Source organism: Gavia stellata, chromosome 5, assembly GCF_030936135.1.
Source record: "Gavia stellata isolate bGavSte3 chromosome 5, bGavSte3.hap2, whole genome shotgun sequence".
Classification (NCBI taxonomy): Eukaryota; Metazoa; Chordata; class Aves; order Gaviiformes; family Gaviidae; genus Gavia; species Gavia stellata.
In genome coordinates, this window is record NC_082598.1 from 8,006,551 (window position 1) to 8,150,729 (window position 144,179).

The 144,179-nt window shown below is 40.3% G+C and overlaps 3 protein-coding genes across 7 annotated transcripts in view; 2 read left to right on the plus strand and 1 right to left on the minus strand.

Annotated features, from left to right (window-relative positions):
* The first annotated feature begins 1,033 nt into the window (after positions 1 to 1,033).
* On the plus strand, positions 1,034 to 53,641 carry MAEA (macrophage erythroblast attacher, E3 ubiquitin ligase). 5 transcript variants are annotated; one of them, XM_059817447.1, is made up of 10 exons: positions 1,034 to 1,048; positions 19,007 to 19,189; positions 22,809 to 23,012; positions 38,899 to 39,021; positions 39,911 to 40,024; positions 42,078 to 42,154; positions 48,622 to 48,730; positions 51,885 to 52,018; positions 52,719 to 52,914; positions 53,338 to 53,641. In XM_059817447.1, exons 2-10 carry the CDS (start codon positions 19,082 to 19,084, stop codon positions 53,431 to 53,433), a joined length of 1,161 nt encoding a protein of 386 aa, XP_059673430.1. In that variant the 5' UTR covers positions 1,034 to 1,048; positions 19,007 to 19,081; the 3' UTR covers positions 53,434 to 53,641. The 5 variants fall into 5 exon arrangements, with proteins under 5 accessions (XP_059673430.1, XP_059673425.1, XP_059673427.1 ...); XM_059817442.1 differs by lacking the exon at positions 1,034 to 1,048 and adding an exon at positions 1,117 to 1,191; XM_059817444.1 differs by lacking the exons at positions 1,034 to 1,048; positions 39,911 to 40,024 and adding an exon at positions 1,117 to 1,191.
* Positions 53,642 to 73,040: 19,399 nt separating this feature from the next.
* UVSSA (UV stimulated scaffold protein A) lies at positions 73,041 to 131,663 on the plus strand. The gene is made up of 13 exons (XM_059817615.1): positions 73,041 to 73,138; positions 73,409 to 73,739; positions 77,944 to 78,064; positions 79,221 to 79,649; positions 80,808 to 80,917; positions 81,533 to 81,658; positions 97,328 to 97,439; positions 111,485 to 111,662; positions 112,925 to 113,077; positions 118,011 to 118,194; positions 119,061 to 119,172; positions 124,297 to 124,480; positions 128,516 to 131,663. The coding sequence occupies exons 1-13, from the start codon at positions 73,041 to 73,043 to the stop codon at positions 128,607 to 128,609; spliced, it is 2,232 nt and encodes a 743-aa protein (XP_059673598.1). The 3' UTR covers positions 128,610 to 131,663.
* Positions 131,664 to 142,495: 10,832 nt separating this feature from the next.
* NKX1-1 (NK1 homeobox 1) overlaps positions 142,496 to 144,179 on the minus strand; it is a 5,150-nt gene continuing 3,466 nt past the window's right edge. Inside the window, 2 exon segments of the mRNA XM_059817867.1 lie at positions 142,496 to 142,699; positions 142,701 to 143,296. Coding sequence (XP_059673850.1) covers positions 142,496 to 142,699; positions 142,701 to 143,296 — 800 coding nt within the window.

Below are 144,179 nucleotides of genomic sequence, written 5' to 3' on the forward strand. Positions count from 1 at the left end.
GGGAAACTTAGCGCCGGCCCGCCCGGGAGCGGGGCCCCGCTGCGGCCTCCCCTCCGCGGCCCGGAGGAGCCACCCGGCGCCCCCCCCCCCCCCTCCTCCGCCGCCTCAGCGGTGAGGGAGGGCAGCTCCGCGGCGGGCTGGGGAAGCCGCGCCGGGCGCCTCCGCTTGCCCCGGCTGAGGGACAGCGGCGGCGAGCGCGGGAGGGCGGCTCGGCGCCAGGGAGAAGGACCTGAGGGGAAGGGGACTCACGCTGTCTCCGCTATTTAAACCTCTTCCCGCCGCCTCCGCCTCACTGACTCTCACTCACTCTCTCCTCCCCACGGAACTTACTAAGGGCGGCCCCCTCCCCTCCCCGGCCAATATACACACAGCCACACGCCGGGCCGCCGCCGCCGCTGCCCCGCCCGGCCTCCCCAGATGGGCCACCCATTCGCTCAGCTCTCTGCCCGTCAGCAGGGCGGCGCAACAGCGTTGGCTGGCGGTCTTGCCCATCAAAGCGCTCTCCGCACCGCCTCCTCCGGGCTCCGCCCCTCGTCCCGCCCCTCGCCTTCCCGGACACCTCTGGGGGGTGTTAAAACGGCCGTTTTAAGTCACCATCAAAATTTACTTTTAGGTCCCACCTACTGGGCTCTAGCAGAGATTCTGATTGGGCGATAGGAAAGCCCTCTCTATCGCGACTGGGTAGCTGGATGTCCATCACTCCCAAAAATCCCGCCTATCTCGATGCCGTCATTCCACTTGATTGGTCCGCGCACCCAGCCGGCCCCGCCCATTTCAACATCGCTGCCCAATGAGGCGCGGCTTCTCAAGTTCTAAGGCGGTGTCAACGCGCACGAACGGAACGTGGGAGAGGGCGGCCTTCATTGGTTGGTGCCTCTTGCCCCGCTGTTGCGCTTCCGCCACCACCGTCTCGCGGAGTGTACCACGGCGCTGCAACGGCGGGGGGGGAGGACGGGCTGTGCTCAGGAGCGAGCACCGTTGGTTCGTCCCGTCTCCATTAGGGATGGGGCGGAGAAAGGCCTTTATTGCCCGTCATGCCGCGCGCGCTGTAGGTAGCTCCCTCCGGTCCGGGCTGGGAGAGGGCGGGGGAGGAGGAGGGAGGAGGCTGGTGCCTAATCCAAGATGGCGGTGCAGGAATCAGCTGCTCAGCTCTCAATGACTTTGAAGGTGCAGGAGTATCCCACTCTCAAGGTGGGTGCCGAGCCTCCTCCTCCTCGCCCGGCACGGAGGAGAGGAGTAAAGCCGCTAGCGTCCCGCCGGAGCAGCGCTGAGGGGGAGACGAGGGCTTGGCCCGCCGGGCGCCCCGGTTCCCCTTCCTCCCCGCTCCCCGCCTCAGGAGCCCCCGGGGCCCCCGGGGCTGCGGGGTGGGGGTGGGGATGGGGAGGGATTCCCACCACACAGCTGCCCGCCCGTCACCGTTTTCCTCCGCTTGACGTCTCGGCTTATGCCGCTACGGCTTCTCCTCTTCCCCTCCCCCTCCGCTGAGGGTGAGGGACGTGCCTGGAATACGCCGCTCTCCCCGGCTGTCTCCGTGCCCTGAGGTGAAGGGAGAGGCCCCCGGCCACGCTAGGGACACAAAAAGGGCCGCTGAGAGCTGGAGGAGCTGGCCGAGGAGGGAGAGGGAAAGTCAGGTCCTTGTGGCAAGGCGAGGCTGTGGTCGTAGGGTGATGTGACGGGGGGGAGAGGGCTCGGACGGAGTCAGGCTGGGGAGAGGGTTTAGGGGCGTGTGGGTGATGGCTCAGGGAGACCGAGGGTTGCTTTAAATGCTCATCCCAGACGATTAGCTGAATCTACGTGGCGTTGTTAGGAGACGTGTTAAAGGGGAGGGAGTGGAGGTGGTAGTAGAATATGGTTCCCTGGCTTCTTGGTCCCCCAAAGATGGAGATGAGCTTAAAATATAAACAGGTACAAACGTACCGGAAAAGGTTGGAGGCCTGTAGAGACGAATAAGCGAAATACTTAACGGTTTGGTAAAAGCACGGAGCCTTCGTTAAGTCTGAGTCTGAAGGATAATAGTTTCCCAAGACTGCATAGCTGGTCTTTGGCTTTAACTAGGTATTGTAAAGCAAATGAAGGACTCGGTGCTGAGCGTTAAGGTCATCGCCTCTACTGATAGTTGAACTGGAAGGATAATGCTCATAGGAATCAATGGAAACCTTTGTTTGAAGTCTTGTGTTGTATATACAGTAGGTCTACCACATTAACAGCAATAACTGTGGGAGGGAGCTAGGAGAAGGATCTCTATTGCCAAATGCTTATTTAAACATATCTCCTGACAATGTATCAACATTTTTTTCATCTATAGAAGGTGTTTATGCAAAGTAAACTTTGTTGTGTGAGATCATGCTGCGCTTTCATGCACTGAATACTGTGTGGTCTTTGCAGTGTTTGTTTTGCAGGCTTTCTGGCCATGTTCTTGTGCATGTTCTCCTCCACTCTCCTAGCATCATTCTACTTAGTTCCAAGAAGCGGAGGGACAAAGTGTTGATTCCCATTTTACATATGAAGGCTTCTGTCTGTCATCGTGAAGTACTTTAAAGCTGACAACATCAGGCTTAAATTTTAAAATAGCTGTGAAGAGAGCTCTAGCACTTTCCACAGCCAGAGCAACATGAAGGCATTTAAAGTTAAGAAGATGATTTTAAGACTGCATTTTAGATGTATTCCAGTTGTTATCACAGCTTTGCTTGTTACATTCCTGAAAAATTACTGGCAGTGAGGATCAGTGAGTTTTTGTTTTATTGCTTATGACTTAAGATAAATTGTCAAAGTGCCAGCCATTTAAAAGGTAGAGAATATTTTGGACTGATTCTCTTATTTCCACAAGCATTCTTTTTCCCTGAAAAATCTTAACAAAAATATACATAAGAGAATGGAATGTTGTTTGTAAAGTTGGGAAGCTAAATAGTAAGAGGGTGAGACACCCTTGCACTGAAACTCTTAATTTCGTAGCAAAGGTGATGTTTATTGATTCTTCCCAGCACCCATTCAACTTCTGGGCTGTTCCTGTAATCTGTAATACCATTTTTTATTGTTTAAAAAACTTGCCAGGACAGTGTCTGCTCCAATCTTTTGAATGTATCCTCTTAAATGTTCTTAACTGTGAGTCATATATCAAAACATTTTAGTGGTGGAGGTGAAAAAGCAGCAAGGAGGAATGAACACTAAGGCTAAAGTCTACTAAAGTAAGTTGATACCAAATCACATTTTGTTCATTAGGAGGCAGGTGCCTAAAAGATTCTGTGGGACTGATCCTCTGTGAATTTTCATTTCCACTTTATTCAAACACAGTGTGGAATGAATTCATGTAATTTTTATTTTTTTAATTTTGTCCACCAACCCAGTAGCTCAGATATTTCTCTTGGAGCTCTGGACACTGGTGATTTTCCCTGATGTGAGTAAAACATAAGACTGTAGACTTGTATTTATATCCTTCCTGTTTCCTCCCTCTAGCTTCCTCATGCCAACGTTACTAGATAATAGTTGTGTAATAGCTCTGAATTTACAGTATGTTCCACAGAGTGCCTTTCATGTGAAAGAGTGCTTAAAAAACTGCAAAGGGAAATCCCTTTTCCATAGCTGAATTGTGGTTGCTGCAGGAGTGGAAATGCTTCAGCCATTCTTCAACAGTTCAGTTCAGGGAAAATAAAGAGACTTTTTCAGCTGAATCTAGGGAAGCTATTTAAGTGTACAAAATAATACTTGAATGTTCCCCCCCCACTCCAATCCCTTCTCTCTTGTCAAGGACAAGAAGGTTGCCAGCTATTCCTCCTCCAAAGTGCTGTGGAATCTTTTTTTTTTTTAAAAAAAAGAGCCTACTGATAGAGAATTATGCTACTCTCATCTGAGAGCATGTAACATGAAAGCTGGCAATTTAAAAACGAATGAATGCGAACATTGTTATCGTAGTTCTCTGTTGAAACACTAATAAACAAGTGATGACAGGAAGCTCGATAACTCATCCATATCTTTGGAAGTGTGAATAATTATTAAACTGAACTAGCAAACTATATGGAGTAAGACTCCAAAACTGGATGGAAGACCTGAAAGCAGGGATGATCACTTGTGAAAATATTCTTATCTGGGCTGTTCATTGGCAACAGCTCAGGGTTAGCTAGGCTACAAATGCTTTAAAAAACAGCTGATCAGAAGGAGAGCTGTAGAAGCACAGAATACTTGAGCAGCATCTCAGAGCTGCTGTTTGGCTTCTTTTGTTGGCAGCTGTGGCAGGGGAAATAACTAGCAGCAGATTTAATAAGATATTAATTTCTCATGGAAATACCACGTTTACCTGATTGCTAAAGAGGGGAACAGATAGGAGAATAGGATTATATGCAGTGTACATTGTTTATACTGAGTCCACAGAATTGCAGAATAGCTGAGGTTAGAAAGGACCTCTGGAGAGGGTCTAGTCCAATAGCCTCCCCTCAAAGCAGGGTAAACTAGAGCAGGTTGCTCAGGGCCACGTCCAGACTGTTCTTGATTATCTCCAGGATGGAAACTGCAGCCTCTCTAGGCAAACCTGTTCCAGTGTTTGACTGCTGTTATGGTATATTAAAAAAAAAATCTCTTTTGTTTACATGGAATTTTCTGTATGTCGATTTGTGCCCATTGCCTATTGTCCTTTTATTGGGCATCGCTGAGAGTAGTCTAGCTCCATCTTATTTACTCCCCCCATCAGGCATTTGTACACATTGATAAGATTTCCTCTGAGCCTCTCTTTCTCAAGGTTAAACAATCCCAGCTCTCTCAGCCTCTCTTCGTATGTCAAATGCTCCAATCTGTTAGTAATCTCTGTGGCCTTCTGCTTCACTCACTCCAGTATGTCTGTGTCTCTCTTGTACTGGAGGCCCAGAACTGGACACAGCATTCCGGATGGGTCTAACTCATGCTGAGTAGAGGGGAAGGATCACCTTCCTTGACCCGCTGGCAATGTGTTTCCTAACACAGCACAGGGTGCTGTTGGCCACCTTTGCTGCAAGAGCACATTGCTATCTCATGGGCAACTTGTCCACCAGGACTCCCAGGTTCTATTCTGCAAAGCTGCTTCCCAAGCTGTTGGTCTCCAGCATGTACTGGTGCATGTGATTGTTCTTCCCAAGTGTAGGACTTGGCATTTCCCTTTGTTGAATCTCATGAGGTTTGTGTTTGCCCGTTTCTCCAGCCTGTTGAGGTTCCTATGAATGGCAACACAACCATCTGGCATATTAACAACTCCACCCAGTTTTGTATCATCTGGAGACTTTGGAGGTGCAGTCTGATTCATCATTTAGGTTGCTAGTGAAGATGTCAAACAGTTCAGGTCAACTTCTTTTCCCACTGAAGCAGAAAAGGTGCAAGATTCATTTTTTTTCATAGTTGATTGCACTGCTTTATTTTTTCCCCTGTTTATAAGCTTCATTATAAGTTGTTTTTCAACATAGCTTTGTACGTTGATATTATGAGCCACAGAGTACTACTGTCAAAAACTTTGAACATACAGTAGCAAAAGTTGTTAGGTGAAAGTGGTTCAGGCAGAGCTTCAGAAGGACAGAAGTAACAGAACTTGTAACATCTAATGCACTTTCAGTACTTCAGTGTACAAAAAAACCTATATGGTACTTCTAGATTATTACCCGATTTGTGAAATGCTTCTGAAGTAGAAGGTTGACATAATAAGTGAAATGTAGATATTAGTAACAGTCAGCTCTGTACTAACTCAGTGTGAACGCTTGTATCTCACACTAAATCCATCTTCAAACTGGGTGCTCTGACTCACCAAGTGTGCATTGAATGTCCATACCAAGCATTCGTGTGTTGCTGAATAGTGCACTTCCTGTTTCGACACATCATGCGTGCATGTCAGCAAACAAGCGTGGCATCTTTTGTACTGCTGCTGTTCTTCTGCACTGGGCTCTGTCTGCTGCTGTGTTTTAAGAAAAATCTGATTCCGTGGTACTTCAGAAGTTTGACATTGGAAAGCAGCTAAAGTAGGAGTTGGCTCCTATGTGTTTCTTTTCCATCCCTGCCCATTCCATATAAAACACATTTTAAAGTGATTAATGAAGGAAGAAAACACAGTAAAAGGTGATAAGTAACAGCGTGGCCATGAGCTAGAGATGTTGCTTGATTATCAGTACTCCATTGTGCCTGTAGGAAAATACTTCAAGAAAAATACTCTCTAACGTTTTACAGAAGACCTCCTATTAGTATCTTCAGAGTGGATACTTACCTGATATTGCAATTCAGTTGCGGCATACTTGATTTGTAGTGTTTTCACAGGACAGTGTCCTGTGATCTTGTGAGTTTGGTTTTTGTGTTTTCTGGTATAGAAATAATATGTTTGTATGGTAGCTAACATGTTGGGGTCTTTAATTGTTGACATAAAGCAAGAATATCTGAAATACTTGATTCTTCGCATAGTGAATGTTTTTCAAGAGCTGGGAAACAGGAGTAAAGATGAGCTTCAAACATTTGCTAGATATTGTAACAGGAACAAAATGCTCCACAACTTAGTGTGATGGGGTGCAGCTCTTACTGGATGTTATGGACCACCCAGTGTCAATTTTTCTTATCTCTCTAAACCTCTTCCCACGGTCTTTCAATTCAGTAGTTCCTATATTAATCAGCATAATAGTGCAGCATTTGGGCCCATATATTTAGGAAAGTACTGTTTCAGCAGATGTGTATTTGCTGTAAGGGCGGGCTGGCAAAATCCGTCAGTCCTTGTAAACTTAAGAAACTACCTTCATTGTACACTTGGCCTTCCATAGCTTACAGCCTGAAGATACACTATATAGGAAGTATTTGCTAACCTAGAATGTGAAATATGCTGTATTACAATACATTATTGCTTATTTGAATAAAGCAAGTTTTTGTTAGGATATCTTTATTATGATAGCCAGTAATTTAACTGCTTCACCACCTGCTTTTGATTCACCTCAGCTTTTTCTGAATGCTCTGTGGATTACCTGGAGTTGTAAACTGGTGAGAACTAAAGTAAAACAGATAATATATTGAGTAGAACTTTGGTCGTTCATATGTTCTGATACAGGTCTGCTGAATCAATAATCCTTAATTATTTGTGTTAGGAGAAATGCTGTCACTTCAGCTGGAATAGGTTATTTTGGGAGCAATCTGATTGGAAATGGGATCTCTAGCCTAAAGGCTCCAGCCAGTATTGTGGTGTCTGGACTGTGCAAACACACAGGAGGGCGATGACCTCTTTCATTTAAAGAGGTGATACTGTGATTAAAATGAACAAATATTTGGAGAAGAAAGAAGGATCAGAACAAATGAAGGGACTTGCTCAGGACACAAACCTGCTGTGTGACCTTAGCTTAGCAACTCGACCGCTTCTTTGGACAGGGAGGAACGCTTAAGTTTTTGTTAGTACTGAAATATTTCTACTAAAAGGAGAAAAGCGAAGAAATTTCTTTTAAGGCATGAGTCCAAAATGGCAGCTACGAACAAGTGTTTGTTCAACTGGTCTCTGATGTCCCTAGTGTGGCTCTAGACAGGACTCTAAAATGGCTGTCAATTTGCTTACATAAGGAGGCAAGACAGTTTTATATAACTGTAAAATGTCTTTGTAAAGCACGTAATTTTGTTGTTGGAAGCCTTGTTCAAAAGTTCATAATGTATTCAGTAATAAGTTACTAGCAGTTTGTGTAAAAGGATAATATTTTGAAGGATTATAATTGCTTCTGTTGAGTAAGTATGTGTGTAGCAGATGGATAGTCCAAGAATTTTTGCTGCTAATTCTCTCCTGTATTGAAGTAGCAGGTTTGAATATTATAATGATACTTTCTTTCTAGACAGAGCTGCTCTAGAATATGCTATACTGTCTTCCTGAATTGTAAAACTGACATGTTTTTAGCTGGGAAAAACTACTAGGTTTTACACTTCAAAACCATCAAAACTGTTTTTAAAAAGAACTATTTTTTTAAATCCAAATGATCTGCAACTGCATTTAGGCTTATGAAGTTATTTTGTCTGTTTTGATCTGTATCTCTTCAAGAGTTTATATTAATGCTTGAACCTAATTAAAGCTAAATCTAGCCATTATTCTAAGCCTCTCATTCCTGAAATATTACTACTTCTCCTTTCTTTTAACTTTCTTTCCCTTCTCTGATTTTGCCTAGAATAAGGAAAAAATATTACTATTTCAAGGGATTGGTAAGAGCTACATATTGGAAGAATACATTCTGTGAATAAGTGGTGATATAATTTACATTTTGGATGAGTTCAGTGACAAGTAATGATGCTGACTCAGTTCTGAAATAGTCCAAGAGTTATAGAGGAGGTGTATAAAAATACAGAATTTCAGTAATTCTGTAGGGAAATGCTTAATTGTTATTGGTTTGAGGGAAAATTTGCAGTAGTTTATTATACCCTGCCTCACTTTTCAAATGGCATCATGTATAATAGATGTCCTCGACTTTTCTGTTTTGTTGAAGGTGAGCATGGTGATCTAATTTAGTCTCATGGAGACAGCTTAATGCTCAGAGGTGGTTTGTGCTGGGTTTACCTTTTCTCTTGACAGTGTTTGTTTATTAAAACAAAGGAGATGCTTTATTTTTCTTCCATATTCCCATAGTTCCTCTTTCCTCTTGCATAAAGTAGAGCTGAGTTGTCTTTGCCTCTGTGTTTTTGAAAGGCAGTTCTCACTTCTTTTCTGCACTTCTCACTTTCTTTTCCCTACCTATCTGTGGCTAGGCTTAATTTCATATAAGGGCAGAATAGATGGCATTTGAAAAAGCTTATTTATACCTCAGAGTCTTCAACTGAATTATCTTGGAGACCTGTAGATTCATACAAATCTCTGGTGCTTTTCAGGTGTTGTAAGCTAACACAATTGAGGAGAGGAAGCACATCATTTTTCTGACCCTTGAAAGGAGAGCATAGTTCTGTAATGGTTCCCCCCCACCTAATCTGGTAGGACTCTTAGTTTATTTTTCTTGAAACTTTTTTTCTTCCCACTATTTATTTGACTTCGTGTACATGAAAAGATAGTAAAAAAAATCCATGTCAAATTCCCTCCTGCCCATGATTCAGTTCATTTGAAAAGATACACACTAGAGGTATTTGTGGTTTTTTAAAAAAAAAGATACACTTCACATGGCAAGGAGTTGCTTTTAGCTATGAGAGTATAATGTTAGAGAAGAATGATTTACACAGACATCAGAAAAGTCAGGATATATAGTTAAAACTTCCCTGCATATGAGTTGGTACTGCAATCAAGTTAGACCTGATTAACTTCTTTCTCCCAAATACAGGAGGAAATCAGATGTTCTTTTACGGAATTGCAAAGCTATGTAAAAGATGCTTGTTTCTATTGTCTATACTGTTTTCTGTGAAAATCAGTTTTTAGAAAATAAACCTTTGAAAACTCTGGTTAACAGGAGGCTGGGGAATGATTAATGATCTTACTTTCACCACCAAATGATTCTTCCTTCAATTGTGATGACTTTTTTGAAGTATCAGTCTATAGTTTTCAACAACCAAATGGTAGCTATACAAACTGGTTTTTACTTTCTGTTTCATTCCGCTACATCTGAACTATTTTGCTATATGCAGTCACTGTGGGGTAGACACTCTTTTTGATTAATATTGTGGTTTCAAAGAGATTGTTTGGGTTTTCGTTTCCATTTTTATCTGGAGTTCCTTAGGCTTGGGTCTGCTTAAGTGAAGAAGGAATCTAGCCTATGTTGTAGCATGTGACCAGATCACTTTGAGAACTGGTGTGCTAAAGATATAGTGTAAGGCTAAAGACTTGTGGGAGGATAAAGGCTTACATTTTTCACGAAACTTTATTTATAAAAGAAACATGTGCAATTCAGTCTTTCAGTATTACTATGTACCAGTTAGGAAAACTTGCAGGCAGCATCAGGCTGGTATTTGAAGTTTCGCACGGTAGCCATTACACTTTGGCCTAACGTCCTACATCTCTAAAGAAGTAGAAATGCAGGACGTAACACTTAGTTACAAATAAGTTTATTTGGCTTAGGGAAAATCCCTTTCTTCTGTGTTCAGTCCTCCCCTTAATTCTCTGGAAAATCTCTGATAAATGCTGATAAGCACATTTTTCCTGAAGTAGTCTGGGAATTTTTTGGATAGCTATGGAAGAAAGGCAAAGTAGAAGACTTTGTTTCAGTGCTTCTACTTTCTTAAGTAAAATTCTAGTGAGCTCTTCATACATATAATTGTTTTTTTCCCTTCCAACCAATGGCTTATTGATGCAGAAATACTATCCTGACTAATCAAATATGGAATGATGTATACCAGTTTATGTGACTTTTAAAAAGGAAAGTCATGCCATGCAAAGATATTTGACTTCTATGTTAAAAAAAAAAAAAGGTGATGGTGGATTTGGTTGATAGTTTATTCATTTTACTGAATGTTTTCTGGAAATATCCCGTACCAGGAACTCTTGAAAGAAAAAAAGACAGAAGTCCTTATGTGGATAGGCTACTGGGCAAGATAAGAAACAACAAGATTTAGTAGCCAACCTCTGTAATGGAAGAAGGTTAGTCTTAGGGTTCTGGTGGCATCTCTGCCAGTAATGCTTATATTTAGCTGTTTGAACAGTCTGGAAGAGAGAGTGAGTGCTGAGATGATCCAGTTTCCTTGATGATAATACTGGCGGTATTACAGATACAACCCGAGTGTGAAGCATTAGAGAAGAATAATGAGAGACTGAATGGCTTTTAAAACAGTGGATGAAATTCAATGTAGAGAAGTGCAGTGTGATACAATTTTTAGGTATGGTGGAAAGAAAACAGATCCTACTCTTGTATACACAATAACTGAGTTGGAAACGATCATCACTGATCAGTGGGATCTTGGGGTTATAGTGAATGTTTTCTGGGAATGATCAGGTTAATGTTGACAACTTAGGACAAAAGTGTTGGGAAAGGGAGGAATGGAGTACCTCATTAAGTAGCAATGAAAATCCATGGTTTCTTCTCTCAAGTAGTATGAGTTACTCCTATTTGCTCCCTTCCCTCATCCTGAAAAAGGATGTAGTAGAACTGGAAAATGTCTACAGCAGGGCAAGAATGATTACCGATACGGAATGGCTGTCTTCAAAGAATGGTTTAGAAAGAGCTTGTTCAATCTCAGGAGACATGAGAGGCATAGAAGAGAGTGAATGTTCCCTTTTTTCTTCCAAAACAAGAACAAAAGAGTTTCAAATTAGGCTAGCAGTAGACAAGTCAAAACCAAGGAGTGTTTCTTCACACAGTGTGTAAGGCTGTGAAATGTCTCACCACAGGATGTTGCAGTGCTAAAAATCTACAGGTCAACAACAAGCAGCAGAGCTCATGGATGAGAAACACCCTGTGGTGTTTCTACTATAAAACTCCCACCTCTGGCTCAGGAAGCCCAGAGAGACTCTTTGGGATTAGTAACTTTATGTTCTTGCCTTTTTCAAGTGCCATCCCCTTTCTGGATGTTGTCAGAGAAAGGATAGTGACAGAGGAAGGATTTTTGGTCTCACCTGGTATGGCCATTTATACTTTCATATGGAGATGAATTTGGTGTCTAAATTAGCAATGGGAATCTATGATCCAGTCTCTCTCTAGGTGAATTTATAAAATTAAGGTAGGAAAGGACCTCTGCAGACAGGGTAGTTCAGGCTTCTGCTCGAATCCAGGCTAACTTCAAAGCTAATTTGAGTTGTTCAGGGTCCTGCCTAGTTCTGAAAGTTTCCAAGGGTAGACATTCCACCACCTTTCTGGGCTGCTGTTTCAGTGCTTACCAACTCCCTTGGTTAAAGTATTTTTTCCTTACATCCAGCTGGAATTTTCTTTGCTGCTAGTTGTCAGCTCTGCCTCCTTCCTATTTGCTCTGTAACTCTGAGAAAAGTTTGGCTAGCTCTTATCTATGACCTTCACCTTTAGGTAGTGGAAGACTTCTATCAGATTGTGCTGCTCCCAACTCCTTGTAGCCTTCTTTTCTGCAAGCGAAACAAGCCTACCACTCTCAGCCTCTCTTTGGATTTTGTATCCTCCAACCAGCTAACCATTGTGGTGCTCGCTTTTTGGACTCTTTCCAGTTTGTCAACATCTCTTTGGCGGGGGGAGGGAAGTGACCTGAAAACCAAACTCAGTATTCCAGATGAGTCTGCATAAGTGCTGCACATAAAGAACAATCACTCCTCTCAACCCACTGCCTTTAATCTTGCTGATGCAGCCTGGTATGTGGTTAACTTTCACTGCCACAAGAGTCTGTTGCTGATTCCTGTCCAACCTGCTGTCCGTCAGAATCTCTACATCTTTTTCTGCACAAGTGGTCCTAGCCAATTATTCCACAGCCTGTGCTAATGGGTGGGGTGGTTTTGTGCCAGGTGCAGGGATCTGTTTTTTGCCTTGATTGCATTTCATAAAGTTCTTGGTGTGTTTCTCCAGCTTGTCATTTCTTCTGAATGGCAGCTCTGCCACCCAGCATTATCAAGCACTCCACCAGTTGGTTGTCCTCTGCAAGCTTTCCGATTGTGTGTTCTGTTCCATAGTGCAGATGGTTGAAGATGACATGTATGTTGGAGCTGATAACATTCCTTGGGAGTCAAGCAGTACTTGTAATTGGCTACCAGGTAGCTTTTGAACCACTGACTATTATTTTTTGAGCCTGGCTGTCCAGTCAGTCCCTAACCCTTGTTGTATTCCAGCCATTCAGTTCACATCTACCCAGCTTGGCTACAAGGGTACTGTGGAGACCGTGTCAAAAACCTCGCTAAACTTAGCATGAAAGACTGCCAGTGCGCTCCTCTCATTCAGAGGTAGTCATTTCATCACTGAAAGCAGTGTTGTCAAGCTTGATTTGCTTATGGCAAATCTAGGATGGCTATTCCCAGCAATTTTATGAGCTTGGAAATGGCTTCTGTCTGAATTTTTTTTTTTTCATAACTTTCCCAAGAACTGAGATGAGGCAGACCAGCCTGTAGTTTCCATGATCTTCCAGCTTCTCTTTTTGGAAGAGAGGCAAGAAACGTGCCCTTTTCAGTCATTGAGGACTTTGCTTGCTCACCATGACTTTTTAGAGATGATAGCTTTATAGCGTCATCAGTGACCTCCTTCCCTTCTGGTCCCAGGTACCTGTATATCTTCAGCCTGCTTTAGACTTCTCATGCAAATAGTACCTTTCTCCCCAAACTCAGTTGCTCATACACTATCAGGAAGGCTTAGGAGAAGACCTTACCAGTAAAGACAAAGAAGGCATTTAGAACTGAGACTTCCTGTTGTCCTTTGTTGCTAGGTCACAAACTCCATTTTGCAGATGCTTTTCTTCATCTTCCTTATGCTGTTCATCTGTCTTTAAAGCCCTTGTAATTACAATTGCTTATTAGTTTCAGTAAAGTGGATGTATACATTGGGCATGATGGTAACGAGTGCTGGATTCGTAGCTGCGACTTAGAATGCTTTTCCTCCATCACGGCTGGAGGACTATAACGCCTCTGCAAAGAAGATCTTGCTGAAACTCATTTGTTTTGTTATCTCGTACTTTCTCCCAAGCAGAGAGCTCTTGAACAGTGTATGTCTTCACTTTGTTTGGAAGCCCTAGGTGCTTAATGAGCGAGCAAGTGACTGTGTCTGTCATAGAAGCTGTGAGCGTGTGTCGAGGGTAAAACATTGCCATGTTCTCAAAATGCCATTGAGCTACTTAATGGAATTCAAGGTGCTGAAACCAGCGTAAGAAGTCCAGTGTAGTTGTCTGACTCCCACCAGCATAAATACCATTGAGGTAGCGGAGCTTTTTAAGCTTTGATCACTATAATTAATGAACTTCTGTGAGGGGAAAATGATTTGCATTCTGCTCTCCCTTTCTATATTGTTAAAGGCTACAGATGGTATGTTCTCATGACATGTTTTTTAAAGCCAGTTTTCTCTGAGCCTGTAGAGAAAAGCATTGGCTGAGGTGAGAGTACTTAACAGCAGTCTGTTTCTATATATTCAGTTTATGGATGGAGTACTAAGTGTGTGCATGTAGATAGCTTTAGAAAACCTTAAGAAGAAAAGAAAAATTAAAAATCTCATTAAAATGTTCATAGTGAATGTAAAAACAAAGGTAGATATGCATTGTGGGATGATGTGTAGAGTATTGACTGGTTTAACTTGGTATTATTTGTATTTCTTTATCATCAGTCTTTAAAAAAAAACTATTTAAACACTTGGGAAGTATATACATTTTGCTGCCCACCAGAGTACAATATATGCAAGCATTTAATACTTGCTGGTTTTTTTTCTAGTTTTAATATGTATTCAGAAAAATCAAGGAAATGGTATCACTTAGTAAATGTATTTTTATGGAAATATATTTAGTCACTATATTTAAGAGTATTTCAAGTTAAATTTTATTAAAAGAAATATTACCTACAGTTGCACAGTTTGAACAGTTGTAGCCACTACGTGATTTTAGAACTAGTCAGTCTTGCCTTGATACCTTAATCACAGTCATGGGTTGGAAGAGGACTGTGTTTGGGCTGAAGGCTCATCACAGTTGAGCTCCTAAGTGTAAGCTTAAAAAGTACCTATGACATTCTTAGTTCTGCTATTTTCTATTCCCTCCACTCAACTGAACAACTAAGGTATAGCTCTCATGGCAGTCCTTCCTCCTCTTCCACCAGTTCAAGCTTTTAGACCCAGAAGGATCCTCTCCTAAATCTTGTCTCCACAGCTAGAGGTTGTTGGAGCGTGTTCTGGGACAGCATACCAGAGTTTTCTGGCTTTCTAAAACCAGAGTGAAGTAACTCCTGAAATGAAGAAAATACTTGAATCAGGTTATTCAGTTGTCTCTGCTTCTCTGTTAGCACCTGGAAACAGTCATGTGCTACACTTGCAGAAGCCTCCAGCCAAGCAGACTTTCTTTCACATCACAGTAGCAGAATTTTGATCTTGGAAAAACTTGTGTTACTGTAATTTTATCCCTTGTGTAGGCTGTTCTAACTTAAGTTCCTGCTCATTAGGTTTAAGTTTGACCTGGTTTCATACGTGCTTAAGTTGAATATGTGTCTGCAGCTGTGGAAGCTGATGAACAAAAGAAGCAGAATCTGTTTAGTGACGCTGGATTTAAATGTGCTGTCCACTAATATTTTACATCTCTCCTTTGTATGCTCTTCTATGCTCATGGTATGAGCAGACCGAGGTGTGGTTTTTCAAGCTCTAATAAGTAGGGCAAGTTGGTATTGTGCTTTTACAGACTACATTCTGGTTGGTTCTTGCTGCTTTATTTCAATTTTTTTTAGTGTTCAGTAGCTGGTTATCCTTTTTTTCCTTAAGGTAATGCTTCCCTAGGCTGAATTCTGTAGGCCACTCTTGTCCTTAAAGAATAACTGTGTAATCCAGGCTTGGTCACAGAATGGTACTGGCAGTAAAAATCAAAAGTCTCCAATAGGCTCATGGCAGCTAATAATATGTAAATTTTGCAGCTGTCTCTTGGTCGAGAAAGTTTGGTGTTCACTGTTTTATAATTATGGTACCTGAAAAGGTAATAATTAAGAATTTTTAGAATTACATTTTCCAGAACATTGTTTTGTTATGTTCTCCTTCCATTTACTTTTATTGGAGGGAAAAAAATAAACTTACTGGTACAGTGCCTGTAACTTCTGAAGAGTTCTGTGGTAAAGCAAACCAGTACTGGGAAACAGAGTCTCTTTTGGAGCCTCAGGAACTGTACCAAAAGACCCAGCGGATCAAGATGCAGAGTCTAGATAAAATGCTTTCTCAGTAAGGAATGTAGAGGTTGCAATTTCTAGATTTTTGTCATTCGTAGAATCTAGTCCTGTGAAGTAAGTGTAAAAGCTGTACCTGGAAACAATTTACAAATACTCTCTAAAAACTGCTGTCTCTATAGTAAGAAACAAGTACCCATGCAAATTATGAAAAACTCTGGTAAAGGGTATTTACTGTCAATTTCAGTTGTGCAAATAATTTCATTATACTTTTAAAGTAATTTCCCTTGTTATGGTACACTAAAATTATGATTAGCAATATATTTATTTGTATTTACTCTCAGAGTATATAGTAAAAGAGTTCAACTCCAAGCCTCTTCCACATGGGATATTCAGATCTTTTTTGGGGGAGGAAGAAAAAATACTGATAAAACAAGGTTCAAAATCCTATTGCACCTAGACACAGTATAAATGATACATAATGATGCCAGCTGAAATAGAAAGTGCAATTACTCTAGATGTCATATGAACACAGGCTGTGCCAGAAATTTGCACGCTAAAGAGACAGAGCATGGGAAACGGGAAGTGTTATTGCTCCTGTGTGCAGTTAAGAAACTAGGGAAAAGGGAGATGAAAGCTAAGATTTTCTTCAAACTGACTAGATCTTTGTGTCCAGTTCAACTGACTGCTCAAAATTTAACAAAAACACTTTTTGTAGTCAGACAGATACCTCAAATCAGTAGTAGCTTCTGAAAGTCTTGATTAATGTAGCTTTTCGGTGTGGTGTGGAAAGCTGATTAGCAAAGTACTTGCAGTAATTAAATTCAGTAGGTGTAAGTAACTGAAGGAAACATGGTTTTTCAATGACTAGTAAGAAAAATGCAGTGGGGGGAAAGGGAAGAAGTTGTCTTAATGCTGTCTGGGATCAAATCTTGGAGTTAGAAACAAGCTTCCATGTTCAAAAGCATGAGATGTCAAAATAAAGGCCCCTCAAAACACGTGCTTTAGGGGGCCTGAAAACCTTTTACCTTTTTTGTGGAAGTGGAGAAGAGAGGTGGGTGTTGGTCTCTTCTCCCAAGTGACTAGTGACAGGACTAGAGGAAATGGCCTCAAGTTGCGCCAGGGGAGGTTCAGGCTAGATATTAGGAAAAAGTTCTTTACCGAGAGAGTAGTGAAACATTGGAATAGGCTGCCCAGGGAGGTGGTAGAGTCACCCTCCCTGGAGGTATTCAAGGAGCGTGTGGATGTGGCATTGTGGGATGTAGCTTGATGGACATGGTGCTGTGTGGTGTTGGGTGGGTTGGTTCTTGGTGTGTTTTGCCTTGTTGTTGTTGTGTGGTGGTTGGCTTGCGTGGGTTGTTTGTGGTTTTTTTTGTTTTTTTTTTTTTTTTTCCAGGTTGGACTTGATGATCTTACAGGTCTTTTCCAACCGTAGTGATTCTGTGATTCTGTGATTCTGTGATTCTGTGATTCTGTGATTCTGTGATTCTGTGATTCTGTGATTCTGTGATTCTGTGATTCTGTGATTCTGTGATTCTGTGATTCTGTGATTCTGTGATTCTGTGATTCTGTGATTCTGTGATTCTGTGATTCTGTGATTCTGTGATTCTGTGAAATAAGATAAGAGCTAAAGATAATAACCATAAAAGATGGTTATGTAGACAATTAAGTAGGTGTTGAAGCCTGTTAATTGTGACATTTTATGTGGTTTGAGTTTGGGGGGGGTGCGGTGCTGGGATTTTAGGGGAGGAAAATAATTGTTTTAGCTTGATACTTCCTGTGGTAAAGGCTTGTTCTGTCACTTGTTTAGGTCTTAGTTTGAGATGCTGAAAAGCATTAAATAGATCATTTCAGTCTTTCTGAGAGGAAGAGGAGCCTTCTCATATCTTATCAGGCGTATCCTTGTATTATACTTCTACTACAAATAAGAACAACTTATTGCATGTCATCCAAAGTCTTGGAAAGCAAGTACTTTGGCTCATCTTCCTTATTCTGAACCTAAACTGTTTCTCGGTGCATCTGTAATTGTGACTTGCAATGGTTATGTAGTAACCTCTCTCCTAATAGAGCCCAAAAGGAGAGAGGACCCTGGGGATACTTTCTTGCATGCAAATGATTAGAAGAAAATGAGGCAATCTTGATATAATTGATTAGAAGTGATATACTTGAAAGATTTGTAATCAAACATATACGTGATATGTACCAAACAGAACACTGATTTGCATTTCCTGTTTTACCTTTAATATGTGTAATCTGATTGCTAGCTAAATTATGCCTTTGATTAATGGAAAAGCAATCAAGATTATCATAACTACCTGAAAGAACTTCTCATGGACTTTTTAAAGATAAAAGATACGGATGAATTAAGTGTATATCACTGGAATGTTTTTAGTTCTAAAATTCCTGTTTCCATGAAGTAACAGAACTTCCTGTCTAAATTGCTTATGCTCTCACTGTAGTGGAAGCAACATGATGGGAGCAGCTTAACATTTGCTATAAGCTTTCCCCAAATCATTCAGTACCTTAAAATTTGACCAGCCTGTAGACTATTCCCACGTATGTCTTCTTAATGGCCATCAGTAGCAGTTTTGGTATGGCTGTCCCATAAAGGCATGAGGCAGACACGTAGGACAGGAGACTTCCAAGACTGGTTAGTCTCTAAGCCAAGGAATGGCGTCTTAGAGGAATTTAACAAACTTAGTCATACAGTGTAGGCTTTTTTCACCAAAAGAAGATGTATGTGGAGTTTCTCTTAGCATTCATCATAGTCCTACTGGAGTTAATATTAAAAAGTAGTCCTTCTTGGGCAGAAGTAGGTAGGAGACTGATTAGATTTCCTGAATAACCATTGGCGTACTATGTATATGTTTTTCAGTAGCCAATGTGCGTTATACGTGCTTTCGCAAAGATAACTTGCTCTTCTTTTATGAACTCCTGAAGGAAAGAAATGTAAACTTAAAAAGCCATGTTCTGAAAGGTGATGTCTTAGTTGTAGTTAACTTGTAGCTTTCCTTTTTTAGATACACGTTTGTCTTTTTCTGTTCTCCCTGAACTGTTTCCATCAGTGCTTGCTACAGTCAAAGCAGGATAGGTGAAATTGATATCAAAGAAGAATCTACCAGCTTTTATTTTCTGTCACTGTTTTTTCATAGTCTTTGAAGTGTTAGCTCCTTGCTGAGAGGGCTTAAACAAACAAGGGTTTTGATATGAGAACTCAAATTCAATTAATGACTTCTAGTGTCCTGGAACCTAGGTGTTCTTCTTACTGCATCAGATAAAATCATCAGTCCCTTTAAACTCTAGAAGACTTGACTTTTTTAACACAGAAATTCTAATGACTTGATATTTCTCATTTAGGTGCCATATGAAACGCTGAACAAACGGTTTCGAGCCGCACAGAAAAACATTGATCGAGAGACTAGCCACGTTACAATGGTTGTGGCAGAGCTGGAGAAGACACTGAGCAGTTGTCCCGCTGTGGATTCAGTTGTTAGTCTCCTGGACGGAGTAGTTGAAAAACTCAGTGTTCTGAAACGAAAGGTAAGTGCGGTTCTACCTTGTGATTGCTTTGTCTTTACAAAGTTAACAGAAGTAGTTTTCTGCAATGCTGATTGCTTGAATTTTCTTTTCAAGATATAGGCATTACTGGCACTGTAAACAAAGGCCTTAGAATGCACAGCAAAACACCAAAACTTACTGTATCTTGCTTCACTGCGCTTATGAAATATGACTTGGCGTTCCATGACTAACAAACCTCTGTTCAGAGGTAAAATTAATATGTATTTATAGTCCTGAAAAAGAATTTCTCTACCCACAGAAAAAAAATAGTCCCAAAATGAATTTATTTCTATCAATTTCTGCTTGTCTAGTGGAAAAGTTTCTGCGGTTGCATTAATTGATCACTTGAGGGGAAAAGAAGATGAGTCTGAAAAGTATTGAAACCCCAGTGGGGTAGTTGTACACAGCATTGAGGCTTCTTTGCAGAAGAAAGTGTGAGTTGTCCTGGATTGTCACTTGACCATTTTTTATAAACACTAAACTTGAAGGCTGGAAGGTTCCTAGGGAATATTACTAAAAGCATTTTAAACAAAGTTTAGCAGTATAACCTGCTTCTAGCTGTTAAGCTTAAACGCTTGTATGAAATATAGCCAAACTTTCATGCCTTTACCACATCTTTCTAAGAATGAGTTAAAAACATAAACTATATAGTATAAGCCATCCTTATTTTGGATGGGAATATTACTCATCCTGAGACTCATCAGAACACTTACTTGAAACAAATCTTGCAGAAAAATGAAAATAGCTCTGTTGCCTGGCATTAGAGCAGTGCTTCTCCAAAAATAAATAGACAAAACAAATGGTAGCAGAGTCATTTCATTAGAACTTAAATGAAATAACCAACAGATATAAATCTTGAGACTATATTAAGTGAAGCGTCAAAATACCTTGGAGGTTCATAACATGAAAATAACACTGTCATGTATGTTGATTTGGGGTTTTCTGCTTGAACAGGTTAGCTAGGTGTTGAAAAGCTGATCTGCAAAAGACTTCATAAATCTAATTGCTGTTTTCATCTTTGGTTTGTGAGACTTAACATACCCTTTAAGACCTCTTTTTCTTCACTTCTTTGTTACTTACAGAAAGAAATTACTGCTATTTCTGAAAGGGGTGTTAGATTTTGCTTGTAGGTGTGTAGTAATGATGTGGAGGAGTAAGTTATTTACTTGTTAAATCTTTGCTGACTGCGGGGGTGTGTCTGAAGGATTGCTGAATGTTTTGGGTGCAAGGCTCCATTTTAGTGTAATTGCTCATTTGTTTTTGACTGCCTGAAAGACTGTGGGGAATCTTATAGCTACTCAGAAAGAACAAAAGGCAAAAAAAAATCTGTTTAACAGTAAAAGTCTTCTGAAATACAAAGGTCTTGTTTTTGCTCCAAACCCTCAACTCCAGCTGTCTTCTCTGTAATCTCTGCCCCGAGCAAAATGATTGTTTTCTTTAGGGCCTTTGGACCCATGTGGGATCTCTGTTTCCTCCTGTGTTTAGACAAGGATCTGATGAACTGCTGAGATGGCCATAATAGAAGTCGATGGTTCCTTTATTTAACACCTTACTCTTCAAAAAGAGCTTTTCAACACAGCAGGTTTCTTGGGTTCTGAGAATGATCCCGAGGAAACCTAGGCCTCTGTGTTTTCCCTTTTGTATTCTGTTTAATATGCTTGTTCCCTCAAGTTGTATTAATGTCCAGCAGGGCAAGTCCAGATAGACTTGTTTCAGAGGGTTTTGAAAAGGATCTGTAGCCTTTCTGAATGCACTAGAAGAATCAAAAAAAGCAGCAAAATCTTTCTAAGTCCAGATACAAAACCATATAAGGAGAGCCCTTTGATATGAGAAGGGGCTCAGCCTTTGTGCCTGGCTGCCTTGAATTCTCCTAGTTGTATTCAGAATAATTCTCGAGTTTGCCTACACATCTGATAATACTGCAGACATCAAACAAGTGAGTTTTGGCTTGAGTTAGTGTTTGCTTGCTGAATAGGAAAAGACTCAGTTTATGACTTAAACAAAATACTGATCCCCAAACCATATGTTGCAAAATAAAGCTAAATTCAGTAATAGAAGTAACTCAGACTTCAGTAATAAAAATAACTCAGGCTATAGAAGTTTACATGAATTTTAGTAACAGACGATCTTGTATAGTGACTAGTGTTTTAGATACTTGAATTTTGTACCAAGGGCCAGATTAGAGCCAGGCTTAATTGGGGCAAATGCTTGGTAGGCTTTTCTTGCACAAGTTTCCATTTATTTGACTTTTCTTTTCAAATATTGATCCTTCCAGAAGTCTGTAAATGAGCATACACAGTAAAAGCAATTAGGACCCACCTGTGCTTCCAGAGCTGAAGCTGTTATCCAAGGATGATACTGTAGCCTGAATAGCTTGAGTACTGGGAAGGTAGCTGTGCCAGCATGGAGTGCAAAGTGGGCTGCCAAAAGCCAGCCCCAGGTTATTTGGTCTGTGCTTGGTTGGCAAACCTGCATGGACTTCCCTGTTGCCATAGCTGTGCAGTTATTCAAACACAAGCCGGTGAGTTTAAAGTCACCACAAGGCAACCCAACCTCAAATTGCATCACTAGTGGTATATTACAGATGGGAAAGGTACTAAGTCTCCATTGTCTTCTGGTTTGCTTTTACCTTAGCAAGCATATAAAAGTACTGCAAGCTTTCTTAGCCTGGCATGACCCACAACAGTCACGTGCTAAATACTGAGTCAGCTAGCTTTGAATTACGATATGGCTGTAATAAAATTGCCTGGTAAAATTTGCAGCATAACTAATCAGCCATATAATTGTAAGGTTGAAGGGAAGTAAGCATGACCTGAGTGTTTGTTTTTTAATTAAAAAAAAAAAAAAAATGTTGTGGAGCTATTTTGGGGTGTGTGTTTTGTACTGGGCATGCCAATATGTTGGGTTTTAAAAAAGTCATTCTGCTTCCTCTGGACAAATTTATTTTCCTAAGTAAGGCTCCTAACATAGGTCCATGTTTCCAGAGTAGCAGAGGTAAGTAAAATAATACAAGTTTAACAAAGCTGTTAATTTTTGAAAAACTGCTCTAAGATCCCTGAATTAAAGGTGCCAAGAGGCCAAATGTTTATATAATTTTCATTATTGCATGACTGATTAAAATGGCTCCAGTGTATTAGAAGTAACGTGGGTTTACTCTGCATCACTCCTCAGTAGAACTAATTTAGTAGGACAGCTGCTCGAGGTAGAAGCCATGCATACGTTAGAGGTGGAAATTCATGATTTTCAACTTTTTGGACCAGATGACCACAAACATTCACAAAGCTCTTTGTAGACTATTACAGCAGTTGCTGCTGTAGTTGCGACGTTGCTATTTTCAGAATAACTACACATTAAGCAGAAAAATGCATATAGTCACAATGTCAAATAGGTCAAAACTTAGAAGAATATCTCAGAACTGGACCAGCCCCACTGAAACTTACGCGCTGCCATAGGAAATGTCTTTCTAAATGAAATAAATGCTATTGGGAGTAACTGTATAACATATAAAGAATGCTTACAAACAGTTCTTACCGTATTTTGCTTTAAAAGCAAACTGGAAATGTATAGCTCTTATTTGTTCCTGTTAATTTTTACTTTTTAGGCAGTTGAATCAATCCAGGCTGAAGATGAAAGTGCAAAACTCTGCAAACGTAGGATTGAACATCTGAAAGAACATAGTAGTGACCAGCCAGCTGCTGCAAACATGTGGAAGAAGAAACGTATGGATCGTATGATGGTGGAACACCTTTTACGCTGTGGCTACTACAATACAGCTGTAAAACTAGCGAGACAAAGTGGTATTGAGGTTGGTAGCAATGTGCACTAACTTACTAACAAAACGGTAGTAAAGAGGAAGTTGGCAAATAAGAACAAGCTGGTTTAGCCCTGTAGCAGCTATTTTTACGTATTAGCATGCCTTTATTACTGATGTTTATCTGTTAATCTTTTTAGGGCAGAGTTTGACCTCCTTACTTGACATAAATTGTATTTTAATGTATTAAGTGGAAATTGAAGGCATAACTTTTAGTCACAAATTAAATGCTTTTAGGTAAACACCTTGCCCTATTAAAACTTAGAATAATTCTCAAATGTCATACAGAATTTCTTGTTAGAGGCCTTTAGGCTGCTGACTAAGCAGTTGGTGGAGGTTCCCATCTGTCTAGCCACAGTGAGATGATACGTGTAGGTGACCAGACTGAGCAGAATAGCATATGCTGATTGCAGGGGCAACTGTTTTATTGTATCATCCGACTATTTGATGCATCCTGAGGAAAGCCACCTTATACTCTGGAAAATTAATCTTGATACAATTTGAGTTTTTTAGTAGCCAGTATGTCTTGCATGGTCCATAGAAACTTTTTGCTGTTTTGCTTATTTTGCCATCTACAATTCTGTGGCTGTCGCTTTCCTTTTCACTGGTTATCTAGTTGGTTTTGCTTCCATCTCATAATTGCTTATGAAGTGTTTGGAGTTTGTGCACCTTGGTGTAACTTCTTTAGGCAGAGCAATGAATCCACACTGTGGTCCTCTGACAGCCGAAAGGACATTAAAACTGATTCTTTAAGAATTTGCTGTTTATGTAGAGAAATCATGTTTTGCTAGTTTTAGGTAGCATTTGCTATTTGATCCTCAGTGATTCTTGAATTTTAAGTTCTTTTGATATTTGGAATTGCAGAAGGTATGCAATTCCCTTGGTTAAAATCTTTCTCCTGTAAAGATGTTGAGAGTTTAGTTGTATTATGTGACTTACGTACTTTGCCTTTCTAAGGTGACATAGTTGAACACAGCTTTCTGAGCTAGTTGAGGGGAAGAGATCTTTTGTTACTGGTGTCAGAATACAGCATATTAACCTGCTCTCTGTCTTATACAAGGAGCATACCTGTCACATGTCTCTGTTAGTCCTTGGCTGCTTTACCAGTCTGATCCTGTTCAACCAGCAGTGATGTCAGTAAATACCAAAAAGGAAACAGCAAGTAGAGGCTGAATGGAAGGGAGAAGGGAAGAGGTGGGTTACAAACTACTAATAGGAAATAGTCCTGAAGAAATTCACTGAAGAGGCTGTTGTGCCTCACTAGGGATAGCCTGTGCACATGAATCAAACACAAGACAATTATTCTGGGCTAATTGCAGCTGAATGGTCAGCAGCTCTTCCACTTCTGGTAGATGTTTCCCTCTGTTTTGAGCAGGGGCTCATTTCCTGCTAAGTCATCATGTTACCATACCTGTTAGGTCTGCTGAAAAAGCACTATGGAAATATTTTTCACTTTCATAGCAACTCTATTATGCCTGATTGAGTAATGTTCAGCTTTGGTTTAGACATGAGCATGGAAGTCCATCATGATACACTGCAAGACCATGTGGTACAAAGCGTTGCACTTCTGAAGCCTTAAAGCTTTTCATTCTGTTTGTTGAATAGAAGCTTTTGTGTTTTTTTTTTTAAAAAGTTTTAAATAAGCTTATTTAACTTCTGCCTTCAAGCCTAAGTATTTTTATTTGCATAACATCAAAGTAACTTGAATAACACAGAACTTAGTTGCACATGTTGAATGCACTGAGGCCATATTTCTTCTAGTTTGCTAGAATTATGCATTTTACTCAACATTAAAGTTTACATTTTGGCTAAAAGAGGATAGGCTTCCCTCAGTCTCTCAGCATTGTTCTTGGTCTTTCTTACTGTATGGTGATACTGATTGTGAATAGCTTTTATAATGGTAAGATACTGAGACTTGATAATTATACAGAATTTGTGGTTTTGCTGGTTTAGTAAGACAACTTCTCTGTTTCTTTTTGTTCCTTTCTTGCTGAAGGGTATGAGCATCGAAACATTTTTCTAATGCTTAATAATGTAACTTTGCTCTAGAGATTATAAAATATCATGGTGGTGTTCTCTCATCCAATGTAATCTTTCTGTTTACTGTAGTCTCAACTGTAATTTTGATAAATGTCTCCACTGCTGCACGCTTCAGAAACACATTGCTGTATAGTGTACCTGGTCATGTCTATTACCTGATTTTTTTTTTTTATTTTTTTTTATGTATCAAGGCAATATTGTTACCACTGGGTAGGCACTATACCTTAAGTAGGAACCTGGAAAAAGGTGGGGGTTTTGCTCAACTTGTCCACCAGCCAGAGGTGAGGCTGGTGGACAAATGGAACATGATCCAGCAATGTGATATTGTGGCAAGGAGGACTCACCAGTACTCTGGGTTGCATTGGGATGAGCATCACCAGCAGGGGAAGGGTGGTGATCCAGCCCTTCTAATCAACACTGGTTAGACCTATCTGGAGTGCTGTCTCTAGTTCTGGGTTCCCCAGCAGACACACTGGGGTGTAGAGTCTCCGTGTACTTGGAGATATTCAATCCCAGATTGGGCTGGGAAAGGTCCTAAGTAACCTGTTGTAGATGACCTTGCTTTGAGCAAGGGGACTATACAGCCTCCAGAGGTCCCAATCTCAACCGTACTGAGATTCTGTTTCTATGATTGCAGGCCAAATGGCTAAAAGTGCCCTATGCCACTATGTGGAAAGACTGAAGGAAACAGCTTTTTCAATTTCACCTGTAGCTTGTGGATCCTAGGTTAAGCATCTTTCAGTAGCTGTTAGACCAGTCTTGGGAGCATGTCTCAGCCTGCTTGTTTTAAGTTCCTTGCACAGCTTCTGAATGTGAAGAGACCTGCAGAGTTGCCAAGGTACTTCATGGGTGGAAGCAGTTTAGAAAGCATTCTGTGTAAGTGACCAAAAGCAAACCATTAAATCATTCATATGTTTACCAATAATACACAGCAGACAGTTTGCTCGATGATACACTATGCTCCTAATAGTTACTGATGGGCTGTTACAAATTCTAGTCTGCTTTCTAAATTAACTACCTTCATACGAATTATATTCTTGAATTCTTGTCGTGGAAGATCAGCACTTAAAAGCCACGTCTATAAACTAGGAAGGAAACAGCTATGAAAAGAAATGTTGGATGTGAAAAATTATAGGGAAGTTTAAATATCAGAGTTATGAACTAACTCAAGTTAGGAACAACTTCTGGCATGCAGTATATATATAGTATGTTATATGGCAATATAAGAAATAAACTACAAATATGTAGTGTATGTGATGTGTCTTTAAAGAAAAGTAATGCTGCTTGGGAAAGTAAACCAAAATGTGAGTAATATTAAAATAAGAGCTGACAGTCAAGGACAGAAATGTCCCGTTCATGCCAAAGTAAATACGGGGTGGAGGGCATTCTATTGTGGACTATTTCTTGATGTTTTCTGGCTCCCTAATGATGTGAAAAACAGTTTGGGTTGAAGATACAAACCTAGATGTTAAGGTTTTTTTATTGCATACAAATGAAGCTCATCAGTATCAGCTTGTTACACTTAATAATGATCTTATTTTGACTCTATTATGACCTTGGAGTGCAACGTCAGTATAAAAATGCATATTTTCATCTGCAGATTCAGATATTCAGCTAGCTTGCAGGGTTGTCTGTTAACTTAAACTCCGCTATTCCATGTTCTGCTACATTAAATGCTATCTCCTTTCTGTGCCATTAATTGATAGGCAAATCTAGTTTTGGAAATGTGGTGTTCCAGTAGGAAGTTGGATGCTGTTTGTAGGTAAGTTTTTATAGTTAGGTTAGGTATGTAGTGCTTTGTTTGCTGTTCTTAGGGGTGGTTGTTTTTTAAATTTCATGCTTTTCCTAGCCCCTTTTTAATAGGCTAGGAAAAAAAAACCCCACCTACATGTAAAGTCTCCTTATGTTCTTTGCTTACTTATGTAATAGCTGTAGTGATTTTTCCCTATATGATTGAAAACAAACCCAGATTCTGAAGCTGCCAGTCTCTCTTACCATATGCTGTACATCTTCTTTCTCTCTTTGCTTAGTTTATTTTAGTAAAAGAATGTGTCCTTGCCTTAATGTCCATACTGTGCAAAAGTTGTACAAGTGGCAATGTTTTTTCTGAAGAATAGCATAAATTCAAAGCAAGTGTCTGTGTGTTAGGGCAGGGAGCAAATGATTTAGAAATCTATAAACCACTGGGGGACAGAAGAACTACTACACCTGCGGTGAGGGTGGGCAGTGGCACTGTAAGGTTGCAGGTATAAGAGAATGCTTGAGTTGAAATAACTCCTTTAAATAGCTTAATCCATGATTAAGTTAACCACTTCTATGCATGCCAATGAAAGTTTTGCAAATTAATATTCTTGGATCACTAATTAAGTAGGTGCATCATCCTTCAAAGATACTTAACTAGCCACTTGCATTAATACCAGAGTGTGCTTTTTGCTTTTGAGAATTGTGGGGAAAAATTTGAGTATTCTATTGACTTCAAAAGTTTTGTCTAGACATACAACTGTTCTAAACATTAACCTGTATTAGAAGGGCTTCTTGACACTTCAAGGAGTATTAAACCAATTGACAGCAGTCCTAAAAAGATAAGTTTTCTTGAAGTGGGAATTCAGATCTTCAGTTTTTGTCAGTGGCTTCCTTCTTGAGCAGAACTTCTAAATCTGTGGTAACTGTTATTCCCTAGAGAGTATCAAAACAGCCTTTCTGAAAAATATTTAATTGTCTTTCAAACTGGTACAGTAAATATGAAAAATAAATTATGATTAGTATAAATTAAAGGAATAGTAGTCACTGAAAAAGCTGATTATCCTCTGTTCTCCCCTCTCTCCAATTTGGTCCACTTCTTCCTCTTTTCTACTGCATAAACGCAGCTTCAATTTTCATAATTTGGAAACCATTTTGAATGGGTTAGCCTAACTGAGTATTTGGAAAGATACCTGCAACAAGTTTAGGTGTGTTCCATCATCTTAATTTTGTTATGGAAAGTCATGAAATCTTATTTGATGTCCTTTGGAATAAGAGAAACTTGAATTCTTCAAGTTAAGCTGCATGGCTTTTAACCAAGTACATGATCTCTTCTTCGTACTATTCTACATAATTTTTCCTTTTTTCAATCCCAAAGTTAAAGGTTCTTTCCTTGCTTTGTAGAAGTGTTCCTCAATGCTGTGAAATGGATCCTTCAGCTGAGAACTCAGCAGAAGACTGCTGAATGATTTCTTTGTCTGTTATGGGGCAAAATCTTACTGAAGCTACCATTCTTGAAGTCATCCTTTCCCTGAATAACTGTTCCTACTTGATGACTCTCTCTTAAAAAAAAAAAAAAAGGGGAGGTGGAAAATGAGCTGCCCATTTGAGCTTCACAAACAGGAACAGTATTAAGTCTTAACTCGAAGTGAATGAAAAATGCTCACCAAGACTGCTATTCTAATCAAAATGTGATAGGCTTAGGTTTGCTTAGGTCTCTCTGAAGCTCACCTGCTGGTTGTTGACAGCGGAGAGCAGATGGTATTGAACCCATAGCTGCCTGGATTTTTAAGGGAAGTTATGTATTTAAGAAGTTGATTGTCTTTGCCTGTCACACTGGACCAAAAGTTTCTTATGCCTGTGTAGCTGGTATTCTTGCTCTGAGGGATGCGCAGGATAAAGGCATTCTGTGGTCGGTGAATGTCCACACTGCAGGCAGATCTGCACATCAGGAGGAATGTGCAGGTAAGACACCGCTTCTGTGTTTCTGGAGACTGATCTGTGCACCACTGAGTCTTCTAACGCTGCTAGAGCTGCATTCCACTTCGTGAATGAATAGACTATCACCATAGCAGACTGACAGTAGTACGTATGCATGGAAGAAATAAATATGTGCTTTGTTTGATACAGCTGTGTTCTACCAGTCTTTTCCCCAAAAGCCTGAAGTAGCTATTCAGATTTAACTTATATGGCTAGGTGAAGTAGGAATGAAAACTTACATCTGGAGTGAAACTTAAAATCTAGGAAACTTATTAAAAAAAAAAATCTAAGAGTGAAACTTAAGTCTAGACTTAAATTGAAAATAGTCGTAACATAAGCTACATAATACAGTTCAAGAGCATTGGATAGGTAAACTTCCAATACTTGAGCAGGGTGGATGTCAGTAATATGTGATTGCTTCAGTAAGAAATTCATATGAATGTTTAGAAAAACCTAAGCTTGAGTGAAGGAAGCCATATGATCTTAAGGTTAAAAGCTGAATAAGTACTTCTCTTAACAATCATACCAGTGTATCCTTAGAAAACTTCCTTGTTAAGACACGTAGTCCAAGAATGGCTTGTAGGCAAACACACAAATATGTGTTAAATTAATTCATCAAAACAAGTTTATATTCATAACACTTCAATTTTAAATAGGTAAATAATATTTAGCATAATGCTTGAATGTATTCTTTGGTTCACTGTTATGCAGAACGTAGACAAGCTGACTTTCTAAATGCGGGGTGAATGGCAAAAGGCGTCTTGTCTGGAGCTATTTGTGTCCCTCTCCTATGACTTGCTGTTCCCACACTAGAGATGTTTGAGAAAAGCTATGTGTGAAGGAGCTCCTAAACTGGCATGAGTTATTTAAAGGTGCCAGGATGTTAACTTGTGTTGGTTTGAGTTACCTTACAGTACTAGGCTATATACAAGCAAGTTAGAAACTCCTTTAAACATGTTCTGGCTGTTCTTAGCATAGGCACAGCAACTTTCACTAGATTGGTATAATGAATGTCTGGGTGTGTTCATCTGAATTTCAAAGTGCTGTAATTCCTGAACAGCTTTACATCTGCAGTTTGTTTCAAGCATCTTTGGGAATTACAATTATGTAAATGTGAAATAGTCAAGATCGATGCAGAATAACAAACTTTCTCATTACAAATCACTTGACACTTCAAAAGCCAACAACATGACGTGTGCTGTGATGATGAAAGTCTATTTTTTTCGGTCCTTTTAGACAAAATGGGTTACCTATAGTGTATCATAACAGAGCTAATTTATTACAAAATACTTAGTCTGGAAGGCTAGTGATTCAAGAAAGGTTCTTGAATTGACATTTTATCTAAAGGGAGAATGGTATCACCTGTAGATTGCCTAGATATAGAAGAGGTTTGGTTTCAGTTATGCCTCTGAGATTTTTCTTATCATACATTCTTCCTGCCAGACATTCCTTCAAAGTGTAAATGTTACTTTACATTAACACTTTCTCTTATTACTATACTAGATGACAGGAGTTTGCTTTTTTGAATGTGTGTAGCTGCTAATACAGACTGATCCTGCTTGGACAGAAGCTGCAGGGCTGATGCTCAACTAGCAAAGGATTAGTCAGTCGTCTTTACTAGAAGAGGCTACAACACAAAATGGCCAAGGTAGAGCTAAGACCAGAGGCCTTTTTTCCCCTGCCCAATGATGTGTCTTAAGCGCTAGAGGCTTTGTCGCATTACTCGAGCGTAGTCGTTTATTACTGTGGTAATATGGTTTATTACATGGTATAATGTACTGCTGGATAAGGTGCAGCCATTTGCTAAGGCAAGAGTAGAGGACGCATTGGGAAAACAGCTTGCTAATAAGCAACATAAGTGCTAGCTGCAACTGTGAGGCTCTACCAAAGTGGTTTATGTGCATGAGCAAAAGTAGGTGGATGAAACATGTCTCTCCGTTTGGCTTTGGAGCAGTCGGTACCAGAATACGTATAGTTTTGGTTACCACACCTTAGGAAAGCTGTTAGAAAAATAGGAGGGAGATGAATGGAAAATGTAAGGGGGTAGGTGCTTTTGCTAGGTATGAGAGCAAAAATCATATACCAAGGAACTTCATAATCTAGTGCAGAAAGGCTTAGGGAGGAAACAGTACATGGAGTTAGAAGTCGGAAAAATTAAAGTTTGAAATCAGACACAAGGTTAGAACATGATTTAGTCACTAGAACCAACCACCAAAAGAAGTACCAGCATCTCCTCATGTTAGATAAAGACAATAATCTTCTGACAGACAATCAGTCAATGCAAGTTACTGGGGTCTTTCAAAAATAACCAAGTAAAATGAAAAGGTCTGTGCTGTACAGAAGTCAAAGAAGATGCTCTCATGTGAAAGCTCAACTGTACACCATGGGATACTGTGTTTACTTTGCAGACAAAAACTTTTCTGGCTCTTCTGTTGATGAATCTGTGGTTTGGCTCTCTGTCTGTGTTTTTTTCTAACTAGCTCTGCAGCTGGCTTTTGAGTAGGACATTCTGTCAATTTCTCTGTTTATTTTCTCTGTAATCCTGTTAATGTGTGTAGCATTATAACACTTAATAGTAGCTTAATGAACTTCAGACATCATTATTTTATGAGCAGAGAGTAAGGAGGCCTCTTAATGTTAGTTCGTACCTCATTTTAACTGATACTCAGTAACTGTGGTGTTGCTGTATTGTCACCACCTATGCCATTGTTTTCTTAGTAATTTGTGTTTCCCTCTGATCTCAGTGCAGTTTATGCATGCTCTGCATTCACTCTGAAGGATCTTTCTTGTAACCAGAAATCTTTTACTCCGCCCCTTGTATAGGGGCAGAGGAATTGATTGCAGGGAGACGGTGTCTCTTCATGTTACTGCCATCAAAACCTGTTGCCCTGTCCCACTTTTCACCTGCACCTCATTTTTTTTCTTTCCGCACACATTTCCAAGTAGGCAGTGTTACTGTGGTGTGTTCTAGTCTTCCTGCTCCTGCTGACTCACTTTTTTCACTGTTTCCCCGCTGCAGAAATACGCTAACCTCTTTCTTCTTTCCCAGATGGACCTGTTGTCTACCTTGTAGCTCCTTGCATCTGTCTTGTTCACAAGTTGTGTAATGATAGTCATGGCATCTAGGTGATCCCTGGACTTGCTGTGTATTCATCACAGAGAAGACTTTAACAAACGAATATATTAATACAGAAGACTAATTTGACCTTTTAGTTCATTATTGCACTTCTATTTCAGTTCTATAGCTGTGTCCTAAATTAGGTTGCAAGTTGAGGGCATGTAGTTCAGTATGTGAGTAGTCATTGAAAACTTAACACAGCTTTTTTTAAAGATGTTGTTTTAGAGTGGTCTAAGTAAGTGTTTATTGTATTTCATATACAAGTAGCTTAAATGAATGCTTACCATACTACTGAATGCTAAAGTGCATCAGGAAAGCCTTTTTTAATATGAAGGTAGTGCTCTTGTGCATGTAATATGTATAGATAGTCAATCTTATTAAAACTGTCATTGGTACATACTCTTGGCAGCAAGCCACTGATAGCTTGAGGCATACTGGCCTATTTTCCATTTCGTATTGATGTTAGTAAGCAATTAAAAATAAACAATTTGCTTGTCTAAAAAATACATAAACAGTATCTTATGATATTATGAATCATCTATTTTATACAACAAATAGCCTATTTTATGACTATATTTTTCCACCAAGGAAGCTTTCTCCTCTACAAAATGCTACCTTTTTCCACCTGAATAAAATCTTCTCTTTTTTTTTTAATCTTGTCATAAGCCTAACTTTTTTTTTCTTTTTGGATAAATCATCTTGTTTTGAGGATATCTCATGGGGGATTTGAAAATATCAAGTATTGTTTGTTTTAGTACTTGTTTTGGTTTTGAGCCTTGTTAAAGATTCACATTTTGTGTGTGAAATATTCTGGATTTTATTTTAATACATAAATGTTTGTGTGACTTATAAGCAATTTTATCATGCATTCCTTCTGACAGCTTTCCAGACTTGTGGCTGGAGATGTCATAAAATGAAAGTCCTTCAACTCATGTGTAGAGTGGAGACCAATGGACCTGACTGCTCCAAATCTTAAAATGCGTTACGTAAATTAAAACCCTAACGTGAACACTACAGAAACTTTGAGCAAAAGCTGTGTTGCTGCTGGAGAAATGATGCTTTTGTTCTTTTTAAGCTGTTTTTGACATAAGATCAAAAGCAAAGTTGCTATTTTGTTGTATCTGGTGCTGAAATGTATGAGCAGTTTTCTTGGTGAGGTCAGAGCCACACATCCAGATCTGAAACTGTAAATCAAAGAATTTGGGTTTTATATTTGGGAATGGACTAATCAAAACACTGTCTTATATATTAAAGAGACAAAATTATTACTGACTCTTTAAAAATGGTTTGTAGTGAAGTTCAAATTTTTTCTTGCTGTGAAACAGAAACTCTACCTCATACTAATCTACATATTGTTGTCTTTTAGTTATGACTGTGAAACTAATGAATGATTGTAATTTAAGTGAAAAATTTTAATTTGCTTGAGGTGTAGTAACAATGTCTCACTCTAAAAAAAAAAAAATAGTTTGATGAAGGCTTCTGCATATGTGCTGATGTCTAAATAGAAAGTCAGCGCTTTCTAAAGGCATCCCAGGGGCACTCTTAAATGGCTGTGTTTGAAGAGGTCACTTCTAGTATGTGACTAAATAATATGTGTGACTAAACAAAACTCTTGGGTGGAGTTACTGTTGTTGAACTTTGATATCTTACTTGGACTACTGAGATGCGGTTAGTTTGTAGTGAAGAGAATAAAGTTTGCTTGAGGTCTTTTGGAATAAAAGAATCGTGTGTAAATACTTGAGCGTATTATCAGTAGTTGCACAACTCCTCCCAAAGAAGAAAGGCAAACAAGTTTGATAGGCATTCATTATTTTTAGCAAGACTCTGCTTTTTTTCTATTTACTTAGTTTCTGTAAGTATGTGGAACTACCACTGCTTTTTTCCAATTCACTACTGAATTCCCTTAACTGTGCAGGACCTTCAAGTTACAAACTTTGTAGTTACAAACTTCAGGCTTAAATTAAACGTAGTCCACACCTCAATATATGGTGGCCAGATTCTCACTTGGTTCACAACTTCGTAATAGACATAGATGTGTTTAATTTCAAATTCATGTGAAGCTCAAATATCCACCAGTTAGAAACAAATTACCCTATTTCCTTTGTATCGACCTTCTCATTATTTCACAGGTATTATTCTTCAAATAACCTTCACTGTATTTTTGTGAATCACTTTTTTCTTCCTTTCTGTAGCACAACCATGTGAATTCATGAAATTTTTGGCCCACTTTCATTTTTCTCTTAATTTTGTTGTCTGAAACTAGTGTTTAAAGTAGTGATTATTTTTCCTTACAAAGCAGTTATTCCATGACTACTAGAACCTGTGGAGCCTGGCTTGCTGCAGGTTCATCCTATAGCTGATGTAAGCTTTATTCTGAATTGCCCCCTCTGTAGAGAAAACCTGCAGCAGATCTTTCCAGCGTTGACTCTTTGGTATCTAAATAACTAGTAGGTGTTTGCTGCAACCTCTCTCCCTCCAGTAAGGGCAGGTGCTGGAGTCTCCTGGAAACAGGACACTGCTGAGGAGAGAAACCTGGCAAAGAGGGAGATCCCCTGAGAATTTGGCCCCTGTCAGCTCCTGCTTATGCTGACCAGAGAGTCCAAAAGCTGTTCGAAGGAGGGGACGTGCATATACATGTTTGGGATGGTCTTACTAAGAACCCATCTCAGAAAATGGAAATGCCATACAGGGATATAGCTTTTATGTTGGCCAGGAGTATATATGTATTAATAATAATCATAAAGGAATCCTCATTCTTCGTAGTATTTTATACCTTAATAATTGGAGATCTGTGCAGAATCATAGGGTTGGAACCTCCCTCCCTGGAGGCACTTGCAGCTTAAAAAGCAGCAGTGATATTTTAAAAGCTGTATGTATGTAAATCAGGCAGAGCACAGTGTGATGGATAGATGTATTCTTTAAGTAAGTCTCTCTGATCTCACTTAAGTGTCTTCTGCCTTCATGTGCAGTTTTCTCTTAATAATAAATGTTTTTCTCTAAAGTGTGAGCTGTTGTAATGGAATTAAATAGTCCTTTTATGATAAAGTTCATCCAGTGCTTAAATAGTCACCCTTCTGATCCCTGGTTAGTGACTGTTGAATTGAAGGGAAGGTTAGTTCACTTTAGCCCAATAGTTTTTTAAGCAGAAATAATAAAATCTAGGTGGTAATTCCTTGCTTGTACTAGAAGAAGAATGCTTGTGCTGTATTCCCCCTCTTTACTGTTTGGATAATTGTCAGTAATACTTACGGACAGAGTTCTTCTCCGTGAGCCACTTGAAACTATTTTTCAGTACAATTGTAGAAGCCTAACTAAATGTAAGTTTGATGTTAATCAGTCTTCCTACCCAATGTCAGGTATTCTGCGTTTGTAAGCAAGTTAAGGCAAGGTAGTTTAGGCAAAATTATAGAGATGCATGGGAGGCTTGAAAGTCTGTGCTGAAAGTTATGGTTTGATAACAATACTGAAATAATCTGTGTGCAGTGCAGGGTTTTCCTATACTTCTGCTGTACTGGAAGTGAAGTATTGCAATCACTTTTACAATGTGAAAAATGAAATTGTGAACTGAAGGAAGACTTTACAGTGTTGCAAAAGATGGTGATTAAAGAATTTAGAATTGCTTTTTAATTTATATACAAGTCAGAAAACATTTGCCATGATGTTGAATGCTGTGTCAGTTGGAGGGGGCGTGTGTGGCAACAGATTTCTTGCTTCAGCTTTTTCTCTGCCTGCAAAACCAGCGGCAATATTTCTCCAAAATTGTGTATTTACATTCACTCAATTTTATATGTAAACAAACTATGTAAGAGAAGCTCTTCGTAACAGCTTATTAAATCTTAATGCTGTTTTGGGAACTGAGAAAGACAATGTTTCTGTATAATCTACAGCCTGTGCAACTCTGAATTGCAGAATACCTTCAGAAAACTATTCAGGATTGGGGTCTTAATGGGGATTTTTTCTGACTGGAACATGAGACACTTCTTACAACTGCTAATGCTGTTAACTGGTTCCCATCCGTACAAGATGTGGCAGACAAGTAGTACTCCAGTACTGGCCTGTGTAGAAGAGATGTGCTGGTTTTAATAAAGGCAAATAATCCTCTGATACTTTGTTCTTCTATTTCCTTTGTCCTGGCTAATGAAATACACCATGGAGAAGCATCAAGAGTAGGCACCACCAAAAAAAGGAAGATAGGAAAGCATGATCAGACTAAAAAAACTTGGGTGACATGAGCATGTGTGGGTTTTTTAAAGGTTTATTGCCTAATTGTGTCTTAGTATTTTTCTTCTATCAATCTGCATGATTAAGACTTCTAACTACATTTTATCAAATGCAAAAGCTATTTCTTTCCCTACAAATGGATTTCTTAATGCCTTTTTTATATTGTTCCCTAACTTTCTATCTAGTCAGCAGAGAAGAAAATCCTATTTACTGGTGCAATTTAAATGTGATTGTTAGTTCTGAAAGGAACTCTTTTAATTAAAAATGTTCTCCTCTGTTTTCTGGATACATACTGTCTATTTAATAGAGATGGCTGCCAAGCTTTGACTTCTTCTGGCAACCGCGAATCTAATTAGCATTTCTCTACCAAATAGAACCTTTTTACTTTAAATTTGCTAAAGGAATGTAGGAATTCTTTTTATTTAAAAGCATTTTGTCTGCCTCAGCAGTAACTACAATATTTTTGCTTACAGTTGAGCATTGCTATATTAATACCTGATTGATAAATGCATATAGTTGCGATTCTCTCACCAGCTCATTGAAATAAAACAAATGCTGCCCTTATGCTTCTTCAAAAAATAAAAAATTGTTTGGTGAAGCTTAAACTATAAAAAGCTAGCAGATCAGATGAAACCAGTGATTTCTTGTCTGCCTAGCATATCCTGTCTTTTTTTAATGTAGAGCGAAATGGTTTTGTCCTAATTTGGTGTAAAAGTAAATCTTCTTTAAAAGGACACATAGCTCAAATAAGCTTGAGGAGATGTATGGAGATGATGTTATTTTTAACAGAAATTGAATTGTTTTTGCGTTCAGCAGCTGTGTGGAAAAATATGCAAGCAAGATAATGAATATGGCTGCATTATATGTCAAATTACTTACACAGATGAGTTACATGGGCAAGAGGTTTTTATGTCATCACCTTATCACGCACAGGGGAATAATGCACTTCTTTTTTCCACTTGCGCATATCATCAGAAAAACTTCAGACTACCAAGGAGATTACTCTCCTGTTCTTGTAGGAAAACTTCCAAAAAAGAAAAGCACCTTTTGTGGAATAGGTTGGCATTCTTTCGTCCATTTGCCAGCACACTGATAAAAAATACTAATTTTTTGTTATCCTTAAGGGGATGGGAGGAGTCATTGAAAGTCTGATCTTAATTTTGTTCTATAAATTTGCAGCTGCTTTAGCTCTGACCTCAGTCTGACTTACATGGTTTTGATAAAACTAGAGCTGTGTGACGCCCTTTATTAATTTGATGGTATAATAGTTTTATTGCTGTGGCAATTTATAAAATGTAGTTGCATGTCAACTGCCCCTAATATTTTGGTTTTAAACTTGTATTCACGTCATAAGAGAGAAAGCTTTAGAGAAAAGTGGCAACTTGTGCTGCAATTTAGAAATACATGAGGCTTGTTTACATTTTTGTAAATAACCATTCTGATAAACCTAGGGTGATCTAGTCCACTTTTCCAATGGTATTAGACTTCTTGTATTTATAAGGACAAATAGTCTAATGAAATCCAAGATGTGTATGTGATATGCCTGATGCTACTTCTATTTTTTGTCTTTGTCTCAGGGAGGTATAAATTCTAAGACTAAGTATATTCAGCTGTTCTAACAGCTGAAAATGCCATCTATTTCTCAGAATGGTTTTGTTCATTAGAGCTACTGTAATATTTGTCATATTCAGCATTTCAGTTGTATAGTTTTCAGCATTTTGCTGTGAAGTTTACACAAAAATGAACTTGTTCAACATTAGAGTGTATATTAATCAAAGACTTTAGTACTGGATTCCTGTTTGTGTATTGAATTATGGTTTCCCACAGTGTATTTTCTTCAGCAAAGTAGGAACTGTCACAGCATGACATTTCTGCAGCTCCGAAGTAACTCCTGGCAGTGCCAATTCAGAATGGATCCAGTTCATATTGTTTAGGAACGTCTACCAAAGTCTTGTTTTCAGCAGAAATATATGGAAAAAAAAAGTCTTGATACCCTACTAGATCTTAAATTGTATTCAGTTGTGTTTGCCTTGATTGGTATGAATGTGTAAAGCTGCTGGTAATTAAAAAAGTAGCATAGGCCTATTACAGGTTTGCTCTGGGTGAGTGTGATACAAGACTGCTGCTGTTTCTTCAAAAACACCTGCTTGTGATAAGCACTTGAGGAATCTTGTGGTCCACCTGTTGCCTAGAAATTCATGTGAATTTCAAGCAATTGAAGGTCTGGAGCTTACAACATTAAGCAAGCAAGTGAGAGAAAATATATTGGAGACCTCAGACTGTTGTAGCACTTTGCTTAAAACCCCATAGTTATAGATGGCTAGGTAAAGTAGATTTAGGTTCTCCTCTTTTATGTAGTTCTTGCTCACTTTAGCAAATGCTATGACATTTTCATGGTCCAGTTGACATAGTAGGCCAAGCTTTGAGGAAACCACATACTCCTGTAAGTGTGAATTGTACTGAAGTGATCATGGGATCTGGTCACTTTCCGTGCAAAGCTCCTATGTTTAATCTTCACTCTTTCTCTTTTTTTCTAGTCCTGTTGTATAAGTAGACTCAGAAAAATATTGTCACTGTCTCACTATCAGAATATCTCAGCGCATGGGAATGCGGTCTTTAAAATATACTGTAATGCCTATTTGTAAAGTACTATCCTAAAAACCAGAGGTCTCTAGAACAAAGTCTTTTGTATCTCTGTATTTCAGTCCTGTTGAAGAGTGGATTGCTGTGTAAAGTATCTGTACAATTTAACAAGACCTGCTTTCGTTTTTCTTTTTTAAGGACTTGGTAAATATTGAGATGTTTTTGACTGCTAAAGAAGTGGAAGAGTCATTGGAAAGACAAGAGACTATGACTTGCTTGGCTTGGTGTCATGATAACAAATCCAGGCTCAGAAAAATGAAGGTATGAAAATGTAACATGTTCATGTTTTGCTTAAATTGTTTTCTAAATGTTTTCTAAACTACTTGGATATTTGATGTGGTCAATTTGGTTTGAACTATAGGTCTTGAATAAGGCTTTGTATAAAACTAAGGACAGTAAGTACAAAACTCTTCCTTTAAGGAGGCATAGGTAGTTGGAGCTAAACTAGCTCACGCAAATGCCAAACCTGAAACTGAGTAATAGGTCATTTTATGGATACAAGTGTTGTATCAACAAATGATGCTCAAATAAAATTATAATATTCAGTTGGTTTTAGTGTGATTTACAAACTTCTAAATGCAGAAGTATGTAGTGTCTTGATGCATGTGAACTTACATTTATAACTCTTTGCATCCTGCTGAGAATATAACTCAGTTTATATATGAAGTTATCTTAAGAGTGAGATTAATTGGTAAACCTATGTCCTCAGGCTTAACACTGAAAGAAATTTCATACAGATTTTTGTCTTGCTATTTTTGAAGTGTTGTATATAAGAAAATAAAACTTGAGTAAAGAACGAACTTTCTGTGAACTACTGTTCAAATTTTTTTTCCAAAATAAAAGCAGGGTCGAATCAAATAATTAACACAGTAAGTCTTTTTCTAGCCGTTGAATACCGTGACCTGAACATGCTGTTTACTTGTTCCTGTGCAGTTGATTTAAATTTCCTTGTCTCTTAAATTCTGCATTTCAAAACATGCTGTAATCTTTTATAGGGCTTGCAGAAATCTGTTTTTAACTGATATTAACCAAAATCCCTGCCTCCCTCAAAGATGTTTGTGTCTTATTTTTTAAACTAAGCGCTTTCTTTAACCAAAAATGTTTGAGTGCACTTAATGATAAGCAAAGAGTGACGTTCTCTGTCACTCAGGGGCGCCAAAATGAGAATGAACCGAAGATGGGACGCAAAAGTAAATCGGACAGTGATTACTCTAAAGAAAATGATGATCTTGTTATGGAAACCATTAAAGGAAAACCAGAATTGGTATGTAAACACTATTGCATAATTATACTGCTAAAAAATCCCCTTTGTGTAATCTTAATATGTTAAGTAATATAATTATTTAAGAAATAAAATCTGAACATCTTCCTTCTTCATAACCAATCTTCAGCAAACAATAAATAAGGAAAAATCTTCCCCATCCCTCTTTTTGGAAAACAACAACAAAAAAATCTATTTCTGCAAGCCCTACTTTTTTAAAAAAGAAACAAACAAAAAAAACAACCCACAAACAAAAACCAAAGCTAAGACTGTGAGAGATCGGAGCTGGAAGAAGAGAAATCACTATGCTTCTTTTTGAAACACAAATAAACAATTCTTCTGTTTCTGGTTGCTTAGCTACTCATCAATGTTAATGTTCTAAAATCCCAGCCACCAATTTAACACAAGCCTAATCTAAAAATTAAACTGTATGTTGGCCTGGGAAAGCACGCAGTCATATAGCCTTTACAGATGTGAGCTATCTAAAGTCTTGTGAATAGCTGCTGTAGAATTGTTTGAAGGTATACAAAGTTGAAATGTATGCATCATCTGATTGTCTAGGACTGGTTTCTTCTAGTTACACTTGTCTGCAGAACTCATACAGCCATTGGCTTGCACCTTACTTGAAGATTCATAAAAACAAAACAAAAACTCTGAAGATTGTTTTGGGATGTGGTTTTTTTGCTGTTAAAACATTTTCACAAAATACTAAGTGCTAGGATTTAGTATCATTAACAATTAAAAAGCTTGATCAATTTTTAAGTAGAAACAAACTTAGCTAAAATTCTAAATGAGGGTTTTGTGTAGATTTGAATAACGGGGTGTTTTAAAATATTCCTATTTGAAAATTTCAAATAAAGTAGAGACAAAATTTTTATTCTCTGCTAAACATGGGCTTGAGGACAGAAAAATGCATAGTTGCAAAATAATTCATTTTCTATTCTTTAAACAAGTATATTTTAATAGATGACAGAATGCATGATTTTTATGTTCAAATGGCTTACATTTCAAATCTTAAAATAAGTAGCTGTTGCAATGTGTGTGTTAGTCACCCCAGGAAGTTAACTGATAGAAATTTGGAGTTGCTCAAATTCCTACTGAAGTCACTGAGGAATTTTTATATTACTGTGCTCATGGACAATAAACAAAAGGCAACTATTGATTAGAAGCATGGGGGAAGAAAAAAAACATTTGCCAAATGGAGCAGGGTAACTCAAGGAATACAGTTCTTTTCAAGATTCGGAGGACTTTGGGTTTTCATTGTTTTCTTAAGGTAATAAAACAGTTGACTGTGTCCCTATAAAGAAGCATAGTGACTTGTTCTTTTATGGGGGGAGAATCTTTTTCTTTTTAATTCCACGTATTCAAAGTTTTTTTATAGATTTTGTGAACTGGTGATGGAATTTGATTTAAAGGGACACTGTCAACTTCATTAGGCTTCAAATTTTACCTTTTTCCAAAAACAGGTAAATGCCACTTGGTTTTCTTGTTTGAGACTTGTTTCCAGCATGGCTTTTAGATGTTTGACAAGAAGAGCGGGATAGAAGTTTGAAGAAAGGGAGGGAGGGAGGGAGGGAATTGCAGCAACTTAAACTCTGTGCTGTTTTTTGTTAATACTGGGGACTTTCAAAATAGTGTTCAAAGACTTGTTTCTTCCTGCAGTCTTCTGGGTAGACCTCTCTTGTCTAAATTATCACGTAGCCCCAACTTTCTGTTGAATCTACTACCTTAAAGTACAAAGAAACCACCTGTTACTCTCACTTGCATCTCAGGTAATGATGCTTTCAGTCATTAAGAAAAAAGTTCATCCCTGCTAAATACTGAAGTTTTGAAGGAGGCAAGAGGAGGAGGTTTTTGTTTGCTTTTAGGGAATTCTGTGCTGATGTCTTGTCCGTAAAGTCAGCATTTCAACTTTTTTTGCATGAATGCCTAAAAGCAAGCAAACAAGGTTGCATGTTATTAACACTTTCGTTTTTGTTGTGCACACGTAGTACTTAACACACTGTGCAATGCAGTTTTGACACCATCTAAGACCCTGTCTTGTCTTTAATCTCAGAGCTGTCTGGAGTTCAGCCTAAGGATTCAGGAGTTCATTGAACTCATTCGACAGAACAAGAGACTGGATGCTGTGAGGTATGAAATTAGGATGCTTACCAAAAAATTTTCTTAACAAGATGGTATTATGCTTCATTAGAAACATGTGACTCTTATTGCAGAATCCCCACTGCTGTAAAGGATCTTGCTAGTGTTGTGATTAGTCTTTGGATTTAAGATGGGGTTGAATTTTTTTTGAAAGGCAAGATGTCATTCCACAGATGCACCTTTTTAAAGACTTAATGTTGTTGCTGAAACTCTGCATCTTCTTACTCTTCGAAATCAAGGTTTAGAAAATTAATCTGTTTTATGAAACAATGGTATTTTCTGGTGGCATACAATGTAATGTATATGTTTACCCTTAACTAATTTTCAAGAGGTACAGCTAGCTTCTCATAGGAACTCATTACAGTTTTAATCACAAAAAATACTAAAAAGTTAATGGAACACCCATCTAAAGCTTAACATTTCAATTTTGACTTAATTCTCTTCTGCTTTACTATCTTCATTAAACTTTTTGTTCTACAAGTTATGCTTTAGGCCAGGTTAACCTTTTGTATTGAATGGATAATTTGGAGTTCTGTGCTGTCACATGTCAGAATAACAAGCTATGTTGTTACCCCCACTCCTTTTCCCCTGGCCCAAAACGAAGAAACCAACTAAACACCCATTTTCACCTCTTTTGAACTAGTTCAGTGGGGACTACTTTGAGAAGAAAGTAGCACTGCCCAAGGTGGTGTGAATCAGTAACAGAACTAGAGTCAGACCTAATCATTGCCTGACTTCAGCCACAAGACAGTCTGTCTGGCAATACTTAGAATAACAGCACATGAAGCAATTTATGCTTTAAGTTAATGGTCCTGATTTAAGGTGTTGGAATAATGTTCCAGGATAACACAGGAAACAAGTTCTGCTGAAATGAGTGGAATTTTGATACTGGGACTATAAAATGTGTTGATAATTCTGATAAGCAGTGATCTTGCCAGCACCAATATGGTGCAGGTGGCAGAGCTACAGGAGCTTACACATGGACAAGGGAGAGAAGAACTCACAGCAGGTTCTGTTTTGTAAGAATATTTAAACCTAGGTAGAGGTCATGACAAGTTTTATGGCCGGACTTGAAGCTTTGCTGATAGGTTCTGGTGATAACACTGTTGCCACTTAACATTTCTGACAAGTTTTATGTTAAGGAAGTCTTAGTGCCTTTAAAACCATACTAGGTACTCCAGAAATTGAAACCAGCAGGAGGCTTGTATTTGTGGCAAAGCTGCTTTTTGGTCAGAGGAGCACAGAGCTATATGAAACATATGAAGTACCATAACATAAGCACAGACTGAAAGCATTCTAGTGCATTCTCAAGAAACTTTTCTGCAGGGCAAACCACGTAACTTTTCTTGAATAAAATGGGTGAGAAAGCCTTAGTTCTTTAAAAAAGAGAATAAAGGAAAAGGTAGTGCAAGTATGTGGAGAGGCCAGTGTAATACTAACACCACCCCCAAAGTTATTCACCTTAAGTTCTAAGGTTATTTCCAGTTGTTGTCTCTAATTTCATTCAAATGTGTTGCTTGCTTTGGGCTAATTCATATCATTCCTGCGTTGCCCTACTTGCACCTAAATCATCTTTGTTTTGGTCCCAGCCAGTGCAAATGTGCACTCTGATAAACTTCAGCTAATTTTAATGTTAATAATTAATAAAAACAAACAAACAAACCCCAAACCACATTCTAACATTTAGATATGTGCACTTACCCTTTGATAGAGTTCTCAAATCCTAAGGAATTGTCAGGTACTTATGGAAATTATGAAAGACACTCAACTACATTATCTGTCTTCTGAAGCCCATGGTGCTCTTTATATCCAATGAATACTGTGCCCTTGTGCCTTTACCTTTATTCTCTGCTAAGTTTGCTTCTTTGCCCATTGTGCAGTCATGCATCTTAACAATGAGTAGTCCATGCTCTAAAAACTATTTTCTTTGGGCTGCAGCTTCCTTATGTAGCTTGGCAACCAGAGGGCAGGCATAGAGCTGAAATAAGGAGATACGCTGAGAACTGGGACAAAGTCGATAAGGTCATTCTGTTATTTTATTGTTGTTACTGGATATTGGTTTCCCTCTGATCCCTTTTCCATGTCAGAAGTGGTAAAATTTGCAAGTTGTCAACCCTCAAGAGGACCCAGCACTCTTGGTGTGGAATAACGTTGTACTACCATAGCCTCTGAGGTTTAAAACTTACAGCTCCTATCTACATTGCAAATAGGCATCCATATTGAGTGTTGTTAGGGGTGAGGTGTGTATATTCCATATACCTATTGAAATTCAGTATTGACATATATTTTATACTCGGCAATTATAACTTGCCAGTTACAACAATGCTGCTTTAACTTCACAACTTCTTGTAAAATGAAAAGGAGCTACAGAAGTCCTATATCTTAATTCACCCATTTTTAACAGGGTGAGTTTTGATAATTTTGTACATTGAGTTCAACATATCAATGTTTTCCTTAAGTAAGGAGGCTTAAAAATGCTAGTTTATACCATGTCATTCTACTTCGCTTCAAAATAAATATGTAATGAATAAGGGAATATATTTTTGGGAAGGTGTAGCATAAATCTCATTGCTGCTAGCAAACTGTTGCAACTTGTGTTTTTATTAGCTTGCTTCTGTTAAGTGCCTGCAGCAGGATTCTTTCAGTATTGTGTCCATGGTGCAATAAATAGGTCAGGCATCCATTAGAAAGCAGAGAAAGAGGCTGTTTACTAAGTAGTTTCCTGTATGAGTGGAACTCGGAGAACTGACATTTTGTTGAAATGCAGCTGGTGTTTAAATAAGTTTGAAAGCTTTGCTTACTGCCTGCTGAGAACCTCTGAAGTGACATATTGCTTTTAGGTTAAAACTGATGTGAGCTTTAAAAATATACATCTTATTAAATAAGTGTTTGAATTTCTGTAGCTTTTCAGAATATGAGTACAAACGGACCTTCCTCTAAGGTAGTTTATTAGAGTAGTCTTGGAAGTGCAAGTTTCAAGAATGTACAAAAGCTGTTTCTTGAATACAAAGAGTAAATCTCTTAAGCTTAAGTAGATCACAAAGTTTTTTGCCTAGTATCATTAGCCTTTAACTCCCACAGTCTCTTTAGTGTTTTTTTTTTTTTTAAAGCTCATACCTATTACAGTAACAATAAATGACTGACACTAATTTCACACTTTTGGGGCTCTCACTAATTTCATTCTGGGAAATCTGATAGCATTCTGCTACTTTGCTCTTATGGTATGCTGGAGATATGCAGAGTTCTGAGCTAAAAGCTTAACAAAACACCCTATGCACTTCTTGTTCTTGGGATATGAAGTACAAAAGAAGTAAATAAAAAAAGCTGATGATGTGCAGAGTTAGGAGAAAGTGGCCACAGTCTATTCATTTTAGTAAACTTCTCTCCTACCAGGGTGAATAAACACAGTTTGTTCCTTTATTTTTATTGTAGGGTGGAGGGTGGGGTTGAACAGGTGTGTAAAAATAATAATAAAACTTTTGAGCACTTTGAGTATAAATTTTGCTAGTAGTCATAATGGTCACTGAAATAAAGGCATTCAGGCGTCGGTCAGAAAGACTGAGCAGAAAGAACAAGTCCTTTCTTGATAACACTATGCTTGTTCAGCAAGCATAGTGCTGAATAAATAAATATGTTCATTCCTGTATTCAGGCATATGTAGATACACACACTGTATAGCTTGTATACATTTTTAACAACTTAATGTACCCTTAGTAGACAGTAAACTGTAAATCTTCAAGTCTTCATAAATATCCTTTCATTCCTGGATTTATCAAGTACAATATATCTGCTCTACCTGCTTGGGCTAGAGGAACAGCTATTTCAAACAAAAGGCGATGGACTTTGTTCCCACAGAGTTTACAGAATTGTTCTAGGATTTGAAAAACAAAACTTTCTACCTATTACTTTGATCTGTCACAAGAATTTAGTTAGTGGTTTCAGTGATGGTCCACTGGTTGTGATTTAAAAAAAAAAATTTAAAAAAAATTTAGTCCCCTGCTCTAGCTATACTGACTAGTCTGTGCTAATGGTCGTAAAAACATTGTAAATAAGCATTGTAAGGTTCATATATACCTCCAAGAGCATAATGTTAGCACAAAGAGATGGAAATAGCTGAATGAAAAGAGAAGGGGTGAATAATGGCATGAGGGCAAATAAGGTGTTAAACGTTGTCCATTCATGAGTAGTCCCATAGTACTGTTTCTTGCTTCCCAATCTAAAAAAAAAGACTTCAGAGTGCTATGAATTAACAAACTTGTTTCTCTTTTAAAGGATATCTTGCTTCTTTTTAATTTCTCTGTGTTGGCACTCAGAGGATTAAGTTCAGACATTAGCATGGCAGGCTTTGTGGGAAAACTTCCTTGTTTTCTTAGGGGGTGCAGGCGGAAGGGGAAGTCAGGAGATTAAGACTAACAGAAGTCACTTTAGAAAACCTAATTCCTTCTGGCTGAACCCAAAATGGCCATCACATCCCAGCATGTTCAGTACTTGGCAAATGATGGAAGTGTTGGATTGCTGAGCACTTCTTTGAATGGCTAGCACACACACAGTGATTATATATCGTACATGCACAAAACAGTTAATTCTAGCTCTTCTTGAACACATACAGTAAGCGTGGCCAGTATTTGCCTGTTGCAGCTCAGGGTCTTCCTATAAGCAAGGGGAATGTATTGTTGAAATGCTGTCTGTAAGAGCAAATTGTCAAGGCCTGATGGGGAGTAGGACCACAATACTAACGAGGCTGGTGCAAAACTGAAGTACCACTTCTGCTTTAACATCACAGAACACAAGTGCACAGTGATCAGTGCTTTTAGGATGATTTTTCTCCTCTCTTCCCTCATGCATGCATACACAGTAGTTTAGCTTAACTGGTAGGTCTGAATTTTTTGCTTTGCCTAAGCTTTCTTTTAAATATCTATCACTTTCATCTGCAGCTCTGCACTAGCACTTATTTTAGCTTTCTTCCAGTACATCCAGGCTGCCTAGTCTCTTTGCTCAGGCCAGGGGTTTTGTACTTCTGCTCTTATAACAGTAATCACCTGGGGAACAATATTTACATTCCTGAATTGCTCACCCAAAATAGGAAGTTGGGTGGAAACAGCCTGTCCTACATAACTTCCATTGCTTCCTGGTTTGGGTGGGAGAGGAAGTAGGAGTACTGAAACACTGCTAGAGAGACTGTTCTCATGGTATTGATGACCTAAGTGTAGTCAGTGGAACACGGCATTAGAAATAAAAAAAAGACTTTTTTTTAATTCAACCCATGAAATGGGCAATTGGAAAATACTGTATATTCCTAGAAGGAACTTATAACTTTAAATAGATTTTAACAAGACTCTTTAAAAGTTAAAAAGAGCAAACACGAGGGTACTTCAGAGATGACTTTGTATCTTACCCATAATACAAACTGTGGAGAAAATACGGCATAGGGAAGACTTTTTTCCTACACTTGCGCAATGCCAGAAATTCAATATAGTGCTGGTTCCGTACGCAGTCTACTATGCAGCATCTGTGCACCACTGAAAACAGGGGCTTTTAGCAGAAATGCTGAACTAATCATCTAGTTTAAAGGCTGGAAGGTTTTCCTGCACACTTAAACTCCAACTTGAGAATTGATGATCTTGGGAAGACTAGATAAGGGAGGCTTTCATACAGGGTTTTGAAGTAGTTGAATGTCCTTATCTGATAATAATTCTCTGGTTTCTTAGTTTTAATTTCCTGAGAAATAGTAAAGTTTGTATTTTTGCTTTAAATACATTTCTGTAACGCTGTCACTTCTTTCAAATATCCAAGTTTTCAGCCTTGTATGTATCTCTTATAATCAGTATGCATTAAAGTACAGAAACTTGTACTGAAGTTCTACTTAATTTTTTATTTCACTGGAAAAAAAAATTTGCTCTTAACAAGGTGTTTTCTACTACATTACCCTGCAATTTCTTGTAGTCTGCACAGAAAGTCATATTGCCTTCTAGCCTATACAAAAAAAAATCATTTATTCAAAAGTAAACATTGTCTCAAATGTCAGTATAAACAAGGTAGATATTTGAACCCTCTTGATGTTTAATGGTTTAGAATAGCTGATTATCAGACTGCATTTATCTCAGCGGTGAGTGTATGCCAAAGGAGTAAATGTGATACATTGAGCTTGCGTAAGCAGAGACATTTCTTCTAATAATTGCGGATTTGTCATTCTAAATGTAGGTGAGGTAAGACTTCATGCTACACTAAGAAGTTCTGGTTTCTAAGAAGTTACAGTGTAAAATTGCTAATTCTTAAAGTCATTCTTGCATTCACACTTGCAGGATGTATTTTTTCAAGCCCTTTAAATGTATCACCTTTTGGAGTTCATGTATTGAGAGCAGAATCTAGAGGTTTTTCTCTGAAATCTTACATAATTATGTAAATTTAATGATTTGGAAACAAGGTTATCTAACAAAAGCATAAATTCTGTATTTCAGACATGCAAGAAAGCATTTCAGTCAGGCTGAGGGAAGCCAGCTGGATGAGGTTCGACAAGTGATGGGAATGTTGGCCTTTCCTTCAGACACTCATATCTCCCCCTATAAGGTAACGTTATGTTTGAAATTCAGTGGTACAGCAGAGTTGCAGGTCTTTTTTTCTTACAGGAAAATGCATTGATAATCTTAATATCAAATGTTGTTTTAATTTTACTTTCTAAAAGCCACCTTTATAATAGTCCTTAATTTTAATAACCAGTCCTTGCCTGTGCATTAATCCAGGTAGTATTTGTATTGCTGCAGTTGGATCTTAATAGTAACAGACAGAGTCACACTGAGCTAGGCTTACCAGAAACCCAGCACTAAAGATCTGTGGGACTGGAAGCATGATATGCAAATATACAGCAAGAGATAGAAAATGGGGAAGTACAAAGAAAAAATGAGATGGTTTTTTTCAATATAACTAGGCTGTGGCCTTAATACGCTAGCAGCAGTTCTTAATTCTACTTCTCAAATTACTGTTTTTGTGGTGGTTGGGATGAAGAAAGGAAAACTTATTTGAATGACCTGAAAGCAGTATTTTTGATGCATAAAGCAAGTGTTCATGTATTTGGATTATACAAATTAATGTAGATATTAGTGGTAATATCGACATCTAAATTTGAATCAAGCAAAATTCATGGGTAGTTACTGTTTCTACAGATTTTGAGTTTGTTCTGTGGTCATGTGCTAATTCACTACGTTTTTAACTTGGCATTGGAGGCAGAAGGTAGACGAGTTGAGCTGGCAAAGCAAGACAACAATCCTGTGAAATGCCAAGCCAATATGTGGCAATGCCAGTGTAAACATGTTTTTTAAACAATTAGTGATGAAATCAATGGTTTAACAAAGCAAACACAAAAAACCCCAAACTAACCACCCACAGAATTAATGTGAATTTCTTTGCTAATCCTGGAGTCCTAGAAAGGATCCTGGTATTTTGGATTCTACATTTGATGTGAGTTACGAGCATAAATGATAGATGTGTTAAAAGACTGGGTGTAAGACAGAGCTTATCATTGTTTTAGTAGTTAGAAAGAAATAGGCAGGAAATAAAAATCCTGTATTTTGTTCTAAGGGCTAGTTTGGACAGAATGTTTCAATGAGGGAGAGCAAGGAGAAAAGCTAGTATTTGTTTCACGTACAACCATACAATTGGAACAAATTCCTTCCTACTTTTTATAGATTGGACTTAAAACATTCTGGTTTATGGAAGTTATTTTTTGGGTCCTCTAATAATTACCTAGATAAACAGAATCATAGAGTGCTCACTTATTTGGAGATACCTTTGACATGTTGACTAGGAGTTCTGTGCATAAATGTCTTAAGTAAAATTACTTTTAAATCTGTGAGAATGTTTGTCAGATCATAATATCTCTAATAACTTGATTTTATTAATCCAAGGGAAGAAGAATCTTCTATAGCCAATGAATACAACTTTCTTCAGCTTGTCCTATCTTTTAGGACTTGAAGGAAAATGTATTTAATGTTGTGGCAAAACAAGCTATTTTCTTTTGATATCCTTTGAACAAGCTTGTGTAGCTGTGCCTGGAATTATTCTGACTGGACTTCTAATAAGCTGCTACTTTTGTGTCCCATCACCCAGGCCCTTAATCATAAGCTTTCCTTAATCATTAGTAGTACTTTATATCTTTATTATGGATCTGTTGTCTGTTATCTCTTCTCAAGAATTGCCTTAAGGTCAGAAGAAAAGCTTCATCCTGGAACTCCGGGAACATTCTGGCCTTAAACTGGGGCAGGTGAAAGAGCAAACAGACATGCGGTCTGGTGGCAGAAATGGTGCTTTTGAATAAAAGTTCTCAGGCCAGCCTGATCTTCTTGGGGTGGGGGAATTCCAGGGTACAGGCTACAACAAAAGGTAATGCTGGAGCCCATCCTTCTGTAGTGTCTCTACTTGAATGAACAGGGAATTGAGGAGAGGCAGAGTGGGCCAAGGTGGTACAGAGCAAAGCAAAAAGACTAGTGCCTACATTATGGCAAAATCACTGCCTAGTAATTTTGGTATATAACATGTTTTGAATTTGATTCTGCTAATCAGTGTATGTCACTAAGTCTCTTTTGATTTTCTTTAAAAGCCTGTTTTATAAATTAAACAATATACTAAAATATATTATTGTTTCTCCTAGTTGCTTCAAAGTGTAGCATGCACAGTTGATAGTATGACCTTATTTCTGAGATAAATAAACGTTGTCACTTCTTATGACCAAAATGCAGGTTATGGATACAAAGGAGAAGGGGTGCTAGCAGAAGAAAGGATTAGGTCTTTGCCTGTGTGTATATATAATATAAGTGTATTTTCAAAGGGTCTTCACTTCTTACATGACGCTTTCACAGCATTACTTTTAGGGTTCAATATATCCTTGACCTGTGGGTTTAGTTCTTGCTTCTATGAAAAAAACATCCCTACTTTAACTACTGTTCCCTGTTTTTTAGGTAACCCACAGCATTGCAATATATATTAAAGAAATTTTGTCCTTAAATGCATAGCTTAGCTAAGCTTTCTCTAACCTGGGGTTGTGCCAGCTCTTCAAATTAAAACCTTTTAATGAAATTCTGTAAACGTTATATATTACAAAGAGGTAGCAGCAGAATTAACCTGACTTGAGGTAAAAACACTTCTGACTTTTTGATGTTAATGGTTCAGAGGGTATAGGGTAAACATTCCACAATACTAATGTTGTAGGCCAACATTCTAGAAAACTAAATGCAAGAAATAGCCTTACCAGGATTTACATACCTTAATTGGAACATTTGGTAGATGACGGAGGGGATGGGACTAGAATCTGCAGTTAGATTGCTTTTGATAGAGCGAGGAAGATGGTACGTAGGGATCTCTTACTGCAGAATTTCATTTGGACCTTTGCATAGATAATGTGCATGCTGTAAAAACTAAAGCATTTTCTTTGAACTAGGTTCTTACGTTTTTACAAGTTCATGTGCACAAGTATAATGAAAAGTAAGTTTGGAGATTGAATATCGTTATGCCAGCTATTTTAGGTAAAACTTGATTTAAATCATTTCTAGTAAAGTAGTGTTAAAAGGTACTTTCTAAACAAGTACGTTCATACTATGCCTTAGCATGTGTACTTTTATTTTGTGATGGATTCAGTCTAGCGAGTTTTGCACAATTTACCACTCCCAGGCTTTTTTCCCTGGGACAATTAGATTGAAAACAACTTACAGTTGTGGGTTTTTTTTAACAGGATCTCTTGGACCCTGCTCGATGGAGAATGCTGATCCAACAGTTTAGATATGATAACTACAGACTACATCAGCTGGGAAACAATTCTGTTTTTACTATAACACTCCAGGCAGGCCTTTCAGCTATAAAAACACCGTATCCTTTACTGCAGATACTACTGTCGAGTGCTGTGGTTTTTTTCATTCTATGGATGCTTTTGAGAGAGTTCAAAGAGGAAATGTGACACATGAATATTTTTGCTCGTGAGCTGTTTAAATGGAGTATGAATTGGTATCTCTGTTAAATTAAGGAGAGATCATAATAAATAGCATTATGGTTTTAAAAAAAAATCCCAAGCCCAAACCAAAATTTTAAGGTGAAATCTACATTGTGTTTGTGTACTAGGTTATCTTTCCATGTATCTTAAGTTAATGAATATATCTGCAAAAGTTAGTGAGCTGGGTCAGAATTATTTTTTTTAAGCAGTTGCACACAAATTTACCCTGTCTGTTTCTATGTGAATATCCAAGTATATCCTGTGTCTTTTGAGACTTAGTTGGATTTGCTACGCACTGTGGTGTATTAGAGAAGGACTGGTGCTCTACACCAGGACAAGTGTTCTACATCAGAAACTTTACCTGTAGAGGGTGCCAGACACTTGTTGCTCACTCTTGTTCCTTGAAACAAAGCAAGCACTTGATTCTTGTACGTACACATTAAACTTGAATTATGTGGTCCTGTACACTCTGTAACCTCGGCTATATTTGCAGAGTTTACTACCTTTTTTCCCATGTTTGTCATTAGCTAATTGTTGTTGCATTCTGCGGTGGTTGTTCCTTAACTTGCTGTTAAACAGACAGTGTTATAAAGAGGATGGGAGCTCAAAAAACCCAGACTGCCCTGTGTGCAGCAAATCCCTGAACAAGCTGGCTCAGCCTCTGCCTATGGCACATTGTGCCAACTCCCGACTAGTCTGCAAGATTTCGGGGGATGTAATGAACGAAAATAATCCTCCTATGATGTTACCAAATGGATATGTCTATGGATACAATGTAAGTGTTGAAATCAATGACTTACTGAAGTCTCAAATACCAGTGGTTATAACAACTTTCTAAATCAAAAGAAGAGCTTATAAACTCAGTCAGAAAGCTAGAAGTGTCTTCTATATTAACAGAAGAAAAGTAGCTTCTCGCAGTAATTTTTAAAGGACTCTATATTTATGTGATTAAATTGGTTTTTAAAGAAGCTAGTGTCTGATTGAATATACAGATTTATAATGTGGAATCAAATGGCATTGGAAATCATTCCCTCTGGAGAGTGATAATGTACAGTAAGTAACTTTTGTGGGCAAAGATATTTTGACTTCAGACTATAATATTGTTTTTTATAAATTAAAAAAGTTTATTTACTAAACAGTTAAATAATGCTTTGAATTACTATCATGAATATTATCTTTTGATTTCACTCTTTTTCAGTCTCTGCTTTCTATTCGTCAAGATGACAAAGTAATTTGCCCAAGAACCAAAGAAGTCTTCAACTTCTCACAAGCTGAGAAAGTCTACATCATGTAGGTCCATAAAACACATGATGAAGTGCCGCTGGAATTTTGACACAGTGTATATTGGCATACCCTGTAGAGGGGGGGGCCTTAATGTGTGGCAAAGAAGCAAAACCTGCCACCTTGGGGATCAGACCTGTCGGTGGCATTATTGTTTCTTGCGACCAAAGATCAATGAGCAACAATAAACACTCTTTAAAAAAAAAAAAAGAGAGGAATTATGACTTAAGTTTGTACTTGAATAAAAACAAAAACAAATTTTGATTGTTAAGGTTTTGTAACATGAGGTCAAAAATTGGGCTCTTCTCAAAAGTACTTTCATCTTCTAAAGGATAACTTTCTTTAAAGATGGACACTTGCACTGGGGGAAAAGTTACAACAGATTTGAAATTAAATCCATTTTTCTTCCCTCTTTTTCACAATTGTCCAAGACCCTTTTGTTATCAAGGATTTCAGTACTACCAATATGTTCTCCTTTAAGCTCCTCTTTGCCTTCTTTATGATCCTCTCGTGAAGTAATCCTGAACATGAATTGTGTAACTTATTTCCATGGGAAGATAGTGATGTCTTTGACACAAGACTGGCTTCTCTGGAGGATCAACTAGGGACTGGTTTGAAGGAGTGTGAAGTCTTTTTCCAAACCCAAATATTTTAAGGAGGTTGCATAAGTATCAAGAGGAACTGAGAACATTTCAGGCAAAATCCAATGCTTGTTTAAATGTTCTTTTTCCAGTCTACCATAGTGTTAAAGTCCTTCTAAAGTTATTAGTTATGTGCATAGGGTTCAATATGAAATCATTAGTGCTACTGCCTTATTTCTTGCTTTGAGAATGTACTCACATGAAAATGAGCTGGTATTCTTAAGTGTTGGGCAAAGTTTCTGAAGATGCCTTGCAGGATGATTACATAATTTTAGGGTCTAAATAGTATTCATTACTGAAACTAATAGTTCAATTTTAACAACTACAGAACACATCCTTATGACTTTTCGAAAGAATTAAACCATTGTAGTTTAAACAAAACCATATTGTAGAGGTTTGTATTTAGCGCTTATTTTTGCATGTTGATGTTGATTAGCTAATAAAAGATTGTAAATGTAAAACATGTTAATAAAAATCGTTTTCCATTTCTTGATTATATAAAATTAGAAAGCTGCTTTGTATTTAAATGTAAAAAAATTAACTCTTTTATAAGGGTCTCTCTTAAAAGGAGTGCAACTTCCACATGTTGTTTTTTAGTGTTCTGCAAGATTAAAAAAAAAAAAAAGGCAAAATAAAAAAAACCACCCCCACAACCATGAAGCTTGTTCTTCAGGCTCCAACGTCAGAGCATTGGTTTAAACTTACAATATTTGAACAGTACACTCCAGTCTACGTTCCTGTCAGTTTTTTTTTTCTGTTGCTTCCTAGAAGACTGCCTACTGTTCTAGAGGCTTTCTGTTAAAAGTTTTGTGGGAGGTGCTAGGTGTGAGGTTTTGATGCGTGACTGAGTGCTTTAAAGAAAGCTAACAAACAATACTGGAGGGACTGCAACTTCTATCCATGTTCAACATAAACTGATTGTATCAGCCACTCTGAAATTGTAAATTTGTAAATATAGTGGGATTTCCCACTGTATTTAGTGGGATTTCCAGTGAGGTATGTCTTAAAAGGTTCCATTTTCGGTAAGCATACATTATTGATGCTTCTGAACAGGTATATCTGGAACGCTGCAGAGCTGTGCCAGCTTGGCAGAGACCAGTGTTCCTGCCCCTACTGCTGGCAGGATCCCTTTCCCTCAGCATTTTCTGAAGCGGCAGATTTAGCGATTCCTGAGAATAAAAGCAATGTCCTAAGAGTAGGTGGAGACAGATAATGAGAGGAGTTGCATCAGTAACTGGAGTAATTGGCTATCAGTTAGGCAGTAACTGATCTCTTCCTCATGGGGCAAGAGTTGAAGCACCATCAACTCAAAAGGGGAGAGGACATCACCCTGGGGAGCAGTGTTGCTGAAACCCAAGTGGAACAGCATCTGTTTTTCTTTGGCAGACTATTCACAGCATCATAGCAGAAGGGCAAGGATAACTCTGAGAATGGCAGCCTTGCTTTTCCCTACTTCACAGAAATGCATAAAAGGCCAAAGCAGGGAGGAAGGGGTAGATTTCTTATCAGCTCTGAGGAAATGTGTGGTAACTGCACAACAATCGTAGAGTATGGATATTGTTGCTTTTGCTTCTCTAAGTACTAGTTAGAGCTGCGGTTTCCTGAGATTTCAGCCCTTTTTCCTTTCTGTGGTCTAAGCAGAGTGGTGGAGAAATCTACGCTCCCAAGAAAACTAGGAAGGGAGGAGAGGAGAGCAGCAGTCCTACAACAGGAGAGCCTCCATTTATGGGAAGTGTCATTTCAGGTGCTGCTGTGAGGTCCGAGTCCCTGATGGTGTGTTAAAAAGAAGGTGCTCCAGAAGGAGCCTAGGGGAGCCTCAGCTGTTTGTAAGCCATGATTGCTTGCTTTAGAACTCTGCAAACGACCTATTCTGGCTACAGTGAGGCATGTCTGATACAGGCGGTTGTAGTCTTCTGGCTGACCACTGTGGACTCTGTCCTCTATGTGCACCTATAGCCTGGCTTTCATTCTTAAGCTTGCTCTGGCATGGCTTTAGAAGCCTTCCAGCTTTATGAGGGTCAGAAATGGTGGCAGGGATGGATTGCTTTGGTGCAGCTTGGGGTTCTGGCTTGCATTCCCTGACTGCTTTCTGCAGCCTTGAGCTCAGAATCCAACAGAGGTGTCACTTCGTATCATGGGTGGCTTCAAACATCAAACCAAGAGCAATATGTGACTCATAATAAGTATAAACTTACTGCCTGTGCACACTATTTTAATAACTGTTCTCTCACTGCATTGATTCCTGCCTGTGGGTGTGCTGAGAAGAGGACTTTGGAAGTACGTTTGTATAACATTGGTGGAGGTGGGGCGGGGTTAGAGAGGCTTTCCTCAACAGTTGAAAGTTTGGGTAAAGATATTGTTAAACCTGTCTCATTCTAGCAATATCTTGCATAGCAGTAAGATTGTAAAACATAGGATGGGGAATCAGTTACACAACCTGACTGTAACCAGATGTCGAAACGTCAACAAATATGGCCATACCTGCTAGGTAGAAACCAAGCCTTTTCTGCCAATTGTACGTCTTGTTATGTTACCAGCGATGCCAGTGTTTCATATCTATCAAAAAGCGGCCATCAGCTACTTCAGATGAGAGTCCTAGTCTTTTTTTTATGGATGCCTGGCGGTGTGCTGAGTTGGAAGACAGAAGAAAATCCATATATTTCCTTAAGAGTACAAGTTACTGCCTGCACAATAGAGGACATCCTTTTGAAATGGAAGAGGTTGGTTAGTAAAGTGAAGACTATCTCCTCTCAAGATCTGGCTGAGCTGGAAATGAATCAACATCCTTTACTGTGATGGTTTTTCAGTCTTGCCAAGCAGTTTAACAAAATGAGACTTGAGGCTCTAGATTTTGGTTATGGTGTTCCTGTTTGAAGGCAACAGTTTGTCCCAGTTGTGGTCAGGACAAGTTTCTCTGATTTCCACAGTTACAGGGAGCTTGAGAATTGCCTTAACCTTTCCTTCTATTTGTTGTGGTCCAAACCCCTAGTCTAAATGCTGAAGATGCTCCCATATTGCGAAAGGAGAGAGAGGTATTGGTAACTGTTCACGATGCCATGGGTTTCTTTGATACCTGTTTCAGCTTGAAGTATTCCATTATCTGCCAAGCTGAGAAGGGTCTGAGACGCTGAGATTGTAACACTTTGTAGGTAGGAAGTAGTAAAGCTGATACCATGTTCAGGCAAAACATTTTGCAGGAAGCTTGAAAGACTGATGGGCTGGTACAGTTTGGAGGTTTTTTTAATATTATAAGCATGTCCTTTCCTACTCATTAAGGTGATCACTTCTTGGGAAAAAAAAGATTATTTGGGAGAGGAAGAAGGAGAAAATTATGTACAGCTGGTAATCTGCCAGAAGGGTGCCTTTGAACGTTCTTAATAGACCACTGTTCAGAAAAAAAGTAATACTTTGGCTTTCTTTTTTTCTGCTTCGGGTGGCCTGAGCAGAGCGTGTTAGGAGACACACGAAGCACTTTATCAGGGCATGCTTGGAGACCATGCCTCCACTGTGATCTTGTGCACTTGCGTCTCCTGTAGCACGATATTGAGGTCACTTGGTGTAACAAAATGAGTATTTAAATCTCTTCCATCCTGTTTTTCCACGTTCTATAATGAGGTACCAGATTCTGCTCAGCATGTTGTTCCTTCCTGCTATGTCCTGAAGTCTGCAGCACAATTAACGCTCTCTCCCAGCAGCAGGCTAACGGGCCTTTTTGGCTTCCCTGTTTCAGTCTTGCACTCCTTAGGACAGGGTTTTTGGCTGTATTCTCCAGCATACTCCACCGTGAGGGCTATTCTTTTGGGTTTACCTGGCTCTGAGCAGTGATTTTTCTGTGGCATGACTTTCTGCCATTTGGTATAAATAATCAGCACCTTTAAAGGCAAAACCAGGCTTTAGTGACAACGTGCTGTCCCAGCTGTCGATCTCCATGCTTTCTCAAGTAGTGCACCAAATAAACCCCAGCCCAGACCAAGAGGATAGTTGATCAAGTCTGATCTTTATCTGATCCTTGAACAGACAAACTACAAGTAGTTTCTTCTGGTTGTTGAATGCTATAGTAACTATTTCTATTTGATGCTGAGGGGCATCTGTGGGTTAGATAGTGAACAGGATCTCCCTGCCTTTATGCTTTTCCAAAGATTCGGTGTCTGGTTGGTTCTGCAATATACATCAGCCATGCTGAAAGGCAGCATTTTTTAATTTATTCGTTTATTTTAAAGAATTGGCCCTGTTAGCTAAGCTTTGAGAAGCTTTCAGCAGCTCAACTTTCTCCTTGTTTTAGGAAGAGATCTAGGCTGGGCAGAGGTGGACAGCAGAATCTCTTCTTATCTCTTTACTAACATCTTCTTGTTATAGCCAGGTATGTTCTGTAAGTAGAATATCTCTGGTACACAGTCAGGGGAAGAAAATTTGTAGCCATGGCCAGCAAGAGGGAGCAAGAAGCTAGAGCCCAGTTATTGCTGGGTGTGAGGGCTAAAGAGGTTTTTGGCACAACAGCTGTAGAGCCAACACAAAGTACTTCTACGCTATAGTTGGCTTTTGTAAGATGTTAAATGTGTATCCGAGCTAGCCATTGAAAAAACCTCATCTTAAGAGGTCTAGTCCTAATTTCAGTTTGAACTGAAGTTCTAAGACTCTGTAAATGTAAATTCTTCATTTCAAAAATTAAATTAGTCCTTATCATTGCTAGCTAGCGACAAGTTAATTTCACTGAGGAGCTCACACTTTTGAATAAGATTATTTCAGACTCCACCATAAAATCCTGCTATTTGACCATGTCAAAATTACCACAGATCTGTATCCTAAGCCAGAGGAAATCGGCTGTAGGACAATTAGCACCACAAGCAGAACGATAGGAAATAGCTGAACAACGAGAAATAGAAAAGGCTGCTGAACAAGAAAAGCTGTTTGTTTTGGCATATTAAAAATGAGAACAAGTGTCAGGGTAGAGTTAAGAAATGCTATCTTTCAAAGAGATTAAAATGACTGCAGAAGTTTTAAAAGTGCAAGCAAGAGGAAAAAATTAACATGAAACTACTGCACACTGTGTGATAGAGATCCAGACTTGATTACAGTTACAGCCAGCACCTCTCTTCTTCCTCCTAGTAAAGACAGCAATGTCCAGTGTTGGTGGGTGGGGTGGAGAAGGAGATAGACTGAGAAAAACAGAAATAACTTAGCAACATGTGTGCAGCTCTGGGCCCCACAATTTAAGAAGGGTGTGAAGGTCCTCGAGTGCGTCCAGAGGAGGGCAACAAAGCTGGTGACAGGGATGAGGACTTTGGGCTTGTCTAGTTTGGAGAACAGAGGCTGAGGGGCGACCTCCTTGCTCTCTACAGCTTCCCGAGGAGCAGAAGTGGAGAGGGAGGTGCTGAGCTCTTCTCCCTGATATCCAGCGACAGGACATGTGGGAATGGGTCAAAGCTGCGCCGGGGGAGGTTCAGACTGGACATTAGGAAGCATTTCGTTACCGAGAGGGCGGTCAAACAATGCTCTTAACAACATGCCTTAACTTTTGGTCAGCCCTGAAGTGCTCAGGCCATTGGATTAGATGATCGTTGTAGGTCCCTTCCAACTGAAATAGTCTATTCTGTTCTGTTCTAGTCTGTTCTAACATGGAGGTGAAAAAAAGTGTGTGCAAGTTATAGAAACCAAGTGATCGCTCTCCTGGAATTGTTAATTATTCAGATCTAATGGAAAGAAGCTGTTCTAGTATCCAGCCTGGGGATGGTATCACGGGAATGGAGTGCCTCTACTTTAGTCCCTGGTTTTTAAGGGGAGGGGAGAATAAAAAATCAACCTGGAGGATAACTGCGAGGGATCGTGAAGGGGAGATGTTTACTGAGGATAATTTTGCCATCCCACCCTGATGACCACTGTTGTTAAAGTAAGCCTTCTCAAACAAAATCCAGCTGCAGTGCAGTATTACATGTGGTGACATTAGCTAACAACTGGAGAAGATGGGAATTAGAAATTGCACAAGGATCTGGCTACGGGAGATGCTAGGATACTAGGCAGTGTGAAGGGCAGGGTAACTGAGGGGGTTCCTCGGGGATCTATCATAGAGCTGATACTAATTGTCATTACTGACGTTCCACAATAAGCAGGAATGTGCTGATGGGACAAAAATAGTAGATAGCTTCAGCCCAGAGGATGCTGGAATATTACACAGGAAGAAAAACAGGTAACCTTGAGGAGTGGACTAACAAATAAACAAGATTGTTTTAGCACTAGAGTTCATTCAGCTGTTGATTAGGACCTCACTTGAAAGAGTCCACCGTGATCGTGGAGGGCTCTGAGCCTCCGATGTGTTGCATCTTTGAAACAGAGAAATGCAACCTTATCATGGTGCTGCCATCGGGATGAAGGAGTGAGGGCTGCAAGGCGCCTGGTGCTACTTTGCTGGAAGCTGGAGTACAGTCCTGCTTGCTCGTGTCCATATCTCTTACACTGAAGCTGGAGCAGAGGGAGCACTGAGTTGGTCACTGGAGTGGGCTAGAAATCCCTTCCCAGCCCAGCTGGCTCAGGATAAGACATTTCCTTCATTCCCAAATTAATGTGGAAAACCAAAGCTGGTTAAGTGGGGGATAACACCCAAGGGGCTGGAACCTGCATCTGTACCTACTCCTTTGGCCCTATTTCCTATCCCATAAGATTAACTTCCATGTTGTGCATTTCTCAAGGAAACAGTTTTATCTACCCCACAGAGCAGAGGAGCAGATTTTCCCAGGGAGCTCATCTGAGTTCCCAGCCAGGACTTTTTCCTGACAGAGCCAGAAGGAAGAATGAGGAGGGAAAGATGATAAAGTCTATTCACGTCAGAACAAAAAGATCATTAACTAACTTAAATATTTTGTTCCCCACCCATGGAGATTAAGCAGGATCATATAGACAAATTCCCCAAAAGGAAATAAACAGATAATAAAATCAGCAGACAATTTCCTTTTCCTTCTTTGCAAACCACAGCAAGGCAGATAGCTCCGAAGAGGCAAGACCAGAGCTGTGGGAAGTTCTTCAGGGTGTATGTGCATATGGAGATATCTCCTCTGGGAGATAGGGGAGATAGCTTTAGGGACTCACACCATAGAAATATTTTATTAGATATTGAAGGGGGTCAGGGGGGAATTGATCTTAGGAAAGCTCAAGTTGCCCTGCATGCAGTCGTTAAGGAAAACATTATGTAGGGCTCTGCATTAATTCTTGCCAGGTAGCCCATCATCCCGGCGTTGTGCTGTCATACCTGGCTAACTGGAACCGGGCCCGCTCCCCCGGCTCTGTCCCCTGCTGACAGAATTGCGGTGCAGGAGGGTGAAAACCCAACAGGCAGGTTTTGAACCACCATCTGCTTGTTGCTGCCCCTCCTCATTTTGGAAGACTGAGTGGTTCCTCAGTATAAGCTGGTTTGTTATGTGGTGTGGGAGAAGAGGCTGTTTCTCCATGAGGATCGCGATGTGATTTTTTGTTTTAAACTGTCCACACTCAGGTCGCCGTCTCATTGTCCTGCTCGTCTCTGCACAGGACCTCACGGCCATAAGGAATATCAGTTTACAGGGCTGACTTCCACCATAGGGAACCGAGAAGAATTCAGGCCGGGTGGTGAGGTGATGCACCAGGAGAGCGTCTCTGTGGGCGGCTGCTGGAGCGAGTGAAGAAGCAGCACCGGCTTGTGCTGCCGCTCTGCCAGCTGCAGAGATACCTGAGCAGTATGAGGATATATGTTATGGAGAGAAGGGTAATCTGCGGCTCAGATCAGCTTAGCTTAGTGCAATATTCCTGTTTCAGGAGTGTTACAGCCTGCTTCCTGACTCTTTTCTGGAGTCAGCATGAGGCTTGAGCAGAACAGGCTTGAAGTCTCTGGAGTCTGTAAACAGATCTTGCCCTCAAAGCGTTTGCGACCTGACCGTCCTCTGGGTACGGAGGGTGCCTAGAGCAGCTACGCTGCTAACCTGCGTCTGTGGAAACCGAGACACAGCCAGCTCCAGGAGAAACAGCCCTGGAACGGGATGAATACTGTCAAGCGTGTGATCTCATCTTGTTCGATGGTCAGACAGTGAAGAATAGACAGGAATTGATGTTGCTGATGCAGATCTGTTGGGGTTTTTTTTTCTCAGGAGCACTTTGTAAATGTTGGTCTCAGATATACATATGCTCCAATGATCCAGAATTTGTGGTATCTGTTTACTTTGAATTTCACTGTCATAGCCATCGGCAGCTCTCTAGCTTCAGTGATGCATTATCCTACTTCCAAACACAGTGAATAAAAAGGGTGCTGTTTTTACAAAATAGGTAATTATTCACTTTAACTACTAGGTATAGAAAAAATCACAGTAGCTACAGCTGAATCGCTGTGTTTTGCTCCTTCAGTGAATAACAGACCTTCTTTGACGTAACACCTATCATGTCCTAATTTTTATAATCACTGGGAAGAATGTCACCTGCCCTGTTAAGCGAGATATTATCCTACCCTTGGCCAAAACATATTCCCTATCTCTATGTTTGGAGCCCTTCTCTGAGGAGGTAAAATGAAGAATTCCTCACTGAAGTAAGATTAGCAGTTGCCGCATCCAGAAATACCTCTCTTATTCTAAACCAATTAGCAAAGGATAATGACTGGTTTCTTTGCATCAGGAAACTATAAATAACATAGCCTGTGATCTCTGTGTTTGAGGATGTGAGATGCTGGATTAAATTTTGATCTGAATAAGGTATTTGTCTCAATTCTTCCCCTCCACACCTTGTATTTCCAGGATCAGCATGAAAAGAAATCAGAGTGCTGGTACCATTTTTGTGGTCTGGGCTGAAGAAGCCAAGAAGAACCTTTGGGCCAACAAACCTAGCACTGAACCTTCAGGTGTCTATTTAAAAATCATTATTGCAAAATAATACCTCCATCTAGCATCTGACAAGTTTAAAATGAATCATTATTTTCATTATTTCAGCCCACAAGAAAAATCAAAACATCAAAATTGTTCTAGCAGCTAGAATAAAGATTATGGCCTGGTTGCATATTGAAAGCAGCAACACAGAGCTTTGGGCTCCTCCAGAAAGTCTCACGCTCAACTGAAGTGATACTAAAATATCTAGGCTAAAACGTAAAGTCTCGTAGAGCAATGGTTTCTTGAATGTTCTACAACTTTGTGCAAATCCCATTAAATATACCAGGACGGATCAATTCTGTTAAAATCCCAAAGATTATAAATGCAGCCACACAACTTCATCTGCTCCAAGCAGTCCTCCCTGCTGTGGGCAGTTCGAGGGGCAGCTCTTAAGGTTTCCACCATTAGAGGAACCGTCCTATCACCCTTCTCTGTCCTCAGGTAACTGTGTCTTGAAATTGGGAACGTTCTCGGAAACCTACAGTAGTTGCTTTTAACTCGAGGACTCTTCAGAGTGCCATAATATCCTTTTTCTTAAACTCTATTTGCCAAATACTCTTCCTCCAGCCTGTCCTCTCTCCAGGATCCACTGACAGCTCCATAGCAGGAGTAGCCAGGGCTCCTGCTTTAACATTTCCTGTCTAACTGAGTCACCAGGTTTTTCACGTCCTGCCACCTCTGCTTTGTGTAAAAAGTCTTCTCTGTAACTTAATGCCTTCCAAAGGAGCCAGGATCTCCAGTGTCCTGATTTTAGATGTCGACTCTCAAAACTATTTACAATTGAGAGTTGTTTGGTTAGAGCACATCTGTCAGAAAAACATCATCACAAGACAGAGAATCTGTTTCCTCACTGGTAAAGTATGTGCCCGGCTTCCAGTTTGAATTCATCTTTTGTTTCTTGTGGTTTTTGCTGCTATACTCAAGATCATTTAATATGTGATATTTTCCCCTGAAGATCCTTTTATTTTATGAACAAGTTACCTCTCAATTTTGTTTCAGATAATCAAAACTGATTTAAATCTCTACTTATAGGCACTATTGCAACAATTTCTTTTCTGCAGTTTGTTCTTGTACCCTTCCTATACGTCACTGGGGTTTTTAAAAAAACTTTGGAAAATTTACATTATTCTAGTATTGGCCATGCTGTTTACATGTTTTACAGAGGTAAATGTCCACTGCTTACAGCTTTTTGTTATTGTTCTGAAAGCATTTAACCCTGCTGTTGCCACAGTATGATTCAATATAATATTTGAAATATTATTTCAAATAAATATTTGAAATAAGCTGGTGGTCCTGAAATAGTAAGTCCTGCTGCTTTTCTAAGCGGTAAGTCCAGAACATGGATCAATGTTGAAGTATTTCTGTGCAGTTCGAGGCCAGTTACCTATGAGACTTTTGAAGAGACAACACAATGTATTTTTGCAACATATGCATACAACATCCTGAGCTCTACAAACAGGTTTTTATTGCAATATTTAAAACAGAGTCCAAGCAGTGATATAAACATATGGAGATGAGAGAAATCATATGGATTGTAGATAATTTGGATTCCTTGTTTACAGTAAGTAAACTTACGCTGTGTTTACACACATGCAAGCCGACTTCCCAGCATTTCCATCGTTAGCTCTGGAGCCGCTCTAACCAACCTGTGGGTATGGTGCCCATGGCAGCATCTTGGCAGCTCAGTTGTGATTTCAGTTCACTGTCGTTGGCCTCTCAAGAACGAGCCACTTCTCTGCCAGGTGCAGTTATTTCACTTTTAATACAAAGGGAAAAAGAAGTTTTTTCACTAGCTTTTTGGTGCAATCAGGCTTTTTTCATTAGTTTATTAACAAGCCCAAATGTCTTCCATGCTTTTTTTATTGGCTTAAGAGGTTTGGGGGGTTTTTATTTTGGTTTTGGGGGGTGTTTTTGTTTGGTTTAGGGTTTTTTTTTGGTGGGTGTGTATTCAGATAAAAGGCAAACTGTGCCACTAGAAACTTCTAATGCTTCTATGTTTTTCTGAAAGTTTTACTACATCTGTTTTCCCCTACAAGCACAGGCAAAGCAGTGAGTCGTCGTGCTTGGAAAAGGCCTCCACCTTCAGTGCTTTCTGAGTGAGATGTGCTCTCTTTTGAATCGTCATTAAAAGTTGTTTCCTTGATGTGATACTCAGGAAGGCTTTATTCTTCAAATAAAATCTCTTCCTTGCCTATTTTATTTCAAGACTGATCATGTTTAAGACTCTGATCTGTTTAAGGACTTATTCCTGGCCTGGAAATGTTGTGGCCCTGCACATAGATAGAAGACGCAACAAGAGAATATGTGAGAATGTGTTGCGAGCAGTACACAACACTTTTTTATACATATATATATGTGCATATTTATATTTATACATATATATATGTGCATATGTACATATATATGTGCATATAGATAAAAATAATGCATGACATCTATATGTGGCATGTGCATGTATATTATTTTTTTATATGTGTGTGTATATATGTAAAAAAATATAGACACATATATATATATAAAAAAAAAAGTAATTTCCACCTTTGCTGAAAACCCTTGGGCACTTGGATATCCTCACAGGTCATCCCTAAGGTTTTGGATCTGGGACGCCAAAGCCATTGCCCCAGGTCACTGCTACAAGCCTGTAGGTTCAAATCCTACGCTTTAACAAGAAAACAAAAGAAAATAACTTGCTGATAGGGAAAACGCAGCGCTCCCTTGCAGGACACGCCAAAAATCATCCCGCAGGATTTCTAAGGCGGCGGAACACTTGGCTCGGCCCCCGCTCCCGCCTTGCTGGCCGGGCTACAGCTTTTCCTGCATTGCCCCCTGCTGGGGGCTGCGCCCAAGCGCACCGCCCCCCCCGCCGGCCGGGGCACGCAGGGGAGCGGGGCCGCTCTCCGCGCCCCACAGCCTCGCCTTCGGGGCGCCCTGCCTGCGGTGCTCCTCCTGCCTGTGGCTTAAAAGCCGGCAGAAATGCCGTGGGCTTCTTAGGCTGGGGGAAATAAATAGAATGTGTGCGTATAAGCAACTAGGCACGCTTCTGCTGAAGGGCGAGGAAGGACAGAGCTTGGTAAAGTTCATTGTCACTCCTAGCTGAAAACGTAAAGTGCTTTAGGCTTCCCATAACTCTGTGAGCTTAAATAACCAGCTATCTACTTTTTTCCTAAAAAAAAGGTACAACTTCAGAATATTTTTTCAGATTATGATGGGCATGGTGCTGTGTGGTGTTGGGTGGGTTGGTTTTGGGTGTGTTGTGTTGGTGGTTTTTTTTTTTTTTCCCCTAGGTTGGACTTGATGATCTTACAGGTCTTTTCCAACCTTAGTGATTCTGTGATTAAATAAGTAAAATAGTTTCTAAATAAATTTAGACTTTTTTTTCCTAAACAATGAGGAAGCTGCGGCTGTCACTGGCCGTGCCCCTTCCAGGACCATGTAGGAATGCAGTGACAAAGGCAATGTCAGAGTATTTTCTGTGATTTAAGATGAGAGAAGGCTGTCCCAGTTACCCAGCTCAGACCACCACTGGCAGCACAGTCTCCTCTACTATCCCCATAAATATAGCTTGTCCATTTGACAGTACTGCGTGCCAGTTTTGTGTTTAGATTTAAAAAAGAAAACTCTAGAATTCAAGTTACACGACCTAGAGCAGAACTGGACGCTCGGAGCTCTGCAAGCCCACGCCGGAGGCTGTTGAAGGGGGTCTCTCCAGAGAAGACTCGTGCGTATCCGCAGATCACGGATTCACACCGATTCTGCCAGAAAAAAAAGTCTCACCCTGGCTACATTTTTACTGATGTATCAATAACTGACCCATTTTTTATGGAGGAAATTCTTATGGGAGCAAAAAGGTTGGTCTTTCAGCTACTGTCCCTCTTGGAGGGGTTGATCTTTCTGCTGCTCTTAATAGGAAGTCAAGAAAACTTTGTGTATAGTTTACCGAGGCATATTCACCACCACGTTTTTTTTAGTATTTGATATAATTTTACTGTTACGACTTGTGCAAAGAGGAAAAGTAGCAGTGATTCATTAAAGAGGCCTTTTAACGCTTGCATGAAACAAGCTGAAACACAGAATACAGGTGGCTGCATGAGTAACGCCGCTGAGTAGCGCCGAGGGACGTGTTACTGGAGGTGCTGCAGCTCAGGGGATGGAGTCAGCGCCCCAAATTCTGCACTCAGCTTTTCTGGGAGGCTATCGCATGGTCTTCTTAAAATCAACTTCTTCTTTGTATGTGTTGACTGTATCTACAAGTCTTGTCCCTCGCTGTATTGAGGTTCAATTGCCTAAAAGTTTGTAAAACATTTTGGGAGTCCTCATAGTGCACAACGCAAAAGAATAGCTGTATGTTGGTCAGTGGGACTGCCATGATGCACTTGCTGCAGAAACTGAGGGCACGCAAAGGGGTCCTAATATAAGAAACATGAATAAATATTTTCCCATTCTGCTCCCACTTACATATTGAGCCACAGAAGTGCAAAACACCTCCTTAAAAGCATAAATAAATTAATGGCTCCAGACAATTCACAAGACTTGCTACCTTCTTCTTGTCAAGACACTTCCTTTTAGTTATACTTCAATATTTCCTTCTCTCTCAAACTGTGGTCTTTGCACTCAATTTTTGTCCCAATTACCTCATGATGTCCTCAGTCCAGGGACTTCCCTTCTGCCTGCAAAAGCTGACCTGTATAAATAAGCTCTTCATAAAGACAAACTGTTCTTTTATCATAACAGTAAAAGAAATTCCCTAGAAAAGCTTGTTTTGATCCATGTGGCTTTCCTGGTTCTGCTCATAAAAGATGATGGAAATACCAAAAAGGCCTGAAGGCTGAGAGCATGCTCGGTTGGGCACCCTCCTGGTGCTGCGGGAATACAGCGGATTTTGATGGATGACTGAGGACTCGCTCCTGTGAATGAGTGGTTGCAACATTACTGTGGGTTCAAGCTACCTGGCGCATGAACAGGACAGAGAAATCTGAAATGGAAAAAACACTGATCGGATGCTCTTTGTGCAATGGTGTGCAATGGCTGTGTGACACCTGCAGACCTACCGCCTGTCCGTGGCCGATAGCAATGACAACAGTTTCACATCAGGAATGGACTTCATCGCTCCCATTTTAATTGGAGGCAGTGCTGCAGCTTTTAGCAGCTTCAGAGCAGTTCTCTCCTTTTCCACATCCTTGGGAAAAGAAGAAAAAAGCAATTCCTTTGGGTATCTGAAGCCACAGCTCTGTGCAGTCTCTCATTTGGAGAAACCAGCCCGAGCGACCGCAGTTCTATTACAGGCTGTGGCTTTCCAAGGACGGGACAGCTCAGACCTCGGGCAGAAAGAGCTTCAAAAACGTACCATCAATGAGCCAATGTGACACCCAAACCAGTCTCTTCAAGTTGTTTAAGAAACTTCTGCTAACATCATATGTTTGAAAGTAGTCCTATTTGCATATGCGTGAAAGTGGCATTTAGCATCAGAGAGTCTTCAAGCAGAATTTGGGATGGATTTCCTCTTATAGGAAGCTTGGGGTTCTTTTCTTCCTCTGCACTCTCCTTTTCTAGATGTTAACAAGCTTCAAGCTCCTCCTTTTCTGAACCACCTGATCTGAGTCCTGCCTATCCCTCAGACCCCCAAAGACACCTGCTTGCAGTGCAATGGGATGTGCCTTGATCTTCTTTGGGTGCACTCATGTAGAAATATTAACTTGTGATGTGGACATATATTGTCTAACACAGAAAAATGCTCATTAGGTTCCAGTTACAGTCTGCATAGATCCTTCCACAGAGGAAAAAGCAATTTACTCTCATTGATACTAGCCAAGTTATCAACGCTGGCGTGCAGTTTCAGAAAGTGCTGTAGGATCGTTTTTAAAAATTATTCTAGACATGAATATAAGCTACGTGTAGGAAGGTGCTCTTTGATTTGTGATGGTTCTCCTACAGCTGCTCCTGCTCCATCCAACTTACAAATGGTTATTTAATTAGTGATCTAGACCGTAGAGAGCAGGTTCATTCATCTCCTCCTATGACAGAATTATAAAACGTTACAATAGGCTGAAGTGTTGTCACAGTCAATATTTCACATAATTAGAGGAGGTCGCCAAGTCTCTTTGGCCTTGCATTATTGATGGTTTAATGAATAGACTATTTCTCCTTTGAGAACATCTGTTTAAATATAGTCCTTACCCCTTATGGGGTAGTTCAGAGCTTTCAAATAACTGTCAACCTTTTGCTTGAATCAAACCAGTGGTTAAAAATCTGTTCATCTCACATGGAAGGTCAGTATTTTCTTTGCAACCCAACTGGCATAAACTCTGTGACAATTTAATATCAGTGTTTATTGTGTTTCTGCATCTTCAGGCCTGAAACCAAAGTAATTTTAACTCCAAATTATTTGTAGGGAAGCTTTTTTGCCCAAGTTCTATTTTGGCAGAAAAATAAACCCTCCTTTTTAATTTCATATCATTAAGATGAATACAGCTATCTCAAAAGTTCAGTGGGGTTTCATTCTGCCTGCCATGCTCTTTTATTGCGAAGTTGGAAAACAATCCCAGGCAAAGAATCATCTAGTAAAATGGTGGAACTGTCTTCGCCTAGATTTTTCTTTTATACAAAGACTACACCAGAAAATTTAGTATTACGCAAGTTTGAAACAATCCTTCCTAGAGCCATCAGTTTGACCTTTTAAATTTGTGATGGAACAAATGGCTCTTCTTCAGTGTAAGAACCCCCAGACCCAAACAATTGGTGTCAGTGGGCAGAATTCTGGGGTTTCCTTTCCCTATGTATTTGGCCAAAGATACTGGACCAGGTGGAGATGATCTCTGGATGGACCGACTGGTCATGCCTGGAGATAGCCTGTAGGAGAACATTCCCATTGCAAATGCGTCTTGCCAATGAGGATAGCATTGGGTATTCTGGAAAGGTGGTGGACAGGACAGTACTTCTGGAAGAGTCTCTGCTCCTGCGAGGTATTGCTCGCTCTGGAGAACAACGCACAAAGTGTAACTGCGTTGCTCTTGCAGATCTCTCAGCACAGAGGTAAGAAATGCAACGTCTTGAATCAACAACCAGTCACGATCCACAACACAAAGCAGCAGACTCAGGTTTTGCTGAAACCAGGTGTAAATTGATAGTAACATTCAACCTTGAGGTTCTGAAGGGGTAGCAGGTGGTGTTCGGTTCTGCCTCTGCAGTGTCCTGTGTTCCCCTATGCTGAAGAGCCCCGAAGAGTCGTGTCAGGGGAAAATCAATGTAGGTGCAGAGGGGTTGTGACTTTTGCAGCTAAATGAATTCTTCCGTGTCCTGGCTCTCTTCAGCCTTTTATCAGGGTGGTCCAGATGAAGGAAGTATAGAAATATTTGAAGGGTGGATATTTACTCTGTTCCTTAAAAAGGAGAAGGGGGGAAAAAACCTCAGCAACTTGAGCAAACACAATTTTATGTAATTGTCCTTGATTTAAAAAAACACAACAACAAATTAAATAGCTTAGCTCTTGCTGGGATTTGCCTAAGGGACTACCATGAATGAGTTACACAACTCAGCATTCGTTCATCAACTGCTTCTTTGCAAAACCATATGGCTCCTTGCAGGAATTTCTTTAAACATTATGCATGGATATGAAATTGGTGGCTTTGTAGACATTAAGTATGTTGCTTGCGGCCCATTTTGAAATACTGTTTCTAGATAGTACAGCAATGCTAATTTTGCAAGCAATAACCTAATAGAAAGCAGTTGTTCAGGCACTTTCAATCAAATTAAGAGGAGAAATAGAAAAATAAGGAATACTGAAAGAGTAAACTGATCTAAACTTTAAAGATGAGCTGTGCCATTCTGTGTGGCTTTCACATGGAAATCCATTTTACTCGATGGAAGGCAATGAGGAAAGGAGAAACATTACTAAAAAGTAGGATGTCGTTAGTTTCACGTATCGAATCAGAAAGAACAGAACCACTGTAAAACGTATATATTCATTAGCTGCAGTAAATTTGTTTGAAAATATGAGTTCATTGCTTGTAGAAAGTGTTTAATGATGTCTTTCCTTATCACAGAAGCCAGTAGAGACAGCTGCAACACCAAGCCGCGTATGTTACTTCCAACACATGCCTTAACTGTGCATTAATGGAAATACCATTCAAGTATCTAACAACATTCTCAGATGCGAATAGATATTTTAAATGTCTCCCTTCTTTAGGATGTTCAAAGCGGGCACCTGCAAGGGCTCAGTCTTTCCCAGTGCTTTCGGTCAGCGCTCTCAGAGATGGGGGCCTGCAGAACATTTCTAACTGAGCACTCAAAACCAAAAGCAGGTCAGGCGCCACCAAGAGCAAATCCAGGGCAGCCTCACGATTGCCAGTAACTGAACCACGCTTGTGTGGCTGGTGCAATGGGATACCAGAATATGGATAAATCTTTCAACCTCTCTCTGACCATAGATGACCCCAAGGGCAGCAGGACACATGCCAGGGACATGCCCTTAGTGCATAGCCACAAGCAGAGTGAAGTGCTGGATGCTTTCCTGCATGTGGGAAAAGATGAAGCAGCACTTTGGTTAACCCCATTATCCGACCACAGCAGAATATGTACTGTGTTTTAAGGAAGGATGAGACCCAAGTAGGTAACACCCCCTTGCTATGCTCAGTACCTCAGTTTCTGTTATTGCTATCATCCTTCATCAACATCTCTCTCCGCATGCTGACGGATTACCTGTAACGTTTGTCAAGCACTCCAAGGTTCTCAAGTGGAAGGTATTGTATAAACACAGTTATGCTCTAATACTCCCCTTGAAAGTCCTGACAACTGGGCTATATGCACCATTGTGTTTTCTTCCTGTTTTTTAGATATAAAAGTACCATTTTGCTAGGGCTACACAGTAACAATAGTCTCATCCCTGCACTATTCTAAAGCCAACATAATTTCCAAGCGCTGCAAAGTGGAGGAACTTTGTCCCAAAGAGAAAATCCGTTGTTTACACCACTGGAAGCCAAATGTCACCAAGTGCTGGGAAAAAATACAGTAGTTTTGGCGAGGGAGTACTGGACCGTGCTTGCTTACTTGCTCCTTCCACCGTATCCGTGCATCTGCAACCTACAAATCCATGGTAAGAAGCTCAAATTGTGTTTCACGTGGTGTATGCAGAGCCCTAGTGAGAAGCTATCCGGAAGCTACAGACCCTCCAGGCCCTGGACAGCAGCACCTACTCAAGAAAATTCCCTTTCTGATGCAGAATTGAGGAGGGGCCGGGTTACAGGGTGCCATGAATGAGGGCCTGGTTTCCTCCCTTCCTCGCTTTACCAGCTTCTTAGATCGAGAGGGCTGCGGGCGGGGGGAAGAAGAGGGAGGCCGAAGGTTTGGCTCCCCTCACGGCTCCAAGGAAGCCCTGCTGTAAGGCGTGCGGCCTGTCACCACCTTCCCCCGGGGGGGTCTCTGAGGGGCAGCGCCGTGGCCAGGCCTCAGGCGCCCACCATCGCCTCAGCACCCAGCTCTCGGCGCCTCCACCCTCGCCACGGCCTGCCCTGGCCCGGCCCCTCCCCAGGCCTGCGCCTGCCCTCCAGGCCGGGCCGTGGCCTCCTTTGCCCCCAAAACCGCCTTTTTGAGCGATTCTTTGGAAATACGGCAAGCAGGTTCGTAAGCAGGGGCAGCGCCTGGTGGGCAGCTGTCGCTCCCCGCCGGGCTCCGGGCCCTCGCGGAGGCCGCTCGCCTCCCCGGGCTGGTGCTGCCCTGCCCCTGGGCTCAGCCCCTGCGGACAACAAGGGGTTAACACCACCCCCCCAAAGCGAGGCGCCTTCCCTTTAAGGCCTTCCCCGCCTTCCTCTATACGCGCTTCCGGCTGGTGTGACATCACGTGGACGTCACCGCGCGGAAGCGGAGGCGGGAGCTGCGCGCCCTTAAAGCGACAGCTGGGGGCGGGGCGGTGGGGCTGTGGTAGGCGCCGGGGGAGGGGGGTGAGGAAGGTACCACCCGCTGCAGGGCGGGGGGAGCAGCCCCCGAGGGGCGGGGCTGCCCCCCAGGGGCGGGCAATGGCGCCGCGAAGGCCCGGCGTCCTGACAGGGCTCCCCGGGCCTGAGGGGCTCGGCGGGGCGGCTGTGTCGCTCGGCGTCTCGCTGCCGGCAGAGATGGACCAGCGCCTCGCCGAGCTGGTGGAGGAGCTCACCACCTCGGGGGAGCCGCGGCTGGAGCCGGGCAGGATGAAGGAGCTGAAGAAAATCTGCAAGTACGGCCGCCGGAGCCGCCCCACCCGGGGCGGGAGCCGGGCCTCGCTGCCTCCCCGGAAAGCGGCGCTTCTCCGCGGGCAGGACCGCGGCGGAGGCTGCCCCGGGGGCCGTCCTGGGGCCTGCGGCTCGAGCTGGGCGCAGCTTGCTGCCAACACGGAGGCCGCTGGTTGAAAATTTAAAGTAAATTAAGAAAAAAGTTGTGTCTTCATGCGCTAAACCTCTTTTTTGATAACTCCCCCTCCTCTTTTTATTCCTTTCTCCTCTCTCAGGTCTTCAGAGGAACATATCAGCCATGTCTATCACCTGCTGATGACGCGGCTCAACGAGGAGCACGCCGAGATGCGCTTCTCGGCTTTCCAGATCGTGCAGGAGTTGTTCACCCGATCCCATCAATTCCGGACACTAATTATTTCCAACTTCCAAGAGTTCTTGGAGCTGACGGTGGGGATAGACCATGAGCAGCCTCTTCCCCCACCCAAAGAGGTGGCACAGAAACTGAGGAAAGCAGCCATTAAGTCAGTGCAAGAGTGGCATGAGAAATATGGAGAGGCCTACAAGAAGCTTTCTCTGGGCTACCACTTCTTGAAGCAGAACAAGAAGGTACTCTGCATTTTTACTTCCATGTGTTTTTTTAGGTGATGATCGCTAGGAGATGTTTAAAGCGAGGAAACCAATAAATATAGAAGAGAAGCTGTTGGAAACGACATTGTCTTTAGGAGACATGCTGTTGAGCATGGTCTTTGAAAAACAAACCCCAGACTTTCTGTTCATCTTGCGGTACTGTAAAGTTGAAAAAAACCCCAGGCTTGTACTCAGAGCTGGGCTCAACTAGCCTTTTCTCAGGGTGCCCACTGATGCCAACCTGAAGCCCCAAAGTCTAGCCGCATTAGGCGGGAGATAATGGTTACACCTTAAACTGAGGATGATCAGCTAGTAAGTTTTTCTATGAAAGTTTACAGTATTAAGTCTTCCTATGCCCGTTTAAACTAGCCTGATTTCCGTACGGAGCTGTCTGGTACAGTCACTGCACGACAGTGACAGTAAGTGTAGGTGCTAGGCCCTCTCAGCTGCTGTGTTACTGTGGGTCATACAAGAAGTTTTATTAAAGAGGCATTTCTTGTATGTAAACACTTGCTTTTAGATCTCCCTTCTAGGCTTCAAGTTATTAAGTTTTGAACATTCTTCTTTAGCATCTCTTGGGCGGTGCGAACAATGAAATTGGGAAGACTATTCTAGCATTCACACTACCTACAATGCTAGTATCAGGCTATCAATAAACATACTGATTCTCTTTCTCTTCCGAAAGACAAATGTTTAGTGTTCCTAACAGTAGATCAAAAACTTTTCTGATACGTGATGTATTTCTGTTGTTCTGGTTCCATACTAAGCTAATAGTGTACCCTACTTGTATTATTTATTGTACTGTGTTCTTTTTCTATACAATTTTTGGCATCTGATCACAAAAGGTGATTGTCTTTGAATTCTCCTTTATTGTCTTGTTTAAGAAAGAAAGAAAACTAAATGAAAGTGACAAGGAGAAATGCAAGACTGAGGTGGGGGAGCTGAACACATAATACAGTTTTACCAGGTTGAACATACGAGTGTATGACAAGTCTGCTGAAGTTTGGCACGTCTGTGTGTACTGCTGTGGTTAATGGCTGCTCCCCAGTCACAACTGGGTGATCACTTTTTGTATATTTGTGATACTCGGCTACCCAGCAAGGTTTGCCATACTATTTTCTAGAGCAGCTGAATTTGAGTACTTCTAGAAACATTAGTACCAATAGAAACAGTCTTACGTAGTTTGATAACTCTTGTACTTAAGGAGTTGAGACGAGCCAACTGACCTAACGGGCCTTTTGCCAATTTAATACTTGAAGTGTGAGAAACAACCAAAAGATTTGAGGAGGCATTTGTACTTTCTACTAGAAAAGTACATCTGCTGTTCTGTATTACAGATTTGGCACAGTAGTATAGGGCAACTTGAGAGGAGTGTTAGCTGTGTCTGTAGTTTGTGGTTGTTGTGGCTTGTTTTTGTTGGGTTTTTTATTATCACCAAAATCACCTTATAGACAGTTGGTCAGAAAATGACAACTGCTGTCGTTTTAGGATGTAAACCTGGAGAGCTACCCACTGTTTTAATGTTAGTAGGTCCATATTAGTAGGTACCAAGTAGGTACCTATATAAATGTTTGACTTCAAGAACAAATAATATTTCAGCATATCTGAAAATAATTGTTTTCCAACTCCTGTCTGAAAGTTTAAAAAAAGAAGAAAGGGGGGGAAAAAGATTTCAAGTATTTCAGAATGCTTGCATATTTAGGCAACTGAGTCATATTATAGTATCTTTGCATTTGAGGAATGCATGGATGGAATTATAGAGTGCACTGCAGTTACGGAGTGAACAGGATTTTGAGCAGCTCAATATAGAGTATCTTACTGCTGTATGCCAATATTTTCCCAAAAGTTGCGATAGTTGTCTAGGCCTGCTGCTTACACTCTTCAAATCAAGAACAGTTGTTAGCACCTCGTAACATTCAGTTCCATAATTACAGACCAGTGCTGAAAGGCTTCATATAGCTTGCACCAATACAGAGGCAGAACAACAACGCTGGTCTCGGTCCTTATCACCTAAATGAGGTTGGATGGGTTCTGACCAAGTCTGTGAGTTAGTGCAGACCCCAGGTAGCAAGTGAGTCCATGTGCACATCTGTAACTCAAGCCCTGAGTTATTCTGACCTTCTGTAAAGGGCAGTGTGCCCTGTTTTGGGCAACTCAAAGCTTTGTGCGTGCTGTAGACTTGGTTGGTGACAGATATCTAGTATGTGAGGTGTGCTCTCATTATCAGTGGCAAACCACGATGACTTGGCAGATCTTGTTAAGAGGAGCATCTGGATCAGTGCTGAAGTATGAAACAACACAGCAGAGCAGCACGTGGCTGGTCATCTTGGGACAGAGAACGGGAAAGAATGGGCAAATTACTCTACTGTAGGTATTCTGGTATGAGGCAGAAGTTGTGATTTAGGAAACTCTAGCTATCTCTCGTTTTCTGTGCAAGTCCAATCTGACTGCCTAGAAACAGTAGCTGTAGTTCCCGAGTGCTGTATCTTTGCTCCATTTTTGTGGATCCTCTTTGGGAGGATCCATTTCTCCTGCTACTGTGTGGAGAGCTATGTGAACTTGGTAGAAAAATCAGATCCTGAAAATGAAAAAAGCTCACCCTGGTGATCCACGTGCTGCTAAAGGTTGTGAAACAAACTCTTTTCCCTACCTTCCCTCTGCCCTCCCATTCCCCGGTAAAAAAATAGTTTGGTAAATGTGCCTTTCTTCCTAAACTGATGGAGGCTCTCCATGCCAGTTTCTGTGAAAGCTGAAGTATCCTTTTGCTTCTAGAGGCTTTTATATCAAAACCATTTGTCTTTAAAGTGTTTGCATAAATAATCCTTTTAAAAAAAAACCCTAAGGCCTATTGCACACTGTAAGGATTATTCAGCAGTAGGAACATTATATAGCAAGACACTTTACTTCAGCACGTGGTTAAACGCAAGTTCAAGCATATGGTTTTTAACTTCCATGGTGTTTAAAGGAGTTACTGACTTGCTTAGTGCTGAACAAATATGAAAAAGTTTCTGTAATTTTAAGACGAGAGACTGACCAAATTCTTGGTTGTGCAAAAAATATGCAAACTTCAATTGTAGGCTGTACTCCGTTTGCTTGACCCGTAGCTAGTAAGTCCATGTACGTATTACAGGAGAGATCTAGGATCTTCTCTTGTGTGCCTGCTGTAGAATGTCAGTATGTGGGAACTATTACTGTATGTTGACAAGCTTTATCATCTAGCAGTGGCAATAATGACAAAAATCCAATGGGTGCTTGTGGTATAGACATACCACCAGAGAGTCTGGGGACTCTATTGGCAGCAAAGTACGGGCTTGCTCAGCACTCAACATAATCTGTATTGAAGTTAATGAAAGTTATGTGGTAGTATTTCCTTTTGGTTGCTGTGTTTTCCTTTTTCAAAGGGGTTTCCTTATGCAATAAAACAATCAAGACTACTTTCCTTAAAACAGAAGTGAAAAATATTTACATTTTTAAGCCCTTCTAGGAACAAACTAAAAAAATCCCATTGCAAATATTTTAAGAGCCAGCATTTTGAATCATTCAGATCTATGTTTATATTTTAATCATGAAGAAGTAAAGTGAGATTGAATGATAACCTTTCCCTCAATCCCCAAATCCAACAAATGTAATTGTAAAATCCAAAATTTGGTCTTTTTTTAATGAATTTGAATGGCTTTTCTTCTACTTCCCTTGCTTACCAAGTTCTTCAGTAAGTGATATGTATTCTTGTGGTAGTAGTGCTTACAAATATTCCTAAATTTCCTTTACTAATAGTGGACCCAGTGTGATGTCTTAGTGTAATTTGAATACTTACCCTTCATAGTCTCTTCCTGCCCATTCCCGCAACCCCATGTCTCCAGTGCTGTGACAGAGGTCTCCCAAAGCCTAGTTTATTCCTGCAATTTAGATGCAGAAATCTAAGCATTTTGGTTTTATACCTTATGATTCTTTTCTGAAAGCCATTGATTCTCAGCAGTCCCTTATTAGTAGAAGTAAAAACTCCATTCAGAATTACTGTAGTTATTGATTCCAGGAGGAGAAGAGATAAAAGGAAGTACTGCTGAGCTTCTGACTGATCACTGATGTTAGGGGATTTTTCACTACAGATAAGGATCTGAGGAAATGGATTTTCTATCCATTTTTTACGAGGAATGTCATACTTTTACCTTCATTTCCTCCTTAGGTGGATTTTCAAGATGTGCATGCCAGAACCGTGGCTGAAAGGAGGAGGGAAGAGGAGAAGCAAAAACGATTGGATAGCATTTACAAAGAAAAAGCCAAAAGAGCTGAAAAAGAAATGGCAGGTGAGTTGCTTTGGTTCTTTTGGTGTTTGTTTTTTTGGTTCGTTTTTAAAGCAACCTTTTTTAAGGTTATATAAAACAAATTCTAAGAGAATAACTATCCAAATAGTGGTGGGAGTAGTACATTTCTTAGAGCTTGAGCCTCTGTCTCTCTCACCTAAAGAATATCAGGGGAAACAAGTGACAGTCCTGTGAGCTCAGGTAGTACGAAGAGATTAAAAAAAAAAGTTAGCAAGTAAAGGTCTGGTCTGTAATTCAGTAAAGTATGAATGCATAACCTCAAGCAAGCATATCACGAGACTTTTTGGAGCTAGTGGCTTAATTTCTGTGTCTATGACTGGGCACAGACTTCTCAATACCTTGTTGAGTGATGACCTTGGTTATATTGTATATACAGTCATGGTGTTCCAGAAGTGTAGGCAGTGGGCAGCACAGGTATCCTGGATGCGGTGTAGGATATCAATGAAAAGTATCACACTACTGCTACAAAATGTGTCTAACTGGGGGCTGAATCTCTAAGCAATATGTACGTAGCAAACATATTTCTATCATACAAAAGAGGAACAGAGATACTAAGTATATTACGTTGTAGTTACAAAGGGTTATTTAGTTAAATTACTTTGGTATACGTAATGCATGCATTTGTGTCTGCATTTATTCTGCATGTTGGAAATGTTTTCATGCATAAGGGTGGAATTTTAAAGAGATTTAACCTTCTTAGTCACCTTTATTGGTAGCATCTTTTTGAGCGATAGCATATATTCATGGCTACACCTACAAACAACTATAACATTCATGGCTGTAGAATGAATACCCACCAACATCACTAAGCATATCCTCATTGAACTTTGTTCTCCTTCAAATTCTATGAAGTATTGGTCATCTTTGCACAGTGAAATTTTGGAGAGGATAGGGAAAGGAGGAACACTGATTCTAAATTCCTTGCTCAGGAAATTCTAGATTTCCTGCTTAGGAAACGTATTGTCACTTGTAAAAGTTTCTGCAGTGAAGAGAGATGTGTATGGATAAATTATCACTGATTACTGGATAAATGGATTACCCCTTTGGCAGTTGCATTTGTTTTGTAAATCTGCGTCTGCTCTGGAGACATTAGCATTTTAGTGTTTAACAATATTCTAAACCAATTGTCTCGTGACAGAAATGTCTCAAGAGGTTGCTGACACACTGACAGAGATGGAAAACTGTTTCCGGCTTCTGATGCCAGATCCTTTCGACTTCACTGTGAATGACACGGAACTGGAACCCAACAAACAAATGACTGCTAATGAGGATAGACCTGCATCCCCCTTGTCCTCCCGGATGGAAGTTAACCAGTCCTATTTTGGATGCATGGATGATGAACAGCCATGCTGCAGCAAGGATGTTTTTTCTGCTTCTCAGTGTGTTAGAACTGATAAAGAGTTAGATGAGAAACAGGAGAAGCCTGAGCAAAAAGAATTAGATGGAGGCACATGCTCAGAAGTTCAATCAAATGTCCCTGCTCTTGATGATGATGATTACCAGACTTTTGTTAGGAACCATGGGCTTATTTCACATAAGTATACTCTAGACCTTGAAATCTCCACAGGTACCTGGAAAAATTTTTCACATATAGCTGGAGACAGTCTTTGTCTGAAGTGCTTTGTAGTTGGTTTTTGGGGTTTTTTCTATGACTTAAATGGTTGGGGTTCATGAACACTATTTTGGAGTTCTTTTCTATAACCATTCTTAGGTTTGAGTGTCCTTGTATGTTATTTACAGATTTTATTAATTACCTTCTAAGAGTGAACTTTTGTGTTGGTTGTTGTAACTGTATTGCAGCACTTCATAGTACCTGGGATAAGATGCATTTCCTGTGTTTAAACAAAAAAATTACAATCTGTTCACAGTATGTAACTTTATTTTCCATATGCTTCATGATTCGCCTCTTTCTTTCTCACTCTAGCTGGGGTATAAGCTACTAATTTAAAAAAATCTTAGAATTGGCTGTTTTGTAAACTTTTATCCTTGCTACTGACAACTTCCAAGAAGCAGTAAGTAGACTTTTGCTAGGAAGTCTTAAGGATTATGATTATACCTTTTTTATATAACTTTGCTAATATGAATTACCTCTAGAAAAATAAGGATGGTTTGTGTTTTGGTAGTCTAAGTGAAGTCTCTTACAAATACTGTCCTAACAGAATTTCATGTGCAAACAGCCAGTAAGACAGGTATCTACTTCTGTACTTGCAGACAACAGAATTGGAAATTTATCTGTGGGGCTTATGAATGGTGAAAAGTACCATTTTTACTTGAGTAGTGGCATACTTGGCTTCTTTAACAATCAAGCCCCTATTGCCATTGGGGCAGAGATTTTTTTTTTCCATATTGAACATGCAGAAACGTGTACAGTAAAGCCCAGTCCATTGATTGGAACTTAGGACAAAATGTAATATAAATAGTAAGATTGCACTTGTCTGTGGTTTCTTTAGTGATTCCTTAGTAGTGATGGCTTAACAACTCTTTCTGTCATCACTGGACTGAAAGCTTTTCCTCTTGATTTTTTTTTTTTTTTGAATTTGTGGATAATGGTAGAATAATTAAGACTGAACAGAGAAGCATTATGACGTTTGTAACTTTCCCTTAAGTGATCAAATATTTTAAAAGGTTCATGTCTACTTCTTCCACTTAGCTTCTTTAGCTCCTGTGGTGAAGATACTATAAACATCGTGCACTCTCTTTTTTTTTTTCCTCCTGTTTTGAGCAGATATAAAAGTACATGAGAATGAAGATAATACTGCCATAATAAACAATGCCATGGATGCTCACAAACTCCTCAAAAATAAGTTCTGGCCTTCTGTGCAGTCCTGGATTCAGGTGGGATAAAGAGACAATTTTTTCCTTTTTCATTATAAAAAGATGGAGAAGCAAGGACTGGGGTACAGTAAATCTTGAGGGACAGTGAGCAAAAAGGAAATTAAGGTTGAAGAAACATTGGTGCAAATAGAAATGATTTCTAGTTCAGTAGGCATGGACAAAAGGAGACTACAAGAGAGCTACATAACTTGTTTGATGGCTCGCAGCATTAGATATGCTAGCTACAGTCATACTTTTTTTAAGATGTACTAAAATGGGGCTTCCTTGCAAAGGTTTAAAGTAAAACACAGCTTGGTTTTGTCAGACATGTCTGTATCAGAAAAACAGTATGTCCTTTCTGTCAGTTGACATTACTGCTCAGGAGCCTCAGGCATGGAATTTGGCCTACAGAAGGGCACTCTCAGGAGGTGTTCATACCAGCTGTTCGTCCTTTGTTTGTCCTTAGTAGTTGCTGTTAACTTCTAGATAAGAAAAGAAGTTGCTTCACTAATTGTTAATGGTAAAATAAAGGAATTTGACAACGTTGTTTCATTAATGATGAAGGAAAACTGAAAATGGTTTTTGGCTCAGATGTCTAAAAGAAAAGAATAAGAATGTTGATTTCTTGCCTTGCAGTTATTTACCAGAGCAGGAATAAATGATGATCGGTTAAGATGTGCCATTGATCTCAAGAATAAACTGGAGACTGCTATGAAGAAATACAAGGAAATGAACATTTCCTTTAAAGAGAGAAAAAGAGCGGTGAGTTTCTTAATTCTTTTTTACTGGAGGGGACCATTAGTAAATGCTTAGCTTGTATACAAAAAATGCACTTTCTTTAAGCCTTAATCTGGCAAACTTTTCACCACAAGTTTTGTTGATAAGTACACTGATTCAGTTGGTTGTAGCTTCACTCAAGGAAGTTACACTGAACACCTGTAGAGGATGCCAGGGGCTTACTTATTGGACAAAACCATGTAAGGCAGCACTGTTGGTTAGGATAGGGAAGTGGTTAAGTTGAGATTTTATTTACTCTTAAGTTTCTTCATGTGGAACACTGTTACATCCTCAGCTTCCTTCCTGCATATTTCTCAGTAAACGCTGTATTACTCATGTTCTTTTACAACTTGCTAAACTATGCTGGTGTCTCACAAGTCAAGAAAATCGTGTCTCTGCTTTGGAGCATTTACTCTCTCCAGTGAGCATGTAATGTGATTGAGGATATCTTTAAAGTATTAGTTGTTATATAAAGCTTTAAAGTGTCGAAGTATTTCACAAAGATTAGCTACCTATGACAGTTTTTGTGAAATAGGTAAAACTTGTGAATAAATGGAGGCTGAAAGATCAAATATTTTATTCAGATCCAAAAAGGAGTCTATGGCTTGTTTATGTAGCTAAAAAGCAGAGCTGCATGATACTTATTTCTGTTGGTTGCAATCAAATGAAATTACTGTATAGCTTGACATGAAAGTAAGTGGTTTGGGTCAGGGCCCAGAGTAGTGTGGTTTATGACTGGACTGTAAGAATTTGATCTGGACATTATACCTTGAACTATATTGTGGTAGCCTCGTTTAGCCATGACTGAGTGGTGTGAACTTTGCTTTCATTGTGCAAATGAAGATTTATCAAGATTAATCTGGTTCATCACCTTAATACCTACTGATGTACCACACCAGTCAAAAATGCCAACTCTGAATGAAAAGTACTGAAAGACTGTCTTGTCAGAGGGTTTTTTTCTGCAGTGAAATATGTGTGCTACCTTTATGCAACCAGCTATGAAGGAATCCAGACATCTGCTGTCATTCCTGCCATTTGCTTGACAGGACTTCATTTGCTGCACCTCTGCATGGAATATTGGTTGCTATATTTCTTGCAAGATATAAAGGACATTCAGGCCTTGATTTTTGTGTGTGCGTGCATGCATGTGTATGTGTTTAAAATGGTATTGTTACCACTTCTGGAGATTGATCAATGCTATCTATATAAGGTTTGAAAGCTAATAAATTCCATTGGGGGGGGGGGGGGGGGCGGAGGAAAATACATAGCGGTGCTCACAAAGAATACATTCAAAATGAAGCAGTGTAGCTTCAGGTATTAACTTAAGCATTGAAAACAATATATATAATTATTCCTAGGGGTTTTCTCCAGTGAAAAATACCGAAATTCAGTGTTAGTGCTGAGTTACTTTAAATTTATCACCTGAATATAGAGAGCTTTGTACTGCAGAAGGAAACTGTATAAGTTATCTTTTATTCGTGTGTCAAATGACTTGGTTGAAACGTAAAAACACAGTAAAATGAGAGTCTGATAGAACAAAATAAACCGCATCTCTTAGAGGGTGATTATTAAATCCCCATCTGTCAAATATTTACATGTCACATAATGAAACGCCTACACACAGCTCCTCGTTAATTCAGCATTGCTGCTTGTTATGTATAGTTGCTTCTGTCTGTATGTCCTGTGTTATTAGAACTATAGTTCTTGCCATGCCAAAGTTTTGCTATTTTCTGTATCTTCAGATCCTAGAGAAGAAGTACTGATAGTCTGTCCTTCAAAGCACTGGCTCACAGCCATCCTGTCCCGACAGAGCTCGGTGCATTACGGATGTTACTTGTTAGCACATGGAGTCGGCGAGTGCTGTACCTGCTCATGTGTAGAGATGAGCACAGCTAGAAATGAAGGGGAGCATTTAGTAAGCAGAGAGAGAATGTAAATAACGTGTCTGAGTGCAGAGGGTCCCGTGTAAATTGTCTGGTTTGTAGTTGGTCTGTGACATCTCTACATTTGGATACGATAGCAGTTTTCCTGGCAACTACTGACTACAATCAGAGGTACCTATACTGTTAGCTGGAGAACGTAAAGGTGAATTGTTTGTGTACTTGCTCATTTCGAGTTTATTTATGATCCTGCACCACAGGCAAGCCTTACCTTCAGGGAGAAAGTGGTTTTATTTTTATCAGCAAATATCAAACAGAACGACAAGGACTTGGAAACTTCGCTGGGGACTTGAGCTTGCCCAGTCTCCTCAGACTTTCCGTTTTTACTTTGTGCTCATTATCTGTGCTTCTGTGGTCTCTAATATTCGTCCTTTTCATCTGTTCTATTTTGTGTTTTGTTTCTGTTCTGTCCAGGGATGGGGGGAGTAAAGGCTTTACCCATCCTCAAATTGAGATCAAGAAAACTGATAAAGGGAAAGGTTTAGTGAGAGACAGTGAAACTGGAGATTTGTCACTATGAACTCTACTATACCTCTCAATCCCACAGAGATTTAAATTGCCACTTAAAAGAGGGAAGGTCCTGGAGTCCCTTAGCATTGCCACATGTCATTGGTACTCTTGTTTAGCTGAGCAGTTATACATGCACATGGCTGAGATGCAAATAAGGCATATATATTTGGAGTAATTCTTGATGCTACAGTTCAATATGAGTATACCAGTAATGTAGCTGGATGTAAATTACATAAGGAGGAAGAAGTTGATGGTTACCTGGCCTGCCTTTACAGAAGAATCATTTGTTTGGTGCAGGAAGGTGTCTGCTTTTGGCATTCCTCACTATTACCTCCATGCTTTCCATTGTTTCTTGCTTCATTTTACAGATCATGGAGCACTACTCTGCCAGGCAGCATCCTTAGGCAATCACAGTATGTTGGAAAATTAGCATGAAATATTTTCTGTGAAGTTTTTTGCCTTTACCGAAAAATGTAAAAGCCCCACTGCTTTGCAAACTACAGGGGAACTTTCTGTAGGTTTATGGAACTTGTCTTATACAAAGTCACTTGAAGGAAAGCACAGAGCTTTATACAGTGAAACACTTTGACTTAAAATGGTTTATAGTGACATGAGATATAACCACCTCTTTCTTTTCTCCTCTGTGACTCAAACCGTCAGACAGCCTTAGTTATAAGGAGGGCTGTCATTTTTTCCGTAACACTTAAACCCTGCCAACACAAGTAGGCTATGGCACCGTTTGCTCTTACCTCTCAGGAGCTGTTAGAGGAGTGGGAAAAGAACAACAAAGTTTATCCTTTGACTGCCTAGAAACAAATCCCTTGCAGCAGATGTTATAAATGTTAACACATCCCAGCTGCCCAGACCATGCATTCCCTCTTCCCAGTGCTGTGCCCCCAGCAGATCAGAAGTCATCAAGACATTGCTTCCTGAGCTGTTATTTTTTCGAAGGGATGGGGGATGGACAAAAAATGACAGTCTTACTGTGTCGGTCAAAGGCGAATGAGTTTTTGTGTGCTTACACGAGTTAAGTTCCCTGTAGTTAAATACTTGTTTGGGGGTGTGAATTGGGTGTCTGATAGGAAAAGTATTTTGAGAGTATAAACAAGAGTTTTGAAATCCCATTTTTCTGTGAGTCTGAGTTTTAGCTGCATCTGGAGAGAGAGGGCAGAAGCTGTAAAAGGGCTTTTATTTCACAGTACCTGGATGCTGGGCTCTCCCTTTCTTTCTCTGGATGCCTGCTCAGGATAATCTGGGTGCCCAGCAGAGGGAGTGCACACTGCATGCTCGACGTTTTTCTCTACACCACCTTTACCCAAAGCCAACCATCACCTCAGTCTGTGTTTCCAGGTAAACTTACATCAACAGCAATACACCAGAGACCCTTCGAGTTAATTCTTGACTCTATTTAAATGAATTATTATAGAAGTACAATTGTAGTTATTGGCTGAGATTGGTATTTAAATAGAAATTCCTGTTTCCAGAGGTTTAATTCTTTTGTAGGAATAACTTGCTTATGGCTGAAATGTTCCTTTAAAAATAATTTTTCCTGATTAGAAATAGTTTCATTTGTTAATGTCTTTCCTCGTTTCTTAAAATACTGTATTTTTTTCATCTTTAATGTCTGATTAGCAGCTGATTAGATGCAAATGATCTCGCAATTTTAAAAGTTATGAGAGGACAAGTGTGTACTGTATTTTAAATCATGCACGCTACCTTTCACTTACATAATTTCCATAAAGGTTATCCATTAGGATAATATTTGAGGTTCTTACATTATTAATAGAAATGTAGTTCATTAGCTGTATTTCGTACACTGAGAGTATATTTGTCTCTTATTTAATTACCTTTGGGAAGCCATAAAAACGTTTACAACTCAGGCTGGCTAAAACTTGGCTAGTAGGCCATACGATGGGAGAAACATCCTGCTCATTTGTCTGTCAGCAGAATCATCGTTTAACAGGCCTATTACACTTTGAATTTTTAATTTCAATTTATATTAACAACCAGGGATATATAGTTTTTCATTAACTGTCTTCATTACTTTTTGTTTCACCTTTACTTATCTTCTGTCAAATCTAAGCATGCGCTTGGATCTTGATTTATTCATGTACTTAATTTTATCCATGTGAAACATCTGGTTGAATTCAATAATGCCATTAATAATTACATTTGGAGAAGGCTGTCCTTGTGTTGTCCAGAACGTGATCTGATCCCCAGACCTCACTGCAATACAAGTCAGATTTTTTCTGAAAAAATAATGTCAGAAAATTGTTACAAATTATATTTACAAGTTAAATATTTGCTGTTCATAATTTAGTCTTAAAGTATTTTAATGTACATAAAAAGATTAAAATTTTAATTTGTAATAAATTAAGCCAAGAGCTCTACCAATTACTTGTCTGCAAGACTATTGCTGATTCTTCTTTTCCCTATCTTTAAGTATGGCTTGGCATTTTATCAATGCTAATGAGTTATTTCTACCTAATAATTTTGTAGCTTTATAACCAGCCCTTTTTTAAGTCTGTCTTTTAGTTAAGTTAGTGCCAGCTTTAAAAAAAAAAAAAGTCACACTTGAATTTTAGATCAAAAGCAAAGGCTGTATTGTTTTTTCTTTCTGTAGCCCTAGAGAGAATCTAATCCAGCTGACTGCTTTCTGCTTTCAACAGCTTCTTGTCCTCTCACATCCTCATTTTTTTTCCTCTTTCTTCATTTTAGAGAAGTTGTTTCAGGGGGGTAAGTAATTGTCCTTAGTGATCCCTTACCATGCCTGAACCCACATCTGCTAAAACTTGCTCAGACCAAGGAGCAAGAGAGAGACCTTTGTAAAAGAAGTCTTTTCCTCAGGTGATGCTTTTAAATTGCACACAAACAAAAACCCTAACTCTTAACGAAGTTGCCCTTTTCAAAACCAGAAGCATTTAATGTTGAGATTTGAATAGTAACTTGATGTTGATTGTTAGTATGCTTTCTAAAACTTAAGAGAAACATAGAAATAATTGATAATTAAATCGGCATTACACCTAAAGATGGCCTTTATCAGACTGTATACATCATTAGCATGTAATGTGTTCAGAATAAATAAAGTTTAATAACATTTGTATGGTCAAAGTAGTAGCCCAGGCAACATCTTAATTTTTTTTTTGTCTAGCTAATATTTATCAAAAACGCCAGGTCAACTGTAACTGTAAAGGTAAACACAAAATTAAGTAAGTGATACAGATGCTTATGCTTCCTCTTCCCTCCTCCCCCATTTTAACTGTCATATGATAATTATTTCTATCTGTGAAATGTCTCTTTCATAATCACTTTTCTGCTAAAAGAGCTTTTCAGGTTTTTGAAGTCTTATCAGGATGTAGGACTGATATGAAACAAAACATCGTAAAAGTAACCCTCAAACCAGTAGTCTCTTGTTAAAGTGTCTAATCAGCTAGTGTGATGTTTTGGGTTGGTTTTTTCTTTTCTAGTGCTGACTGTTGCTGTGGTATATTTTATGCTTTGCGCTGGCTACGCAGCCTGCTGCTGTTACAAAGTTATTAAAAATATCTTGTTATGCACATCTAGCCATGAATTCTTAAAGTTGTCACTGTGACGACCTCTGATCCCTATCTGATTCGCAGGTCGCACAATGCAATTTGGAGCTCTTCTAATAGAGTGTAAAATAAAGTAGGCTGTCTCTATCATCAAGTTAACCCTTATGTTAAGTCTTTAAGTTTTTCAGGCCGAAGGGTCATCTCCCTTGATTCATCTATGAATACTGAGCAGTGTACTCTGTAGGTAGTAGAGATAAATTTCCTTCCTGCTTTTTATCCATCTTACCTCACAAGGGGAAACAGTACATTGAAGTGAATTGGATGTGTTTGTGAGGTTCAGTAAGGGTACATTGCTAAATGCGTATTTATAAAAATGGAAAAGGAAGAAAATTTTCAGGCTTGGAACACATACTAATGCATTTACATTTAGTTAATTTAAATTTAGTTAACATTAAAGTAAATATATTCATACCTAATGATATCTTTGTGCTTAAAATCCGCAATCAGGAATATACGTAATGTTATGTGTGTCTTGTGTAGGATATTTTGTTGACTTGTTGCCTGTAATATATTAGGTTTGTTTGGGATGTATATGTATCTGTTAAAAATACAGCATCTGAAATAATTTTTAACAAATGTGTAGTTCAGGTTCATTCATAAATGTGATCACTGAAGCAAGCTATAATTTACTTAGTGATTTTACAGTGTATATGCGTGCAGACTATATCATGAGACAGGGGCTTATATACATTGGTGGATACAAAGTTTTAGTAGCATGAGTTTGATCTGATCTAAGCGATAGGTGATCATCAATTGCAGTAGGACTTTTTTGCACAAATGAGTGCTAATGGGAATCTTGTGATTTTCATCTAAAATGTGATAAAACATTTCCTAAAATTTCATAAAGAAAATGACTAGTAATGAGAATTTTTCCCCCTCAGCTCTAAAATTTAGCTTTTATCATGTATACACCTCTGAATCATAAAGAAATGAAATAATTCAAAATACTGCCTAAGATATTTCAAAGGGTCATAGGAATACTGTTCATCATCTCATAGATAACTTGGACTAGCTGAAAAGCGCTGGAAAACCTAAAGACTTCTCTGTGGAGGGAGAAAGAAAGACGTGTTTGTGGTTGATCTTTGAGTTATCAGACCACAAAACAACTTTTTGGTCCAGCAATGGATATAGCCAGTCCTGGACCTCACTACAGCCTTAAACAATGGCTTTAAACAATTTCATCTGGACTGGTGTGGAGGGAACACTGTGTAGAGGAAAATGGTTAGTGCAGAAAGAAGGGAGGGGTAGTTCAAGTATAATGGCTGTTCAGGGTAACGCTTGTAACCTTGACGGTGGCTATACGACAGCTGCTTTCTTCTTTAGTGACAAAAATGAGTGTTTTCTTACTGCTTTTAGGAATGGAAAACATCTCAGGAACTCTGCTCTGGGTACGTTCCTGTCTAAGCACGGACTCTAAATGTAGATTCTCATCACTTGGCTTGTAGCTTTGCTGGCTTCATCACACCTCAGTCTTCAAACCTGCAAACCTTTCCTTTTATGTTAAGATGAATGAAAAACTAGGTAGGCACTTTACAGAGTTACCTTATTCACAATTATCCATGAGTTAAGAAGAAACCAAGTGTGGTTTTCAAGGCACAGGTAATGTGTGCAACGTTATTATATACTTGCTTCTTCTCTTGTTAAAATGATTTAATCCATTCTAAAATTCTTGAAACATTAAAAATGAAATTCTACCAGGTAAACCCACTTCTTAGCAGGCAGGTTTTTTGTACAGGTTGCTGTTGTACTACTTTTGGGAGCTGACCAGGGAAGCAGCTTGTATATTTTGGTGGTGATTTTATGATTAGCTTAAAGATTGACCTAAATGCAGACTGCAGTTGGAAGGGCCAGTCATGTCTCTGTTTCCTCCTCTGATGATTCTCAGTGCCTCCCTTGCACCAGCAGTAGAGCTTCTGTTGTGGCAGGGACCTGAACTGGCTGGAACCTAATCCAGAGAAGATTTCTGTAGCAGCATTAAGCCCAGATTGTGAGACTGTCCCTTTCAGTAACTGAATAAACTCAGGCAATGCAGATCCGATTATGACAGTCAATCTTTACTTAATCAGAGGACTCAAATTGATGGAGTGATATATGATTAGCTTATCTCCCAGTGTGAATGAAAAATTGGATGGAAAAAAACATGCCAGAGAATACTGCTAAAATATATTCTCTTTTTACTGTGTAATAAAATGTAGTGCCTGAAGTTTGTACAGTAACTGCATGGGAGAAGTACATTCCTGCACTTCTAAAAGTGAGATGCAACCTTTATTTTTGTGTAAATATTACACAAAAACATTTAAGGGACTAACACACACTACAGTCACTTTTGATGATACAGATTAAATACAGGTATCAAATGTAGGTGGTCAGCATAAATTTTGTAGGAGTCATCATTATTTTTTTTTTATACTGGGGAACTTTATTAGCATTGATAGTGAAAGGTAGCAGACTTCTGTTTTAGCTCTCTGGGATACATGGAAAGGAAAGGTGGTGTTAGACTTGGAGATGTTCAGTAGTTGAAGTAAAACTGTTACACCTCCCCTGAATGTGGGATTATGCAAGAGAACTTTGCTTTTGTGATGTACTTTCTTAAGGCTTAAGAATATTCATGCAACCAAGTACTGTTGATCTTGGTGGATGGTAGGAGCCCAAGTAGTGAGGGGTGAAATACATCTGAGGATACAGCTTGAGTGGTTACTGCTAAAGAAGTACTAAACTTGCTTTGCAATATCTTCCTGAGATAATATTTATGTTAAATGCATCAGTTTTCCAGACTACCTTTATTTGCTGTGTTCTCTGAAACCATGAACACTGATAGTCCATTGGGTATACTGGACATACTAATTGCCAACCATACTACCACCCAATGGTAGTCCATTGGGTATACTGGACATACTAATTTCATCTGAACAATGATTCATTAAGATCCAAGGTGTTTCATGAACTGTCTTGTGCCTACTGGTCTTTTTGAGTAAAATTTTGCTGCTTTTTATTAAAATCCCTCCTAAGCTTATCTGGGACCTTGAGCCTTCTAGGGTCCAGAGATGTGGTACCTGGTAACACAGAGTGATACAGGTTTTGTGCAATGCACCTCACCACTGTTAACCTCCCAATGTACATATCCAAGCTCTGTTTATCACTGGGTGGGATGGAGAGGGATTTCGCACGAGTCTTGAGTAAACCTCAAGCTTGCACCTCCAGGGCTGTGACAGTACTCATGGACATTGCTCTTGTACATTGCTTTAAAGAGAAACTGCTTCATTGGGTAGTTTATATTGCTAAAGCAATTTGGAGCGAGGTACGTTGGTTCTCCAGCATTGTACTTGGGTTCCAGCCCGCCAGTTAGCCTTTTAAGCATTTCTACTACTTTTTGGAAATTATGAAATAGTGTGAAAAGTGCATTCCTAAATAAAAGTCAGACTGGCCAAGTAGCCTATGTGCTGTTCAGCAACTCCAAGTAGAATGAACGGTGATACTTTTACTGGTAAACATAAAATGTGATTTGCCTGGACCACATATCTAAGTTGCAGTCATCTAGGTTTGAATTTGTGCTCAAATCATGGAGCAAAGGGGAGGGAGTGTGTGTAGGAGGTCCTGATAAATACAGCTCTTTTAGTAGTTTGTTTTCCTTGTGTTGCACATGGTTCTGAAATCTGTTAAAATGCCAGTAGTTATTTCCTTTTCATCCTGTATTGGATAATATAAAGGATGGAGAAGGAGGAACTTGTAAAAGTCCTTACATGTAAGCTACACTCTTTGACTATTCACTTTCTATTACCGGCACTGAAGAAATTATTTCTACCCAGTCAGCGTTGGCTTACGTAGAATATCCCCAAATATCCTTTAAGATGACTGAAGCATGTTTTGTGTTGCAGTCGAATAAAAAATGTGTTTGCTTAAGGTTGCCCCTTTAACTAGGTTCTATGGCGATAAATATTCTGGTTCCCTAACCAAAATCTTATGCCTCTAGGAAAATATTTCGTTGGCTTTGAGTAGATGCACATGAGATATTGGCATGGTGGAATAATTTGCAAGATCTTCCAGTGAGGGTATTAGCATATAAATAGCAGATGCAATGACGACCATCACAGCTGAGTACATTTAATTTTTAGTTTATAAGATAGAATGGGTTTTTAAATGCATAGCCATCAAGCCTGCTGAAAGACAAATGAAGTTTAGAGCTCACTTGTCTGAGGATGCCTTACATCATTTTTTTTTAAAAAGGGAAACAGACACGCATAAAACTGAACAAAAGTGATTTCTTGGGTGAAAAGTAATTGAGATTGCAAACCAAGTTAATTAGACCATGCAAAATTTATTTAATGGTCCCAGCTGTAGTTTGCGAGTGGTGTTTTAGTAAGTGGATATGACTTCTTCATGTGCTATCTTTTCTCTTCCTTCTTTTTTCTAAAATAATTAGTAAATGCTGTACATCTAGTCCTATAAACTGATTGCATTGTATATTTCAGTCATTTTATTGCTTGCTTTAATTATGATTGCAGAGGCTCTGGTTTTTAAATCCTCCTAACAGAATGTAGCAATCAATTTGTATAAAACTGGGAAAAAGACCAAAGGTTTTTCTTTACATCTTCCCAAGTGTTGTGTGGTGGGTGGAGGGGTTTTTTTACATTTATTACTGGTTGGGATGGATGAGCAAGGCATTTAACTGGAGCTGCAGTTACACTGAGCTACACTAACAGCTAGAGGCTCTTGGAGTGTTGACTCCAAAGTAAAAGATGCAATTGTATTTCTACTGGCATCCAATATGTGTTTTCAGTATTTTTAATAAGATGGAGCCTGATAAGGAAACATCTGGTTTTTTTAATGAGCTAGGGAGTAAATGGTTTGATTGCATTTGTATAGCTGGAGAAGTCAGCGCTATTTTAAGTTTTTAATGAAAACTAGGAGAATTGGGGAGGCATTGTTGTAACTCTGATTACAATGAAAATAATGCATGTATATTTTCTGCATATTTCTTTTTTTTTTACTGTATTCTCATATGCAAATAAGTTCAGCCCAAGAATCTGGAAATTGTCTAGCTAAATCTTATTTCCTCTCACCGTGAGATATCTAGTCAGGAATACTACCATGTTAAAAATAAACAAACAAAAAAAACCCCAACCCCACATAGTTTTGCAAAAGCATGATTCGTTTAGATAAATGAATAAATAAATAAATGTCAGGATTATAGAGCAGGTTAACACTGAGTGGAGAAACTTTCCTTCTCCATGCAACTTGAGGAGCAGTGACAGTGCAAGGAGCCTCTGATGTCTGGGAATCTGGTCTCCCTTCAGATGGACCATCCTCTAGCGACAGAGAGAAGGTAGTTCACCCTTCGTCTCCGATAAGACTGCCAAACTGTGTTTAGTGACTTTCCTCATATCACCTGATAATTAGAATGGATTTGAGAACAGGACCTTTTTTTCCGCGTTCTTTGACAGGTTATCGAGAAACAAGCAGTTGCGTGACTACTTATCTTAGAGGTATTTAATTCTGTACACTACAAGAAAAGCTTTACGTTGTAGTATTTATCACTTGAGCTTATACTTTACTTCCCTTCAGATACGGCACACTAGAAATGGCATATTGCTTGTTTTTATCATAGTCTCGTTTTTCTTGCTTGCAAGTACATAACCACTCATTCCTACAGGATTGTAATTTACTAATTCTGCCACTCAAAGTGTTGTCTTAAATATTTATTTCTTCTGATTTAATTGTGTATTGTTGATTACTTTTTTTTTTAAATTGACTGAAAAAGCTTACCTATAGTGGAAAAGTAGATAATAGGTGGCTGAATTTTCATACTGTGCCTGTAGAGCTTGCTTTGGAGCTTTCTTCATGTTTGAAAAGTGGAATTAAAAAAATAATATACTTTTCTGACTAATAATGTTGCCCATGAGCTTTCCTCCTTTTTGTAGAAAGGCAATGGAACAAAACAGCACAAGTGGGATGGTTCTGATGAAGTACCACTGGAATGAACTAAATTGATATATAAGTACCCACTACTACTGTGCAACTTCTTGAATTTCCACCAGTGATTACTTTATTTTAAAGTAAAAATAACTTATTTATCTTGTTAAGGATTATATCAAAATAAAGACTTTATGTCTCTTTGAAGAGAAAAGGGGCTTAATACCTGATAGTTAGCTAAGCAGTTAATTTTTTTTACAGGAAGTCTAAATTTAATAGAAGACCCTAGCGAAATTCAAGGGTGTGAACAATAAGCATAATATTTTATGAAAATGACCCCCATATTTAAAATCTGGCATTATATGTTATGCATTGTAGCACCAAGTCCACATCTACCTTTTAGAAAATTAAAACACATAAATTCTGTTTAGTGTTTGATATGCGCTGCACTAGCTGAAAGCCATAATGCCCCTAAAACCTTGGGTTGCTTTTCACCTTTCATAAATTCCTGGGTAGATTCTATACAAAAAATAATTTTCAGCTCCGTGGCTCATTGTTATTCAAACTTGATTGATCGTCGTCATTTACTCAGTGAGGAAGTTAAGTGCTCCTGTCATTTCCGAAGAGTATAATTGGGACGTTTCACAGGTCAGCGGTAGTGACAGGTTTCCCTTTTGATTAGTGTTAGACTGATAACAAAAATTACAGTTTCCTATGATTAATGTTTTCTATAGTACTTGAATGCACAGTTCATGGATTGTACCTAAACAAAGTGAATTTGCATCTGATTATGCCTTTTCTCCATCAGGCTTTTCACGTGCTTTAAAGTTTTAGACCATGCAGGTAATACAGCAAAGTTGCTTCTAATGCAGTTTTCAAGTTGAGGATTAGTGAAGCCCGCTTAGTTTTAGTATATTAATGTACAGAGAGCTACGTGCCTCCAGAGGCACATGAACAAAATAGGAGAAATTTCAATTAAAGATAGTACTCTTCTGAATTCTTTCTAGTCCTCTCAGATATGCCATGCATGTGAGTACTTGTATTATACCCACTGATATTTTAGGTATAATCTGGTGATTTAAGTTAAATGATCAGTCTGAACTGAGTTTTCTTTCTCTTACTCGTTTGACATTATTTCTCAATTCCTTAAACCTGTTGCTGTTTATTTGTTTACAGACTACTTCTGAGTAAAAACTGTGGAAATACACTGAATTTACTTTGCCTGTTTTATAAAGTGACAGTTAGTCAGCTTTTACATTATGGCACAAAGTTGTAGACTAAGATCATCCATGGCAAGTTTTAGTTTGGTAAAATCTTTTTAATAGTTAAACGAGAAAGGGAAACTGAGTATGGAAAGTATAATGTTGCCCTCCTTCAAGCTAGAGAAATAAGAGTGGGTGTGATTTCCAAACTTAATTAAATCGCCCGTAACAGATAAAAAAAAAGGATGACACAACCAGCAGAATTTTGAAACCAAAATACAAACAAACTAACTTCTCTTCGATCTCTAGCCCTCTTCTGTTGTGCAGAGTACAAAACCTGATGATGTTTTTCTTTCTAAAGGCCATCGGGAAGGTCTTCAAAAGTTGCAGTTTAACACAGATGTTCTTCTTTCATGTCTAGTGCCTTTGAGTTTGTGATTAGTGGTAGAATATTTGACCTTTTCTTTGCATTAGAACTCTATTTTGGTTTCTGCTGCAGAGGTCAGGTTCAGCATGCCTCTGTCTTGGCCGTGCCCGGTAGGGCCTGAATTGCTTCTTTCTTTTAGATGAGGGGAAAAAATTATTGCAGTGAGAAACAAAAAGTAAACTAGGGTGCAGGATCCTCCAGCATAGCCTGAAGGTTGGCACCTCTGGAGGTTGTGATAATTGGGCTGAAGAGGTGATGTGGTGGTTGTTACCTGTCTTTGGTAGCAGGGTACTTTCAAACATGATTATGCTGGGACTTCACTTTAAAATGAAGACTAATTAGATGTTCTCCTGGTAAGAATGTGGTAGTAAATCTACTCTGTTCTTCAGGACAATAAATATTTTTTCTTTTTTTTTTTACTGGAACTGCAGCTTTCTTAAATCAAAGTTTTTTTTTTTTTAATGAAGGGAAGAATCATACTTCTAACTTGCACCATCCATTCGTTATATGTTAAAGTGTATCAATACATGTATTAACATCAATTAATGTTCTTTATTAGAAATTTGTTCAGTTGAGCTTACAAGTAATACTAACCAAAAAAGATGCTGATTTTTTTTAATTTATTATTTACTTTAAATTTTTAATTACATTCAATAAACCAAGATTGGTTTCTAGGTTTTTTTGGCTTCAGAGTATATGTATGATTTGAAGGAACTCAGCTGTGCAGCTGTGACACACGATTAGAGTGGTGAATTAAATTGGGAAAATTCTGCTGCAGGCAAAACCTGCAGCATCCTCCGGTGCTTTTAACAATGAGTAGTTGATATGAATATCAACGTAAGTCAGGTGCCCTAAGAGAAGTAAAGAACATGGCTGAAAATAATAAAAAAGATGCCATTCCTTATCTATTGCTTTGGCTTCCTGTAGTGAAGTTGAAAAAAGTGATAGCCTGTGGTAAGGCTGGTTTAGTGGATACCCCTTATTATGTCCTAGGCTTGTAAAAGTGCATGGCAAACAAATAGTGTGCTAATTATGTTGTTAAGAATTAGGTGACTCCCAAGGTGGGCAAAGGAAATAAAGCATAAAACCTCCATCATTGCTGCCTTTTTAGGGTAGCGCTGGCATTTGCTATTTTGAAGTTCTAATAGTACAGGCCATGTCTGAGGTGGCACAGATACTTTTAGCTTATGTGTAGTATAGAAGAAAGATTCATTTTCAGGTATGGAACAAGCTTAGAAAAAAAATGTAGAGCCTTGCTGGCACATACAGAGGAGTAGCTAGCTGAAATGATATATAGGAAGCCACTTATGGGAATGAATTACCCTGGTTAGTTGATAGGAACTCCATTTGTATTTTTCAGCTAGTCATAGATACTCAATTTCAGACTGCAATATAGACCAAGTGCACATTTTAAAAATCCAGTTTTGTTGGTCTTGACCATAGTAATGTCTGCAGTCTAATGGTATGAATGCTTAGCATGTACTGAACTAGTTAAGAAATGAATGTAGCAAGTTATTTTTAGTGTTGTTGTGAAGAAACGCAGTGAAACACTGTGGTGTACAGATCTAAATATTCTTACTTTGGTCTGTATTAGCTTGCCAGTCCATCAGCTTCCCCTCCTGTTTGCCTGCTCTGGTTTTGAGCTCTTAAACAATTTGTGATACTATTTAAAATGCCACAGACTATTTGGGTGCAGCTAAATGAGTAAAAACAACCAAAGGAGAAGAGATAAGGCTATAATTTGCTCATTAAGTCAAAATCTTGATGTTATTTTAAGATTTTTTCGGTCTTATTTTATAGCTTCACACTGTCTCAGACTTCACGAACTGCATGTGTTCTAATGGATAAAAGGGGCTTTAAAGAAGCCCTTAGGATAGAGTATGGCTTTAGAGATAAAATGTTAAGCAAAGGCCTAATCTTAGATAAAGATTAAATACATAATTAGGGAAATACTTTTGACATAGAGCAGTCTCAGTAGGGCTATCAAGATGTCTGCGAAATATTCTCAATGTGAAGGGAAATGAAAAGCAGTCTTTACATCTAAAAAAAAACCCAACAAAATATTCCTGTAGATGAAAGCCTTGGATGACGATGACGACGATGAGGATGAAGATGAATTTGTGGAGGTCCCTGAGAAGGAAGGTTATGAGCCCCACATTCCAGACCACCTGCGTAAGGAATATGGTGAGTTTGCCCAGCTGTGACAGGCTTTATCCTTGCATGTTACTGCTGCACTAAAGTAAATAAACAGCCATTCTGAAGTAATAAAGTGATCAGCGGTGTGGGTAATCTCTGACTGCTATGAGGAAGTCATTACATAGATACGGGAGCAGCGATTGGCTCTAGATAAACAAATACTTTCTAGGAGCAAGAGAAACTGAGACGAGAAGCTTATTTCATTCCATCACGTTCCACTGTAGTTTAGAGCCAGAAGCAGCACAGTGGGTGCTTTTAAGTGTGCTAAAAACAAACTGGGAGTGAAGGGATCGCAAAGTAGAGCTGTAAATGAGCCTGAATATTAGAAATACTGGTAACACTCTGGTGAGATGGGATAAGTTTTTGCACTATCACCTGCATTAATAGCTACTTCCTCCCATAGGGTAGCCAACTTACAGCTCAGAGAGAAGGCTTTTTTTGTTTGGGTGTTGCTATCACAAGATGTTAAATGGAGCTCAGCCTTCAAGTGGAGAATTATAGCCACTGAGCACATACCAGATGACAAAATATAATCTTCCCTTCTTTTAATGCGTTCTAAAGATTTTTTTTTTAAATAAAGATACACTTATAATGTGTTTCTGTGAAATCGAGAGGGGAGCTACTGAGGAAAGTTCATTTTAAATAAATTTCAGTGCATTACTCCTTGTCCGTTGTACATCTAGCTTAGTAAGTGTCTGCAGCTTTGCTTCTGTGCAGCATCATGTATTTTAAGATTCAGAAGATTTCAGTACATTGTAGAGAAGGAAAGGGTAGCTGCCATCACATAGAAGTTAAAAACCTTGGACACTGTAATAAGTTTCTTCTTCTACATTTTTCCATGAGTATTTGTGTAAGACTGGTGCCGTGTTGTGCCTTTTTCAATCCTGTACATGCTTATTTTTAACTTACCTGCAGTTTGCATCATAAAAGTCAGGCTGCAGCTATTACCTGTATAAGCCAAATGTTTCTTTTTTCTGAAATAAAGGGGTGTGCCTGGGTAAACCCAAGGTTTACTGTCTTCTGCCATGAAATTTGGCTACAGACCGTGAAAGATGACCAGTAATGATAACCTGTCATGGCTGGGGTCAGCTCAAAGACGTCTCCACGTGTGAAGTCCTGCTAGTGCCTCAGTCCATGTACCGCATCTAGACTTAACCTGCCAGGACACCTGGGGAAGTAAGGCCTGCATTGATTATCTGTATATCTGTGTTCCCCACCAAAGGACTTCCAGCAAGTCCAACTGGCTGGTTCCAGTTCGTTTGAAGGAGGTAGATGTCTCTATTACTCCCTGCCTTTAAAAAAAAAAAGTGGAAATTAGCAACTATATAGAGGACTGAGATTAGACTAATGCCCTGGTGAGCAGGTAGCTGCAATGTGTTTTGGCATGACTCTTAACATAGTGTTGCTTGAAACAGTCTGTAGGTGCTTACTTTGTTGAAGCAAGAGTTGGGGAAGGTGAAGTGGAACTGGGAGAATTAGTGAAATGGGAAGTGGATGTGTGTGTTAGACAGGAACACAGAACAGTGGTGAAGCGCTGTAGGACACAAACTCAGGAACTGGACAGCTTTTTATTTTTTTTGTTCATGGAAGAAATGTTATACCAGTATATGTTGGCTATCCCAACGACCTCAGTGTTGCAATAAATACTGAATGAGTTCTAATTATTGCTAACAGTGGGACTTTCAGAAAAGCAATATAATGGAAGAGAGGGGTAGCAGCCTTCCAGACAGTTGTGAAAAGCTTCTTGTGTATATGTGGCTAATGAGAGTCCAAAAACATAGGCAGTGATAGTAAATGAATGAGCAAATGAGGTTGGTTAGTTATTAACATAACCATGGTTCTTCTTTGGTTTTTTTCTTTCCTTTGGCAGTATTCCTTGTGCCAAAACTGGTATTTTCTTAATTCCAGGCACTGGAACTTGTTTTTCATATCTTTAACAGCAGCCTGATCAACCCTAACATGTGAAAGTTCTGTTTATACTTGTCAACTTCCACTGGAAGTGAAATGTACTCATCTCTTCCCTCTCTCCCTTTCCTCCCCTGTCTTCCTCATGGACACACATTTTTAAAAAATAAAGCATCTTACCACCCTTTGTGTAACACTAACACAGTACTTTGCTGCTATTTGAATTCCTCCTCATGGAAGAGGGTAAAAGAACAAGCCTACTATCTACTCACGGATATGTTAAAAATCTATATAAAATGGATTAAGAAATTCCCAATTTGTATTTAAACTCTTGCTGATAGGAAAATATATTATAGTGAAGAAGCCAATCAATCAGAAAACAAAACCTCTCTCTCATTTTGTATACATGTAGTTACATAGGAGCTAATGGTCACACTTGGCTGTTCTTTATCTGATGTGTTTGTTAAAAATAGCATTTTGAAAGAAATGGACCATTCTTGATGTTCTTGAAGGCATTCAGCTTTTCTTGCTGCCATTTGAAGTTATTGGGTAAGCTCCCAGTTCAGGAAATAGTCTGAAAAGAATTCAGAATTCCCGAAATTCTTCAGGCAATCTTTTAAGCATGTGCTTTCTTCTATCTTTGCGTACTTAAGTGCTTTCTTGGACCAACTGATCAGTTACGAGTTCAAAATCTATTTCAGAAGCCAATATAAAACTATTGTGTAAATCAACTGGCTTCTGTATAATTACTTTAGGTCTGCATGAGGAGAATGGAGAACTGTATTTGCTCTACTGGATTCAGTTCTGCTTGTGTTTTTAATACGCAAAAGCAAAATAAGCATCCCTTTGGCATATTTAGAAAAGTGAATTATCATATTAAAAGACACAAGAATATAATGATTTTATAGTAGCATGTTGTCATCAAGAGTTGACTGTGTTTAGGCAGTCACCTCCCTAATTAAATATGGTTCTTTGTTATATATGCAAGTGCAGTTATCATAGCAGTGACTTTAGCTTTATCTTAATATAATCCATGTGGGGGTTTGCTACATTTCTTTAGTTCATGTTTAGTTCAGGAGGACTCAGAGCTAAGAAAATGAAAGTCTGTGCAGGTGGAATGTTCTAACTAGAATGTTAAATCTTCCATGTAAAATAAAATCTCAGTGTTATGTAGAAGGTATGGACAGTTTAAAGCTTTTTTCCTTGTGTTGTTACTTTCCTGAACAAACCAGGAAAAGTGAACAGCTCCTCAGATTAACTTTTTATACTAAACAGGAGAACAAAGTTGTAAAACATGACTGTGGAAATGGATTGAAAAGTGACATTTAAATTATTGATTTAAAAGTCACTTTTTTCCCTTTCACTTCTATTAGGAAAATGGAAGTATCCTACTAACAAGGTAAATTCTAAGCTGAGATGCTATTTCTGATGATGCATGGATTTGTGGATCTCCTGAGATCTGAGAAGTTTGTGAAAAATGAAAATATATTTAGAGACAGGGGAAGTTTTGTATGCATAAGTATATAGACATGTGTAGTTGTATTATCTGTGTGTATATGTAGTTGATGATGATGATCTCAAAATTGATGATGATATTTCACTATGTAAGATGAACAGAGCATGGGTACAGTTTGGGTGGAGGGAGAATTAAACAAGTCAATTTGAATCTCCATGTGTAAGATGAAATGTAAATTTGTTAAAAGAATTTAGGTGATTAGATAACTGAAGTGTGAAGATATAACCCATTAGGGGTGTCATGCCAAATTAGCATTACCAGACTTTTAACGACCTCCCATTTGTATAATCCTTATTTACACTTGCACCTGATCTCTGCAACAGACAAGAGACTAGCCATCCTGAGGTACCACAGAACCGTTTTAAATACACTGTGTTGCTAAAGAGGAATATTGGGCTGAAAAAGAAACACCCTATGAAAATTATTTTCATAGTGCTTACTTTGGTTCTCAGCACTCTGCACCGATACTGCTTTTATCCATTGCCCTTGTCTGACTAGTATTGCTAACCCCTTAAAAATTGAGACATTATTCATTTAAAATAAAGCTTTAGGGAGAGAGAAAATCTTGTTTCCACGGGAGATTTCCCACATTCCAGCCTTTGCTGGTCAGCTGTCAGTTGCATTGGCTTAAAGCCTTAAGGTGGATAAGGTAAGGGATGGAACTGTGCAGCTTCTGACGTCATTCTTGTGCCATAGACAGAATCTGGTGAGAACACCAGGATAAGGGATTCCTTCCTGCCTGTGGTGGTCTTGGCATAGCTTGCAGCTGAGCTCTGAACTGCATGGGGGAGTGGTCTGTTTTGAGAGATGTACTTTTCCATGTAAAAATGGAACACTTCTCAGATCTAGTTCAAAGCACCCACCTCCAGCAACTGTTGTCTACTAATGGGTTTTCTCAGTTCGTAATTCTTGTCAGTGTTTCAATGCATGCATTCATGAACTTACTTATGCAATACTACTTCGAGGTACAGGGAAGTGCTGTTGCCATTTTACAAGCGGTGACATGAGGAAGCCGTCTGTCTTGGGAATATTAGCATGGAAGCAGTCTACCGGTTATCAAGTTTCATCCTTATCCAAAATTATACGAGAAATGACTGTACAGTCAAGAACACAAAGCATTATTTCAAATCTTGTTAATCAGATTATTTCTCTTCTATTTGAGCCTTAAGCCAAAATGTTTTTAGGTCCCTGAAAGCTACTTCAGTGGTTCACATTGCGTCTTAAAGCCTGTGTGGGACTTCTTTCATATCGGGATCAAAGCTGTAGTTCTAAAATCCTAAGGGTTAATTCTATCCATTTCAGAAATTCTTCCTTCTTCCCATCACAGAGTGATGTGCCTTTGTGGGTTAGATGTCCCCACACTGCCTTTCCTAATCTGATGGTGTCTGGGTCATGCCTTTTCTGTGTGTTAAGTAGCTTTTTTTAGTATGAAATGTCATAGCAACATGGGAAAGAAGGCTTACACCCCAATTGAACAAATAAGGTGTAGAAAACCAGACTATTTCCTTAGTAGAGAAGTTGCCACCTGTTTTTTACATAGAATTAGGAGTGCTTCAGACTACACAAGCTACCTAGTGCAGCTCTCACTCAGCATTTTAGAAACATGAATAAACTCGTTATTGCGACTGTTCATTAAAGGTGAGGGGGGTTTATAGCTTTTGCATTTTCTCTGACCATTAAAAAGTCTGTGTTAGAAATAACAATAAAATACTGCATAGACTAATGCATGATTGACTTTTCAGATTTGAAGCAGTAAAAGTCATGCATTTCAGGGCATTTATTCAGAAAATTGCACTTGTTTGTATTGACTAGGTATACCCTAATCTGTACCTAAGCAGCAGACTTCCATGCATATTGTTTTTAAAAGTTTTAGTCTCTTGACTGGCATCCATCAAGACATGCAGGGGACACAATGATCGAAAGCAAAACTGCCTCGGAAATATGGCATATAATAGAATCATCATTACAGATTAAAAAATAGGACAATTAATTATAATTTATTGGAATCTGATTCTTGTATTCACTACAGAAAAGATTTTCTAAATGCTTTTAAATGTTTTTGTTTGTGTGGTCAAGTACTAATGTTTCATCTGTGTCATGCAGAGAACAATGTCACTGAATTTGAAGCGTTGCATGTTATCTAACCACATGTATTGCAGTGTAGCTTCACTATGCTGACTCTTTCTGGCTCTGTATCTCCTTCATTTTTGATGTAGGAAGTAGGAAAACAGTGGTTTTAGTTACAGCGTACAATAGTGATGTGCTCTTTTATCCTACGTCTAAATGAAGCTTCTCCCATAAAAAAAGGCTGTTTTGCTGTTTTATGTAACAGATTTAAAGCTAAACATGGCAAAAAGAGCATGTATGCAAGTGTTGATAAGGCAAAATAGAAATCACTTATTTTGACTGGGAAGAAATGATGGCTTTCATACTGGTCTTTTTTCCTCCATACAAGCATCTAACAGATTTAGTTGATATAGAATGATTATCTGTTGATTTCACTATTAGGTTTTCCTCTATTCTGTGGGGTTTTTAACAGTACACATAAAATCTGGAAATCACAGGGGAAAAGCACAAATCCTAAGTGTTGAGTTTACATCCCTAACTACAACATCTAAACAGCTCTGAAATACTCAGTGAAAGACTTGTTTTCAGTGCTTATTAGTCTTTTAGGAAAATACCTTGTTTAGTTTTCTGTTATTAGGATTGATTAAGGTTCCCTGGTGGTAGGCATATTTGAAAAACTTACTAAAGTCGTTTTGTAATAGCTTTTAAAATGGTAGGGTGTTGATCAAGTCGAGGCTTCCACAGAAGAGAGTTTGATTATCAAGGCAATGATCACGAAGTAGACTTGACTCAAGGATGACTCAATGCGAATAAGAGAACACAAGTGTGGGGTCGGTACAGCAGCTTCTGTTGCGAACAGGTAGCTATATCTCGTACAAAATGTAATGCGGGTTTATTGGGGGCAAGATATAAGTCTGAAGAGCAGTCTGGCCAATTGCTTTCATCAGCTACAGGCCATAAAATTGTGCATCACTGTGATTAACTAAATGATTGTGCCCTGCCTTAGTCATAATGAAAACAAATGGTTTTGATGACATTATTATTTGGGAATGAAGTTGCTGAGGTTCTACTGAGTGTTCAATCACTAAATAGACACACATATGCTGGCTAAATGGAAATTAAAAATTATACTTAAGCTTTTTCTTTCCTTACTACAGTGATTTCTGTTTGTCTGGGTTCTGCTTTAAAAGCCTAATAGCTTTTTAGTCTGGTTTGATGTGTCTGGTCTCCGTGCCTCAGGAACTTCCCGAGGGAATTTTTCCTGCATGTGAAGAACATGGAGAACAGTTACGCACAGAGAAACAGCTCAGTGGAGACCACAGAGAAAACAAAACTGCAGACTTCAGAGTGTATGAAACACAGTTCTCAGGAACTGAATTTGAGACTTAGAATTACACTATCTAGGCTAAATAAGGACTTGTGGGTATTACTTGACTTCTTTAAGGAGAAAAAACAAATTGGGTTTTGCAGGGGGAAGGACAGGCAGAATGACCTCCTTACCTTTCACTGCCCTGTGAAATTTGGGTGCCTTTTTCCCAAATTTGAAAAATGCAGTTAACACACGGTTGTGTTTCTCTCCTAGACAAGAGTCTAGTATTTAGAATAAGATTTCTATTAATATTACTATAAATGCTTTTTAAAAAAAATCAGACGTAGTTGTTACATGATTGAAATAGCATGCATCGATTTACCATAAGTGTATAGATAACAGAAGTTCAGCGTGGAAGTTAGGACCCCAGTCCTGAACTGCTGTAATCAAATGTGTTGTGTGGTCTCAATTTTTCTTGGCATATATACAGCATTAGAAGTATTTAATTATAAGTTTATAAGTGAGATTGCCTCACTATATTAGTATGTTTTGAATATATGTGTATATGCACAAACACATGTTCTATATAGCTACACTTAGGGCAATAATTGAGTAAAACTTGTATTATAATACAGTATTTGAAATGAAGATAACTTTGCGCATTTACTAAAAAACATTATTAGGATTTCCAATAAAATATTTCTACATCCATGTAGAAGTATTGCTTGTAGATGTTTCTTCTGATGCATCCTAATCAGTTAACCATGCAAACCCTTCCTCACTCTCAGGCAGGGTCCTTCTATGTAAATAAGGTTCCCAGAAAATCTGACAGGACATGGGATGTATTTGATTCCTACTAAAGTTCTTAGCAATTAATAGTCACTGCACAGGATGCTGATAATACTTCCGAGTGGTTTGCCATAGCAGTGTACCTCATAGAACTACGCAATGGCCAGGGACTGCAAAATGGTAGGCAAGAAGTTTAAAAGATCAAGATGTAAGGTGTAGAAAGTTTTTAATCTAAACTCTGCTGCTTTGATCTAATCTGATTCTTCACTATGATTGTAAAACAACAATAAATAGGGTTAATTAATGAGAATTAATATTAGAACAAATTAACATGCTCTGTAATTCCAGTAGGCAAACAAAGTATTTATGTAATGTTAATGAACTCTTCTAGTTAACTAAGAATAGTTGTTATCTTTTTTCTTTAATTTGAATTTCCAAAGTAGAATTCTAAAATTTTAGGTAAATGTTATTGAGCATAGCTGCATTCAGAGGTGCTGGGGGCATCTTTTTTGGTTGTTTAAAACCTCTGATTATAAAAGACCCCTTGACAACTTTTAAAAAGTAGTGTAATTTATACAGAAATATTAGTATGTCCAGTTGTCATGTGATAAGTTGCTTGGGGTGCATACACAGCTTATGTGTGCTGTGAGAACCCTTGCTAAAGCCACCTCTGGCATTTCAGCATCCTCCCTAGCAGCTGCAGACAGCAATTTGTTTAGTGGTGTTCAAGGGTAAGGTAAGAAACTGTGTCTTTCTAAAACTAAAGAGGAAGTTTTCTACCACAGTAAATGGTAAGACTTTTTAATCAATGTTATCCCTGTGTGAATACTTTTAAGGTTTTGCTCATAACAGATATTTTTTTTCCCCCTCATTTTAGAGTTCTGTGTAGATAAAGTTTTACTAACAAAAAAGAGCCTGATTTTTTTTTTTTTTTTTTTAAGTAGAGAGGGATAAAATTTGATCCCAAGTTAAAAAAAAAAAAACAAAAAAACCCCAACTGAATGTTCCTTTAACTTGTGATGGCTTCATAAAGATCAGATATCTGTCAGGGATGACATATAATTCAAATCTCCATCCCTTATGAGTAGCAGAACCTTCAGAGATAATGAAATCTTCCTACCATATAATCACCTGTGTTAATGTTGTTCACACACACATTTGTGCATGGAGAGGTATAGCAGAACCGATCCTGCAACACTGAAGCTGTTTGGAAGCAATGCATCAGGCATTGACTTGAACCTTCTGGTCTGCAAGTCCATATGAAGTAAGCTTTGCAAAGTTCTGTTCTCTTGGCAGTAAAGCTTACTGTGCTTCCTGAGGAAGATACATGCAGCTTTTTTCGTATGAGCACAGTAGTGGGTAAGTGGGGAAATACTGTACCTGAACTGCTGGATTTTCCTGACAGTCTCGGAGAGTGTCTGTACTAATACAAAGCACATACGTTCAGCTTGACTAAGATTCAACAAATGGGAAACAAATTATATTTTTTCAGGAAAGTTGAAGTCCATAATACTTGTTTATATTCTATCTCTGTTTTTTCAATTAAACTTAAGTGAATCTGAAGTAGCTAGATCTCGTCTAAATCCACACAGCTGAGGAAACCTGTGCTTGCTCTTTCTCTGAATTTTCACTGAGGGGCTTTTATCTCCCCCTAATCCCACCATTTCTGTCAGGACATAATCTCTTTCTCAAATTTACATTTTAATTACAAGGCCAGCTGAACTAGCTAAAATCAATAATGTCAGCATTCAGCAGCCTAACTTCAGCTGAAACCCCAGCCTCTCTCTTTCCTTCTATCGATTTATCTTGTGAACACGGTCTACTTTATTGCTTCAGGCAAATAGGTGCCATTTGGTCAATTTAAACAAAAAAGGGGATTTGAACATTTTTATGATTCTTTCTAAAAGCTGCTATTGGAACAATTTGAACCCAGGTACTGTACTTGTGTTAATAAAATACACCAAACAGCAGAATTCTTAAGAGGAATTTTACTTTTAAAACTGCACTTAATCCCATCTGTGTCTTAAAAACAGAAAAACCCCACCCTGACATTGGATACCATTCAGCTAGGGCTGTCTGCATGGTGACTCTGGTCTTTATCTTGTTAGCAAAAACTCATTTTATAAACAAATATTTTTTTAAAAATCTACAGTAGAGGTGGTGTTACTGATGATGTAGTGTATTTACCTTTAGCCATTTTTCTGTTAATGGCTTAAAATAAGAAATCAATGGGAAAATATTTTGTTCTTGTAACTCTTAAGAATTCCTGTATTGATCTTTTGGATGTGATTTTTATCTACCTAAATGTCACATTGTCCGTTTATCTCTCTTGCCTTTTCTGTGTGTTCCTGACTGCTTGTCTCTGCTGTTCGCATCCTCCCCCCCCCCCCCCCCCCCCCCAACAAAATCACTGTAGTGAATAAGCAATTACGCTTTCCATAAACATCATAGGAAAAATTGGAATAAAACTAGGGTTTCCTGAGAACTTTTAAAACATAGGCACATATCCTGAAGAGGAAAGAAGGTGTGTGAGACACATACCTGCTACCTTCTGATTTCAAGACAGTTTGTAAATAGTACACATACAAGTGCTCTCAAAACTGTTGCTTTCAACAATGCTTTTCAGAAAAGTATTCTCGTCCTTAAAAAGAGAGAAAAGGCAATTTTAAATGCTAAGTACAGTCTAAACAGTTCTACATTACAGATACAGTCTCACATATTTTTCTCAGCTAACCTTGTTCATGCCAAAGGGCCTGTTTGTTTGTAACGGTTTCTGTCATAAAAGGAAGTTTACTTTTCCAATTCCTGATGATTCTAAAGTGTGGTTATAACAAATCTTTTGGGTTTCACTTTGATACAAAGCACCTGAAAAGGACTTTTTCCCTTTCTAGCCTATGACAGGAGCTGAGATGGCATCCTACCCTGCCCCCCTTCCAGATACATAAATTCAAGATAGCTCCCTTCAGTGAAATACTAAGTGCTGTTGAAAAAACACTTTTACGGAGGCACCATTATCACTCTTGAATGGCAAGTCCCCAGCCTAATAAATGTCATGAGACAATTTGTTTGCTATTTAGCCAAGACATTCCCCTGCTTAGTTCCGTCCTATTATGCTTAATTCTAATTTCCCTTTTTGCTCATCCTTCTGCTGAGACCCTTTTCCGATGCACAGATTAGTCCTTTAAATGCTTCTTTTTAACACTGTTCTTTAAAGTCTTATTGACTTTGGGAGGGGAGGTTAGGTTACAAGGTGAATGTGGTGTGTTCATCACTTTCATTAGAGAATGTGATATGGGCGTGACTGAGTAAAAGAGTAGTGGTGTCAGGCATGCTCAGCAGCAGCACTACCAGCCAACAGCAAGAAGGCCTGTGTCTGTCTACAGCTGGTAGGCAGGTTCTCACCTCCCATCTGAGGACATAAAAATTAGAAGGGGTGATCCGTCTTTGCATCACAATCCATGCTAACTTCAGTTCCCAGGAAGCATTGGACAGCTCGAGCAGCACTGTCTTTCAAGATGGACTACCTTAGGAATGCGGGCTTTGGTTTTGGGGTGTTTTCCAGAGAGCAGAACAGGGAGTCAGGGAAGAGCTGGGTTTGACACTGGCTTCAGGCTGTGATGAATGTCTCTTTGTCCACTCTGCAGTGCTTGCTGTCTGTGAATGTTCAGACAGTTGGGTACTTGCTGAAGTCTTTCCGGGACGGCCGCCAGACTGGTAGTACTGAAATACCCGCTCTCAGATGTGTGTTCTGTGGTGTATCTACGTGATACTCAAGTAGCCTTAGGAAAGATGGAATACATCAGCCTGCCAGAGCTGGGTCTGGTCTCTCTGTGGACATGGGAAAGTACACGCAAGTTGCATCATGAACGTACTTGCCTCAACCACCTTGTTAAAATGGTCCACATTTCTCTTTGTCGTACACGGGATAAGCAGAAGGATGGTATTGAGCTGTTGTGGAAGAGTGAGGAGAAGACAGAGTAGTCTCTATGAATGCTTATTAACTGCTGGTGGCTAGTGCTGTCTCATCCTCTTTCCTTCTCCAGGTCCTCTTTCCTTCCCTCCCTTGTTTTGAAAGGGGCAGGTGAGCCTCTGCTGCAGTTGTCATTACTGGCCTCCACCCTGAATCACCTTGCCCTTAAAACATTTTCCTTCATTGCTACCAGTATAAGCCGTACTAGAGAGAGATGTGGGATCTCAGATGGTCCGCATCCTTGAGAGTATTCTGGGGTGCTCTCTTTTCTCTGGAGTCAGTTGTATTCAGAAGATCTAGGAATGACTGAAGTGACCATTCGCTGTATGCAGCAAAATTTAAAGGCTACACATGTGCAGAAGCCAGATCCAGCTGGATGTCTGCTTTTGTTTCCCTTCTCCTTCTGAGGGGCTCTAGCTTTGTGGATTTTGAATTGGGATTGTTGGCTCCCTCCGGGGAGAGGATGTCCAGGAATCAGGTTAAGCAGGGAGTTGACAGGGCATCCGTCTCGGTGCTCTGAGCTTGGAGCCTTGGAAAACGAGGAGGAGATGTCAATCCCTGCATAAAGACTCAGCTCTTGATCTAGGTACTTGGAAAATGTAGACCCATATATATCTAGGGGATGGAATCCAGAAGGTTGCCACCTCAGCAACTTGACCCATGGCTGAAGTCAGGCAATGCCTTCTGTGTGGTTGCACCCCATAGGTTACAGGGAATGTGTGGTACAAATGAATCAAGGTCAGGATGAATTACTGGAAGACCTTACCAGGTGGAAAGAGGGGTCAGGGCAAGTCGCGCTCATTTTGTTTGGGAACAATATGGGTTTTTTGGAATGAAAATATTTTGTGTACCAAAGCTACCTGCCACTATGGGTCCTGCAATTTCCCACTCAGAGGGCAGGTCATACTACATTAGCTTTTCCTTTTTCAGTTGCTATCTTGTGATACATTTAATGATTACCAAAAGAAATTAACAAAGCAAGAATACTTCTGGATACAGCTTCAGGGCTGGCTAGAAGTGGGCAAGAGATTAAAAGCCCCAATTAAATAATGGCTAAAACATGTCAAGTAAATTCAGGTTGCTTTTCATAAGAAGGCTGAGATAATTTGCTTAAAATTTTAGTCTTGTGAAACCATGACTTTTTTTGTGTTGATTTAGGTTTTTTGGGGGGTGGGGCCTTGCATTTCAATCAATTCTTCCATAAAAGGCTTTCTGAGGGGGCAGATGTAGTCTGTTGCATTAGTGTGAAGGATCATGCATTGCCATTTTTAGTTGTCATTGGCTGAAAAGTTCTTGTTGCTACTGCCAGCTAATAGAGTTGCTTCTCTAGCTCAGCAGGTAGAGGCATGTGCTGTCTAACTGCTCAGCCTATCTCATTGCATCATTACAGTCCGTGCTGACTGTCTAATCGAGCCGTATAAAGTAATTAAGTTGCCCTACCACTGAGCTGCTGGTGCTGAACATCAGTGCCTGGTACTGCCTTGCAGTGGGCTCGTTCTTCAGGTGTAGCTCGAGCACTGACTGTCTCTTGAGTGTACTCTGTGGGTATATTCATTGCTTCTGCCAGCACTTAGATATTTTATCTTGGCAAATTGTATGTTTTAGTATCTGTGAAAGAAGAATGTTCTCTAGATAATTCTGTTTGCAGATGTGTTTAGGAATCGAAACTCAACTATTCTCAGTGGTGCTGCCCCTTAACAAATCAGGAAGAAGAAAAAGAGATATTTTGGTTTATATTCTCAGCTCTGAAGGGTCAATATGGTAGCTGAGAATCATCAAAGAGCAGGGATGTGCCTCACACACTTTATTTTTTCACCGGGTGTGCTTCCCTGCCAGCCGTGCTGGGTGGCAATGGTTCCCAGTCTTGTCAGTCACGTGTTGCAGTGAATCCCCACCCCAGAAGTAGTTTCTCTTTGCCAGGCTGTAAGAGTTTTAGCAGGACTTTTTGCTGAGACACCACAAAGAATTAATCTTGGCATACAGGAGGATATGGTTGTATGCCCTTCCTTTTGCTTTTTACTGCTCTTGGATTTCTTTTGGGACTCTAGGTGTCAAACAGTAGTGCCAATAGTTCCTTTCTTCTATTTTACCTTGATATAGCCTTGAGTACAGAAATGACATACCCACAAGCTGATATGATACTAGAAACTAACATACAAAAAGCAGTATTGCAGTTTAGGCAAAAATGTATTGTTAATCCTTCTTTCCAAGGTAAGGTAACATCGTTCTTTGTCATCGCACCATGTCATACAAATTTAAAAGTTGATTCCTTGTAGTTAGTTAATCAGTAGGTTTCTGTTCTAAGACAAGAAAAATTTTGCAGGCAGAAATACCGCTCTGTCTATGAGTGGGATGGATGTCTAATGTGAATTGAAAACAGGAAGGCATGTAATCAGCACCCTGAGCTATTTGGCTCTGCTGTGAAGTGTTGAGGGTGGGAGAAGTGAATCCCTCCTAAACATGGAGTTCTTTTGCAGGCCTAGAGCCCCAGTCACCTCCAAATGCACCGGCAGGGAAGACATCAATAGGACCAGCTCCGCTGAGCTCCCGTGCCCAGCTGAAAGGGAATGAAGACGAACTTGATCCAACCTGTGCAGCCGCCACACTGAAACTTATTAGAGACAAACTGCCAAAGTTACCATCTCCACATGTCAGGTTGTCTTTGTTTTAATTCTTGTAGAAACCTCTTACTCTTGTATTTATTAGTCATGAAAGCACACAGAAAAGCGCTCCTGAACTAGGCAAGCTCTGAAGGCTGTCTTGGTTTCATGTTGAAGTTACAATTCTTTTACTGAGATGTACATTCACTTCCTTAATATTTGGGATTTTGTTAGTCATTGCACCAGGCTTTTAAGGAATATTTTACTACTCACTTGGTTTAGGTTTTATTTGGTGTAAATGGTCTCTATGAAAATATAACACATTCCCTCCTCTCCTAATAAAAAAACAGTCCCATTTATTGGAGTAATTTTTGGTTTGCAACTAAACAGAACATATCCTTATGCTAAATTAGAAAGTAGTTTCAACCGTCTCTTTCTTCCTAGTGACTTATGCGGTCAGTGCTGCCTGGAGGCTCATTTTACTCATTTCAAAGACTTATTTGTTGTCAATCCTATTCAAAGCTTGGTGAAACTCCAGCCTTGTCTAGCACTTATCTGTGATTTGGGAATAAGACTGAGTTACCTATTTAGTGGCGTATTCCTGAAAAGAGACTTCTGCATTGGCCAGGAAAGCCCCCAAAAACTGGCAAACTGGAATGTAATCTCAGAAAGGGGTTTACTTCATCAGAACTCCAGAGTCTGGAGTATTCAGGTGTACATTTTGACTTTTAATCTTTAAAAATGTAGTATTTCAGTAAGGTGACTAAGACCATTTGAAGCTCTGTTAGTGAATACCCAGGGTTGCCATAGTAGTACTCTGTTTTTTGAGGACTAATGAATTCTGTAGTGGTGTTGCACAATGTGTATTATAAGTCTGCAAGAAGGAATTTTGTCAACAAAACAAAGACTTTGCAATCTGTGTGACTGCCATGCAAACATAGGCATGAGTTTACAGAAGCAAATTGTTTCTAAAAATGGTTTGCAATACCACATCAGTAGCTCCTGTTACAGTACAGCATATATGATCTTCTACTGCCCACATTAGATCTCTAGGATTCTACACCCATGGTATAATACATTTTAGCTAGCTTTAGCTGAATGTGCAGTTAAACTTCATGGTGCAGTGTGCTGTACTTAGAGTATGTGGTGTTATGGTCTGTATCCTTTTTTTTTTTAAAAAAAAAAGGAAAATCCTGTAAAGGTAGTTGTAGTCCTAGATCTAAGATGATATAAGCATTGGTGTGAAAATCTAATGAAAAAAGAGAAAAAGTTGTGATCATTGCTGTTCTGTATTGACTTTTCATCAATTTTCTCCAGTGACTCTGCAACTACTGAGCCAGCAGCCTTGGAAGGGCCTGACAGGAAGAGAGGAAAACTAGAAGAAGAAAGAGCTAAAGCTCCCCTCGTGCCATTTGGATTAGATCTTCACTACTGGGGACAGGATCCGCCAAGTGCTGGGAAGATTCTTAAGTAATGCTCTTTTTCTCTTAAGACAAATTAAACAAATAGATTTACTTGTACTCAGAGGTCATGCAGTGGGGTGACTGCTATTTCATTTGATAATTACTTTTCTTTTTTCCCCTGTGTTGTAGGACCCATAAACAAAGTCAGAAATTCTACCTTAAAATGTTATTTGTTTTGAGAAGATGCGATACTAATTAAATATCCTTTGATGCTTCAGAGCACATTTTTTTTCTGCTCTTTTCATGTTTGTGTATTATTTGCAGCATGGCATCACTTACTCCAATTTAAATTGGTACCTCATTATGCAAAGTGCTATGCAAGCGCATGATAGACGGTCCCTCTGCTGGGGACTTTACAATCTAAATAAATAGTAGGCAAGGAAGGAGAAAGGCTGGGGAGGTGTCAGGGGTATTTTTCCTGACTTTACAGAGTGGTAACTGAGGAAATTGATATGCTTGTTCAGTCACACAAGAAATAGGTGGCAGTTACAGGTCTTGAATTTGGATATCTCACTTTCCATTCTTGTCTGGGAAGGTTTTGTGTTTCTTGGACATGAAGCATTGCTGGCTTGGGGAAAGCTTTAGCAACGCCCGGGAGAAGAGACGGTAGGTATATATCAGAACTTGCTTCTGGCAGTCAGTTTTTAAATCCCCTTTTTAGCACTAGTAATTTTTATATGAAAGTTGGGATGCAAAGTCCTCCCTCTATGTATAAATTTCATTTAAGCCCACCAGGACTTTACTATCAGTGTGTACCATATGTGGCTTGGCAAAGGCAAAAATGATTGACTGGCTGGGTTGCAAATCAAACTCTCATATTCTCAGCAATATTACTTTATTTGTTTTCTTATCAAAACAAACACAAAAAACCCAACCCATGACCGCAGTGTGAAGACAGTGTTTGCAGAAAGAAACAAGAGTAAAGTGTTTCCCCTGTACCTGGTTGCATAAAATGCTGAATATGTTTTAAATGATTGAAAGCCAGTGAAATGTGATACATAACAGTGCTTTAACACAGTCACTCCAAGCTTTGGATTCTGTCTGGTGTGGTGTAAGCTCTTGAAAGCCTAAAAAATGGTTAAGATTTTCAGCAGGACTTTAAGAAGCATTTGTCTAATAATGCCAAAAAGGTAGTAAGGCTTTATTTTACATTGCAAATGAGTTATTCAAGTCATAAGTGAAATCAGAAGCATATTTCACTGCCTGTCTGCCTTGTGCTGTACTGTTTTATTTTTATGCTTTCCAATAAAATAGAGGGCACACTTCTGAACTTTATAGTCTATAACTACGGATATGCCAGTCTGACCAAAGATAATTTAAGTAACTCTGCACACACAATGCCATTGACCCTCTGGGTATAAGATATATTTATTGAAAAATTAAGGTAGTCATTGGCCAACTCCTTTAACTTTTCTATATGCACACACACTGTCTGTATAAGATGCCTAGGAAAAAAACAAACCCAAAAACTAGACAACACATATGGAATGTATATGGAATTTGAATTTTTAAAATCTGAAGTGGAAAAGTCTTTCCCCTCCACCTATTTAACACTACACTTACTTTATTACAGCATTTACGATAAATTAAGAATTTAAAATGAGAATGTAGCTACCAGGAAGATGATTTTCTAAAGAAGTTTTGTTTGGCTGGTAAATGGTGAGCCATCACCTTCTCTAGAAGGTGACAGTAACCGTGGGCTTTACAAAAAGTTTGGGCCAAACCATTTTCCCTACTTCTGCCTTCACTCACACAACTCATTAAGCTAGTTTAAGAACTCTTAAAAAGAGTTTATAAAGCTGTAGTAGTACTTCTATGTTAGGGGGGGTGGAGGGGTGGTGTATACTGCACAGCTTGACCAACTATTTTGGATAGCATGGGCCTTCCAAACTCACCTACCCTCCTCCTTGAATTAAATTAGCTTACTCTTAGGAGTAATTAGCTAGTGCAGCACTCTTTATGACTGTGACTAGAGTATTTGAACTAGCTCATTTCGCACTTGCTCCAGCATCTCTGGATGCATCAGACTGGTTTTAGAGTTTATATTTACTTAAGTTTTTGATAAGCTTCCCAGGAATGAAGTTGATATGAATTTGTTGAAAGAGTGCAACGTTCCTCCAGAAGCTGGACTTTCTTTTAGATTTCAGTTAACCATTATTTGTCTTTTATTCCTCCTAATGTATAGCTATGTAATTTCCATTAAAGCCTCTGTTATTTGTCTAGATGAGTAACACTCTTTCTATGAGTGTGAGTGAGGTGTTGATCTTTGAGTTGATTATCTGTTCCCCTTTTAATCCCTCTTACAAAAAGGTTTTATTTGTCACATGCATCATTTTTTTAAACAAAGATCTCATGTTCTGCCTTTTCAAAGCATTGCTTAAATTACAGCAGCAGGAGATCAGAAAACTTTGGGATTTAGCACTGTTTTGTTCTTTTCTCACCTGCTTGTAAGTCATGCTGGGAGAAAATAATTTATATGCTTGTAGTAAACAATAATATTTATTAATATCTGTGCAGGAATCAGGTTATTTTAAGTCTAGTTCCCAAATACTGATCAATGATATATAGAGTAAAACATAATTTTAATTTCCTTGAGATTTGTTTGTTGCAGATTTTTTGGGAGGGAAGTCAAAATATTAAATAGAACTTTTTCCTAATTGGAAAGGTTGGCATGCACAACTGTTACATGAGAATGAAGAAGCATTTAACTGTAATTTGATAATTTAGAGGGGGCGGGAAGTTCAGACCACCAAAGGACATGAGAATTTTACTAAAAGATTCTGTAAGACTACTTTGCACGTAGAGATCCTGCATGGTGTCCTTTTAGGAATGCTTTCTCCTCCTTGTGTCTGTAAGGTTAGTAACACAGAGCTAGCTGTCAGTCTTCCTTTCAAGATTGTATTAAAACTAAGCAAATAAGAAATTTATTTCATTCTTTTATTTACTGTCTATTATACAGTCTTGCCACATAATTTCTGAAGCTGAAATACTGTATCATTCAAACATTTGACTGAAGTCATATTGGTATATTATAAAGATTCTTAGAGTTTTTTTGTTTAGGCTATAGTTTGCAGAATTGTGTGATTGAATACTTTTTTTTTTTTTAGCCAAAAATTGTGGAAACATATTACTATGTTTAATGTTAAACTACCCTCCACTATAACTCTTTTGCCTTTATCCCCTAATGTACCAGAAGAGAGTTACTTGTACTTTATGGCAGGTTAGAATTTTTCTGGCACTAGCCAGGTATATTCGATGAAGAAATTATTGGATAGCATGAATCTCTTTAACAAGGATTTTACTTGTTGAACATTTTTCTGATGATTTGGCAAATCATAGGATGGCTTCGAAATTGCTTAATCCCTTTTTTTACCTAGTTCTAATCTTTTTACATAGTTTTAAATGGTCAACTATTGCAGTAAAACCAGCAGCTATATATTGTAGGTTGCTAAGGTCAGATCATTTTCTCCACTATTTTTTTTTTCCCCCCTTGTCATCTGCTGAAAATTTGCTTAGATAAAATTCATCACAACTGTTCAGGCTCACTGAAGTAATTCTTTAAGTATTGGTTTATGTGCTTTGCTGAATTGAGATCGTTGTGATTAGTGAAACCAGTGTTCACGTGTATATGGCTCTGCAGTCTACAGAAGGCAAAGTCTCAGAAGTAGGAATGACACCCAAGGACATTAGTAAGAGAGAGGAACTGGATATGGATAGAGAAAATCCTCTCAAATCAGTCTGGGACTGACTGGGTGGAAGAGCTATGTGGAAGAAAGGGATTGTGATATGAATTTTAAGTCCTTATCAAGACATCTGTAATTCAGATATCTTTTGCTTGTAATAAGCAGCAGACATGCAGGCTGGAGTTTTTTTGCTTAGTTTAGCTGTATTTTTTTCTCTTTAAGTTCGTATTTCCTTAGATTTGGGATGGGATTCTTGTTGTTTAACTTCAGATGTCTTAAAGTTAGATATCTAAGCTTAAGCTGGTCACCCTAATTTCTTTTCGTGATTGGAAGAAAGAAACATTTACCATCAGAGGGACAGTCATTGCTTCCTAAGATTAACATCTGAAATGAGTCAGCTAATTACTCTCTGGGGTTGCCTGTTTCTCATTTTAGACTGTGGGCACCCTAGGGTGGCTAAAATGAAATTATCTGAATACCATTGAGAAAATTTGAAAATACTACATCACTCGGGGTCCTGGCTCCCCTTCTCTCCCACTCCCCACATCTGCTGGCATGATATAATCTTCTTTACACCAGATTAACAAAGAGTATATTTGCCTATATGTGTCTGTAAATATAGGTAAGATCTCTAATTTTAAAATAGATTTTTAATAGATTAGCTTAATTTCCTGGAGGAACACCCCATACGTTTCTCAGACTTATGGACACTGTATAGGAGAACCTGGAAGAAAGACTCTCTGTAAGGCTCAACTGATTGTTTGCTCTCTTCCTTGGTCCAAGTATATTGCGGCGTACTCTGATTTCAGCTTCTGCTTCTCCGCTGCTACAGGCGTACACCTACCAGGAATAAGGTCAGACAAGTTAAGATCAAACTGTTTCCTCCCTGGTCTATCTTCTGTGTTTAATCATAAAAGTATTTTGTTATGAGGAATGTTAACCTCAGAATTACAAAGTTATTCACTGAAACTGGATATTGGATGACTGACTCCGAATGTCAGATCATGAACTAGAGCTAAGACTTGTAATAGGTTAGCAGGTTAAACAAGAAATCAATACTAGACAGGCTTTGGTGATATTTTAAAAACATCTTCATAATATAGGAGTAATGAGAAAGAATGGTAGATTCCTAGGTTTTTCTAACTCACTCATAAATCTTCCCTTTCTTTTACATGTAAGTTTACCATGGGATAATACTGGCTTCTTCGTGTGCTTTCTCACAACTTTGTGAATAACTTTCATTCATTGTTTTCCCAGATTTGCTTCTGAGCATCGGTTTTGGGCACCCAGTGAAGTAGAGGAAGAGGTGGAAAATAAAGAAATAACTGAAATGTTAAAAACTAGATATATAACATTTGCTGGCAAGTTTGAACCAGTGAAACATAAATGTCGAGCACCAATGCCTGATGGAAGTCTATGTGAAAGACAAGATCGGATTAAGGTGGGCACCAAGTAACATAACTTCCAGGATATGTGCTATGTGGAGAAGACCTTATTAAAACATGTCCATAAAAATTTATTTCACATTGTAAATATAGCTCAAGGCAGTGAAAGAAAATAGTATCTGGAGAAGGTTGCTCTTGATATGTGCTTCGTATGAGAAGCATCTTTTCTGTAAGGAAGCTGCAAACATTAAAAGAACTCTGAAATATATTTGGCATTCACCATAGGTATTTCTATTATATTTATCACTGTGATTTTGAGTACCTGACTTTGAAGCAGAGACAGTTAGTTGTTTGCCAAAAAGTTTTCCTCATTTAGAGGCATATTTGATATTAACAGGTTTTAGAAATGTGGTTGTTTGAGAGGCAAAGAGATTTTATTTACAAATCAGGTTTTATAAAAGCTAAGTCCTACAGAGCCTCAAATTATGAGCCCTATTGAGCAGAAATACTTTGCTTAAATGCCTTGTTCTAATATCCATATTCTTCCTGTATTGCCTGAGACTGAAGGATCTGAATGCACTAAAATACTGCAAATGGGGTTGTTACAGGATAGGGATATAGAATAAACAATAAAATACAATGCAACATCGGTGCCCTGGTTCCAGACTTGACAGGATGTGCTACCTGGCCTCTTGAAATTGGATATTCATATCACAAAGAGGTTATTTCTTTGAGATTCTGAATATATTAAACAGATTATGTTTATGGGATCCTCATGCTTTCTAAGGGGGACTGGGGATCAAGTGTAGAGTTTTGTTGCTTGATTCCAGTGTCTGGCTTTAAGCTATGTTGAATAACATGTAAGCATTTTCTTTTCGTTCAGAAGTTTTGAGATTTTTTTTTTCCCCTTTTCTTTCTGAAGTGCCCTTTCCACGGAAAGATAATTCCTCGGGATGAATCTGGGATTCCCATTAATGCAGAGGACAGAGCCAGAGAAGAAAAGATGCGGTTTGAGAAGCAAGCGGCTCAGCCAGGTTTGTGCCTACATAGCATCTTAAAAAAAACAAACAAATTGGACAGAGGTGGGAGATAAGCTTTAAATGTAAGCGTAATACCTTTATTGTGTATGTGTTTGTATATATATTGTGTACAATATTTACAATATCTACAATATATATTTACAGTCTATACAATAATTGTATATATTGTATCTACAATATACTATTAGTACTGTAGATAGTACAATATACTATTATATCTACAATATACTGTATCTACATATATATAATCTATATATAGATACAGTGTAGATACAAGATGGACAACAATCTCAATATACAGTTGGACAAGGAATGAGACAGGCTATATGGAGGAAGAGAGCTGATTCTTTTGTTGCTAAAGGCACAGGTTGAGATCCACAGAACTGGGTCATATTTCTGTTTTGCTCCTAACCCCATTCTCTCATTTAAATTCTTCTTGGTTTTAATTTGCAGATAATTTGCAGTGATTCTTGCTTATGTGGTAAATACGGATGCATGTGTACACAGAATAAGGTGCATTTGTTCTTTATTTCCAATAGTTATCATAATGTTCCTAACACTTCTCAGGCATGTTTATTAAGGACAATTAAACCTATTTCCTGGGAAATGCTCAACAGTAACTGTTCCCACACTTCTGAAAAGAAGTCATCTAGTCTTGCTGGTCCCTAACAGTTGTGATTTACGTGATGTAATAATAATGTTATTAGGATCACTGTGTTACCACAAATATTGGCAGAGTGGGTTTTTTTGTCACAATGTGGGAACTTGTTTTTCCTCTATCTGCTCGTATCTATCATATTCTGTATTTCCTGTACCTACTCACTTACTACTTGTGTTTTAGAAGGAGAACTCTTGGCCTTGTTGTGCTGTGCGTCTGTACTGCATCGCTAGAAAATACTCTGAACTAGGGAAGCCTTCCCCTTGGGCTTTACTTTCTTGGCATTATAACTAGTCTGGATGTTCTAATAGGCATGGTATTTGTGATGGGCTTGAGGAAGGGAGCAAGCAGACCTGTGCTATTTAATTGTTTACAATTTACTGTGCAATACTTGGGATTTTGTTTGTAAACAATGGGGTTGGGCAACAAAACTGATGGCCTTCCTCTTGCATCCTGGCTGTTGCTTTCAGGTGTGGAATGCTCTGGAGGGAAGGCTCATCCTTCCCCAAGATTATATGGGTGTTTTTAGCCAGGATAAAGCTCTGGACTGCTAGGTAAGGCAATGAGAAAGACAGCAAGCCATGAATACACAGACAGGAAGACTTCCAAGGGGAATAGTTGTACTATTGCAAAAAAGCCTCCTAAGCCTCATTAGTCATGGACAGAAGGTAGATTTGCACAGAGCGCTGGGGGTACTGCAGCCAAGAAGCTACTGGAAGTTGATGGACTGCAGAGCAAGATGGGGGAGAGGGATCTATCCAGCAACAACATAGTGTATAATTGGAGGGGACAGATTTGTTTTCAAAGCTTTTATTTAATCCACCTTCCTCCAGCAGGTTTTAGTTTTTTCTGTTTTAAGCTATTTATTCTAGGTGGGTATTCTGCATTCTAATTAAACTTACTCTTAGGCTTTAGCATTTCGATATCTTGTAGTATGCTCCCTTTAAGGAGGAGAAGGGCAGTTAGTTCTCTCTTAAGCTCTGACTGACTCAGTATTTCACCAGTTTCACAGAGGCTACTGAACCTTCCACAAAACACCTTCAGAGCATAAAGAACAGTTGTTGATCTGTTATCCAAAAAGGTCTGTGTCAAATGAATGTGCATTTAGACATAGAACTGACACACCCAGTTTCCTTTAATACTGATTTGGCCATCTTTTGAGTGACTGTGCTTGGCAATCACCAGCACCACATGAATGCAGCAGTTTCTGAACACCTTCTGGTGTCTGCATGTGTCAAAGTCCTACATTTGCAGGCAGTTTCCATCCTTATCCAGGTGGAGTGAAGTGCTCTAAACTGGCATCCAGACAACAGCATGCGCACAGTTGGACTGTCCCAGCAAAGCCAGGCCAGTGGTATGGATGCTGTGCTGAAAAGGAAAGTTCCCAACTTAGTTACAGCAAACTAAAACCAGCAAATTAAACTAGTAGGTGTTCTTGAGGGACTAGTTTCAAACTAGAAACTAATACTCTGGTATAAAAATCACTTGCACTGAAAAATAATTGATTTTTTTTTCCTGTGAAATTGCCATTGCTGGAGGCTAAACATCATATTTATTTTTATTACAGTGTCAGCTCAGTGTTGTTAGAGGCTTCTCACCTCTGGCCCACGAGGATGTGTATGTTAGTCCCAAACCAGCGTTGACATTGCTGCATTGCATTATTGAGTGCCGTTGTTAAGCTGAGATGTCATACAAAGGTCCATCCCATCTGTCTGGGGAGGTACTGAACAAGCTATGGCACTTAATGTATTGGACAAAACCTTACAGGTTTCTAAAGCCATACGTATGCTAGATGTCACTAAATACTTCTATCCACAGCTTTTTTGTTTCTTTTTTTCCCCGTGCTTCAGTATTTTTGTATTTGTTTTATAATATTTTCATTAACCTTTTTAAAAGGTGTTTTGTTTGTTTGTTTTGGGTTTGTGGTTTGGGGCCGGGGAGTATTGTTTGGTTGTTTTGCATTGGGCTTGGTTTTTTTGCAAAGGACTTGAAGCAAGTCTGAGCAGTGCTGCTATGGAAAATTACAAATGCGGACCCACTCTGTACAGTTAAGTGCTTTGGTCTTACAATTGACAACATCATTTGCTGATGATGACAGTTTGAAAAATGCCAAACATTAAAATTTGGGGATCAGTTGTGTGGTTAAATTGCAACAGAATTCTTCCTACATCTTTTTCCTGTTGGATGGTAGGTTTATTTTTATCCTTGTGTGGTTGAAGGGGAAAACAATTATGTAACAGTAATACAGTTCATGTGATAATGACTATGTTTCGACAACAATGTCATTGTTATTATGGAGCATTTTTTAACCTAGTATAAAATTTTAGACTCTAGCTAATGCCCACAAAATGGTGCTTTGGGCTCTTTGGTCCTGAAACAACGAATCAGGTGGGATTACACTGACCTGCTAATCTGCAGTGTTCATCCTTTTCCAATAGTTCGCACACAGGAGCAAATTAAGTGCCTATTTTTTGTGTCAACCCTGAAGAGTATCTGGTTTTTCAGCCCTTAGTGACTTGTTAACAAACAGGTATCAGGACAGGCTGGTGAAGGCAGGCCGCTGGCCAGTCAGATGTGAAATAGCATCTCTTTACTAACTACAGTATTGATTCCCGCCTACCCTTGCAAACTGTGTAATTTTCTTTTCCCTGCTGCTAAACTCAGTAACAATGTATGAAGAGCTTTAGGGCCCCATCAATGCTCAAAAAGGCTGCTCTTCCCTGGCATTCTATTGATTTTTCTCAAAGGCTTTTAAATTGCTCCTTCATTTTACTCAAATGCTCATTTCATCTCTACTGGATGCCAGCATTTTTTCGTTGTGTTTAAACAATTGCTCCATTCACTGGGTTCCTAAACTGTGACGCCTTCTTATTACTGAGAGATAAACTGTTTAGACAGTTTTCCTTAATCTTGGATTAATCGTTCCTCTATCTGAATTGTGCTGTTCTGTATTCCTTCACTTCAAAAAAAAAAAAAAAAAAAAAGTGTCTGTGAGGTCTTATGATCTATCAAGTACATGCGTTCTGTTTTCTCCCTCTATACTTCTCCTGCTCAGTTCTTGGCACAGCTTCATTTTCCTCATGCTTTTTGGTGTGTTGAATTTTAATCGGTCCTTGCTTTCATGTATCATAGTAGGTTAGATCTCACCTTTCCTTGGAAAATTGCTCTGGTTTTCCTAAACATTGTGTTCTTAAGTGAGAACATTGGCTCTGAGCTTCCTGAAATGTTGTTACCAATATTTGTCACACTTGGTGACCATCTTGGTATATAAGTGAAATTGTATAGTTGTTTAGAACTGTTTATTTTTCTAGATCTACATAGATGTTAAATAAGGGTTGTAGGCATTTGGTATTACAATTTCTGCAGGCAACAAAGGCTGACTGACATATGGGAAGCTATAGGACAAATGGCTGGCAATTACTGGTTGTTAAAATACAGAATTCTGACATGGACCATGTTACTCTGAAGTTTTTACTTACTCCATTTTTTTTCCAACCCATGTGCTCAAAGTCTTTATAATGCAATGCCATTTTTCTAAATTTCCAGTTGAAGATATCCGTGCTCTAGCCACATTTTTACTTTCTACTTCGTACTACGTTACCTTGTTCTGATATGCAAGGCTCTACGCTAAAGGTGAAAGACCACTGCTTCCTCAAAGAGTTTACAGTCTAAATTATTCGTGCTTTTTCCCGTGGTGGCATCTGTGATCAGAATCCATTCACAGTGTGTGGTTGGATTCTGACGCATTAAGGTTTTGATAAAACTAAAACAAGCTTTTGATGAGATAAGTTAACTCTTGTGCTATTGTCAAGAGAAGAACCTTGATTTAGCTAATTAAACTGACGAATTGTGGGATACTTCAAAAGTAGTACCTTTTTCAGATGCAAAATTGGGCTGATGGCAACAGGGTCATGTTGTCTTATTCAAGAGTGCTCTTTAGGTGTCAATACCAGTTGCATGTTTTGAAGCAAATATGATTCTTTGATGCAGAAATGTTATAATGTTGTCACTCTCACTCTGCTCGCAAGTTGACATATTCCATATTTATAAGTTTATTTTTAAGCTTATTCAGAATTTATTTCTGGAGATAAGATCCTCAGCTACCTTGTTGGCATTTTGTTCAATTTCTAGATAATAATCACTGCCTTTTATGTCATCTCTCCTACATGGAATAGTTTCCTTGGAATTTTGCTACTGTGCTACTGCAAAAACTTGACTTAAGTCTTCCTACAGAACAGTTTTATCTACAGCAGCTAATAATAGATACTAATCCCAGACTGGCAGTGCTTTTTCATCAAGATCTGTCGTTTTGGCTAACTGCTTTATCCTCCCCTTCCTTTGTGTATCGAACTTACAGCACAGTGACTCTGCCCTCGTGGTGACAAGAACCTGTACCTTAGGAGACTGCAAATTCTGCCTGGGTTTGGATTTTCAAAGTGCATGCTTTTTCTTTCAAACAGAGTGGCGAGATCCAGAATTCATGAGAGAAGTTGAAGCAGCTACAGGAATGGATCTTGGTTCCTCTAAAAATAACGGAAAAGGAGGAAAGAAGAAAGGGAAGAAGAAAAAATATCCAAATCTGACAGACCTGAAGCAGCAGGCTAATACTTCTCGTTCTCGGCTTGAGAAGAAGGTCTTCAATAAGTAAGATGCTTATGTTCTCTAAAGCCTGTTAAATTGATGTTTCCCTTTGTTTCAACAGTACTTTCTGTTTCTACATTAACATGCACTTACTAAACAACTGTCTTCGCTAACTGCAGAGCAAGAATGCCTTCCATGTCTCTGGAGGGTAAAGAGTAGCAGGTACTGATGACCAGAGTTATTTCTTTGAGAAAGATTTTCAGCTGATTTACAAAATTTCCCAATGAAAGGGGTTTTTTTTCATCCTCAGGGGTTTTTTTAATCCTTTAATCGCTGTAGTGGCTTTTCTGGAGGTTCATTTATTAATCAGATGGATGCTACTTTATGTGTGCAAATAGTACAGGATCTGGAAGGATGATGTGTTCAGAGTGACACACTCACAGCATCAGACACAGTGTAGTAGCGTAGATGGAGTGAAGAAGAACTTTTTCCTTTTGAAAGCCTAAGATGGGCTGCCCTGAGCAGAACTTCAATTAATAAAAGAATCTGTCAAAAACGTTTGGCTTTTGGCGTGTAGCAGTGTTTCGGCAGTTGCCCTCGAGCCTCTGGTGTATGCTCAGAGACTTTCCCAAACTTTTGACTGCCGCCTGGGTTTCCTGTGTATTTTCTCTCACTCTTGGGTATACTAAATTGCTAGCTGGGCCTGATGCAGGGCCTTCCAATCCAGTACGTACACACAGTGATCCCTTCCTGTGTATTATGCAGTGACACACTGCCATGGCATTTCTCTCCTCCTTTACTGAGAATGCATTCAATTGGCTAGGAAAAATATTTGGATCTTTGTGTTACGGTCCTTGTTCACTTAACCCCTGCTGTCTTTTGTAAATATCAAGGACTGGAACCTGCTGCAGGTCTCTTTTCAGTGTAAGAGTTTGGAGATGATTATTCCCTGTACCAGAGACAAGTGGACACAGTGTTCTTCCCACTATGGTGCTGTTTCTATACGTCTCCCTTTCCTCCCAGCACATGTGCAAATAGCAGTTCTTGGCCTACATTTAGCTCAAGAAGAAACTGTTTGGATGGCAGTGGCATTTAAACATTTCAAACAAAGGTGCGTCTGTGACTTATGTAGACATATGTGAGTTAACTTTAAAGCAGGCACACTAGCTTAGATGGAAGTGGGACCCCACCACCCCACCAAGCTGAACGGGTTTTAGAACGTATGTCCACTCTGTCACGCCATTTCTGATATCTAGGCTTGGTTAGATGTGGCTGCAACATAAATTTGCCTGAGCATGCTCTGGTCTTTATCAAAGGGGAAGCAGCTGCAGCTATTTAAAGAGTTTCACAGGTCAAAATTGAAGTAGTCAAAGGAAAGTGAAAAGTGTAAAGTTGTCAGATAAAAAAAGCAAGATTATTATTATAAAATCATCAATGTTGGGTTGTTCCCTAAACATACTGGATGAGTTGACCAGCATCCAAGGCACAATGTTCGTTTAAATTCTGTTTTCCCTTTTCTGATATAATGGTTCTAATAACAATGCCAAATCCACATTGCTTTTAGTTACAGAAGTAGCATGTTTTCTGTAAAATTCTCATGTTACCTGATCTTAGTTACAAGTCAGACACGTACAGTTCTAATGATCAGAATTTCATATCAGCTTTAACAAAATACATTTAAAAAGCTGTTTTGTTTTACTGTGGTTTCTGCTAATGATTTTGAGTGTGTGTTAGTGCCAGGCATAGGGAATCAAACCTGTCATGTTTTAATAGGTTTCATGCTTTGCAGCACTAAACAAGATGATAACCTTGGCTCCTTATAACAACCCCAAATTACTTGAAATGTATAGGTGATAAACCCAGGCCCTCGTCTGCCAATAAAGTTAAGTGAAATTGCACACAGATCATCAAAGTGGGATCTCATTTCATTTACAGTATTGCACAATCCAGTGGTGCTAATGTAAAACCTACATGACATGAAAGTGTCAAGGCCACTCTGCGCTGCTAAAGGCTCACTTTTCTCCTACCAATTAGGCAATATTTGAAGTACAAAACCATGACCACATTTTCCTTACTCTGGTAACTTTATTGGCAGAATTTTGTTAAAAGTATACCTCTTCCAAAATGTTTTTTCAGAATGTTGGTTTTCATTACAGTTGCTGCTGAGAAAACCTTTAATCCCACCATTTAGAAGCATTATTAAGAAGTATCCTCTGTTTTCAGATGTTTCAAAATGGCTTTTGAAATGAAGCCATTACAGAGAGCAGTTAGCTTATAACAGAAGTCAACTTGCATCTCGGAGATAACCACAGGAGCAGAGCTGGAATAGTGTTTAGGGCCTGGTCCTGAAAAAGGCTGGTGTACACTACCAGGTAGATGTCTTGTCTTCATTGTACTGCACAGCCTGCAGCATCCTCAGAAGTGATAAAGGCAGACTGTGACAACGCAAAGTCTAACAGCACTAGACTTGAAACCATCCATTTTGTGTGATGGAACTTGCCAACTGCATTTCTGATGTAGAAATCAAAGGAGACGTCAATCAGTGCCATGTTCTTAAAGGGGACATAGTCCCTCAAACAAGCCCTTAGGTGATACATCTCCCACGTTGGCCGAGCATCCAGGTCTTTACAGAGATGTGTTAGGAGATAACTTCCTCCTTCATAAATAGAGGCAGAGTGCATAAATAGAGCACACCTGCAAATATCAGCCTTAGATTTCTGAGCTTTTAGTGCTAGAGGCACCTAAAGTAACCAATAAAGATGGGAACTCTAGAATCCAGTGAAGAACAAAATTCCGTAGGCAAGATGCACTCGGCTGTGTACAACAGCTACTGTAAGTTTCTGTGGGGGCAGGTGTATGCAACAGAGCATTCTTTTGACTTCCGCTACTGCCTTTCTTCTGCTTTCTCACCCCTCTGGAATCGTGAACCTATTTCTCTGCCTTACCAGTTAAAGGATACATAAGCCTGCTCTCTCTGTGCATTTTGAGAGAATCTCCTGCTCCTATTCAGGCTGTCTAGGCATCATTTTCCCCAACCTCAAAATCTCAGCTGTGTGATCTTCACTCAAAAGTTTGTGGAGGGAAGAAAAATGGAGGTGTCTTCACTCATCCAGTTCAAAAGCATAGCAGTCAGTCCCAAAAGAAGAGAAATCTCTGGGCACCGTCTTTTGCTGGGAGGAAACAATGGCAGCAAATAAAAAGCAGCAATACAGGGGCAAACCCTCACCAGATTTAGGAGCAGCAGAAAGCTTAAGAGCTCCAAAGTTCATTCCTTTATTTCCTTTTTGAACCTGAAGAACACTCCAGGGGCTTCTTCAATCACAGCAGGCACTGCAGAGGACTCAAATGCTTGCCCATCATGAGGCAGCAGAGATCCCGTTCCACTTTCTATAAGACATTGGACATACTGTCCTGACTATGTACCTCTAAGCACTTAGCTGTTCTGCAGCAGTAATTTATCTCTCTGCATAGAGATACATGACAATCTCTGGTGTCTTCCTAAACTAGCGTTGTGCTTGTGGATTAAATAGTTGCTGCTCAGGAATGGGGGTGCTACTGGTGTGAGCTGAAGACTTACCAGCTGTGGGCAGAGTGAAATGGGCTTTTAGTGACCTGTGAAAGGAAAGTTGCTAAATGAATTCTAGCTATGTGAATTGAACAGCAAGCCCTTCCCTCACAAAAACATTCTAGATTCTGCAGGTTGAATTTCATAAGGGTTTCTGAGTGTTAGTTCATTTAGATCCTGTTAGATACTTTTAGGTTGTTTTTTCCCCCGAGAGCAATTAAGTGCTTTTGAAAATCAAACTTGGTATGTGTGACTATCAGAAATAATGCTAGGAGGGTGGAATGCAGAGCCATTAAACTGAAAGACTTTAATTTGTTTACTCCTGTTAATAAAATCATTGCTGAATTAAACTATTTGTATTGCTGCAGCTAATTTAGTTAACAAGACAAATTTGTTCAGCCTCATCAGTGCAGTGTTCAGAAGCCTGGTAGTGATTAATCATAGTTCATTTTTTTCCCCCAAGGTTCATAAACATTCTCTGAGATTGTGTAGAACCAACATAACTGGTTTTATTATTTTTGTTTCTCTTTCAGAGGTGTTATGAAACGGGTGGCAAAAGCAATGAACCAAGTGGACCAAAGAAAGCACGAGAAGTTTGCCAACCAGTTTAACTATGCACTGAATTAAATACTAAGAAAATGAACGGCAAAGAAGATTAACAAGAGTGCAACCGCACAAAACCTTTATCACAGATCTTCCTATTTACACTAAATTAATGTGCTAGGTGCATTTTTACTGGGGTAATTTTTTAAATTGTTTTCAACTTTAACTTATTTGATAATGAACATTTGATTTTTGGCAAAGATTTGGTGGTATAGAATGGAATGCATTTAACAAGTTGATAATTATTTGAAATGTACATGAAATAGAGCATGTTATATGACTTGTACATACACTGGGTAAAATGTTCAGGTTTCACTTTTTTCCCCTTCCCAAGGAACTCACGTAATTTATACCTCCTTTGCCAACATGTGTGTTGTAATTTGCCTCCGCTTTCATGCCTTCAGAAAAAAGATGCCTGAGAAACAATTAGATTTCAACCAGCGAGGGCAAGGCACAGAGTATTTGCTCAGCCTACTATTCTAGAAAGCATACCACGTCAAGCAGCACCTTGGCTCCTGCAGCACCTCTAAAGACCTCTTCTGTACACACTAAAAAAATCCAAATCAACTGATGCCTTCAGGTTATGAGTGGAGTAGAGTTTGATTTCAGCAAACTGAAATCCAGGAACTAATTCAAACTTGGTAGCTGTGGTGGTGTAGAAGCTGAAATGACAAAGATCATCCTGGTCTGCTTCTTGCCTTCCCAAGATGGTATCCCAGTATCTTTCAGAACTACATCTGGAAAGCATGTTGTGAAAGTTTGTAGAGACACTCAGAATGTGCTGCAGTTTAACTGATACTAAAAAGCTCCAGTACAAAGTGAAAGTATGAGGTTTTAAAAATCATTCAAGTGGCATACTGTACTAGTGAACTGCCTGGCTTGAATCAGTTAAAACTGTATCAGGCTCAAGCCTGAGTGTGCATCTGAGGATCCAGATATAAACACAAGCATCTGGACTTCAACTCCAGAGAGTTAACATGCATACTGATATCAAGCAGCTCCATCCAATGTGGTTTGTTGTTACTGGCTGGGTGCTTAACCAGGTTTCCCAAACCTGCTTTGCTGGCTATAGTCATGTCTTAAGTAGAGTGAACCAAATAGTGACCGGTTGCGCTCTTGCAAGGTTTCATACAGCTTTATGGGTGAGGGAAATGCAGAGTATCAAGGAGGATAGAGTGTTTGAAAAATCGAAGTGAACTGCAGAAGTCTTCAATAAAATACTGAATACAAATTAGAAAGGGTTTTCTACAGCACTGGCTTAGTCACTCACCTGTTGGAGGTGTTTCCTCATGCATCAAGAGACTATAAGAATTAAAAAGGGAGAACACTTAAACTCCTCAGTATAGCTTCTGACCACCTCAGACAAAAGCTAATTTACAGTTCTGCTGAATACCTTTTGAGTTGCACAAGTACTGCTTAGAAAGGAATTGTTGCTGAATCTCGATAGTTTATCTTGCAAGAACTCTGCAGTTTGGAAGACCTTTTCCTCTTCAACACAGGTATTTAGAAGAAGACATACTTCTAAACTACCAGAAATAAAATAATAAAGAGCCAGAATTTCAGAAGTTACCTACTGCACTGGAAAGCAAAGCCACATCTGCTATCAGGCTAGTTAACTTGGCAGTGAAGGCTTCAGGTAAAAATGTAGACAAGGACAAACCAAAGTTCATCACCAGGTCAGTTGAATCAACTGCTAAAATGATTTTATTTCTTACTAAGGATAAAGACAAAAAAAAAGAAAACAAAACCAACAACAATACAACCCTGCACATTTGAGTGTAGTATAGATCACTGGATGCTGGGATCCCAGAACAGTCTAAATGCAACTGTTTGATCTTGGAGATTAACATTCAAAAGAGCCACAAAGGTCGTTGTGCCACTATTCCAGAGATTCTTGAGCCTGCCCAGACTGAAGGTGTTCTTTTATAAGACATGTTTTCTCTCCTCCCTGTAAAAAGAGTGGGGGATTTATATTGTGCAGTGGCACTTAACCCTTCTTTGCTGTGGACATGAGATGTCAGCACTAGAAGATTCCCAGCAAACAGTAGGTGCACTTTGCCCCATGGAGTTCCGATTTTCAGCCTTTAGTAAAATTAGAAAAAAAACCAAAACCAAAGACAGAGATTGGAAAGGGAAATAGTAAAAATCTGTGAGAAAAGAGTGTACTTAGTAAGTAATGCTCCATTATGATGCTACTCAGTCACTTCAGTTCTAGAATTATCAGCTGAAACTTCCTGCCTGGACCTGAGTGTCTGATCCACCAGTTAAACCTGATCCTATCATGTGATCTATATGCTCTTCCCCTTTCTTTATTAAAAACACACATGCATGCAAAAAGGTGTTTTCCTAGATTGCCTCTTTCATGCAGAAGGGTTAGTGGTGACTTTTTTTAAAGCTCTCCCACTTTTCTTTTTCTGGTTTTGTTGCAAGAACTTTCCTTGTCAGGTGTGGAATATACCCAGTTGGATATGAATTTTTTTCTTCCTCTTTCTGCCTTGAAGCAAGAAAGACCATTGACTCTTCATGGGAGAATGTGTTAAAAGACATCCTCTGTTGCACTGCCTTTATGCTAGCCTGGCCTCTTACCAGCATGCATCTTCCCCCTCATCCAGTGTTTGAGAAACCCATGCTTCCCCTCCCATGTTAATTATTGCCTCATTTAATCAAATTCTTTCTCTACAAGGGCAACTCACCATATATACACACAACAGGTCCTGAATTTTGCCACTTAAGCATTCTCATTAGACCTGATCAGATGTAATTCAGAGGATTTGGGGAACCACCTTCTTTTCCTGGGTTTATCTGTAGCTCTGCTGGAGGAAAATTTTTGAAGAGGCATCTATCTCCAAAGATCCAGCATACCATCATTAAATAGAAATCCTTTTAAGTTCAAAATAAATCAATCTACTTTTTAGATCTATCACACCTCTTTGTGCGTCACTTTACCTACAACAGTTTACAAATTTGAGATCTCTGGGCTCACCAGCTTTTCAAACGTCTTGGTTGATAAATTGTCTGTGCAACATTTCTACTGGAACTTTTCTATTCCTGTGCTCAGGGCTTCTGAGAAAGGAAAAAAAAAAATAGAAAATACAAGTATCATTCACATAGTCTCTGCTGTGCGTTTTTGTCTTTATAACTCACTCAAATGCCTTTGCAATTTTACTATAACATCCTTGTACTTACTGCGTATGATTTCCGGGTACATCACCTTGTATGATTTGGCCCTTGGAGTGTTCTTAAGGTGAATAGTTGTAATACAGGTTGAATATTCTGTATTTCTAAAAGGACAAAACAACGCTCCGCTGAAGTGAGCTGTGCTGATGCTTTTAAGTCATCCATTTATAGCTAGTGCTGTTTCAGTGGTAAAACAAGAACTGAAAGCAAAGCCTTCTCCGTGGTTATTCTTAGCTGGGCACACGGTTGCATCTGGGAAGTAAAAGCCTGCAAGGAAAAGACTATAGTGTGTATGAATTTAGTGCTGTTTAAGGCTGGAATGAAGAGTCTGGCCCTCTAATGCAAAGCACTTGGTGACATAAATGAGCGTGGTATGGAATTTGTGAGCAGGGCTTCTGAATAAAAACAACCCTGCAGCACATCCTTTCCAAAGTTACTGAGGCAGCGTGATGGGTCCATACTCCTCTTTTGCATGATACCTTGCGATTTCATTTTCTCTAGACTTACTTGAGGCTTGGCTTTAGCAATCCAGGTCTGGCTGAAGATTTGTATTAGAAAACTGTAACCCTTAAAAGCTCTTAGAAATGGTGTTGAAAAGATGTATTTGGGTTGGTTTGTTGTTTGGTTGGGTTTTTTTTTAAAGCAAGACAAAGAGGCAGGATTTGTAAGCGGTTCTGCATGGACAATGCATCATGCCATATAAAAAGGTTTGCAGGTTGGGGAGGGCATCAGTGAGTTCGCAGTGGACATTATTGAAAAAAACATCTTTCTTTTATGGAAAACAAAAAATAAACCTGTTCCACTTAAAGTGGCTGTGGACATGGATAATAAGGATGTTCCCAATTATAAGGAGCTACTAGCCAGAAGCAAGAAGAAGTATTGAATCTCAGGAACCTAGCCAGCAAAAACTCAATTCAGCATGTGTCAAAACAGTTGAGCAGAGATAGCCATCTCGTGGTCTCTAACACTTGTGCAAATACCTGGCTGTTCGTGCAGCTGTGTTTGTAGCTCACCCGGTGGTATTAAACATATTAATGGTTTCAATCCTGGAGGTGATGTAAATGCATCTGTAGATTATGCATCAGGAGAGGTAAGGACATCTGAGTGTTACAGCAGTACTTAAGTGATGAAAATTGGTCATTTAAAACCACGCTTTTTGGAATACTACCATATAGGAAAACTTCCTGCCTTTACAGGACAGTCTGACCATGGATAGTAGCAAATAGGCCTAGAAAGGGACCTTCTGCAAACTGGCCCAAGAAAGGTCTAGATGCCTAAGTCCAAAACTGCAGCTCAAGAAATGCTTAAGTTTCCTGGGCCCCTAAGGGTCTGTACATACCGTGAACCGCACTGGCCTTCCCACCTAGACCAGAGTTCTTGCTTAATCACAGAATCACTAAGGTTGGAAAAGACCTGTAAGGTCATCAAGTCCAACCATCAACTAACACCACCATGCCCATTAAACCATGTTGCGCAATGCCTTGTCCACACGTTCCTTGAACACCTCCAGTGATGGTGACTCCACCACCTCCCTGGGCAGCCTCTTCCAGTGTCTCACCACTCTCTCAGTGAAGAAATTTTTTCCTAATATCCAGCCTGAACCTCCCCTGGCACAACTTGAGGCCATTTCCTCTTGTCCTGTCGCTAGTCACTTGGGAGAAGAGACCAACACCCACCTCTCTGCAACCCCCTTTCGGGTAGTTGCAGAGAGCGATGAGGTCTCCCCTGAGCCTCCTCTTCTCCAGACTGAACAACCCCAGTTCCCTCAGCCGCTCCTCATCAGACTTGTGCTCCAGACCCCTCACCAGCTTCGTCGCCCTTCTCTGGACACGCTCCAGCACCTCAATGTCCTTCTTGGAGTGAGGGGCCCAAAACTGAACACAGTATTCGAGGTGCAGCCTCACCAGGGCCAAGTACAGGGGTATGATCACCTCCCTGCTCCTGCTGGCCACACCATTTCTGATACAGGCCAGGATGCCGTTGGCCTTCTTGGCCACCTGGGCACACTGCTGGCTCATCTTCAGCCGGCTGTCAATCAACACCCCCAGGTCCTTTTCCGCCGGCCAAGTTTCCAGCCACTTGTCCCCAAGCCTGTAGCGTTGCATGGGGTTGTTGTGACCCAAGTGCAGGACCCGGCACTTGGTCTTGTTGAACCTCATACAATTGGCCTGGGCCCATCGATCCAGCCTGTCCAGATCCCTCTGCAGAGCCTTCCCACCCTCCAGCAGATCAACACTCCCGCCCAACTTGGTGTCATCTGCAAACTTGCTGAGGCAGCACTCGATCCCCTCATCCAAATCATCAATAAATATATTAAACAAGACCAGCCCCAAAACTGAGCCCTGGGGGACTCCGCTTGTGACTGGCCATCAGCTGGATTTTGCTCCATTCACCACGGCTCTCTGGGCTCGGCCATCCAGCCAGTTTTTTACCCAGCGAAGAGTGCACCTGTCTGAGCCATGATTAAGCCTAGTGAGACCCAGGGAAAGAATTGTACGAGCCCTTGAGAAGGCTTGATCTGGCATGTAATTTCACACCTTGCCTAACACCCACCAAACACATACCTTTACCAAAATCACTGTTTTTAAATAGGCAGTGGCGATCATAGTGCAGGTAATAGCTGTAATACTGGAGCACACGTTCAGGCAAGGTGGAGTTCCAGGTCCCTTCTCAGCCTAAGAAGCGACAGTCCCATGTCCTGTCTCAGGAGACAGCCCGAGCCACAGGTGACTTGAATGCAAGGGAGCTGGAAGGAGACAGTTCCCATCACCCATTCTCCTGTGGGAACTGAAACTGGACCACAGTGGAGCTAAAAATGCTTCATGTGGGAGACTAGACAGAAGGTAAAAAAGAGCCTTCCAGATTACAGTCCCCAGACTGGGGCAAGGGAGGGCTGGATCTGGATCCTCATTCCCTAGACAGCTACCATTAAAAGCAGCACTGAGTTTCACGGATTCAGGAAAAAGCTCCCTCACAGCAATTGTCACCAGCTAGAAGATCAGCCCTTAGGACCTCTTGGACAGCAAAGCCTGAGAGAAGGGTGTTATTCTAATAACTACTGGAGAGCAATTTCTCCATATGTCTGTTTGGGGATGCACTGGGGCAGCTACATTTTAATAAAACCAAAACGATTAACAACATCCTGCTCCTGGGTGAAAATAACACTTGAATCTAGAAACATGAAAGAGAGTTCTGCCCCAAGCCGTGCCCAAGGAAAACACCACAGTGCTGGGAGTGCAGAGTGACATGGAGCCCATAGCAAGGTGAGGAAGAAAAAACAGACTCCAGGCGTCAGGGAGAGGAGAGCCAAGAGCAGAAGGAGAAGGCAGGAAGGGGCAATGGCCTCCCTGAGAAGGGACACCATCCCGCAGCAGCCAAACAAAAAAAACCAAACCCCAAACTTGGTGAGAGTAACAGAGCCAGCCACCAATTACCTGCAGTCCACTAAGATAGAAGGCAGGTCTGAAGGCAAGACCAGGGTGGGGCTCAGTAAGGTACAAAGCCAAGCACTGCACCTACACCACAGCTCAGGCCAGGGACTCCTCCTAAACGCAGTTCCCCCCAACCAGCTGTGGGGTTCAGGGTGGAGACCCCAGTTGGGCCTCTCAGAGCTTAGCTGGTTTCATGGCAGCCTGAGCCAAGGGGGTGCAGCTGTGCCCTGTCAGCCCAGAGCGTGGGCACCTGGTACGGCGTGGGGTGAGGGTTGCAGAGAACGATGGCGAAAGGCTGGTGAGGGAGATTAGAGCCTGGTGGTACATTCAGAGCCCTAGGAGCATCCCTCTTAAATGGATGCGGTGATGGACCTTTCTGTTACAAAATCCTCTACAGAAATTGAAGGAGCTAGGAAAGAGGGTGGGAAGCCCTGACGGGGCTAAGGCCTCAGAGCAGCAGCCTAGATCAAGAGCAGCCTGGACCCTCCCTGTCCAGCAGCACTGGTGACCCCTTCAGCTGGGAGACATGCTAAAGATCCCAAAACTTAGCACAACCCCTGGAAAATACATGCGGATGAGAGCTGGGTCTGCCTGGCAGCTGGACAAATTGTGACCCGTGGGACAAAGTTATTGCCTTTCCAGCTGCGGGAGACTGATGCTGCCCCGGAGGGAAAAAAAAGGGGAGAGTGCTATTAATTACTTGTGTTTCTGAGTTGATGCTTTCCCTCCTCTTCCTCTCCTTCAAAGCTGATCGAGTGGAGAAAGGAATGAGTTCATGTCCGTGTTGAGCCTCTCCTGTTCGCTAGGTCTGGGTAGTACAGAGCCTAAATGCAGCCCCAGTGCAGAAGAGCGAGCTGGGAGCAGGCTCTGCCGTGCGGGAGGAGGGCACGGTGGTGGCTGTGTCAGTGACAGGCTGCACCAGAGCCCAGGCACAAACCACACTTTGCTCCGGTGCAATCTGTTTCTCCGTCCTTGAATGCCTGTAACTTAAATATCGTCATTTGGCTTTTTGGGTAGACCTTCCCTCGCTTTTCTGCCTGTCGGTGCCCTGAGCAAAACCCCAGCGCTCCTGTGCCAAGCGCTCGTCTGTTTTCGCTTTAGCATCAGGAATCCCCTCTGTCAAGGGGTTAAGGAAAAAGCTTATTAAAATTGTTTAAATGTGGTGCTAATTAGTTTAGCTGTAATGAGCAGCATTAGGCGTCTGGTTACTTTGAAAGGGATTGTTGAATAACCATTGCTGCCGACGTTCCAATTTGCATAATGACAAGGTGTTGGCATTGCATCCACCATTAATTTGCTATATTTATAATGCCATTATGGAGCCACTCTTATCCTCGCGCTATAAAAGGTATGTGGAAATATATGATTCTGCTTGTTTGGAAATTGCTTTTGGATATTTTTGAATTTTTGCAATAGTGTTTTTCACCGTTGAAGGCTAACAGCACCAGGAGAAGAGTCTGCCACACATTTTTACCAGGGCTGAAATTAGATGTGGCTTCCACATGTGCACGAGCATTTGTTTTCCCCAATGCTGAAGCAGAAGCAGCGAACGAGAGTGTGGTCAGGTATGCTTCAGAGTGTGCTCAAAGCAAACAGTGTTCCGCTCAAAAGCATCACTACAAGGCATAGTGCTGGTGCTGTAGAGCATTCTTAATGGCAAATCTCAAAATATTTAACAGGTCATAGAGAGTGCACCTTGGTACTACAAACTCTCGGTCAACACAAGGAGTTGAAGAAGCCCTACCTGCAGCTCATCCAAATGCTTTCTTCCTGCACTTCTCTTTCCCTCGTGCCGTCTCTGGGGACCAAGGCAGAGGAAATAAAGCTTGTCACCCTATCTATATTACGGATGGAAAGATGGGAATGAGTCCCTTTATGTGCAGGACAAGTTCTTGTAATGTATGTGTGTGGTTGTGGGGGGAAAAAAAAGAAGAAAATGAGCAATAATCAAGATATTTGTACAGAGGTTAGTAGATGCGTTTTCATTCTCTTGAATATCAGCAGTTTACCGAAGGGGATGAATCTTTACTGTGTCAGTCATCATCTCACATCAATATTTCTGTGACTTGCAGTTCTTTGCTGCAGTGTCATCCCTCCTCTATTGTCATTGTAAAATGTTTCTAGTTTGTGACATTACAGAGAATAAAATATAAAAGATGTGTTTTAAAATAAAGTCTAGCACTTTGGGTGGGGTGACAGTTTTAGCTAGCTGAGGATTTGACATACAATGAGATTAAGTTAGTAGATAATATATTGGATTTAGCTGTTGTTTGCCACATTGCCTGACCCTGCATGCCCAGACTTTTGAGTCCTGACCATGAGTTGCCCTCTGTGTCCTTGGTGTTTCTTTGTTGATACAGGGTGCATGCGCAGGATTTCCAGCATCCACAGGATTTCTCCTGAATGGGCACTACAGACGGAGCAGCTCTAGGTTTCCGATGCTGTGATAACCTCCCGAGCTGCTTTGAAGCTTATTCTGTGCGATGAATTCACATCTCTGCCAGGCAGCGTCAGGAAAGTAGAACGCGCTCTTGCTGTCGGGGTTATTTTCACTGTGACAACCATCATTCTGTCCACCTGAGACATCTGTGTAATGTGAGCGTGTGGTACAAAACAGTATGGGCCAAAGGGGAGGAAAAAACCTTACAGAAATGCACCGGGCAGAGAAGAATGTCGTTTATGTAAACCCGTTTTGCCAGACAAACTGATTAGGATCCCAATTGTTTACTTGCCTGTCCCCTTCGTCTTCAGTGTCCACTCTGATCTGTGCCTTGGTTTACATCCCACAGTCTGGTAAATCTTCCAATATCATAAAAAATCTTAGTTTTATTTGCTGTTAAGAAAGGTTCTACGACAACCATATTTGCTCGCCTACTCTTTGAGACAGAACCTGAAGACCAGAACTGCCCAGACATCGTGAAATAATGTTCCTTTGAGTATTTAAATACATCTGTGTTTGAGCAGAACCAGTTTATCCATGTAACACGGGAGTTAATGGGTGTTTGCCAATATAGCAGACGGTGATGTCTCACAGTATATTTTTGAGAAATGCATTTAAGTTCATACAGATAAAACTTTAACATTTTGCTTATGTAGGATAAGAATAGAAACACGTAACATGACTGTGAGTTCGGTCTGAAACAATATATTACAATATATGTGAAAAAACCCTAAGAACTCATCTATAACCGTAACTCATTAAACCCACATTTCCTACTTCACTGGAAATAACACCAAGAAATTTTGAGGGGGTGATAATATAGAGCACTGGTTTCCAATTATTTGATATAACATCATTAACTCTTGCATGTAAGCAATGACACAAAATATTTCAATATATTTTCAGTTATCTCCCAATCATTTGGAACATATCTGTTGTATTTATGTGCTTTTTCTGTTCTTTTGCTTGCAAGACATTTTACTGCCATTTATTCAGTGAACATAAACAGCTGAAACTTGTTGTTCAGTATAAGTTGAAATATTCAGAGCAAAGTAAAATAGATGCAATGTTCTTCTCTTTTTATCTAATTCAGTCATAAATACAGTGAACAACGCTAAGAGGCAATCAGTGTCTGAATCATTTCTCACTAATACAGGCTGGCACCCTTGGGTTTAACATTGACTTCATGGGAATTAGTTCAAAAATATGCTGATGCCCCAGATCTTCTTCGGTACGTGCCAAAGGCGTCACTTGAAAATACTGAATCAGACTCAGAATGTGCTGCTCAGTGTATCTGAGATGAGAATTTGTCCTCTGGCGAACGCTTTGCTAAACGTCCTCTTGAATGTGTTCCGCATTCTGAATCCCCTAACACTGAATTTTGTAAATGAGCAATAAAGTAATAAAAGAAAACCAACTCACAGAATGAACCAGAGCAAACACCTCCTGCTTGTGTCATAATCATCTTTCCTTCAGTCAGTAGATTCTCCTTACACTGTCGGTCTCTGTTTCTCATTGATGACACCAAAAACAAGCTGCATCCCTCCAAAAAGCTCCGTGCAGGAGCACAGACCATTGCGTGCAGTGCACGAGGTACATCAGTTAGGATGTGTGGGAATCAGCTTTTGGGCCTGAGGTTAGTATGGGAGGTTTGGGGGCTTTTTATGACTATCTGGTACGATAACCTCAAATTGCTGCATCGAGCCCTGTTTCGTGCTCTTGCAGCGCCAGAGTTTCAACGGGCAGGAACACGGATGGCGGAGTTGGGCTGTTCTGGCAGGTGAGGACATTGAGCTTTAGCACAGTGGGTGCTGAGCGTTCAGACCGGGGATGTTTCTCAAAACCTGCCCTGTGCTGCTATCATCAACCTTTGCATGGGCAAGTCTGCAACCATGCAGTCTGATCCAACGCCACGAACCAGCTGCAGAGCCGTGGTCCAGGGAGCATCGTCTGAGAGTTAGCTCTTTGGAGCTGATACTCTAAATGGGCTCTGCATGCAATGTCCTGTGACCTGAGACTTGCGTGTACGGCGTGCTCTACACTGCTGCAGCGGGGTCTGTGCGCCGGGGAAGACGAGCACTAGAGCTGAGGCTCTGCAGTTTCGCTCTTGACTCTTGTGAGATCAGAGCTCTGGATGAGGCATTCGAGCAAGGATTATCAATAACTTCCCAATCTATGCTAAGCAAGATACCTGCGGCTCTGTTTTCAGCACTGCTATAAAATGTGAGAGCCTTGTTAAACCGAGTTTAATGACTAGGAATCCCATGCTAACCGACTCCTTCATCCAACAGCTGTGAGTAATAACACTCCCATGAGCAGGTTCCACTGGCAGGATGCTAACTGACCTGGAGTAGGAAAATCATCTACTCCAAAGCTCTGAGCGGCAACCTGTTGGAACTGAATTATTTTCCACCTGGGGGAATTGTTTGGAGTTCCCGGTGTGTAGACAGGGTTTGACATCGCTCTTAATTAAGCTGGGTCATGTCACATCTGAGGCAACAGTTCAACTGCTAGTAGCACTAGCTCAAACCTGGTGGGTAATGGGTTCGTTTTACAGTGCGGAAGAGTCTCCTGAGCATCCGTTTCCCAGTTTAGCTGGTCTTCTCCTACCAGTACAAGCTGTGGAGAGCTGTACTCCAAGCACGACTTGTAGCGTTTGCCCTGAAAATTCACTTCAGAACATCTTTTATTGTAGAAGTTCTCATTTTCACAAATGCAGATGAGTCTGGCCCGAGACTTCTGGCGCTTGCACGCTTCTGACCGAGGGGAGATGAATACCCGGAGCGGAGCTGGGGTGCCCGCACCCTCCCCGCGTCTCCCCGCAGGCTGCTGTGCTCCAGCACCCGCCCGGGCAATGGACAGCCCCGGCCCTGCGGGGGTCTGCACCGCGGAGCCGGCTCCACCCGCCCCTTGCCCGTGAGATCGGCGATCGCGGCAGATTTTAGTGCCACGGGAGGGCTGAGCCACTTTCTGTGTCTCCAGCGGGTGTGCGGGAGGGGGACGCGGCCGCGGAGCGCCCGGCCCTGCGCGGTCCCTCTGCCCCGCGGCGCTCCGCAGCCTGCGGCGGCCGGAGCTGAGCCGGCTCGGGGAGCCCGGGGAGCCCGGGGAGGGGGACCGGGAGGAGGGAGCCGAGGCGGGGAGCGGAGCCCGGGCGCCCCGGCCGCCGGCCCCGCGGGGAGCGGGGGGGGATGCGCGGCGCTCATCGCCTCTCTTCGCTGCTCCGGAAAACGTGGCTTTCCTAAAACTGCCGCTGGGAAAGGCAGGCGTCACATTTCTGGCCTGAAAAAAAGAAAACAAACCCCAACATCTGGTGGGAAGAGAGAGCGCTTCCCCGGCGTGAGCCTCGGGATCGCGCAGGGGGTGGGGGGACGGGACGAACGCGCCCCTTCGGCACGGGGCTGGAAGGCGGTGTGGCAGCCCGGGGGGGTCAAAGCGGGTATGGACTGTTCCTTTGAAAGTAAGAAAAAATCTAATAAAGTAAGGACTCTAAAAGACCGACTTTGATACTAGTTTAAAAGTAATCAGCGGAAAGGCGATGGGAAGATTGCTTTATTTTTTAAAGTGGCGGAGTCTGAATGAAAGAGCCGGTTTATTAAATTTACATAAACCCAAAATATCGGACTCCCCGTTCGCAGAAACGCAGGAGAGATCTCGCGTTCTCTGCGAGAAAAAAAAAAAAAGAAATTTTTTTTTTGTTCTTAATATTGCACGACGGCAATCAGCAACGCCAATTAAGAAAATCCAAGGAAGGGAACTAAGAAGGGAGCTACCCCCTCTCGTAGCGGAAGGATAAAGTTTATTTGCGTATAAGAAATACGCTCTCAGAGTAAAGGAAACGAAAAAAGGATGATACGGGGCATTCCTCCAAGCGGCGCAGGAGCCGGGCGTTTTCCAGAGGAAACTTATCTCCCCGAAACTGAGCCGAACCCCAGGGACTCAGCACCACGGAAAGCCGCCGTTTCCTTAAAGTTTATTGATTGATTTAAAGTGTTTAGCAAACAAAGTGCTTTCTATATCATCTCTTGCTCATTACTCCCATACCTTATACATTAATTATAAAGTTAAAACTTTTTTGTAACAACCAGAAATATACAGAACTGATTAACGTAAAAAAACAACCCCGCGCCCCAGCAGCCGCCCCCGGCGCCCCTTCCCCGCGTGTCCGCAGCGGCTCGTCCAGCTTCGGGTTTCGTTGGTAGAGCGACGTGTGTAAAAAACAACCGTCATCACCGTGAGGTCACGGGAGGGAGCGGCGCGTCGTTGCCTCAGCAATGTCGAGGGACGGGACCGATAGTTCTCTGTTTTACCCTGAGAGTCAAATGGGTACATAATTTTTTTTTTTTTAAAGTCTTTTGCGAGTGGCCAGACCAGAATAAAAACGAAGGCAAATAATAATAATAATAATAATAAAAAAAAATAATCGAACCCACACAGCAACGAGGGACGGTGAAAATAAAAATACAGGTAACGGTGATTTACATCTACTTGTATGTACACGGGGGAGGGAGGTTTTCCTCCTCCTCCTCCTCCCCTCAGAAGCGCGGTCCGGGCACATCGCGTATAAAAAGGGTCGTAGAAATGGCTGCGGGCGCCGGAGCCGCCCGCGGGGCTCGGGGCCGGCCGCAGCCGGCGGGGCTGAGGGGCGGCCGGGGGGGGCGGCGGGAGGGCCCGGCCGCCCCTTTCCCCGCCGCTGCCGCTGCCCGGCGGTCGGTGGTTTCACCCTTCGGGCGGCCGGGGGGGGGGGGACACACAGCCGCACGGCGACGGTCCCCCAAGCGCCCAGCGGGCGGCCCCTGAGGGGCGGCGGGGTGCAGCGGGAAGGGGCCGGGGGTGAGGAGGAGGAGGAGGAAGGGGCGTCGGGCTTATAGGTGCGGGGTGTAGAAAGCCGGAGCGCCGTAAGTCTGCGAGCCCAGGACGAAGGGCGAGAGGACGGCGGGGCTGGGCAGGAAGGGCAGCTGGGCGGCGCACACCAGCCCGCCGGCGGGGTGCCCGGCGTAGCTGCCGGGCCCGTGCATGGAGAGCGGGTTGCCCATGGGCGGCGAGTGGCTGAGGGGGCTGAGCCCCCCCCGCCAGCGCCCCGCCGCCCAGCCCGCCGCCCGCCCCGCCGCCGCCGGCGCCGCCGCCGGTGGGCGCGCTGGTGTCGGCCCCCGGGTTCTGCTTCTTCCACTTGGTGCGGCGGTTCTGGAACCAGATCTTCACCTGCGTCTCGGTGAGGCTGAGGGAGAGCGCCAGGTTGAGGCGCTCGCAGACCGACAGGTACCGCGTGGACTTGAACTTGTTCTCCAGCGCCACCAGCTGCTCGTAGGTGAAGGCTGTCCGCGCCCGCCGGGGCTTGCCCGACTTGGAGTCCGAGCCCGTCCGCTTCCTCTTGGGCTTGGCCTGCTGGCTCTGCGGCGCCCCGCCGGGAGCCGCCGGCGGCTGCTGGGGCGGCGGCGGCGGCGGGGGGGGCGGCGGCGGCGGCGGGATGCCGCCCGCCTCGGCCGCCTCGGCGTGGAGGCGGCCCGGGTCGGCCTCGCCGGGCGCCGCCGAGCTGCTGCTGCTGCTGCTGCTGCTCTCCTCGCTGCACAGCTCCTCGTCGTCGGGCAGCTCGCTGTCGGGGCTGCGGCTCGGCCGGCTGCTGTAGTCGAGGTCGCACTCCTCGGCCTTGTAGAGCTCGCCGTCCTCTGCGGACAACCGACAGCCGCTGTTAGGCCTCGCCGCCGCCGGACCCAGCCCCAGCCCCCGCCCGGTCCCCACCCCGGTCCCCTCCGGCGCGGCCTCCCGCGGTGAGGGCGGCGAGGAGCAACCGGCCCCGCGGGGCCCTGCCGCATCCCCGCGGCGGTTGGGACAGGCGTGCGGGGGGAGCGGGGCCGCCCTGCCCGGCTCCCCCGGGGCCCTCCGCCCGCGGGGCGGATGCGGCTGGCCCGTGCCCCCCGGCTGCGCGGCCAGCGCTCACCCGGCTGGGAACGAAGCGAGGAGCTGTTGGGAAGCGGCCGGGATGGGGCTCGGAGCCGCCTCCGAGGCCGTCCCGGGGGCGGGAGCCCCGGGGCCGGGGAAGGGCTGCCCAGCCCGGGGAGGCTTTGCCAGCGCTGCCCCTTAAGAGCCACCAGTCCTCGGCAGGAGCTGGCACCGAGACGCGGCCAGGGCCGGGGGTCCGCTTCCCTTCCCACAAAGGGAACGGCCTTTGGGAAGGCGATCGGGGGGTCGCGGGGTCCCCCGGAGCCGGCCGGGGGCGAAGCCCCCGCGCTCCCGGCCGGGCCGAGCCGGCCCTGATTCGGGCAGCGAAGTTGTCACGTCGCTTTTAGCAGGTTTCGTGACGGAAAGCGCCGCATCGGTGGGAGATTTGCTGGCTTTTGCTCTGGCATTTTTAACCCTTTCTTCGCCTGGTTTGACCTCTCGTCACTTCCTGAGGTGGAAGTATTAAAGTGGAGTAAATACTTGTATTGATTAGCAGAGCAGATGCAAACTTAATTAAACTCGTTTTGTGTAATGTACAAACTAGTTAACGGTCATTTAATTTATTTGGGTTTATATTACGCCTCAATTAACGGGTCTCCATCGGAGAAC

Excerpts from the sequence above, each read along its gene's own strand:
- MAEA (XM_059817442.1), top strand. The coding sequence starts at position 1,123 with ATGGCGGTGCAGGAATCAGCTGCTCAGCTCTCAATGACTTTGAAGGTG. Across the intron at positions 39,022-39,910 it reads CCAGGCTCAGAAAAATGAAG|GGGCGCCAAAATGAGAATGA; the intron begins GTATGAAAATGT and ends TCTGTCACTCAG. Across the intron at positions 52,915-53,337 it reads GATATGTCTATGGATACAAT|TCTCTGCTTTCTATTCGTCA; the intron begins GTAAGTGTTGAA and ends ACTCTTTTTCAG.
- UVSSA (XM_059817615.1), top strand. The coding sequence starts at position 73,041 with ATGGACCAGCGCCTCGCCGAGCTGGTGGAGGAGCTCACCACCTCGGGG. Across the intron at positions 81,659-97,327 it reads TTAAAGAGAGAAAAAGAGCG|ATGAAAGCCTTGGATGACGA; the intron begins GTGAGTTTCTTA and ends ATATTCCTGTAG. Across the intron at positions 111,663-112,924 it reads TTACCATCTCCACATGTCAG|TGACTCTGCAACTACTGAGC; the intron begins GTTGTCTTTGTT and ends AATTTTCTCCAG.